Here is a 144,179-nt window from a genome sequence, read left to right as displayed (position 1 = left end):
GAACTTTGGACTTTTAACATTTTTAAGACTGCTGTAGAGTTTGAGGATTTTGGACGTTGGACTAAATGTATTTTTTATTATGCTATGGCTAGGTATGGCCCCCATAAACTCATGTGTTTGAACAAGCCTATAGGAGCCAGGGAATGGAATGTGATGATTTGTATGTGCTTAGCCTAGGGAGTGACACTAGTAGGAGGTGAACCTTGTTGGAGTAGGTGTGTCACTCTGGACATGAGCTTCAATACCCTCGTCCTAGCTTCCTGGAAGCCAGTCTTCTGCTAGCTGCCTTCAGAACAAGAGGTGAAACTCTCAGCAACTCCAGCCTGCCTGGATGCTGCCATGCTCTTGCCTTGATGATAATGGACTGAACTCTGAACCCATAAGCCAGCCCTAACTAAATGTTGTCCTTCTAAGAGTAGCCTTGGTCATGGTGTCTGATCATAGCAGTATAACTCTAAGACAGGTATCTTTAGTATCGTGGAACATTCAACTAGCATGAGCTCCTACGTCATCTTTTAAGTATGTATTTGCACATGTATGCTCCCTTTTATTTGCAAACATTTTACATTACTGTTTTACATGCAATAAAATAATTATTAACTGTGTATGTGTGGTATGGGTATATGGTGCGAGCGTGCATATGAGCATATGTGCAAAATATTGAGTTTTTTCTCTATTGCCTCTACTTTATTCCTTTGAGTAAGAATCTCTCACTGCACCTGAAGCTCACCATTTTGGCTAGGCTGGCTCACCAGCTCCCTGGATCTGCTTGTCTCTGTCCTCCAATCCTAAAACCACAAGAACTTGAGACAATGCCAAGCTTTTATGTGGGTATTAGAGATTGGAACTCAAGCCTTCATGCTTGCACAGCAAGTGTTTTACCCACCCCTGAGGCATCTCTCAGTCCCAACTTTAATTAAATTAAAACAAGTCAATGATTAGAAGTCATGTCCAGGTTATAAATTAAAGATCCAAAGATAACCAAAACGTTATGTGCCTTAGAATTACTGGTTCGTGTGCATGTGTGTGCGTGTGTGTGCGTGTGTGTGTGTGTGTGTGTGTGTGTGTGTGTGTGTGTGTGTGTGTGTACCCAGGGAGAAGAAAAAACTGAATTAAAAACAAGAGTCATGTAGATGGTTTAGAGAAGTTTTAATATTTAATACCTTCATCTTTTCTAAGAATTATAAAAATAGCTATTATATTATTTTTAAATCTACTGAGGATGTTTTAATTGAATTTTTAAAATTTTCAGCTGCAAGAGATTATTTCTATTTCTACTCTAGTGAGAAAGCACAGCTTCCTCTAACATAGAAACAAGCTATGTAATTACTTCTGCCTCCCTGAAAGGGCCAGGCCACAGTTCATGGCAATGCCTCGGCAGAGGACAAGTGACTGAGCAGTGGGGCTAAATGTCTGTCATTCTAAGGTCGCACATTCACTCCTGAGTTCTCTCCCTCTCCCATAATTCCCTTCGAGCCGCTCTTACCAGTGTAATTTTTTCAATATGTCGCTAATTTCTCATTTGTACTCTAAGAACCAGAACAATTTCTAAGAAATTGGTATGCTTTAACCCTTTGCTTTATAGTAACCTCACCTTTACTTTAAAAGTGTGGGAATCTACTGGAAAAAATATTCTTAATTATTATAATGAGGTCCACACCGTTCGGGTTGCCACTGCTCTTGAGCAATGCAGATGAGGCTCACAGGCAGGAGAGATGGTCTGACTGCTGAGTGGGCAGTTTTAGAGACAGAGTAGAGCCGCGTTGCCAGGGGCCGGAAGAATAGAGCAAGAAGGGCTCTATCAGAGGCCATCAAAGGTTCCAGTTTGTAGTAATGCTGGTTACACAACCCAAACAAACAGACGAACAAAAACACTGGATTTTGCACCTTGAAGAGTGAGTCGCAGAGCCTATGAAGGACATCTGAATAAATCTGCAACGGACAAAAGGCCCTTTGGCTACTCATTTGCAGCTTCTGAGTCTTCCACACAGGCATAGTGGCTTCAAGAACTAAATAAACTACTGTGTGGAAAGTGATTCAAATAAGTTGTGTGGAGAGTAACACAGTCTCAGGGGATCCCGGCCCATCGTGCGTGGGAAGGCATGGTGGCAGGCTGTCTCAGGGCAGTGGAAGGTTGCAGCAGCTGGTTGTTCTGTGGCACTGATGGGGAAGCAGAGGTTGGCTGAGACAGATGCAGGGCCAGGCTTAAAAGCCTCCCCTGAGCAAACCCACGCCATCTAGTTAGGCCTCACCCACTACAGGCTTCACCAACTTCACCCTATAGGCTCATCCCTAGCTGGAGGCCTTGTGTTTAAACGGTGAACACATGGGCCACATTTCACATTTAGAGCACAGTGAATACAACAGTCTCAAGAACTGTAGGGCCTTCTGTTTCGCTGTTGCATGATTTGTGCTAGAAAGAGCAGATGACAGGGTGTGCGCCTGAGTTAGACCGATGTGCGCTTTCTTTTCCTTGGACACCCTAAATTCTTCCCTATCTTCGGGTCACTGCATCTGATCACTTTTTACTTAGAACACTCTGTCCCGATAGCTTTACTCATCGTTCAAGCTCCAGTGTAAACGTCAGAGGCCTCCCCTGAGCACCATCTCCCTGAGGAGGCGTCCCAATATGGCAGCCCAGGCGTGTTCTCTGATGCTACTTACTTTCCGTACCCTCTTCCTCCTAAACATGGTGTGAACTCCATCAGGACTAGGGTCTTGGTTTGGCTCACTCGCAGCTGTAAGGCTGAAGCCCATACATGATAGCATTCATTGTGTAAGCGCTATGCGTCCGGTACTGCCTAACTCGGATACCATTCTCACAACGTAATCGCCGCTACCACCATTTTACTGTGAGAAAATAGAAACCCGGAGAAGCTAATGATGGGTCCTAAGCCATTCGAGAAGGAAATTCTGAAACCCCGATTCAAAACTCAAGGCAGCCCAACTCTAAAGCATGAGCTGTTACAGTCATTGGTTTGTGTGTGCATGATGCTAGGGATAGAATGTAAGGCCTAACACATGCTAGCCCTAGGCCACTGAGGGTCGCTCGGCTTCAGACCCTAAGTTCTTAGCAGCGACAGTATGTTGATTGTAATAAGTGCTCAAAGAAATGTCTGTGGATAAAGGAATGAGCAGTCACTTCCAGTCATCCCACTCATCCTCTCCATTGCCTTTATCATGATGACTGTTGATGTCTCTCTCTGTTTCCTCTCCCAGCCCCTCTCCCCTCTCCTGTTAGTACCTCACTCTCCAGGCTTCCACCCCGCATCCATTGTTCTTACTTGGGTGGTATAGGCCAGTGTTACCATGGAAACAAACCAGCACGCTGATCAATCCCAGATCTATTACAAAAGCCGAGCATCACCTTTCCTGCGAGATTGAACTAAATATTCTTGATTGCCTGATCTCTCCACTCAAGGATCTTTTAAGCATCCTGGTCTTAGGCTGCTACTGCTGTGAAGAGACACCATGACCAAGGCAAGTCTTTTGACTTGGAACTGGCTTACAGGTTCAGAAGTTCAGTCCATTGTCATCAAGGCAGGAACATGGCAGTGTCCGGACAGGCATGGTGAAGTAGGGGCTGAAGGCCTTCATCTGAAGGCAGCTAGGAGAAAACTAGCTCCCACGTGGTTAGCAGGAGGGTCTCAAAGCCCACCCACACAGTGACACACTTTCTCCAACAAGGCCACACCTCCTAATAGTACCACTCCCTGGGCCAAGCATATTCAAACCACTACATTTCACTCCCTGGCCTCCATTGGCTTATTCAAACACATGAGACTATGGGGGCCATACCATAGCACAATAAATAAATACATTTATTAAGACAATCTCCAAACCAACAACATAGAGCTGGCTTGGTTTACTGTGTGTAATCAAGAGGGTCCCATGCTGGCAAGGAGACCCATGCCATCTTCCTGAAACAGAGATCTGCTCCTTGTTGGGGATCTTTGCCTCTATCAGAGTGATAGTTACCTAGAGCCTAAGGCCAGTAGCCTAGTGGTTATTTTGAGTTCTTATCCCTCTCCTTGTAGTCAATCAGGACGAAGGCCTATGGTTTCTGCCTCTTAAATAGTTCTCCACTCCCTTCCTGCTTTTGAGTCTTTCAGAGGCTATATATAGACTTCTTAAACCTTTTCCACTCATGGCCCGTTTTTGATGAGAAATTTTTATAGAGACCTGGGTATACTGTATATAAAACAGATATATGCTAACCGTTTGCTTAAAATAAATCAACGCATTGCAAAAACAATTCTTGGCATAGCTATAATTTGACAAATCATTAAAGCTTAAAGGAAATTTGCATACTAATGAGACAGAAATGTGTCTTGGTTTCATTTCCTTTCTCTAACAAAATACCCTAACAGCCTGATGAAAGCACCTTAAGGGGGCAGTGAGCTGCTAAGCCTACTGATATAAGAGACCCATATGATGGGAGAGCACACACTCACTTTACAGGTTGTCCTCTGGTCTCTACATGTGCACTGTGGCACATGCAGACCCACAAATACACTGAGCACAAAATAAATAAAGTGTGATTTATAAGCACCTTAAAAGACAAGGTATTTATTTAGGTCACACCTTTCCATTATAGCCCATCCTGGTAGGAAAGTCAGGGCAGCAGGAGTTTGAATCAGCCTGTCACGTATCTGCAGTCAGAAAATCAGTGAGTGCATGCATGCTAGTGCTCAGTTTGATTTCCTCACTCATACAGTCCACGGGTTCCGGCCTAGGGAATGATGCCACCTATAGTGGATAGGTCTTCCCACCTCGATTAATGAAATTAAGAAAATCCCCCACAGATATAGCCAGACATCTGTCTACTGGTTCTAGACCATATCAAGTTGACTATTAAAACCACCACAATGTGCTTTTCTACTTTTACATAAAGAATTAAGTCTTAGCTGGGTGGTCGTAGCACACACCTTAGATCCCAGTGCTCAGCAGACAGATGCAGGCAGATCTCTGAGTTCAAGATCAACCTGTTGTACAGAGTGATTTCCAAGACAGCTAAGGTTATTTAGAGAAACTATGTCTTGAAAACAAAACAAAATAAAACAAAACACAGCATTAAGTCTTAAATAAATAGTTGACACTTCAGGATATAGTTTCATGACTGATTAATTGTTTGACTGTGTAATTGCCAGTGCTGAGCCTGTCTACAACTTTTTTATAAATGCGTAGTACAATTACAAAAATATTCTTAGGGCCATTTAAATGTAACTACTTATAATTCTGTCCTAACCTGAAGCCAAGATTCACTTAAAGTTTTTATAAAACCTTTTTAAACTTTAAAGTTTTTATGTCAGCAACTTCGAGAACATTTCTTTTAAGATTTATTTATTTATTACATATGAGTACACTGTAGCTGTCTTCGGTCACACCAGAAGAGGGCATCAGATCCCATTATAGATGGTTGTGGGCCATCATGTGGTTTCTGGGAATTGAACTCAGGACCTCTGGAAGAGCAGTCAGTGCTCTTAACCGCCGAGCCATCTCTCCAGCCCCCCTCAAGAACAATTTTTAAAGTTAAATATTCTGATACAGTAAGTCCAAATAGATACTGATTTGATTCGTGCTAAGGTAATAGGGACACATTAAGCCTTTGTTTTCCATAGATAAGCCACCATATTTCTACAGGATCGGAAGACTTTGTATATCTACTAAACACTATAGCTTTGAGTCTGAGTTGAGGTGTTCCAGGCAGTATTTGATGGTATTGTGTGGCATGATGTCACATGGCACAAAGTGACATCTGGACATTCAGAACCCAGGCTTCAGTAAAGTCACGTGATGCCCCACAGATGGGTGCTCCCAGAAACAGCTCAGATCCATTGCACAGCAGGTTTTGAATACATTTTTGATAGTTGTACATTCAGAAACCCCTCACTGTTGCCAAATGTGTGTACAAATATCTCAGCTTCTCTACCCGTCTCTGTCCTTCTCCTTCACACCCGTCTGTTCTCTGAAGGCTATCAGCAAGAAGGTCAGACCTACATTACAGGTTGAGCATCTCGAATGCTCACAATCCAAAATATCCCAAAGCTAAGCTTTTCAATTACCAACAAGATGCTGGAAGTGGGAAATTCTGATTCTGCCCTCACGCAACAGGTTGTAATCAAAGTGCCGATGCACTAAACATCACATAAGGTGGGCCAGCGAGATGGCTCAACCTGCCACCAAGCCTGATCTCCTCCGTAGCATCCCTGAGCCCTTCATGCTGGAAAGGGAGAACAACACCTCTCAAGTTGTCCTCTGGTCTCTACAAGCATGCCATGGCATGGGTGCACCCACCAGCCGCCTGACACACACACACACACACACACACACACACACACACACACACACACACACACACAATGTAAAATTAGTTAATCAGTGTAATTGAATTTTTAATTTTTAATTCTATAAACTTACCTACAAATGGATCTATAAGCTATACATAATATGTGAATTTCATATTCCATTTGATCTCCCTGTTTCCTTTTCTACCCCCAGGAAAACTCATTATACGTATGTATGTGGATGCTTGAAAAACTTTAAAATATCAGAAAGCTACCAGAAGGAAGACATCTGTGAGTCTGAGGCCAGCCTGGTCTACAGAATGAATTCTAGGCCAACCAAGGCTTCAGAAAGCCAAAACATGGCTGGCCCCAAATACTTCAGTAAGAAATGCTCAATCCATGCTGCTGTGCTTGCTCTATTTTTCTCCTATTGGCAACTCTACTGCTCTGTTCTGTAACACGGCATCTTGACCTGACCACTACCATCCATCTCTCCAATTCGGCACCCAGCTCCTTTCCCAGCCTGACCCTTACAATCTCCTTGAGACTCAGAAATAGCCAGTCCAGTGCCTTCCCCTTCCCAGTCCAGCACCAGGTGGAGGAGAGGTCAGGGAAAACTCATCAGTGCAAGAGAGGAGATGTCAACAGCTTTGGAGTTGCCTCTGTTAGGTTCTCTGTGACCCTCAGCTGCAGCACTGCTGGTTTCTTTCACCAGACACTCCCTCACTCCCTCACTCCCTCACTCCCTCCCTCACTCACTCCCTCCCTCACTCCCTCACTCAATTCACAAGCTGCTAGTCCTTTACTTGCTTCTGTTGGCTCAAGCAGTTGTGTGTTATTCATAACCAAAAGGGTTCCAACAAAGGCACTGATGAACTGAGAGGAAAGACATCTATTTCCATAAATGATTTGCATGGGAGAGAAGTGCTCCTCCACTGGAAGAGGGAGACAGGCCCGGTGAGATGCTTGACACAGCATTTACATCTCAGTTCTGTGACAAGAGCAGCTGCAGAGCATGGAGTCCCTCCTTGACATAGGCTCCCTCTTAAAGAGGCACAGCCTCTGTGTGCTCATGTGACAAAGTGCCACACAGCAGAGCCTTCTCTCTCTCCTGTGACGGATGTGGCCCATTTTTGGTTCCTGTGAGGGATACGGCCCAGTTTTGGTTCAAAGGAGCACAAAATTGCTCTGGTGTCTCAAGGGCAGGTTGGTTGGAGTTTATTCAAAGACAGAGTTGGTGGGACAGCGCTCAAGGCTGTCCCCAGGGGCCTGGGCAGCCTCGATAGTGGAAATGTATGTCTTCTGACGTCTTATTGGGCAATGTGCCCGGATCCCTGGGAGAAATCCCATTCTCTAGGAACTGCAGTGGACAAACGTGCTTGCAATCTGACCTCTGAGGGTTCGCAATGAAACTTGAGGGTATAAGACAGACGCAGCAAAATGTGGGTTATCATCAGGAGTGTGCCCCATTCCAATGCATGGACCAGGGAAACCTGAGAAGATCGGGTTTGCGGTATTATATTTACTTAAAAGGGTAAAATAACAAAATAATGTAGAAAATGTTTTAAAATCTTTTACATGTGGAAATTTCATTTTTTTAAATGAAATCTTCTCTATAGCTTGCAAGATATCCATGAAATGCTGTACTGAGAGGTGTCCACATGGAGTTGGTCTCACTGTGAAGCACTTCCTGGCCAGCAGCCAGCCTATTGGCAAAAATGGCTCTCCAGGTGAGTGAAAGATCCTGTCTCAAGCAAAAGGTAAAAGGGGACTGAGGAATGACACCAGAGGCTGTCCTCTGACCTACATGTACAGACACAAACACATATACACACACAGACATACAATACACACATACACCACATACAACACAGAAAGACAGATACACCACATATATATATATATCACACGCATTTTTAAGGATACACATACCACGGACAGACAGACAGACACATACACTCTGTACAATACAAACATCACAGACACACATACTACATACATACAACATTCATATACACATACCACAAATGCACACACACCACAAATATATACACACACATACAACACATACATACCACAGACACACACCCATTGACAGACACACTGTAAACATATAAACCACAGACACACACACATACCCACAAACAGACACACACACTACAGTCACATATACCATTTACATCATATACCCACATATTACATACACATTACAGACACACACACCAAGGACAAACAGACATACATCACAGACACACACCACAGAGGGACAAATAGACACACATACCATATATAAGAGCACACACACACACACACACACACACACAAACCACTTAAACACATACAGATAACACACATATCACAGACACAGACATACACTACAGACAGACATACAATCATACACAGCATACACAGCATACACACACACATACATGCACTACAGATAGCTAGACACATAGACATATACCACATACACATATTCCACATACAGAGCACACACACACATACACACACACACACACCACATACACACTATACACATTCATGCACCATAGACAGACATACCACACACCCACATATACTACAGATAGACAGATAAATATATACCCCGAGGACACACACACATGAAACAATATTTATAATTCAGTATTTAAGATTTGTTATTTAAATTTAAATATAGAATGGGACACAGAAAGCCAGTGTACCAAGGCCACATGACTGAAAGTCACATAACCAACATAGGGGTCTCTAAGCAGTTAACCTGAGAGATATTACCAATTTTCCTCCGACCACTTTGGGGAACGTTTCCATAAGCTCACTTTAGTCCCTCATTTTTACATGGATTGCTCAACCCGGTTGTGAAATGTCACATTTCCCATGGCCTGGTCAAGAATAAGTCAACTGAATACACAGCAAACCAAACACCCACGGAATGGGTGCTGGCCAAGGAAACTTGGGACTAAATTCAGCCTGACACGTAATATACCTCCAGGCTTCTCAAGTTCCTTCCCGTTCTTATCACTGACGAGATAAGGAGGCTGACTAGTTATGAATATCTTCCTTTAAAACATCGTAACCGTGTTTATCCTGTGACAGCCTGGAGACACGGCATACAAGATCTCTGGTTCACAGGGAGATGATCCAGGGAACTAGTTTTTCTAACATGTACTTTGGAGTTAGATCAGAAATCAAACTTGCTATACAATACAGAGGATACTGCAAAGCCTACGAATTCCAATGCCTATGAGCTAGACACTGTCATCAGATGTCAATGACACGTGTCATCATATAACATGTGAAAACTGGAGCTTGGACAGGTATGGGCTCTCAGTAAGTGGCCGGGCAGGGGTTTGGGGACCCTAATCAGAGAGCTGACAGCTGATGACCAGGCACTGCAGGCTTCCCAGTTCCTGCTGCCTCCTCTCTGCAGTTAGTTCATGCACCTTTGGGCTCTTTGGGGATCTACTCTCCCTCCTTTGTATGTGACCTTAACAAGTATGGAATCCCCTCCCCAGGGGGGAGGTCTAACTGGAAGCCCCCTGGGGGCAGTGGACTCTGCCAGGAAACTTGGTAAGGTTCAGTAGGTTCCAAACCCGACACCCACCTGAGGGTGGTAGGAGTTTCCCTATCCCTGATCAGATGCCTGGGCTGGAACGAGTGACCACAGCTCCCCACATAAAGAAAATAACCAGTGGTCATGTAGCACAGATCAGAGCTCTCCATGAGAACGAGGTATCTGGATGGGTCTGCCCTGAGGGTTTAGCCAATGAGCTTCCCTTCCCGGACATTCCTTCCTGCAAAAGGTAGTTAATCCCGGGTCCACCTTGACAAAATGGTATGCACCCATTTTCTAAGAGTAACAGTGAATAAAAAGTATAGACAAACCTGGACTTTCTCATCCAGAACCGCTGTGGGGAGCATGGAGGAAGTCTTTGTCTACAGAGCTACCAGCTGCCTACATGTTAATCTAAGCCAGGGTGTCTTTCCCACCCCGACCCTCCCTCAGCCCTGTGCTTGTCCTCCCAGGCCTGCAGGCCCTCTCCATTCCTGACTCCTCTCAATTTCCATCGGTGTCTGGATATCCAGGAGTCAGGGTGCCCCAGCTTTGGCTTTAGCCTGTGCCATTTCCCACACACTGCTGAGTCCCCCCATCCTAGGCTGCATTCTCCAAACCCATGTGCTTCCCCCGCAAGCCCATCGGCCAGTGGCTATGGTAGTATAGGGTAAAAGCACTCTAGGGGTCTGCATTTCGTCTGTGGAGTTCACACACCCCTGTGGCAAGGCAGAACTTGGAACCACAGTCCCCCTCAAAGACACTATCACTCCCTGAGATCTTTGAAATAAAAACCCAAACAGCTGTCATACACGTGAAATGTCCTCATAGGCTTGTGTCCTCTGCTGGCACTGCTGGTTTGGAAGGCTGTAGAACCTGTAGGAGCTGGAGCCTACAGGAAGCGGGCCACTGGGGCAAGCCTATGTTCTGTAGTCCAGTCACCCTCTCTGCTTCCTGACTGGGAACGGACACACTGTGACCTACTGCTAGATGACTCTCTTGCCACTGTGCCTTCTCTCTGTGATGGCCGTCATCCATCTCTTTTTAAACCCTGCCCCCAACCCCAGCCAATGTAAACCCTTTCCTCTCTTTAAGTCGTGCCTGTTGTTAAAACAACAAGGGGAATAACGGATCAAATAGACAATAACCTGCTGGGGGGAACCCTGAAAGCCCAGTATTTATCATCACCCTAAGGGCTGAGTGTATTAACTTACTCACTTTTATTCTACAAGGATGAAATGTGAGCAGATACTATAAAAAAAAAAATTCGGTCAAATTGATTTCTGGTATTAAAGAACACTGATGACACAAGATCCTAGGAGACCTCAACCACTAAAGGAAAATAAGAGTGGGGGGGTGGGGAACAGCAGAAAGGAAGAAAGAGACTTTAAAAATTAAACTTAAATTCATCTTAATGTATGTTAAGGGTATACAATTTAAAAGATACACAAAAAGGCGTTTTTACTTTATAGTCAACACAGTTTATTAAGATAGAAACTTCTTCATTTACATTTTAGAGTGGATTTGTTTGCTTGTTTGTTTTTATAAAGAGAATCTCTTGTAGGGAAGCATCACCCGCCAATAAAATGCTCTTGGCCTATTACCCTAACAGGAAGACAGGAGTTCCAGGACAGAAAGGATTTCTGGGAAAAGAGTCAGGCATGAAAGGGATTTACCCCTGAACTCTGGAGGAAAACAGGCGTGTGGCAGAACTTAGAATGAAAGAATGGGACGATTAAGTTATGAGCTAGTCGGGGAACAAGGAAAACTATTGGCCTAGCATTTATTCATACAGAAGAAGTCTCTGAGTCGTTATTTCAGGAAACAACGTGGGTGGGTGGAAAGACACGAGGTTGCAGATGGTCTTTTACTACAGGATGGGTTTTACTACAGATGGCACACTGAGCGTCAGGCACAGAATTCAGGCTGAGAGCCTGAAAAACCTCTGTGAAGGACGGTTTAGCACTCTACTCTGTGGTAGCCAGCAGACTGCTCTGTGAGCAGAGCAGCTAAAGTGTTGGTGGCCACACGCACCAGCGAAGGGCGAGAGAGGGAAACCAGAGAGGCCTAGTGCAGCTCATTTAGAGCCCGTGCTTTACAGCAAGCCTGGCTTTCAGATACTTGAATGGGGACTGTGAACTGTGGGCTCAACCGGCAATTACATTTGTCTCTCTGGCAAGTAAGGGCACTCAGGGTTGGTGGAGACCACAGTTTCCTGGGCCAGCCACTGCAGCCCGGGCTCGTGAGAAATTGGCAAAAGGCTCACAGTGTATCGACCACCCCTTTCTGTCCTGTTGGTCATGGCGGGAGGTTTGACCCATTAAAGACTTGGCCTGCCCAGCAGAAAATGGTTACAGGCAACAGAAGCCAGGCCCAGACTAAGAAAAGCCACTGAACAGGTACAGTATGCTTTAAATTGTGCTTAGGTGGGGGCTGGAGAAATGACTCAGCGGTTCCAGAGGTCACGAATTCAATTCCCAGAAACCACATGGTGACTCGGTTCAATTCTCAGCAACCACATGGTGGCTCGCGACCATCTGTAATGGGATCTGATGTAGCAACAGTGTACTCACATATATAAAACGAATCTTTTTTTTTTTTTTTTAAATGTGCTTAGGTACTAAAGAAATAAAAGAAACCGAATAAATAGTTACAGGAAGAAATATTTAGTTTGAAAATAAGAAAGTAAAGTTCTTAAGGAGAGAGCTAAAGGTTAAAAGAAAATATTTTCTACGTTTAAAAAAAATGGAGGGGGTTGGGGATTTAGCTCAGTGGTAGAGCGCTTGCCTAGCAAGCGCAAGGCCCTGGGTTCGGTCCCCAGCTCCGAAAAAAAGAAAAGGAAAAAAAATGGAGAAAAACCCAGTAACTGGGGACATTTGGACCCTGGATAATTTTGTTCCGATTATCAGCATGCAAGTAATTATATGTTCAATAAGGATTGTAGTTGTAAATATCCTCTTCGAGAATGATCAGAGCTAAACAGACTTAGATAAGGAGGGGACTGTAGGATGGGATTCTGGGCTACAGGCAACAGAACAGAAACTAAAGGGTCTGGAAGCTACGACAACAACAAAAAAGGTAGTCGCAGATGATGACATCCCCAAAGGCTTGGGGAATTAGAATGACAAACCATAGGGGTGCAATATATTAAATTAAGAGTACAAATTAAGTTGATGTTACCTTAGAACAATGTCATAGAGTATGTGTTTCATTTTATAGAATTGGGAGATTTAAGATATGTACATGTATTGACACATCATACTATTGATAGATATTCAGAATTCCCAGGGGCTTTTGCCTTGAATTCTGAAAAGGATAATTCTAAGGTTGTATATTTATTAGAGATGGTAACTCTCTTAGAGATGCTTTTAGAAGTTGAAGTTGATAATGCTTCAACCTATGTATCCATAAGAATACAACAATTTTTAAAGATATTATGGCAGAAAACATGTTACAGACATATCCTCCAATCCTACAAGTCAAACGATCATGGAGGGATTGAATCATACTTCAAAGGAAATGCTCACTGAATAGAAGGGGGATATGAAATCTCACAAAATAGTTTAAATAATGCTTTATTGACTTTAAAGTTTTTAAATGTCAATGAGACCGGTAATGCAACTCTGAAAATACATTGGATTTAGAAAGGGCTGATGATTTAGATCAACCTACATATATGATAGAATGCAAGACAAGAAAGGTGTTGGGGAGGAGAATATGCTCTTGTTTCAGCAGGAAAAGGAAAGCTATGGATTCCTTTCAAATTGATAAAAACCAGGTTGGACAGGAGAAAACCCACTGAAGACCATGACTCCAAAAAAAAAGAAAAATATCATAAACACCAGCAAAGCAGGTACCGTGTATTACTGCCCCACCCCCCGCATGGGTACAGCTCTGAGACTGGCTGAAACATGGAAATGTCTCCAGACAGAATTTCAGCTATGCATAGCCAATAAATCTTGTTGGCTACTGAGTCCTCAACTCTTGTCATACCATCCTTTCAAATGGCACGGGTAGGACATTAAATTATAGTTTGGTTATACAGTCCAAACCAACTCGTGAAGGAAGATGATGCTTACCTGCTTGAACAGAGAGCAGACAGTCGTCTCTAACTGAACTGTGCACACTGCACACTCCTTACATCTGTCGATGCAGAAAATGTATAATAAATACATTTATTTAGGCAGAAATGCAGAAATAAACATTGAAAGTGTATATGTTCACAGAGAAAACAGTCAGAAGAGCAGCACCACAAGACTCACTCTGAGAATACTGAAAAGGAATGTGAGATACTGAGACATGTTTATTCCTGCACCTGCTTGATCCACGCTGAGTGCCTTAATAGCTGGTTCATCTATTAGACTGCTTCTGTGACAGCTTCAAAAAATGCTGCTGACCCCACTGGTCCAGTGTCACAGACTGCTGCAGTCAGGACTTCAGTTAAGCCCTGAACGTCCTCAGAGACTGGGCAGCCAATGCTGCAGCTATCTTCCCTAAAACTAACCAGTATCCCAAACCTTAGGGCCCCCCCCCAGGGAAAATGGTGCCCCAAGACAGCAGGAAGCAATTTTAGAGAACTTTTCCCCACACACAAGAGATGAGATGGATGTTTTTTGGTCATGCAGTGGATGATGGGTATTTGTCAACATTTAAAGGGGGTTTACAAATTGTTGTAGTCTTGGGCCTGAATGAAACAAAACAAGGGAGGTTACATTCAGGGATTTCTTTCTTCTTCTTTCCTCTATCCTTCTTTCTCTCCTAACTAGTGTTGGGGAGATGGAGGAGAAGGGACAAAAGGAAAAGGGGCATAAAGAAAAAAATAGGAATGAAGGGTTCATTATTGAATTTACTCTTAAACTATTAGAGCTCCTACAAGCCAAAAATCTTATATTGGTATAGATATTCATATATTGATACAATTAAGGTTATATTTGGTTATAACATACAATGTATCAGCTCCTTTTGAAGTATTATAACAATGTAATTCTTTAAAATGCAATGTTAAGTTCTTTTCCTTTTGAAAGCTGCTATTACAAACTGTTAAGGATGATTAAGTAATACAAGTTAACAATTGATCCATTAAACTTGTGGTCATGTTAGATACTAGCTTCAATAATTACAAAAATATGTTTTCTAGGTTTAACGGATAGTAAATAGCTGGTAACAAGAAATGTTTGCCAATTCAGATATACTAGATAGACAAATAATCTTCAAAAACCTCAGAGTCCTACAGAATGTGGCATTTTAAGATGTTTTATTATTTTAAGGCTTTTTTGACCATGAGACATGTCAACTCCTGGCAACATCCCTTTCTACTTCAAAGAAGATGATGGCCATTAAAGAATTTCTTTATGGAGTTTGCTTCAAACATGGCAAGCTGCCACTGGGAAAAAAGCTACCATTGCTTCAACTGTGGACAGTATGCTGTCCAAAATAGACAAACAGGATGCAGAGACATCAACCGCTGAGCCCTGCCAAGACAAGGTAATCAGTCCTTCATAATTTCTCCTTCTCAAAAGAAATCTGTCAGATATTCTGGGCTACAGGGCTTAAGATGATGGTCCTACCACTCAGAGAAATTTGAGGGGACTGTCCAGCAGCCAGTTTTCTCTGTCATTTCTATAGTTTTGAAAGCTTGCTCTGCACTTCCTACACACTCAGGTAATATTTATTCCTTTTCAAGCCTCTGATAGGATTGAAGTCTAGATAGTTATTGGTCACAATAAAAGCTTACATTGTTTAAGATTTAAGAAAATGTTTCTAGGTATAAGAAGATGTTTTTGGGTTGGTAGCACAAGTTATGATAGAAAATGATTTAGGTATAGAACTCTGAATTCACCAAGATAGAATAGAGACATTTCATATATATATATATATATATATATATATATATATATATATATATATATATATATGCTGGACATTATAAATGAAATGTTACCTGTTATTACTGAATATAGTTCATCATTGTAAGAGAAAGAGTCTTGTATTAGACTTAAAGGGGGAAATACAGAGAGAATCTCTTGTACTGTATGAAATCATCACCTGTCAATTAAATGCTGTTGGCCTATTAACTTAGGCAGGAAATAGGGAGGTGGACGTTCCGGAAGTGAGAGAGGATTTCTGTGAATAGAGTCTGGTGCAAAATAGATTCACCCCAAACTCTGGAGGAAGACAGTTGCATGAATCTGAGGATTAGGTTACCAGGCATGTGCCAGAACTTAGAATAGAATAATGGAATGATTAAGTTATGAACTAGTTGGGGAATAAGCAAAACCATTGGTCTAGTTTTATTCATACATAAGAAGTCTCAGAATTGTTATTTCAGGGAACAAAGTGGACAGGTTAAAAATCACGAGGTTACAAGTGGCATTAACTATATTTTTGTGTGTGTATATGTATGTGTGTCTGCCTCAAATATGTTTTTGAATTCTACACAGTGCCTTATCTTTTCTACAGGTAGAAATGAAGGTACATTTCTCAAGAGTCTTTGCTGCCAATATATAGATATTTAACTATTTATCAATAGGCTGTAAACCTAAGTAAGCCATGAAGGGCTGCAGACTACAGACACTGTTCTCTTGGTAAAAATGGACACAGAGAGGCATTTGGTTTTCTGTAGGAGCTAATGTAGGGTCAGGCGGGCAGCCATTTCTGGGCCTGCAGCCATTGACTATCATCAGGCAACCACAACTGGATTTGTTCTATTACAGCTTTGGGGTGTTTGAGACATCATCCATGTGCTGGGACATCTCTCCTGCATGTTTGTCCTTTGCCTTTCCTTCCAGCAGTTCTAAATGCTATCATCTAATAAAACACTACTGAAACTGTATGTAGTAGATTCTTCTTCTAAAGAGATTCCAAGATGCTGAGAATTGGGGGACAGCCTAGTGTCTGGATTCGAGCATGTTATGGACGGAGGTAAAATATAACAGTGAATCAGAAACAAGTCAGTCAGTAAAACGATTGTTATATAGACTCTAGGAAGAATGCATTCTGCCCCAGTTCCCGGAGACCTTTCCTTCCCATTCTACCTTACATGGATGGAAACGAACCTGACCCATACCTCCTGGGACTCTGTGAGACCATGGGATGAAGGGATCCAAGTTTGAAACCCAGGGCCGATGAGTGTTTTGAGGATGTGTATTCTCTGACGCAAGCCCTTGCTGTTCTAGATGAGGGGTGGGAATGCTGTCTCCTTATCCTAAGCCTGGTGAGGTTTTCAACAGACCACCTGGAGAGCTGTGAGAGGAGTCCCCTCCACTGAGAGCTGGAGGTGAGAGAGCGCTGACTAGGGAGCAGGATGGTAGAAGCCAGCTGTGGGCTCAAGTCTCCACTGAGAACAATATGCAAAGTCAAGAAGAGCTGGCTTTGGGCTTTGGATGAAGGGTCGAGCGGGGAGGCAGCCCTGGGATCAGCGAGCACTCCTGGGGCTTGCTGAGACAAGGGACAGAACAGATCGATATAAAGAAAGCCAAGATCAAGGGGACAGGCACAGCTGGGTCCCCCAAGACTGAGGACAAACTGGAATGGGTGTTACCCACTTGAGTCAAAGGAACCACAGATAGGGACCTGTGGGGCACCTCTCTTGAAAAGGTATGAGAGACTTAGCTTGTGCCATCTACAGACTCCAGGGTTGCTAGCTTTAATCATGTGTGAGGAGAGCAGATCAAACCATAGCTCACCTACCCTCTTTCCCTCTCTCTCTCTCTACCCTACTTTTGCCCAGCAGTGGAGAAGAAAAAAATGGCATCTACCATGTAGAGGCAAAGCCAAGCAGAGGAGAAAGAGAAGCCTGGAACCTGTTGGTTGCTTCATCTGTAGAGGGAGGAAGGTTATCTTCTCCAGCCGTCACATGAAGCTTCAAGGGTTGGTAGTCTCGCAAATCAAATTGCATTTTTCAGTTCAACATAAAATGTGCTGACATTAGTCTCCAGTGGCCAGTGGCAAAATGCAAAATTATCACCTACAGGCATACTGGACGAAGCGCCAGTTGAAAGCCAGGGCCTGGTAGACTGAGGAGAGGGGGGATTATAAAAGGCTATGTGGTAAGTCCACCTAACACCTAACTTCACAGAAAAACTTTCCAGTTTTCCTTCCTTCTTTTTTTTTTTTTTTTTTCTTTGAGACAGGCTTAAGGATCTCGCTTCTCACTTCACAGCACGGTCAGTGAGTAAGGATGCTTCTGCGGATGCTTCTGCGACATCCCTAAAGCACTCTCACCATCTCAGCCAGGCACAGGGCTAATGATGCTGAAAATTAGAGGCAGACGGAGATGCTGAAGATTAATGAATTGTGAACGGCTCAAACTGACAGTCCACCAGGCCTCTCAGGGAACTGACTGGGAAAAAAACAGCTCTTCTCTCAAGAGGCAGAACAGAGAAACATCGGAGGTGTCAGGTAACTCCAGGGATCTAACACTCTAGGACGCATACAACCAAAACAGCCTCAACTGCCATTTAGACGGGATTTTCCTGGATTACTTCCATCTCTAGTTTATGGTGTTTCTGGATGGCCCTCATGTGAGAGTCCATGGGAAATGGGACTGGGTGGAGCTTACTGAGGGGTGAGGCTTACTGAGGGGTGGAGCTTACTGAGGGGTGGAGCTTACTGAGAGGTGGGGCTTACTGAGGGGTGGAGCTTACTGAGGGGTGGAGCTTACCTAGAGGTAGAGCTTACTGAGGGGTGGGGCTTACTGAGGGGTGGAGCTTACTGAGAGGTGGAGCTTACTGAGAGATGGAGCTTACTGAGAGGTGGAGCTTACTGATGGGTGGAGCTTACTGAGAGGTGGAGCTTACTGATGGGTGGAGCTTACTGAGAGGTGGAGCTTACCGAGAGGTGGGGCTTACTGAGAGGTGGAGCTTACTGAGAGGTGGGGCTTACTGATGGGTGGAGCTTACTGAGAGGTGGAGCTTACTGAGAGTGGGACTGTTAGAGTGATCCCAGTGGGTCCCAGAACCCACCCTTCCTTTATCGCCTCGATCACTGATACTTCATTAGGAATTACATTGAACCTGAGGGATTTTTTTCCCACTCCTGTTCACCAGGTGTCCCCACAGAAAGTACAATATACCACCTGTGGGATCCCACGAAAAACCGCTGGAGTGTTTGTCTTGTACAATATAATCAATGTCTTAGTTACCCAATGCTGGGTCCCAAATCACTACCCATGTAACAGCTTCACACAACACACTTCCTTTTTTTTTTTTTTTTTAATCTCACAGTTCTGTGGGCCAGGAGGAATAGGTCCTCTATTCTAGATGGCATCTGAGAGCCACAGTTAGCCCAGATGCACTTATCCTCCCTAACGCCCTGGTGTATATGCTATCATGTTAGAAGCAAGTCACAGGTCCCAGCCACACTAAGAGTGTGTCACACAAGGACATGAATACCAAGAGGCAAGGGTCCTTGAGAGCCACTGTAGAGTCTGTCTGCCTCGATAATGAGTCAGTATCCTCATTGAATCAGCTAAGCTGTGCGGCACCCAAGGGAGACAGGATGGCTCGTGTCTGTGAACCGCTGGATGGGCCTCATTAGCTCAACCTTCACCATCCAACTCCTTGCTGTTACCAGGCTGCTTGGGGAAGCAAAGGTCATCTTAAGATGAAAATATCACTAATATTATCACATCAGTGCCGGCTCCAGCAAACATCTCTCCTCGAGATGCTAGTGCGTGGCTCATTTTGCCAGAGCAAATGTGTGCTAATTGTGAGAGCCTACAATGTAAATACAATTAAACTGATTGCATAGACACTTCAAAGGGAAATTGTTTGGATAAGAAAGCTTGGGAGAGACTTTTGGGAAAACTGGCGATGAAACTCTCAAGTAATTCTGCTAAAATGGTCCCTGTTTCAATCACGCTGGGTTATTTGAGTATAAAAGCTGATGATAAATTTATTTCTTTTGGAAAATATCCAAAAAAGACTGTTCAGAAAAAAATAAAGTCATTCTAAGAGAATTACTAGACAACTTAAATAAGCATACCTTAGACGTGATGGGCAAAATAGCAATTCACATCACTTTAGTCCCCTTTTCCTGTTTGCTATGAAGTTTGATCTCCTGTGGTACGTGTGGGTTCGAGTCCTAGCTGTGTCATTACTGGCTGTGTGATCTTGGGCAGGTTATTTACTACTCCAAGCACGAGTGTGCACACCCATAACAAGAAGTCACCGACCAACAGGAGTGCTGTAGCACCCACTGCCCCTTCTAACCCAAACAGCAAGCCTAAGAGGCCAGCACCAGGACAGACACCTGTGAGAGGGCCTCATGGCTGAAGTCGCTATCTGGGTGTCCCGCATTTGGTGGTACAAGCTTTGGTAGCCAAGTTACCTGGGAAACTCAAAGGTACTTCAAGTTGAGGATAGGCCGGTTTGGGGGAAGCTACCTAGTGAATCTACCTGAAAGAGTCTCTCAATGATAAAAAGAGAGTGGAAGCAACCTCCAAAGTCAGAAGAAGTGTGATGGGTCACCGCCATATCTCCCCCAGCGGTTCAATGTCCCCCTCTCCCCTGCTCCTGGGTGGAGAATGAACAGAAAACTCAATACCATCAACAGCCTTCCTTCCTCCTAACCAACCCTCTAACAGCCTCCCACCCCACCTTATGTTCCTCGGGAGCACTGCTTTCAAGTTTCCCAACGGTTCTCTTGAGCTCTCAGGGATCCGAATCAAGCAGGCAAGTAAGCCACCATTGAACGGTCTCTCAGTGTGCTCTGGACGGAGGGAGGAACCCCACGTGCGGCCCAGCGGTGGTTCTAGTCAATTTCCAAACACAGCGCCTTGTGTTTGGTGTGTTCAGTCATGATAAGCCGATGGAGCGTGACAGACTTCGGAGTCCGGGAAAGGGTCGCTGCTGGACAGATCGATGAAGCGAATGCAAACTGCTGAGCCCATGCATGCGTGCCGCTGACAGCCATGAACACCACGGGTGGCGGAGCTGCTTTAGGGCCGGGACCGTGAAACCTACTTCATGTGAAGCAAGTGGGTTTCTTCAAGTGAACCAGAGACCACGCGGAATCCTAAAACCTCAAGCCTGGGAAGGGAAAGGAGGCGTGGAACCCACGCAGTGGTGTCTTGGGAGACAGGACTGGGCGGAAGGGAGTGTTATCTCACAGCTGGCGCTGGGCACCAACTGATACAGTGACGTCATTGCGGAAAGATTTGATTCAGCCTTGAGACTAAAGGAGTTGCTGGGTAACATGCCAGATGGTATTTAATGGGGAGACTTGGGGAGGGTGGGTATCGTTTTAGCAATGTTGGGTACATGGACAAATTCAAAAGCCTGGTATACTGTTTCCCTTCCCAGTAAGATGAGAAAAAGGATTAGAGAATATGTACAACCCTAGACAAATAATGAAAATAGCAATAATAACAACAAGAACAATAATAATAATTAATAATAATAAATGAGGATTGTTATGCTGATGAGATCCAAACTTTGGCCTTAAACATTTTTCTCACTACCTCTTCTAACTCTGATTACTGCACTTTCGACATTTAAAGGTTAAACTCTCCAAAGATGGTCAACAGTCTACACTTCCACATTGGCTCAATTAACCCCTCTGAAATACAATTGTTAGGCTTGAGTTCATGCTATATCTACAAAGTCCATGAATGTTCCTGTTATGTTAGAACGCTGGGGCTAAGAAACGAGGTTCACTGGAGGCTACCGTTCCCTAGAAATCATCCCAAGATGGGAAGGCAGGCCTGACCCCACGACTCCCAAGCAGCTCAGTTAGGGCAGGGTCTCTGACTCCAGCGAGCTTCGGCCTCAAAGAGGGCCTCAAAGTCTCCTGCCTCAGTCATTGGCTGCTGGCTACAGCTGGAAGAGAAGGCAGGTCCCACAAGGGCATCTCTAGAGGCCAAGGGCAAATCTCGGAACCAACTACAGCTTGGGGATGGGTGCGCCTGCCAGGCAAAAGGCAGCTGGGCCTTCCACAGCACCCATCAGTGATGAAACATGGTGTAGTGAGCCCTCCTAGACTGGGCCAGGTACCCCAGGATCCAAAGCCTCAGTGGCATGGCATCACCAGCTACCACTTCCTTAAGCAAAAAGCTAAGTGTCTTCATGGTCAGTCATTGGATCAAGGCCTCAGGTCTGGCTTCTGGGGAACATGACTGAAGACAGAAGGTAAATTCATTTCTGTCAACTCACGCCCTGACACATAAAACTTTACGAGCTTTGTTGGGCGTCTCGGTCACCCATGGGGATGAGCTGTCCCCTCGCTAAACCTGTTCCTCGTGGATGCAAATGGAAATCTGCAACACTTTTCCATAGCTGTGCTGACAACACGGATATGAGTTCATATTCCTTGATAACATAGGCTTGTCATCTCAGTACCCCGGAGACTGGGGCGGGAGGAGCTTGAGTTCAAGGCCAACCTGGGCTACATGTCGAGACCCTGTCTCAGAGAAAGAGGGGCTTGGTGGCTCAGCAGGTGAAGCCTCTTGTTGCTGCCCCATCCTGACGCTCTGAGTTGATACCCAGAACCCACGTGAAGGGGACGGGAAAGGACCCACTCCAGAGAGTCATCCTCTGACCTGCACACTCATGATGGTGGCTGCACATAGATGCACACGACTAATAAAAGACTTAAGTCAGGGAAAAAAATAGTAAAAGGCTGGAAGAAAATAAACTGCGTTAGACCACGTTGAGTGATTTCTCCTTGGAGAAGGATGATTTGATTAATCCTGGAAGTCAACTGGGGGAGACGGTAGAGAAGAACACTAGGAGTCACTGTATATAATAAAAGAACTTCCTGTCGTCAAGACCAACACTGCATAGACGGTACCAAATGGTAAACGGAGAGTTAGGAAAGAATACTCAGGCAAATGGGAGACAAGACTTTCCAACAGACGCTGGAACTACGGCTCAGTGAGTAACTGCGTTTGCTGCACAAGCCTGAGATCCTGACTTCTAGTTTCACAACCATGTAAAAGACTAGGCGGGGCGACAGCTGTAACACTGGCAGAGACAGGAGGATGGCTGGGGCTTGCTGGCCACCAGCTTAGTGCCAAGGAATGGGGGTGGGTGTTAAAGGAGGGCACAGAGCGTCCTCCTCTGGCCTCCCCACGCATGCACAGGTGCACACACCTGCACACATGTAGCATGCATGGGGGGGGGATGTTTTCACAAACAGACCAGGGCAGCTGGGTAGGGGTGGCTGTTTCAGATCACATTCCCTGGCCAAGTTCCGCAGCAAACCCTCCATCCAGTCAAGGAAATGCACCATTTAGTGCTGCTCTTGGCAAGTGGTGTCAGGGAGTGGATTGGCTGTTTCACTGTTCTCTACTTGAGCTTCGTAATCTGATGACAACAGAAACTAACTTTTTTGTCACCAATAATAGGGGTATTATTATGGAGATCAAATGTTCGTATGTATGTATGTATGTATGTATGTATGTATGTATGTATATTTACGGTTCCGAAAGAGAAAAGGTAGTTACGTGTTTTTCTTAGTCAGGGTTTCTATTCTTCCACAAACATCATGACCAAGAAGCAAGTTGGGGAGGAAAGGGTTTATTCAGCTTACACTTTCCACATTGCTGTTCATCACCTAAGGAAGTCAGGACTGGAACTCAAGCAGGTCAGGAAGCAGGAGCTGATGCAGAGGCCATAGAGGGATGCTACTTACTGGCTTCTTTCCCCTGGCTCACTCAGCTGCTCTCTTATAGAACCCAGGACCACCAGCCCAGGAATGGCACCACCCTTAATGGGTTGGATCCTCCCATCTTGATCACTAGTTGAGAAAATGCCTTACAGCTGGGTCTTATGGAGGCATTTCCTCAACGGAGGCTCCTTTCTCTGTGATGACTCCAGCTTCTGTCAAGTTGACACACAAAACCAGCCAGTACATGTGAGATGGAGCCCAAGTATTGGGTGGCAGAGCCAAGGCAGCGTGCCCTGGCACGTCCTACCATGTTCCTGCAGGAAACCATCCTGGGCAGACCTGTAGCTCTAGGTCATGGCGTTACCAGGGGGTCCTGGGCATTCATGGAGCTCCCTGCTTTCTTTACTATGATGGAGACAAACTGGCTGCTTCTAAGTGTCTAGGAAGCTCGCTCGCTGCCTTTTGGGAGGTAAACGAAACCTCAGCCAACAAACAGCCATGTCACTTCAGAACCCTGACCTGAGAGAAATCGGGGGCTGTTGCTTAGAAGCCACCTGGCCCACGATGCTTGTGCAGAGCCATCTGCACTGACCAACACTGTGGGTAGCACACGCCACACTACCACACCCAGTGTGCAGTTCCACGTTCCATCCATGTTCATTTCTGTCCCCATCCACAACCCTAGCGTCGTGTTTTGCCTACAGTCACAGTAGCCACAATCTCCGTGTTCCGTTCATCCCTTCTTCCTGAATTTGAAGGATCAGAGGTCAGCGCCTTCTCTACTTCTGAGCCAGCACCATAGGAAGTAATAGTCTTAATTTCTCCACTGGCCCTCCTTGGAGGCTCGCCGAGGACTTAGCGAACCACAGGTGTGGGACACAAGTGCGTAAGCTACTTTTATTTTAACCTAGACGGAAACTGGAACACAGTGTAAGATAGAGATTTTTTTTTCCAAGAAATATTCAGGAGAAACCTCCTATTTCCTTCCTCTTAGTCCATGACATGGTTTCAACTGCTCCCCTGGAAACCAGATAAAACTGCCAGCAATCAGGCGCCCACGCCTCTTCTGCGGGGACTGATTAGCAGAGGCTGACTAGGGGCCGACTATCAAGCGATCTCACGTGACCATCTCAGGCTGCCTCTGCTGAATAACGATGATTGGAGCTAAACAGTTATTTCGTTCGGAAAGAGTTGCCGGGCACCGCGCGTACCCAGCCTGTGGCTTCGGATGGGAGAGCCTGACGTGACGTGCTGCCTCTGATTTATGTCCGGTTCTTTGAGAAAACCGCTCCTTGCTAAGTGATGCGAACCTCTTGTGTCTCCCTTTATTTTTAGCCACCAAGTGAGTGGTGAATCAGGTTATAATCTGACAGGGCACTCAAAGACATATTAGAGCCAAATGAAATTACAGTGCCTAAGACGTGACCCACATTTTTTGAAAAGCAGAACCAGGATGTATTATCCCTGCCTTGTTTCAATCCACACTCATTGGAACACAAAAAAAAATTTTTTTAATGACTCATAAGGTATTATCAAGTCGAGTAAGACTCTAGTAAGATTGGGTTTCTTCCATTTTAATCAAACCCCAAATGTCCAAAAGTCATACATAGAAATTATTTCTCTTACATATTGGCTTTATGTCGGGAGCTGCTAAAGCAGGAGCCTCGTTCCCATACGTGTGGACACACCTGCACCATGACAGCTGCTGCCTTCAGCCCCGGAAGCCGTGAGGAGCCAAGGAGACATGGTTCTCATGCTGGTGGAACCCGTTTGTGAGGAGGCAAATGCTAACCAAATAACAGAAGTAAGTGGCCGGGTTCTGAGGTTGAAACTGTGTTATCCGTTCATTTCTGCCTCTCTCGTCCATCCATGATGTCATCTGTCCAGTTTCTCTTTCAGGAAGATTCTATGTGACTAAAGATGGCCACTTGCAGCAGCTCCTAGAGATCCCAGGGGAATTGTTGTTGTCTCCGGAACTCAAACAATGTTTCAGGAGGGAGGGAGGAGGGAGGAGGGAGAGAGAGAGAGAGAGAGAGAGAGAGAGAGAGAGAGAGAGAGCACAAACACAGAGAAACAGAGAGAGAGCACAAACACAGAGAAACAGAGAGAGGAGAGAGACAGAGAGACAGAAATGCTGGCTGGCCTGACTCAGATCACATGCCGTTTCCTATACCAAGCATGAAGACTGAAGAAGCAGCCATCTGATTGCCTGGGTCTTTTCCCCAAATAAAAACACCAAGACTGGTGAGCTAGTCCAGCTGTAGAACACTTGCCTAGCAGTCAGAAAGCCCAGGACTTGCTCCCTAACACTGGGGGAAAACCCAAACCCATAAAACTTGAAGGCATCGCTAAAGCATGGTGGCCAGTCTGTTTATTTGACGCAAGATCAGAGACCAGTTCTTCAAAGCAGGTCAAATAAAAGAAGAAATGAAACTCAACTTTACAGTTCCCTGCTCCTTCTGGCTGTTCTACAGGCCTCGGGCTTCAGACTGAGAGCATGGTGCTGAGAGGTCGTTCATGAGCTCAGATTGGCCCACACTGGTGAGTTCGGTTATGTTTACTGTTGCTGGGACAGAGACCTGACTGAAGTAATACACTGGAGCAAGGCTGGTTTGGGCTTATGGTTCCTAAGGGTTTGTCTGTGATCTGGTTTGGACCTGACATGGGGCTGAACATGACAGAGGCAGACAGGAAGCAGAGTGTAGCAGTTTGCATTATGGTGACCAACGTATTGAGAAAGGGGGTGGCCACACCCCTGGCTTTCTCCCTCCTCATAGGATAGCCCTTCTCCCTTAGGCCACCCTCTTGGGACATACTATGACAGACACACCCAGAGGTGTGCACTAAACCCACAGGCACCTCTCAGTCCTGTCACTAGAGTGAAAAGCAAAATGAACCATCATGGTAAGCTTTCTTCCTCCATGACTCCCAGTGTCCATGTGGTCTTGGGTAGGTAGGTAGGTAGGTAGGCCATCTTACCCTCAAAAGCAGTTTCCTTGCTGAGAGCGTGGGGTAATAAATCCACCATAGAGGACGATCAGGAAGATTAAATGGTACAATTTAATAAAGATACAGTGCTGAGAGCTCTGAAGACAGATGGTCTACGGGTGTGTCGAGCTCTCCCTGAAGTAGCACTGCACAGGCTTCTAACTTGAGAGTTGTGAAGAGCGAGTGGTGTATGGAGAGAAAGAAACATAAACAAATGAGCAAATGCATCCTTCGGGCTGATCAGTTCCCTGGTGGAAATAAACAAAGTGGTAAGATCCAGAGTGTCTCCGTTAGATTCCCAGACACCATGACCGAGGCAACTATTATGAGGACAACATTTAATTGGGGCTGGCTTACAGGTTCAGAGGTTCAGTCTGTTATCATCAAGGCAGGAGCATGGCAGCGTCCAGGTGCAGGAGGAGCTGAGAGTTCTGTTTCTTCATTTGAAGGTCGCTAGGAGAAGACTGGCTTCCAGGCAGCTAGAAGGAGGGTCTCTAACCCCACTCCCAGAGTGACACACTTCCTCCAACAAGGCCACACCTACTCCATCAAGGCCACACCCACTCCAACAAGGCCACACCCACTCCAACAAGGCCACATCCACTCCAACAAGGCCAGATGCCACTCCCTGAGCCAAGCCACTACACACAGTAATAAGGTAGAGGCCTCCTTTATACAGGAAAGCTCGGAATGGTATCTCTGGCAAAGTATGAATGGAAGGATAAGGCACTGCTCTATTAATGGAAGTAGGGCAAGAAGAATGGCAAGAGCAAAGGCCAGGAGGCAGAAGAGGGGCGGATGTGATATATTCAGGGAGTAGAGGTAGATCAGTGGTTAGAACAAGCGCATCGGTAGGAAACAAGGTCATAGGACACCTTGCAAAGCAAAGGAAGAAGTTTCAATTCTGCAGTGACTGAAATAACTAGTTAAAATTCTCACTGGGTGGGTGGGGGGCGTATACACCTGGAATTACGGTACTGTGCAGGTGGAGGCGGGAAGGTCAAACGTTCAAGGTTATCCTCTGCTACATAGTGCGTTCAAGGCCAGCATGGGACGCCACGGACCGTGTGTGTGTGTGTGTGTGTGTGTGTGTGTGTGTGTGTGTGTGTGTGTGTGTGTGTGTGTGCACGTTTGTGTGTGTGTAGACTATTGCAGTTATCTAGGTAATAGACAACTGGGGTCCCTTCTAAGGTGGCGCTGATGACCAGGACAGGACTGCAGATGAATTGAAGATCTGCTTTGGCAATGAGACCAGGAAGAGCTTGCAATGGAGTCGTATGTGGGAGAGGGGGAGAGGGGGAAGAGTTAAACTAAACCTTTGATTCTGGCTGAGTATGGGAATATTTATTAATGTTGGAAAGCTCTAAAGCAACAGGATTAAGAAGTTGAGGGTCTGAGGTGTTATAGGGAATCTGAGTGGAATAATCGATTAAGTTTGGGGCTCAAGCTTGGGGACAGATTTGAGTCTGGGCGAGATCTCGGGGACAGGGTGGGAAGGGAAAGGTCCCAGACCCACAGATTTCTTGCGTGGGTCTTGAGAGCCGGTGAGAAGGTCAACAAGGGAAGGGAAGCTGTAAATCAGGAGAGAAAGCAGGGCAGCAGCTAGGGTGAGAGGGATGAAGAGGAAAGTGTTTCTAGCAGGGAGCGGCCTGCTCTGATGAAAGCTGCAGTAAGAGGGGCAGTAAGAGGAGAACGGGGAAATGACCTTTGGATGTGGAAGAAAGGGAAAAACTAAAAAGCACCCTTTGCAGTGATGCTCTCAGGCTGATCGTTAAAAGACAGATCTGGAAACATTACTCTTTTGATTGAAAACCTCCACGGCTCATCACCAGCTCCTTGGCGGGTTGTATTGATCTGCAATTGGCCATTGGCCTCTGTCTGCCCTCATTCTGCTGTCTGCCCGCCAGGAGCAGTGACTAGAATCCTGGGTCTCGTCCCTGCAGCCCCTCCAGTCACTGTGTCTGGGGCCCCGTTCTGACCTCACCTGCCCTAGAGCATTGAAGGTGTTGGTACAACTGAGCCTCCTCTCTAGGGGAGGCCTTCCATGTTTACCTCCTATGGTCTCTCACATGTCCTCCCTGAAGTAACACACTTCAGGTTCATTAAGGTTGCTCTCAGATATATTCCACCCATGATGAGCCTGTTGGCACCCGAGGCTGTGTATCCATTCATCTTTAGGTCCCAGGGTAATGCCTTGCCTATTCCGGTAGGGATAAGGACTCACTGGATACATTTATACTGGAGATACATTTACATAATCCTTTGCTACAGTTGTATCCTGGATGTCCTCCAAGGACCACTGCTTAGTTGCAAAGTAGAAAATCTGGAGGTAGGGGAATCTTTGAAAGGTGGGGGGCTATGGAATTCTGTAGGTTAAGGGGGCTTGTCTCCAAGGGAGGTTGCAAATCCTCACCCATTCTTACTCTTTTCTTTTGCTCAGCAGGCTCAAGGTTCACCAACTTGGCTCGCCCACACATGCTATTCATGATCCGGCCCCTCAACCTAGGCCCAGCCCCTTAGCATAAGCCTAAAAGCAGCAGAGGTCTCCCGATCATAATACTCTAACATTCCAAGCCGAATTCTGAATCAATCTTTTTCTCCTTATAGAAGTATCTTGCTACAGTGACGGTACGCTCACTAACATACTACTCTTCCGGGAAAAACAATGTTAAAATATCTCTACTGATTTTTGGATGGATTTATAGATCCCCCTCATTCAAAAACGTACCTTAAAGGGTACAAAATATTAGTTGCCTCTGTTGCAAGTTTTAGCTGTACCTGTACAGCAGCGGTGACGTCCTAACTCCTGTTTGTTTGTACTGTGATCTTCTTTGGAAATATGACTTTTCAGTGTTGTTTAGTTGGCATTTAGGTTTATCATCATTATCATTATTAATAATAAATATTATATTACTATTATTACTATTATCATTACTTTGACACTGGGTCCTACTACATAGCTCAGGTTGCCCTTACATTTGGGATCTCCTGCTTCAGCTTCCTGAATTTTAGGGGGAAATGGGGTCTTTTTGTCGTTTTTATTGATTTTGTTTTTTAGTTAGTTATTCAAAACAGTGGTTTCATGGTGAGCTTTCCATACACACATTATTATATTTTGCTCATATTTGCCCACCCCCGCCCACCCACTTCCACTTACTCATTCCTTGAAATAACTAAGTAAAACAGAGGCCAAGCTGGGCACACTGCCCCATACTCTTAATCTTAGCACCTGGAAGGCAGAGGCTGTCTCTGTGAGCCTGAGGCCACACTGAGAACTTGTCTTTCTTAAAACCCTGTGTGAGTAGGGTCCAAAAGGTGGATGCTCTTTCCCTTCTAAATCCAAAGGTCCGTATTCCTAATCTAATATGGATGACAGACAGACAGACATGCCAGAGGGAAGATGTCTAGACAGAGAAACTTCACGAAGACAGGGGATTGGTCCAACACATTTACAAATCGAGGGATGGCTGTGGCTACCATTAGAGTCATATTGCCTAGTTAGTGCCTTCAGAGGGAACACAGTCCTAGCAACACCTTGATTCGAACTTTTAGACCCCAGGAAGGAATCAAAAAGTTGTTGTTTTAATCCATCCAGCCTTTGTCTGGGCAGATCCAAGAAGCTGATATACCCCTAACATGGAAGAAACCAAAATACATTTTCTTTGCTTTTTCTTTTTAGTATCCCAGAATTTTTCCTCAATTTTATTTTTATGCAAAAGAATGATATGCACAAAAACTTGATGTTGCTCTACGAAATTAAGCCTAACAAGAAATTCAGAAGAATCTCTGAGATCTCACTTTAATATGATTTAAGTTAATCTATATTTTATATGTATGGTGGTATTAAACTAACCAAAGGTGATTTTATTATTATAATGCATTTTGAAAAGTCTTGGTGGAGGGGATATAAATTTATCTTTTATTTGCCAGATTTTATTTGCCAGGAATTGCCCTTTCACAGGCTTACTGCTGAATAAGTTCACCCTTTCTAGCTCTTTTTGGTCTCTAGCTGCTGACTCAGCTCAGATGTTCTGACTGGAACTCCTCTCCAAGCTGACTGATTCTATCTGGCTTCTCTCAGCTTCTCACTGGACTGCTCTGCTTGACCTCGCACTAACTCTGGCAATTTGTTCTAATCTTCTGGCTCCTTATTCTCTGGCTTCTACTGCCTCTGCTGAGTGAACTGCATGAACTCATGAATGAACTCAATTCCACTGCACTGCACTGGACTGAACTCCTCTCAACTGAACTCCACTGTGTTGTCTGAACTCAAGTAAACTGTACCCCCTTTCTCCTCAGAATTGGGGATATCCTATCTTTTATTCATTCTGACAAATCTTTTTTCTGATTCATCACTTTGTCTACCCCTCAATTAGTAGATGTCAATTTCAAACATGGCCGCTTCCTTCTACAAACTAACTTTACTTTTACTGTTTTGGATTTAAAGGTGTGTACTAAGGGCATGTCTGTATTCCAGTCAGAGGGATTAAAATTCCTCTGCTGGGATGTGTGTGTGTGTGTTTGTGTGTGTGTGTGTGTGTGTGTGTGTGTGTGTGTGTGTGTGTTGTAGGCATTTGCCAAGGCCAGAAGCTAAGATTGGGATGTCTTCTTCAATTGCTTCTCCATCTTACTTTTGAGGTGAGATCTCGTCACTAAACCTGATGCTTGCCATTTCAGCTAGACTGGGTAGCCAGTGATGCTCAGGGGATCTATCTGCCTGGCTCTGGCTCTACAGCACTGGAGTAAAGAACGTGCCTTGCCTCCCCCAGCTTTTCACAAGGGTGCTGAGGAGCAGAACTCAGCCCCCATGCTTGGGCAGCAAGCACTTTATCCACTGATCCATCTCCTCCTCGGCCTGATATTTATTTAGGAAAAGAGACAAGTTGTGCAGCCATGGTAAAAATGTCCAGACTTTATAGAGGTGAGAGAAAAATAGTCTTTATAGAATGGGGAAAATAGAAGCTTGTGGTTTCGAGGGAGGGTGTCAGTCTGACCAGGAAAGCAGAAGCCCCATTGAGTGTCTGTTCTGTTCTGTTTTATCATTTTGTAGTTCTGGGGATTGAGCCTGGTACCTCGCCCCTGCTGGGCAATGCTCTATAACCACTGAGCTATCTATCACCGTAGCCTTGAGTGTTTGTTTTTAAAGTGGACTGGTTTATGACTGAACACAGTTCTACAGTACCACGTGATATCTGTATGTGTTGTATGTGTTCTACAGTACCATGTGTGTGTGTGTATGTGTTGTATGTGTTCTACAGTACCATGTGTGTGTGTATGTGTTATGTCGCACACTTTTAAGTGTTTAAACAAGGGGGTTTTAACTCCTGTAACTGGTTACAGCAGGTAGGTACTGGAAGGGTCAAGGGGGCAAACAGGGGACTGACAGTTGTAGGTGTCACTGCTGCCTTCCTAGGGTTCTTAGAGCAAGTATACTCGGCATTTTGAATGGGGTGATTGTTTGCTGGGGGAGGAGCGGCATTGTCATGGATGACACTATGTCCTGTATGACGAAGTATGTTTCACCTTTATCGATTAGATACCTATTGTGTCCTCCTCGCCCACCTAAAGATCTCGGTGTGTGTGTGTGTGTGTGTGTGTGTGTGTGTGTGTGTGTTGGGGTGAGGAGGGCAGGCAAACATGCCTTTCCCTGAGAACCTCTGGCCTGCAAGGACAAAAGGAGCAGCAGGTGGCTAGGAGAACTCTGACCAAGGTCCTCTAATGAAAGGCAGGACCAAGGAAGCACACACGGCTGTCTAAAGAGTCTCCAAGAAGAGGCTTCCTCTGTCAGAGAAAAGAAAAGTTGCCCTACCCCTACCCCACCCCCCAGCCTCCAGGTCCCCCTGCAGGTGGTGGCTTCCTGCAGTGTGAACAGATTAAAGGAGTAAAAGGAAGCTGGCTCTGAAGTACGGGGATGGCCTCTAGGTAGACAAAGTGAAATCTGATCTAATCCTAGTACTCAGGGGGTCTTGGATCGTGAGTTTAAAGTTGGCCTTACCCTTATAGTAGGATTCAGTCTCAGAAACAAAGAAATAAATAAACAAACAAGCAAAGAGATCCGAGGGCTGTCTCTAGATGTAGTACCTCAATCTTGTAGGTCACCAGAAGTGTGCTTCTTCCTACAAAGGCAGACTGACTAGAAAAACAAAGACAGTCAAACCTCAAACCTTTCCCAACGTGAGGACCCCGTTAAGGTTCTCAACACAGCTCCATGTTTTAGTAAAATTTGCGTGACATCTCACCTCGCACTGGGTGGAATACTTTGAAGATTAGAATAAAAGAAAACTAGTCCAAGCTAGGACTTGAGCGGTGCGAACTGCAGGCTGAGCGTGGAATTTCGGAGGACTGAGCTCTGACGCGTCTTCTGACGCACGCCCATCACAATGAGAAGTCCACACTGCCAAGGAAAGGAACCATCCAACATGTGTACCTCCCAGCTCTTGCCTATGTTTTCAGTACCCAGCATTCCCTGTTTCCGTAGCTGGAGCCCACTTCCAGAGTTCAACATGGCCTCTCCCATGGAGTCTAGTCTGTGAACACCAAGGTTGCCCACTGTAACCCCAGGAGGTAGCTAAGCCTGTGTATCACAGGCTGTGCATAAGGTTTGAGGTGCAGACCAGGGTGCCCAGATACGTGAGAGATGCTTGTAATGTGGGTGGGGCTGTGGCTGGGAGGAAAACAAGGCATCCGCAGTAAAAACCCATAGCAATTATTACAACGCCGGGAAGCAAGTTCTAACCCTTCCCTGAACAGTTGTGTTTCTTTACAAAAGCTATACCCAAAGCAGTCATCCATTAAGAGAAAAAGGGAATGGGCTTTTCCATTGCCTGGTTATCTGCTTCCTCTTAATCTAAAATGAAAAAGTATAGTGACGTTATGGGTAACAAACTGGAGAAAACATGGAGCCCATCAAGCTAAAGAAATTTAACATTAGTTCCCACGCACATAAACTTGAAATATGTCTGAAACCTTCGAGTTCATTTATGAAGGCCAACTTAATAAAAACGTCCTCCAGTTGACGGTTTAGAAAATGTTCAGTGTGCTGAGACCTAAGCCTAGGCTGAAAGTCTTCCAGGCTACAGGGAAGATGGAGCGATCCCTCTGAAGGAAGTGACGTAATAGCTGGCGTCACACCTGTAACTTCAGCACTTGGTGGGGGCGGGGTGGAGGTGGGGTGGAGGCGGGAGTTGGGGGGTGGGGGCGGGGAAGGGGAGGACACTATGATTTAAAATAGCGGTGAACGCGTTGAAGAAGTATATTAAGAAGTCAATAGTAAAGAAATTATTTTGGTGGGCAGGCGAGATGTCTCAGTGGGTAAAGGCGCTTGCTACCAAACCTCACCACTGAGTTCAGTTTCTGGGACCCACATGGTAGAGGGGGAGAAACAATCCCCCCAAACGTGTTCACTGACCTTTACATATGCACGATAGCATTCTTTTACACACACACACACACACACACACACACACACACACACACAGAGCACACAGGCATGCACTCACATACACAGGCACACAAATAAAAATGTTTTTTAAAGAGATACTTTTCTTTCTAGTTTTCGTAGAATTTGTCAAATTTTAAAGTTTTATAGTTTGCTGTCATTCCTTTTCCCATTTTAAGTAGATACTAAATTTTCACTCAATTTCATACCCACAGTTCTGTGTTGTTTTTCCTGTGGAAGGAATTGCCATCCTCCCATTCATAAGCTGTACTTTCCACGGAACTTGGAAAGTTCCTCCCCAGCTGTCGTCGTCGTCGTCATAGTTTGAGGGCTGTCTAGGTGTGGAGGTGATGGGAGAAGGTTTGGGGAGCCTACGTCTGAGGACATTTAGAGAAAATTATCTGAAAGAGCAGCTTGTCCTGACCCCAGAGATGTCAAGATGTATCACGTCGAGGTAAACAAGTCCAAGACGGCCACTCCCTGAATGCTGTTCTCAGAGGATGACTTATGTCCTCATTTCTTTGTTTCTGCTTTGTAGTCATGGTGGCCGCTGATAACAAGAGACAAGAGCAGCGGATGACTGTACCGCCACAGCCTCCCCCACCACGGCCCAGACCCAGAAAGACACCGGGGTTAGGGCTGGGCCGATCCAGCCTTCCCTCAGAACGCACCCTCTGACACAGAGCTGGGGATCTTCGTGGGAGCGCCAATGACAGATCCTCACGCTAGATAGGGCAGATGCGGGTCTGAGGGGTGTAGGAGCCCACATCAAGTTGGATTCACCTGTGAAACCGCAGGCCCGTGCCTGTTCTCACGGAGAAGAGCGGGGATTCTTTCTTAGGGTGGAATTTATTGTTTCTTTTAGAGCACAGACATTCTGCCCTGGGGCGTATCAGGTTTCTGAGCGCTCACATTTCCTTAAAAATAGTTATTGAGATTTGCAGATTTAATTTCTGCTTAAGTTGCTGTGTTTCAGGCGCTTGTAAAAGACAGGTTACCTGAGGCAATGCTGGCTGCCTCTTTTTTTTTTTTTTTTAAATCAAAGCTTCTTTGATTCTTGATGGTTAAGTAAAGGAGATTGAACACGGGCTTTTATCCCTTCTCCCGTCTGAAATCTCTCACTAGCATGACTGTAAAGGAATAAAGCAGGTAGAAAATAGGATAAGTCCACCTGAACAGACAGAAAGGAGAGAGAAGAGGGTAGCCGAGCCAAGGGTGGAGGCTCATGCCTGTAATCCAAGCACCCGTGGGTGGGGGCAGGAGCACGGAGGACTGGGAACTCAAGGTTACGGAGTGGGTTCAAGGCCAGCCTGGACCACTTGAGACCAGTCTCCAGAAAGAGGAAGTCAGCTGGGCCAGTGAAATGCCCAGAGGGAAAGGCACCTGCCACTAAGCCTGACCACCTTCACTTAGACAGAGGACAACAAAATCATGATACCTAGGCACTGACATCCTATAGCCCGGTCAGACATTAGTAAGCAATCCCTGCACACATTTTTGCTGAGAATAGAATCATTTTCTGGAGCTCTCCCTGCACAGGTCGCCAGACTTACTGCCTGTTGACTACAGCTGTCCCCCAAGGTAAAACCTATTTCCTATCCCTGGTTTGTATCAGGAAGTAAATGAATCACACTTACGTTGGAATGCATTCTGCATTAATGCCAAGGTACAGTTTCTCATAAAGGAGACCGTTTGATTCAGGTACAAACATCAGAAGACTTCCTACCAAACTGACTTAGAAAAAAATTTGCTGATTTCCATATTTTTATATAATTTATTATATAAATTAAATATATTTATTTATTTATTATATTTAAGTACACTGTCGCTGTCCTCAGACACACCAGAAGAGGGCACCAGATCTCATTACAGATGGCTGTGAGCCACCATGTGGTTGCTGGGATTTGAACTCAGGACCTTTGGAAGAGCAGTCAGCGCTCTTAACCACTGAGCCATCTCTCCAGCCCTGATTTCCATATTTTTAAAGGACAAATGGGCAATTGACCTTAGGAAGGATTTTTACTTTTTTCATTTATTTGCTTCTTTTATAAATTAGTGAATATTAATTGAATACATTAATGAGTTTGGGAGCCAGCAAGATGGCTCAGTAGATAAAGGAACTCATCACTAAGCATTGGACAGCTTGCGTTCCATTGGCAGAACTCACACAAGTGGAACCAAAAATTTTCCTCTGACGTAGGCATGTGCGATAGCCTACACACATCCACACACAAAAAAAATAAACGGGAGGCTGGAGAGATGGCTCAGCGGTTAAGAGCACAGGCTACTCTTCCAGAGGTCCTGAGTTCAATTCCCAGCATCCACAAGGCAGCTCACGACTGTCTGTAACTCCTTGATCCAGGGGATCTGACACCTTCTGGCTTCCTTGGACACTGCACATAGGCGGCAGATTTATGTGTATCATATCCATAAACTATAATAAAATAAATCCAAACTAAAGGAATGTAGAAAGGCTTTTAAAAGCTGCAAGTTTCATCATGATATCTTTATGTACCCACTGTGCCTTCTTCATCCCACTTTTCCGGCCTCCTGTCCATCTCTCCACTAAATCTGAATTTCACACATGACAGACAGCATGTAATCCTGCCTCTCTGAGTCTAGCATAGTTTATGTAGGACCTCTAATTTCATTGATTACCCCCCCCAATAACCCCATTGTCTTCACTGTGTCTGAATTAAACTCCGTTGTGCATCTATGCTACAATGTATCTGTCATCCACTGAGGGCACCTAGACTAACTTAGCTGCTGTAGACAGCGAGTGACCTTGATAAACACAGATATGTGATGTCCCTGTTGTATGCTGACTTATGTTCCTTTGAAATGCACCATGGGTGGTATAACTCAATCATAGCTGCTCTGTTTTTAGCTTTTCGAAGAGCCTCCACACTGACTGTCACAGTGACAATACTAATTTACATTCCCACCAGCAGGATAGGAATGTTTCTTTTCCCACCAGACTCTCGCCAGTACTTACTCCCCCCTGTTTTCATGAGGGAAACGATGGAATCCCAGTGGAGTTTTGATTTACATTTCTCTGCTGATTAAGGTTTAAGGATATAAGAATTTCCCCCCAAATATGTATCGATTTAGGCTGAGCTCCACCCAGCGTCTTAGAGATCACAGGGTCTTCTCATCTCTAGCTTCTATCTCCAGAACCTGGATCTTCTTCTGTTAAAAATGTCAGCCTGGGAACGGGAAGACATTCACCACTGGTGCCAAAGAGAAAAGGACGGATCCCACGTCCCAGAATTCCTATTGGAGGATTTCCAATCAGACTATGTCAAGTCTTGTGCCTACCTTTCAACCATACACTGTGTCTAGGAGGAAAGTTGTTATGTTCTAACCAAGAAATGGTGATGGAGTTCATTACAAGGTCTACAGGGTTGGAAATGGGGGGGTGTCCCCCAAAGAAAACAGAGCAACGTAGTGAAGGAAGAGGAACGCAGTCTAGAGAGTGAAGAACACGCACCAGATGTTGGAGGAAAGGAGGGATTTATGGAGTTCACGCTCCAAAGGAAAAGATAAAGAGTAGGAGTCTCTCTTGAAGCTGAGTCATGGAGTCATGGCGGGGGGCGAGGGGTGGCAAGAAGAGACGGTCACACAGTGAGGACCGACTCACACGAATAATCTCTGAAGATGGACGTTGACCTGTACCCTTTATCTTCCATTCTTGGAAGGATGTGCACACACCCCAGCCGGAAGTTAATGTTCTGTTACAGCTTTTGCTTTATTCGTTCGTTTTCTGGCTGCTTTTCTCCTGAACTCCAGCGGTAAGTTAACACTCAGTACACCACTCTGGCCCGAGCGCCCGAGCGAGCCTTGGGAAGATGGATCGTTGTTCACTTACAGGAGACTCTCCCAGGTTAAGGACGAGGCATAATTAATACCGTTAGAGTAGCCTGGCTGGGAACAAGTTATATGGCATGGAGTGCAGGCCTTAGCAGCCGTTCTTTTGTGTGGAAAAGAACTGTAAGGTTCTTTCCATGAAAATTGTTCAATAGATGTTCCTGGGTTATTGGTCTTTAATCTATGCTGGGAGTTTAAATAGAATTTTCTACCCCATGGGTCAGACTATAACAGTAGATTTCAAAGTCTGGTCGAACAGTGGGGTAAGTGTTTACATAAATTATGATATATTTTTATGGTGAAATTTTTTCCAATTAATGATCTCATGGATGAAAATGAAACCAGCATGACAGTTATAGTATTTTTTATTAGGTAGAGAAAAAAAAAGTCAGAAAATGAGATAGAGAGAATGTCTCACCCTTTTGTAAAGAAACAAAGTATATTTTGCATAGGAAAAAAGGAAGATGTATTTATTGGTGTTTACGATACTGTTCTGTGGACAGCAGGGTGATAAATACTCTTCTTTAATCTTCTCTTTTCATTTTCTAAGTTTTAACTTTTTACCGTGTACGTTTATGGCTTGGGCGGTAAAAAGGAAAATGCAGCTGAGGGTTTTTACTTAAAAATTCCTGCTGTTCATTTTTGATTGTACTTCCGTTAAACTCCGGCGAGGCTGGAATCATTCCCATAAACAGATGCATGTCCTTGGTGGGGTGAAGGAGAGAACCAGCTTCTATGCACCTGGGCAACGAGAGGCCAATAAACAATGCAGCAGCAATCGGAGCTGCAAGGAGGTTCAGGAAGGCCAGCCAGCCTTGCTCCCCTCTTCCCTCTCAGGTATCACCCACTGCTTTGGTGGCCTCTTTCTGGTTCAGTGTGGCCAGCCCCATTGCCATGGGGGTGTTCTGGTGCTTCAGGGTTAGAAGGTGTTTTCTTGCCCCCAGGAGAGGCATCTTGAGATGCTCAGACCCTAGAAGGGGTGGTACCCCTTCCCCAATCCCTAGACACACTGGCTAGGGATTCACTCACTCCAGGTGACACTCAACTTGTCTCACTGTTGACCTCAGAGGCTTGCTGAAGGTCACACTACCTCAGCCCCTCTCCCCAGTACTACCCCTCTGCCCAGGTCTCAGGAGTGGCCATGACTGCTGCAGCTGCTGCTCCAGCTGAGTCAGAAAGCACCCTCCCTCTGATGCTCCGGAGGGAGGCTAGAATCAAAAGCTCCCATGCCAGGGATTCTCTTCCAGATCTGAAAGAAGGCAGCTTGTCACCCTGCCTTTGTGGGGACAAAGTTCCAGGGCACCCTTCCTCTTTTGTTCTCCAGCCTGCCACAGAGGGACACAAGTGACAGAAAAAAAACAAAAACAAAAACAAAAACAAAAACAAAACCAAAACAACAACAACTACAACAACAACATCAAGATAGCTTCAAAAGAGCTGCTCAAAGCTTTCTAAACTCTGGTGGATTGTTGCCAAGAGCCCAGTGGGGACAACCCCTTTTATTCTCTAAAGAAAAGGTTCCCTGCCTTCCACCCAGCTCCTGGTTCTGCTATAGTGCATAGCCTAATATAGGTAGATTCCAGTTAAGTGTTGAATTCCATTGCTAGTAACAGATTAAACAATAACATGACTTCATATATATATATATATATATATATTCTCATATATAACCCATATATATACATATATACACATACACATATACATAATCTCAGGCAGGCCATGAGGTCACTATGTTTGAATCACTTGGCTAAATTTCGGTTTCTAGAACTCTCTTGAGTTCTAGACCTATCAGCTGAGCGTCCCTGGTCCCGTCCGTTTATTTTTCATTGCTTCTGTTTCCTTCCTTGCAGACCTCAGTGAAGCGCCTGTTCCAGAAGTGAGTGTGGAAACCAAGTATCGCGTTAAAGCGCTCAGCACAGAGGCTGGAACGCAGCGGAGCTCATAAATGCCGGTGTGAGGGCTGTGGAGGCGGCTCTGCGGGGAAGAGTGATTTTATTTCTCTCGAAGAAGACCGGGGTTCGAATCCTAGCATCCACATGGCAACTCACAACGGGCTGTGACTCCAGGTGCCGAGGATACGATGACTGCCTCTGAGTTCTGCCAGCTCCAGCACGTACACAGTGCACGCACATTCGCCGGGGGCACACACATATCCGTAAGGAGTTAGATAATAAATATATTTAAATGAATCTTTTAAAAAATGTTGTGAGAGTAAACGAGCCACGCCCCCATCTCTTAGTAGCCTGGGCCTTATGCACTGTACTGACAAAGGTCTTATTTACCAAGGAAGGAAGAATGCAGCACTTAGACACTCAGAGACTGCTGCAAGCCGAGTTGGTGTGCATTTTAAAAAAGGACTGTTAGGGGCTGGAGAGATGGCTCAGCGGTTAAGAGCACTGACTGCTCTTCCAGAGGTCCTGGGTTCAAATCCCAAGCAACCACATGGTGGCTCACAGCCATCTGTAATGGGATCTGATGTCCTCTTCTGGTGTGTCTGAAGACAGCTACAGCTATATGTGTGTGTGTGTGTGTGTGTGTGTGTGTGTACATATATATATATACATATATACTATATATATATATTTTTTTTTTTTTTTAAAGGACTGTAGTTGACGCAGTGGTGCGCATCTGCAAGCCTCGCTCTCGGGGAAACTGAAGGAAGGAGTCTCTAACTGGAGGCCAGTCAGCCTGGACTTGCTAGTGAGACCTTGTCTCAGAAAACAGTCCAGGAAGTCTGTCAAGATGGCTCAGTATGTAGAGGCTCCCTGTGCAAGCCTGGGAACCCTAATTTCAATCCATGGAGTCGCTAAAAAGGTGAAGGCGAGAACTGACTCCGTGGCGTTGTCCTCTGATGTCCCATGTTCACCGTGGCTCACGTGCCCACCCCTCCCCCCACAAACACATGCACTTAAAACAACAAACACTCATTTTCCTCTATCTCTTCCTCTCCTCAGAGAAGGACTTAACAGGAAAACATAAAAAGGAAGAGAGACTCAAATTAAAAATGGTGGAGAAGGACATTTAAAGATAAGTATCGGGGCCGCCGTGTAGCTGGTTTACACAGCTTCTTGGGTTTGATCCCCAATACAACAATAAGCTAACTGCTTACTGCTCTGGAGGCGTAAGGGAGAGTGGAGCCGATAATGAGTCGAAGTCTCCTGCAACAGCCAACTTTATTCAGAGCATCAGACAACTTACACTCTGAGGGTTGAGGGGAGTCACATGAGTAAAGTGTACAGTCACCAGGGCAAGCCACGCGGAGCAAAGACATGCTTTTCCATAGTGGCGTATAAACAAACAACCATAGCCAGTTGTAACAAATAATATGAAGTCAGCACTCCTTTCCGTTACACCCAGGAGGGGCACGAAAAACACATTCTAAGGGCAATTCCCTGGTTTTGAAGAAACCGAGGTCACGAGACTCTTGTTTCCTTGGAGCTTTCCCTCAAGCCCTCAGAATTCACCTTGCATGACTCCATTCTTGGACCATCTTCTGACAACTGATATCCAGGTTATTAGTGGTTTCTTTCTAATATGCAGGACCCTACATCATCTTATTTACATTTTGAGGTGTGCCGTGTGCACAAATATCTATTGTGGCTGGCTTTTTGTTTTTCGAGCTAGGGTGTTAGGTAGCCCAGGCTGGACTCCAACTGGATACATTACCAAGGATGGCCCTTGAACTACTGATCTTCTAGCCTCCACCTCCAAGAGGTGGGCTTACAGGTATGGTCTGTGACTTTGAGGAATATATCATGTGAATGTCATGAGGGGAGCTGAGGTACGCGTAGACTGATGTAGAACAGAAGCAGCACGGCAATGACTACACCATCTGGGATTTCAGCAGAACTGGGACTCTGGGGGGTGGGGGAGTAGCTCACCGGTATAGCACAGGGTCCTAGGTTCTACTCCAATCAAAACGGAGAAGGGGGAGAGGAAGAAAGAAAATGGGAGAGTAAAAATGAATGTTGAGATTCAAGGTTAATCTGACAGAATACATGTTTTATTGCTCTTTCCAGTCCAATGAAGGGGAGCGAGGCAGTTGGAGCCATTTTTATCCAGATCAGAAGAGGCAGGAAGACATTTGAGCTCCACAGCCCCCACCTCCTCCCCCAGTCCCTAGCCACGGTCCCAGTGACGCTCAGCAAGCTGGACAGGATGCTCACATTGCCCCTGCTTTTTCAATACTGAGAAGTCAGGAAGAACTCAAGTTGGCGGTGATTCTCAAGGGTGAGCAGATTCTGACGATGTATCCTAGCAACCGCTGAAAAGAACCTCACGTCAAGGGACGCGAGCTCCAGGAGCCGATGTGCAATGGCCACTGAGATGCAGCGAGAAGTCCCGTGGCCTAGGCAACAACCCACAGGTTGAAACCTGCAAGCGGGAGCTGACCCTGCCGTCAGGATGCTGAAGAGACGTGGCGAGAGCAACAGTGTGAGCGGGGCCAAAGGCTGCTTCATAAATATGGCCCTAAATCAAAACGCTCAAAGTCCGGGCTCGGAGCTGGAGCAGAAGCCAGACAAAACCACTTCATCTGTAAAGAACTAAAGGTCGTGGGCCGCTTTCAAATAAATCCCTCTAATCTAATGACAAGTGACATTTACTTCTATAAAGCCACACAGTGCTCAATGAGATGCTAATAATGAGACTCACAAGAATGAAAATGACTTCCATTACTCTCCTCATAAATTTGGACAGCTCTGATTGTTAGCCAAGTAGCCAGTGCAGAATGCTAATGCCCAAAGCACCTTCTCTCACCACCAAGGAAGTAATCCAGGTTGGACTGAGCAAACAGAGGGTGGGGAAGGAAGACAAGAATCCTCTCTCTCCCTCTCTGCCTCCCTACCCTCCACCCCACATCTCTGTTCTCTCAGTAAAGAGAACTTGCGGCCATCCTCCTGCCCCGGACTTCTAAGCGCAGTGATTACAAGAATATGCCACTAGGCCCAAACGACAAACCAACTTCTTCTTTTTTTTTTTTTCTGAGACAGGGTCTCACTATGCATTCCTGGCTGTCCTGGAACTCACAGAGACCCTCTCGCCTCTTCCTTCTCAGTGCTGGGATTAAAGTTGTGAGCTTGGTCCACACTGGGCACAAGCTGGCTTCTTGCTACCACCATGCTGGGCACAAGCCGACTTATTAGTTTTAAAATGTTCTCCAGGGCTGGCAGCCCTGTCCTGGTGCAGTGCCTGGTATGGAAGTGGCCCCGGCTTTGATCTCTGCCATGACTAATTAAACAAACAAACAAACAAACAAATACCAATGAATAAATATAAGAGTCCAACACCAAAGTAGATCACACTGGCAGTGAATAAAATAAGGATGAATCCCACCAACTCTAGCACGCGGAAAGGAATCGTAACATACAACTCAAGCGGAAACACAGACAAACAGGAAGTAAAGCCAAGGCAGCCATTAACCGGCAGAAGTTACGGAGCAACTGAGTTCCGGGTATAGCTGGGGCTTGGCCCCTCATCAGCAGTGGGAAATTCATTAAGGGTTTTAATTTAAGGAGTATGGAGGCTGGGTATGGAGACAGTCAGGAACTGGGGCAAGCATAGCTGTGTGACAAGGACTAATGACTACCTCAAGTCTCCAGTAAAAAAATCAGGTCAGCCTGTAGAGTGAGTAAGCTGCCTCCCCAGGAAGAACTTTCATGTTTTAAATGACTCTTTGGTAAGGTCCCACCTGGGTGAAAGTCGTCTGAAGTCACAGTGAAGTATCTAGCTTGGAATAAGGGAGAAAAACTAGTTAAAAGAGGTTCACATATTCAGACAAAGCCTCAGAGGATGGTTATCTTTCCAATGGATAAGGCCCGGTTTGCCTGCTGAGGGACGTTAATCATGGCCTCACCATAGCCGGTTGACCGGGTTAGGATTCTGCATGAAATCCATCGTCAGTCTGCCCAGAGTGTCCCTTTAAGTTTTTGCTCACAGAATCTTAATTTTTTTCTTCCTCTTTATATCTTTTGGGAAGGAGGATTCCTTCTCTAGCCTCTAGGGATGACTCTTGATAAATGTATTGTCTCATGATCCTTGCCAAGTGATTGGTTCAGACATAGGCAAGACATACAGTTTTGGCCCAGGAGACATGAGAGGAAGTCTGTTAGAAGTTTCTAGAGATGGTTCTGTGTCTTCAGAAGGGAGACAAGGACCCCGCCCCCTCATCACCCAGTACCTTTTCTGATTGAAGAGGTTACCTGCATGTGATGCCTGCAAAAAACACTCAACAGATTTAGGTCTGTGAGGATGACAGAAAGGAAAGGCAGAGCGAAGGGTTTTAGACCACATTCTTAAGCTACCGGACTTAGAAACCAAGTTACTAATCTAAGGTAGACTCGGTTACATGTGTTGCCAAATATTCAAACCAGGTTAGATTTAACCTTTAGGGTTACATTTTTCTGTTTTGCTTTTTGTTTTGAGATAGCCTCAACATTTAGCCCAAGCTGGCCTGGAACTTACGATCTTCTTGCTTCAGTCACCCCAGGGCTAGATTTACAGGCAAGCGCCACCACCATACCAGGCCAGATGGGGTTTCTTGAAGCTTCCCGGCAACCTCCTCAAACAAGAGATTCTAAATGCCATCAAGTCGACAGGCAAGATTAACTACCAGAATGTTTATAGAGAGCAAAGTGGATGTCACACTGTAAACATAATTTGGCACATCCTGGTTGGGTCCAGCCCTCCTCCTCTATTAGCTGTCTAACTGTTCAGTGGTTTTATAGCATACAGGACTTCGTGGGCCCCAGTGTCCCCCTCTTCCCACCTCCACTCACAGTCGGCATCTCACAAGCCACACCAAGCTTTGCTTTTAGGCAGTGGGATTTGTAGGAAAAAGGCAGAGAGATAGAAAAACCATGGGAACAGGAATGTTCTTAGGAAGTCTGCCGTGGAGTAATTCTCTCTCTGTTTTTTTTTGTTTTGTTTTGTTTTGTTTTTTAAACATTGAACTAAAGTTCCTGCAGACAACCCATTAGAAACTGAATTTCATATATTTTTGGAAAGGAGAGATAAAAGTCAAACAGCGTCTACTTATTTGAAAGTATACGATTCAGCAGTCTTGGGTGTGTTTTCAATGCTGTACAACCATCGAGAGAAATCGCAGAACGCTTTCCCCAAACCTGCCTATTCACACTCCAGCCACCCTCCGTCCTTCTTCAACTCACGTATCCTAAGAGCTGACAATTTCACCGAGTTTTCTTTTCTGCAGCTTGATTACGGAGATAACAGGGTGGGTTGTTTTCTTCATTTTTCTAAGGCAACACGAGGCTTACAGTGGGACATGCGCTTTGCTCTCGATAAATACTCGGGTAGTTAATCTTGACTGTCGACTTGACGGCGTTTGGAATCACCTAGAAGAGCAGTTCTCCACCGGTGGGTCGCAAACATCGGAAAACACATATTTCCGATGCTCTTAGGAACTCCCAACCCAGAAATTTATTTTCACTGCTACTTCACGACTGCAATTTTGCTATGGAGCCGTGTCTCAGTTCCTGAAACTATCGGAAATGTGTGTTTCCTGATGGTTGTGACCCACAGGTTGAGAACCACTGACCTAGAAGACCTAGGCATTTCCAGAGAGGTTTAACTGAGGTGGAAGGGTGACTCTGAATGTTAGAAGAGCCATTCCCCGGACTGGGGTCCTGGGCTGGGGTCCTGGGCTGAACGAAAGGAGTAAGTAGCAGCACGCAGCTGCTTTTAGTTCCTGGCCACAGCCTAGTCAGTCTCTTCCTCTGCACGGTGGTCTTTAGACTTAAAGCAGGAGCCAGAATAAGCCCCTCCCCCTTCTTTAAAAGTAACATCGACATTTCCCATCGGCACGCCGAGGCCAAGATCTCAATTTCTTTCTACCTTGTATTTTTGAGACAGCCTTTCACTTAACACGGGGGCTCACCAACTCACTAGACTCTGGGGCCAGCAATCCCCTAGGGTCTTCTTGTCTTCCTCTCAGTGCCCAGAGTACAGACATGTTTCCCCACGCCTGGCTTTTCACCCGGGTGCTGGGAATCCAACTGCAGGTCCTCGTGCATATACAGCGGGCATCTCAACCGAGCCATTTCTCCAAGCTCTCGTAGTTCTCTGATTCTGATGGTCAATCGTACCACGCTGGGCATCCTCTTGGCTCTCCAGACTTTGCCTTATTAATTGATATGCATGGGATATGCCTATATAGCTGAGTAATTATTCTATTTTTGTTTTTCCCACCTAACTCAAGAAAGAACTAATATATGCTCCATCTAAGTTAGGGTTTTACTACTGTGAACAGACACCATGACCAAGGCAACTCTTATAAAGGGGAGCATTTAATTGGGGCTGGTTCAGAGGTTCAGTCCATTATCATCAAGGTGGGAGCATAGCAGCATCCAGGCAGGCATGGTGCAGGAGGAGCTGAGAGCTCTACATCTTCATCTGAAGGTTGCTAGTGCAAGACTGGCTTCCAGGCAGCTAGGATGAGGGTCTTAAAGCCCATGCCCAGTGACACACCCACTCCAACAAGGCCACACCCACTCCAACAAGGCCACACCCACTCCAACAGGGCCACACCTCCACATAGTGCCACTCCCTGGGTCAAGCATATGCGAACCGTCACATGCTTCCTTTGGTGAAGTTCTTAGTTTTACAAATGTATTAATCCTGACTTTAGGCAAAGAGAGCTTTTCGAAGTGAGAACAGTTTTTCATGCTAACCTAATATTTAAATTTCAAGTTACCACACAGCTTTCCCTACTTTCTTTCTATTGATTCGATAAGGATATCATAAATCACCCCAGGCTGTAGGGTTGGGATTTAGCTTTAGTGACCTCTAAATGGCTGCCTATCATTTCTCTCTCTCTCTTTTTCCGATTTTATTGCAACTCAAACTTCGAAGCGCGGGACAAAAGCAAGCAAATCTTCTAAACCTCTGGTGCCCTGAGCAGCCGTGGCACTGAACACAGCCACCCCCCACCCCCAGGAGAGCCAAAGCCCTGACTACATCTTCAAGTGCACGTGCAGAGGCACCACAGAACACGTGCACCTACTTCACCAGGAGCCGACGAAGGCAGAGCTCTCCGTCAGCTTTTAGTAATACATTCCTGGAAAACACTTCTGATTCGGATTGATACACTGTTTAACTTGGAATCGTGTAATCAGAGCTATTATCTAGTAAGGATAGAAGGACGCCAATATCAGATTTGATTGCTGGAGAACTCAGACAGCTGCGAGGGTTTTATACCGACATGAACATTCCGTTGTAAACTCAGGGGAACCTACGACAATCCTGATGCAAAGGAAATATACATCACAGCAATGCAATGACTCCTGAACTGCACCGTCTCAGTGGAAACTTCTTCCGGCATCCCTGGGAGCACAGCCTCAGCCACTGACGTCAGCAATGTCCCTTGTTCCTTGCTCCCTCTTCCTTTGCGTTCTCCTCTTCCTCACCACCTTCTAGTCACACTAGGTTTATCCCTCTGGGTTTAAGTCTCACGTGTGACGCATCTGCTTTCTGTATTTCCGATTTAAGTCCTAAACTTGGTTTCGCTCTGGTGTTTTGGACCCCATCACTGAAGCCTGTAGGGTGTGAAGTTCTTGGAATTAGAGAGTGAGTGTCGTCAAATCCACCAACCCATGGGGCTGAAAGTAGGAGAGGTGTGGTTCCAAAGAGAAGTCATGGTTTCAGGATGAGATTAATACAAGGGTGGACATGACAACCACATCCAGAAGCTAGATTCCTGATCAGACACATGTGGTAGGTGGGCTGACTCAGAACCAACATGTCCACAACTTTAGGAGGCCATTTTGGGTATATGGTGTTTGAAATGTCCAAGAGCAGCCCAGGCCTTTCTCTCTGGGACAAGAGGTTGTTCTAACAGGTTTGCTCTCTCTCTCTCTCTCTGTGTGTGTGTGTGTGTGTGTGTGTGTGTGTGTGTGTGTGTGTGTGTGTGTGTAAGAGAGACAGAAACAGAGAGATGGAGAGACAGAGAGACAGGGAGGGAAAGACAGAGAGAGAAAGGGAGATATATAGAAGGAGGGAGAAAGACAGGTAAAAATAGAGACAAAGGGAGAGAGACAGAGGTAAAAATAGAGACAGAGAGACAGACAGAGACAGAGGGGGAGATAGAGAGGGGGGAGACAAAGAGAAACAGAGACAGAGAGAAGGAGAGGGGGAAGTAGGAAGGGAGAGAGGGAGAGAGAGAGGGAGAGGGGGAGACAGAGAGGGAGAGAGGGAGGGAGTGAGTCCACAACCCAATGTTTTCTTCAATTCTGTTCTGCAGATCCTGTGTGTGTCCCTAGACGTTTACCACCCTGCGGCCAGAGCCACTGAATGTAGCCCGGTGACTGCACAGTAGGGGTAACTTCAGTCATACAAGCTGAGCTCTGAAGTCATTCCGGAGGCCATGTCACAAGCAGGGTTTCTCTGTATTGGGAAAGGTCTAGAGGTCTCCGCAAGCTTTTCATGCCAGCGACTGCAAACCCCTAAAGCAAGCACCCGCCCTTCCAGAAATGCAGTGCGCCATAATAACTGGCATTGCTTTCCCTCCCCCTGTAAAATCACTCAAAGAACCAGCTTTTAGTTTTCCACTTAGAACGATTTGCATGCTCTACTGATTCCCTAGAAGGGCTTTCATTATCTGAGATTCCAGGGTTTGCCATTCACGGCTGTTACTTTGGTGGTTATGTCATTCCATTCAGTTATGGAAGGTGATGGATGTTTCGTTCCCATATGGATACACACTCCGCGTCCTGGTAGACAGCGAGTGTCCTCGTCATTGCTTTTGTTTCTGTCAACTTGACACAAGCTAGAGCTCTCTGGGAGAAGAACTCTCAGTTTGAGAAAGTACTCCCACCAGATCAGCGTGTGGGCAAGCCTGTGGTACATATTTATGATTAATGATTGATGTGACAGGGCCCAGATCACTGAAGATGGTGCCACCCCTAGGCTGGTAGTCCTGGGTGCTATAAGAAAGCAGGCTGAAGAAGCTGTGAAGAACTAGTCAGTGAGCACGGATCCGCCATGGCCTGTACTTCAGTTCCTGCCTCCGGTTCCTGCCTTGGTTTCCCTTTATGAAGAACTATATATAAGCTGTAAAATGGAATAATCCTTCCTCCCCAGCTTGTTCTTGGTCATGGTGCTTATCACAGCAATGGAAACCCCACTACGACAGTGGGTGCTCGGGACACAGATGGTTTGGTAGGACCTTGCTTACACTCCTCCCTAAAAAGGACAATAGGTGCTGTGAAGAAAACGTAAGAAAGCAAACACATCCTTTTAGAACGGGAAGTTCCTGAGGAAGCTAGATTAAATGGACACAGGACAGCCTGCTGAGAGGGTGGTGTTTGTGAAGCAGGTCACGGATGACAGAAACGAGAAGGTGATGCAAACCTGATGCTATATGCAATTGCAGGTTCTAGGGGGAACAGTAAAGACCAAGGCCAAGGGCAAGAATCGGTTGACTCTTGCAGGAACAGACTGACATATATATGTATGTATATGTATTTGTATAAGTATATGTGTGTATATGTATATGATGCATAAGCATATGGTGTATATGTATATGATACATATGTATATGATATATGTATATGATATATATGTATATGTAATGTGTATATGTATATGATGCATATGTACATGATGTATATGTATATGTAATGTATATACGTATATGTAATGTGTATGTATATGTGTATTGTGTATATGTGTATTGTGTATATGTATATGTATGTGTGCATATATATATGATGTACATGTATGTAATGTATGTGTATGTGTGTGTATTTGTATATGTATATAGCAGGTAATACAGGGAGAAACTAGAAAGACTAAGAAAGATCTCTGAAAAGTCACCATTTCACTGGGGCACCTTGTGAATCTAAGGGTGGATCCCTACAGACTGGGTCTGGTTCCTCTTTCTCATGACTTCTTAGCCAAGGGCACTGTCCTTTGTTGTGATGGCTAACCTTGACTGTTGACTTGATTAACTCTGAGGCAAGCCACTTGGCAGGTCTGTGAGAACAGGAAGGCTTCAAGAAGAGAAGCCCCTCCCCCGAGTGGGTGGCACCCTCTGACAAAGACCTACAGCACAGAGCTTGGAGGGAAAGTGGTCCTGCCTGCCTGACTGCCTTCACTTCTTGCTGGGGTGTCTGCCTTTTGTTCCCATTGACATCCTCCTTGTCTTAACACTGGCTTCTTCAGCCTCCCATTGTGGACTGAAGACCAGGGGCTTCCAGTTTTCCAGGCCTTTCCAGGCCTTCAGCAGGAAGACAACAGATGCACCTGGCCTCATGGACTGAGTAAACCAGGTTTCTAGGTGTCCAATGTACTGACAGCCATTGTTTGACTGTCCAGCCTCTACAATGTAAGCCAACCTAATAAAAATTTTAGCATTTTTTTTTTTTTTTCTTTTTTTTTTTTTCCGAGCTGAGAACCAACCCAGGGCCTTTGAACTTGCTAGGCAATCACTCTACCACTGAGCTAAATCCCCAACCCCATAAAATTTTTATAATATATATTCATCCTATCAGTTTTGATCTAGAGGAGACCTCCTGATACCATGTTTTTAGCCCTTAAATCTTAGTGTTGGCTAAGGCATGTTGGGTAAGGCACAATAATTGCCTGTGCAAGATAGGGCCTAATAACCATCTATTCCGACAGAATGGAAGAAGGCCAATGGAATGAACCCACTGCCCTAAGAATGCAGGCTTAACAGTAAATATGTCTGTGTGGAGTCCACAATCAGGGCCATGAGAATGAGATGAGGATCAGGTGGAGGAGGGTCCTCAGGGAGCATCTGGGTGCTTTGTTCTGTATCTTTAGACATCTTAGGTCTGACCTTCGAAGTTCATTTTCAAAGTCCTTCCAGATCTTCCACACCAGTCTTAAACATGGCTCTTTTCAAGTTTCTGAACATCCTGTTAGTGACTGATTATAGATCTTGACCTCTGGTCATGTATCCTTCAAGTCTAAGTACCTGATAAGGAACATTACTTACAGTCCTGCCCACTGAGATCTGCCCTTCTCTGTTCTTCCAGGCATCCCTGGGCAGGGATCTGATAAACAACATTGTATGCTCTTCCAACTGGCAGTACATATCACTCAACGTCTACAAACCACAGATGGCCTTTCCTCCTCTTCCGCCTCCTCCTCCTCCTTCCTCCTCTTCCTCCTCTTTCTTTCCTCCTCCTCCTCTTTCCTCCTCTTCCTCCTCCTCCTCCTCCTCCTCCTCCTTCTCCTCCCTCCTCCTTTCTCCTCCTTTCCTCCTCCTCCTCCTTCTCCTCCTCCTCCTCCTCCTCCTCCTCCTCCTTTCTTCCCCTCCTCCCCCTCCTTTTCTTTCTTCTCCTCCTCTCCTCATAATTTGGCTTCTCAAGGCAGAGTTTCTCTGTGTATCCCTGGCTGGCTTGGAACTTACTCTATGGAGTAGGCTGGTTTCAAACTCAGAGATCCTCCTGCCTCTGCCTTGTCAGATCATTGGATGATAACGCTCTGCAGTGGCAAAGGGACAGACTGGACTGGTAGGAACATTGTCTAGGAATGGGGTATTTTAAGGCACAGTAGGGGAACTGCTCACACCATTTCTAGACCTGTACGTTGTATATAACGAAGTGTATTAAAGGTTGCATCGTTAGGAAGGTTGAGAACCACTGTCCTAGAGGCTGATTTTGGGTGGGCAGCCTTTTAGGTCAACTGATAAAGATGTCTATTGTATGTCACCTCAGAAATCCAGACAACACAAGGTTCTCTCTTCTCTCCCTTCTCCTCGCTTTCTCTCCCTTTCTTCTTTCTTCTCTTTCCCACTTTTCTTTTTAAAAAGGCTCTTACCTTAGGTGTAATCCAAGCCGGCCTAGGCTGGAACTACATAGTCCAGGCTAGCTTCAAATTCAGATCTCCTGCCTTAGCCTTCCCATTACATGCCTGCACCACCACAGCCAGCAGTATCACCTTTCTTGTAGAAGAGATGATATGTAGCAATTGGTCCTTCACACTAGAGTTGCTAGCTCAATCTGACCCACCTTTGTATTCCTGGGAATTTTTGCCAAGTCTCTATATTGTTTTTATTTACGTTTTTATCAGTATATACTATTTATTGACTACAACATTGAGTCCCTTTGTTTCTGAGACTTGGATCCCAATCTCTGGCACACTTGCATCTTACCAGAGCATCTATAGAATGTACGGCACTTCCTGCTTTGCATACGTATAGTGAACACATCCATTGATTGGTTATTGTTTACCAAATTTATTGATAAACAGGAAGTACACTGTACATTAAACAACATAACAAGAATTACATTTGTATCTTTATAGCCTCTGATGGGTGAGCTAATCTATTTTTTTCCAAGACAGATTCCCTTTTCATTTAGTATTTTGATGGACCAGTAGTAGTCTGTATAATGAAATATGTGATGCTTATAACCCTCCCTATAGAGGGAATATGTCTAGCAGGGCATACTTGTCCACACCTTTAATCCCAGCACTTGGGAGGCAGAGGCAGGGGGATCTCTTGAGTTCAAGGCTGGTCTGTTCTACATAGTAAGTTGCAGGTCAACTAGGGTGGGGCACACTGAGACCCTCTCCCCCTACTCCCAGATTCGTATTTTGGCTAACAATTCTAATTTAAGGTTAAGGGAGCAGCATCTGGTGGTAACTTTCTTTCTAGTAGTTTCAAGATGGTTCAAGGAAGGTGACAGACAGGGAGCTCAGGTGTGCCTGCACTCGGGTCTCCTTTCTTCTTATAAAGTCACCAGGACTGGATCACAGAGGTCTACACTGATGTCTCTATCTAAGCATAGTCACTGCCCAAACGTCCTACCCCTAAACATCACGGCGTGATTAACATTCTCCTCCTCCTATCTCACAAAGGGAATTAAAATTTCAACACACGAACCCTTAGAACACGCTTAAACCACGAGGGGTTTGGAATGATTCTCCCTGATCCTTGCAACCATAGGAACAAGTGCTCCCATGCTGCAAATGAGGACATAAACCGTGAAACAGGGATGTGCATACACAGATCAGTGACCTGGGGCTCGAAATGAAATGGGATCTCCAGTTAATCCCCAGAATCCTTTCTTCTGACCAGTAGGCCATAATGTCAATCACCCCCAAACTAGAGTTAACTTGGAGCACACATCCATGGATCCTTGGGATTGGGGGCTAATTCAAGCATACGCCACTTAAAATGGCGACATGGGCAAGCCTTCTGTACACATTTACTATTTACTATCGCAGCATGGTAATTGAGCCAGGGGCCAATAACTTCTCACGCCTTCCTCTTCTTGCCAATCTACGTCTAGGAGCAGAGAAGACAGCGCTATTGATGGGGGAGCCGAAGGAAGACGAACACGTCATACAAAATCTCAGCCCAGCTCAGGGCGCCTTTTATTGGTTGGCCTTGTGCTTCATCAATCAGCAAACTGCAGACAGCTGCCTTAAAGAGCCTGCTGAACCACTGTCCCGCAAGGGCTCCAGATTCAGCCTGATCCAGCTAGATTAGGGATACTCAAGGGGAAAGGCTTGGAGCAAACAGTTTGTTCTACTAACTGAGGGAGATTTAGAACTGGTTCTGGTGTGATGATTCTTTGGCTCGTAAGTTCACAACCTTGGCTTCAAATGGGGCCAGAGAGAAGACAGTCAAAGTGCATCGGTGTCTCAGATGCTGCCTTGGCTGCCAGGATCTCTGGGTTTTAAAAAGCAACCCCAAGCCAGATCTGATGGTACATGCCTGTGATCCAAGAAGATAAAGAGTTCCAGGTCACCCTTGGCTTAAGGATGGTAAGTCTGAAGCTAGCCTGGGCTATATGAGTCTCTGTCTTTTTTTTTTTTTAAAAAGGGATTAGACTGAAATGTGGAGAATACACAGGTTAAAACAAACTGTTATCCAGGAAATAGAACATCTTGCAAGGTGGCAGTAGTGGACACCTATTAATACCAGCATGTGGGAAGCAGAGACAGGTGGATCTCTTGAATTCAAGGCTAGCCTGGTCTACAAAGTGAGTTTCAAGACAGCCAGGGCTACATAGAGAAACCCTGTCTCAAAAAGCGTAAGGGGGTGGGGAGTAAATAGGACACCTCCGATAACCTCCTCCACACAGAGTCACACTAGAAGCCCTGAGCCAGGACGCCACTCAGTGTCTGTGTCTCTCCAAGCAACCTCCCAACTGCTATCTGGCTCAGGCTAGACTTAGGCCTGCCCTTAGCAACCAGCTATGGAGGTCGGGGAGGATCGTGGCATACAAACAGGGCCCCTGGGGCTACTGCCTAGAACTGGGAACTTTACCCCAGACAGCCCCTCTCAGTGACCTGTCAATCACCCTCCCTCATGTGTGAGCTTCTACTTCACAGTGGATGAATGACAGAGAGCACAAACGCGCAAGACGCTGCTGGGTCAAACAATTTTAATCAAGCTCATGGCCAGCTAAGGACAGTCCTGCACTAGCCCGGAAGTGCTAGGAACAGTGTTCACTGTTGTCACTTGTAAGGTGTCGAGGGTGGCACCCATTCTTGAATCTTCTTCCTAGTGGTGGAGTAAGGGACGTATTGCTCTGGAGTGGCACTCACATTGAACTTATGGTTTGTCCAGATGAATTTACGAGCAGTCAGTGGTTTTGTTGTTGGAGGGTCGTCAGTCATGCAGTGAAGCCAGCGGTGCCTGAAGAGAGAAATGTGAGCTACGGTCAAAGTCAGCCTGCAGCAGAGTACGTAGAATCCCTGCCCAGATGGGCGCTCAGCACCTGCTGGCTCCCCACCATCATTGTTACTCCGCCTCTAATTGAAGGCGCCAACCTTTTTCAGTTACACCATGATTTTACGTATTACAAACAGAAAACATTGCTGTAAAATTATAACTCAGTGTGCATATAAATAACACGGATCCCGACTGGATGTAAAGATGCCACTCTGCAGTCGATTATACCTAGCGTAAGTTAGTTTGAGGGTTTAAGGGCTCGTTCTGAATATTTAATATTCAGGGTACTCTGGCTCACAAAGCCTCAGTTTGAAATCCATGAGGGTCCTGCTGGAGAAAACGGTTTCTACACACGTCTTCAACTCAACCTGGAGGCTGAACACCACAGAAAAACAACTCGTATTAAAAATACTAAATCGCAGGACTGGTGCAAGAATACTTGTCTAGTTTTTTAGCTCTGTGTGTGTGTGCGTTGCACAGTTATAACAACAAAACTATGTAAATGTTACAACATTGCTCAAAATACTCTACATTCGCCCTTTAAAATGAACTGTCCTGTCAGACAAGAAAACCAGTCCATACTGGACAGCAAGTAGTAGTTGTTAGCTTTTAAAAATGAGTATACTCACCTTGTTGTTTTGCAATTGTCTTTATTTTCTTAGACAATACTCAATATGCCATTACTGAAGGCGCTGAGACTCAGAACGCATTGTAAAAATGAGGGGGGCTCTGAAAGTGTTCACATGTGAATGGAATAAGAATACAATTTCCAGAGCTGAGGGTGTAGCTTAGGAATAGAGACAGGGTCAGGCATGGATGAGGCCTAGGTTAGAACATCACCGATGTTCAAACAAAATGAGAAAAAGCTTCCCCGTTACTCAGAGGTTCAACATTAACGTGGGCATGGTGGCGTGTTTGTTATCCTGCGGTGGTGAGGTAGAAGGAGGATGATGAAATTCTAGACTAGTCTGGGCTACGTTAGCAAAACCCTGTCTCAAACAAACAGATACATAAAACCGTAGCTTGAAATTCCTAAGTATTTTGGCTTCAAAGGATATCTATTAGATTTCCAGCAGGGCAGAAACACGCATCAGCAGGTAAAGGTGTTTATTGCCACCAACACTTTAAGAATCTGGCTTAACATGGAGTAGGAATGGAAGAGCCCAGGAATAAGAAAGCAAGTTCAAGAGACAGAAAAGCAGCAGAAGCCAGCAGAGCATCTACACGAGGACGAGAGGAGGGAGTGGGAGAAGCCATCACATCAGATCTCTCAAGACCCTGGAGCCCTGAGGGGAGAAAGAGCCACGGCACTAACGCTGTAGCTCGAGAAGAGAAAAGGCTTTACTTCAACAAGCAAACAGGAAGCTGAGCACATCGCTAGCTGGGACCAGATGCTAGCAGGATTGATGGGCTCAGATGAGCAGCTGGCTAAAACCAGTAAAAACAGATTTATATATTTCAACCCCTATTTCAGTCTAATAATTCTATCATGAGTGGTGAACAGTGAAGAATGAAGAAGCCTGATCAAGCTGGATTGGTGTCTACCCTCCGTCCTCTGGAGCAGTGCTTCTCAGCCTCCCAATGGTGCACCACCCTTTAATCCAGCTCCTCAGGCTGTGGTCCCCCAACCATAACATGCTTTCTACCATAACCGTAACTGCTCTACTGTTGTGAATCTTAATGTAAACATCTGTGTTTTCTGGTGGTCTTAGGTGACCTCTGTAAAAGGGTTGTTCAACCCCCAAAGAGGTCATGACCTTTGGTTGAGAACCTAGGCACTAAAGCCACAGGATCACTCTAGTGACCGGGACATACAAGCCGGGACAAGTAACAAAATATGGAGTCCCTGGCAGCTGCTGGTTGAGACCGGCTCTGTCAATCCTTGAGAGATTAGCTGTCAAAGCAAGCCTGTTACATCCCAAGGGCTTTCCTCATGTGAGTTGAAGACACGGTGGAAAGAGCTGGCTTTCACCTCACTGAGTCAGTCTAAGTCATAAAGAAAACCTTTTTTCAATTAATTGCTTTTGAGACTGCTGAAGGTTAAAATGGTATTTAAGAAGCCACAGTCCAAAGCTGGCAAATGCCTGTTTGGTTACCTAAGTGAGAAATTGAAGAGTTCACAGAAAATGCAAGAAAAAGATCATTTTTATTGCAATCTATAAAAGCTGAAATCCTTGCAAGGATACAGGCAAGCCTCAGGAAATAAGCAAGCAGCAATCCGCTGGATGTGTGGAGAGCACCTTTAGTCCCAGCACCGGGGAGGCTGAGACACACGGACCTCTGGGAATTTGAGACAAGCCTGGTCTACAGAGTGTAACCCTGTCAAAAAACTCAAAACCTAAAACATGAGCCCACGCACACGCATACACACGCATACACACACATACACATACACACACTAATTGTTACAAATGGATACAAAGAAATGAAATGTTTATAGCCTGCCAGGCTAAAAATGCAACCCTTCTTTTTTCGTATGATTATTAAATAAAAGGGGAAAATGGTAGCTTTTATATGGTAGCTTTTCTACACCAAAATATTTTATTTGCAAAGTATTTTTAATTAAGGGTCATACTTATTCAAATGACTTAAAGACGCCACGTTCTAAGAGCCCTGTCTACAAAATTGGTGACTGGCGTTACCTAGACACTGAAAAACCTTGGCAGAGTCCCTAAGACCCTAGGACACTGGCAAAAAGCAGAAAAGTTACAACAGCAAAAAGAGAATTCTAATGAAAAGATGTAACGCTAAGGAAAAATCAATTCTCAAATACACTGGTGTATCAACAGAATGGCCACAAAGATAACAAGCAACGGTTACTCTAATCCTGCCCACCCCAGCTACCCAACACAAGCTGATAGAAAGTTTGAAAACTCAAATATGGTTTTACAAGATGGCCAACTCCAAGCTTGATAACATAGGCATTACTACTTCTCCAGTGCTCCTGAATTATGTCCCCAATAGGTTCTCCCTCAGAGTTAGATGATGTCATTCTAAAATCAGCTGGATGGCCACCCAAGACAACTGTGGATGCTGGGAACAGCCGGGAAGACTGCCACTAACAGATATCAAATGTTAAGTCACAAACAGGAAGTACAGAGACTGGGACAGAAGCACAGCATACAGCAAGACTCCTAGGCCCGGCAGGCACAAGTCAACCAGGGGAAGGGCTGGCTGGTCACACCACTGGGGAAAGCAAAATTCTCTACTTACTGCTAAGATGGGTTCGTTTAAAAAAGGAAATTAAGTTAAAAAATTCCAGATAGTGTCAGAGTACTTAGAAATACCAAGAGGTGATGTCTTCTAAGACAAGGACTTGAGAGAGATAATAAGCATCTAAAACGTCATAGTAAATGTAGTTTATTTAAAATACTCACTGGAATCATAAGATGTTTAAATCAGACAGACTTTGACAGAAATATAAGGCTTCTTCCAAACTGTACAGGCCATGTGTGCTCTATTCAACCCTCCTCCTTGTAGAAATCTGCCTTGAAGAGAGGAGTCCAAGCTTTGCGCAGTGGCAGTATCGTAGCCAATGAGGTTTATCCAAGAAGTGATTATTGTTAATTGAAAGAGAGGAGGCCACCTGGGCTGCTGCTCATGTACAAGGAGGATGTTTATCACGGCGTTATTTATAGTAGCGAGAAAATGGAAATAACAAAGCCAAGAATAAAAGGGGACTCTTAAATTATGCACGAGGAAGCCACTGGACTAAACTCACTATAAATTACAGTATAGACATCACTCGATAAAACACGACACAGTTTAAGGTTTAAAAGCAGGTTGTTCAGTTAATTTTTTAAACAATTCTTAAATAGCATTTGTAAATCATGGGCATTTTTCTAAACATTTAAAAACCATTAATTCACTGGATAATTAATAAATTGGAGATAATACCTCCACTTTAATTAGCGGGAGACCCAGTGCACAGACTTTACTTGGTTTGTCCAGAGTGGCAGAGCAAAGACAGTGATTATCAAAACAGGGAAATTCAGTTCCTCTAGCAACACCCCCCCCAGCCCCTGCCACCACACGCACACACACACACACACACACACACACACACACACACACACACACACACACACACACACACACACGCACACACACAGAGTTCACATCATAACCCCAGCCACAGGGCATCTGACGCTCTATTCTGGCTTCTATATACATGGCTGCCTATCTGGCTGTCAGGTAGATACCCACACACACCCCTAAAAATGACATTTTGGACTTGGATTTATGGCTCCGTGGTTAAGAAAACTCATTATTCTTGATGAGGAAGCAGGTTTGGTTCCCAGCACCCATGTGGTGGGTTTGGCACCAGTTGCACGGGATCTGATGCCCCCTTCTGGCCTCAGCAGGCTCCTGCATGCATCTGGTGCACAAATTTATGGATGCACAAATGCACATAAAAATGAATAAAATCAAAAACTTAAAATGTTAAAGAATGAGGCCAAATGGATCTATGCACATAGAAAAGGAGATCAGCATGACAGGTTATCAATGTTAGTAGTTACTGTTTCATCTGATGGGATAATGGGCTGTTTGTTTCCTTTCTTATTTTCCGAAGCAAAGATAAGCCAAGTATATTAAAGAGACATACTGTTTATCAAACCAATTCAGGAAATGGCTTATAAATCCTACCCAAGTCTTCTGTCCTACTTGGAAATTATAAATAGATTCTAATGACCTCCAGTTCATTTCGTCTAGCTTATAGTGCATTTAAACCAGCATTACTTCAGTTAAAGCACGCGGATGTTCTAGTGGTAGACAGTTTCTCTCAGTCTGTCTTAATGAATGCTTTCCCAGGTCATTTCTACCATGCAATGCCTTTCATAACAGTCACACGGAAATTGTTGAAAATATTTATTTATGTAATTTACTACTTGTAATATATCCAGAATAATCATAGTCATGATAACCTATGGACACAATAAAGATTTTTTTTTTTATATTCTGGATATTGGCAATAAGAATGGTTCCTTGTTTTAAAAGAACAACCCTAGCTTATTTCTATATCCCAGGTATAGGAAATTTCATTAACCTTTCTTTAAAAACATAAGAATCTTGTTTGGATTCCTGTAACCCCAGCATGGGGGCTTATAGGCAGAAGGGTTGTTAGTCCAGTGCCAGCTTTGGATTGCAAAGCAAGCTTCGGACCAGCCTGGGCTCCATGAAACCTTGTATCAAAAACAAAATCAAAACAAAGCTGGTGGCACACACCTGTCATCCCAGCATTTATGGGACTGAAGCAGGAGGATGGTGGTGAGTGGCTGGCCAGCCTTGGCCACATAACAGAACCAGTATATTTTTAAAAACGGTAGGAAAAAAAAATCTAATCAATCAGTCTATAGTTTCTTAGAACACGATCTCTTAGTGTGATTTTAAGGTGTAGTGGTACATGGGTTTACCAGAGGACAGGGGGGCAGAGGCAGTGGCTGGTGATCTCTGCCAGTCCCTGGCAGTCTGTACAGTTAGTTCCAGGCAAGCCAGGCTTCCACGTGAGACCCTGTCTCAGAAAAGTATGGGGCAGAGCAGCACTGGAGAGATGGCTCAGCGGGTGAGAGGGCCTCTTGGTGTGGCAGAGGACCCCATCCTGTTCCCAGCATCCACATGGAGGCTCATGACTGTCTGTAACCCAGGGAATAGGCACCCTCTTCTAGCCTCCAAGTTAGAAGGGGCACTCACATACATGCAGGCAAATCAGTTATACACGTAAAATAAAAATAACGAACAAAAACACAAAGAAGTGGGTTTTTTGCATTAAGTACTCAAATGAAAATTGTATCTAAAAATGATTGCTTCAAAGAAAATACATCTATCTCCATTCAACAAACATTTATCTGTAAGTGACTATGTGTAAGAAGCCTTTTTAGAATGGTATTTGAAGAATAACACGAGAAATGAAAATACACAACAAATGCTAAGTATCTGCCGGGAATTTCATATTTTTTTGAAGTAGAAAAAAAATCATTCTGCGTGAGGTAACCCAGACCCAGAAATACAAATACAGTCCTTTGAATATATATTATGGCTTCTAGTTGGTGTTTTGATGGGACTCCTGAGTGTGCAAACAACTGGGTCTCTGTCTGTGTCTTGGGTTCTTTTTCTTCTCTCTGTTTGTTTTGCCCTATTCTGATGTGTTAGTTTCTATTTTATCTTATTCTATTGAGAAACCTGTTTATTTTCTAATGAGAGACAGAAAGGAAAGTAGGGAGGAGCACGGAGGAGAGAGAAAGGAAACTGTAATCAGGATATGTTATATGAGAAAAGACTCTATTTTCAAGAAAAGGGAAAATTAAAACAAAAATGCTTGGCTGAGGCAGAGGTCAGTAGGGAAGCAGTGAGGAGTGCAGGCCTCTTCCCTACAGGGCAGTCTGGGAAGCAACACTTACTAAAGAAAACATGTGCGCCATGGAGGCCTACAGAAACAGCTCACGTGGAACTGTGCTCACAGTCTAAGAATAAACAGTCAACAAGGCCACAGGGAAATACAGGACAGTGTACAGGGCTGGAGCACACGGAGATCATAGAAGCCTTGTGGACCAAGATAGGTCATGGGAAGTGCCTTCTCACTATGAGGCCCACACAGTAGGCCCACAGGAGGTGGCAGAAAAAGGAAAGAGCGAGCGGGCTGGCGTAGAGCCCTGTGATGAGTGCTTGTCTCATATGCCCGAGCTCCCAGACTTGATTCTGAAAATCCAGTCAATTAAAATAATAAGCAAAGCCTCCAAATACAACACAAACCACCGCAGTGGAACCAGAGCGAAGACACTACCCCTCGGACTTTATTATGGGCTCAGGATAGCTCAGCGGCACAGTACGACCTGCACACACAGACTCCAAATCCATCCTCAGCACAGGAAGTAAAAACCAAAGACAAAAATCCAATCACAGGGCTGGAGAGATGGCTCAATGGTTAAGAGCACTGACTGCTCTTCCAGGGGTCCTGAGTTCAATTCCCAGCAACCACATGGTGGCTCACAACCATCTGTAATGAGATCTGATGCCCTCTTCTGGTGTGTCTGAAGACAGCGACAGTGTACTTATCATATATAAGATGAATAAATAAAATCTTTAAAAAAAAAACAAAAAAAACAAAACACCAATCACAAAGCCCCACAGCGCAGACAACGGCAGGAGCGGGCCACGAGAATGTAATCAGACCATTGGGACTGCTGTTGCAGAAGGCAAGAAGGGCACGTGTGACTTGGAGTAAGTCCCTGGGAGCAATCAGATGTTTGGCTCGGAGAGAAGCAGCGGGTTGCAGAGACGGCTTGGCTGGAGAAGCCTTGCCAGAAAACCTGGGACCTGAGTGGGATCCTAGAATCCACGTAAAGATGGAGGGAGAGAACCAACCTCACAAACTCGTTCTCTGGCCCCATCTACGTGCTGTAACATACACCCCTCTCCTACCTCACAGCACCCCACTGTCACAAATAACACAATTCTAAAAAGGGAGCAGGGGAGGGGTGATATCAATGAAGCCAGTGTGGAGGCAGAACGGTGAACGCTGAGGGCGACACGTTAATGATAGTTTAAGAGGAAGCAAGGCAGAGAAAAGCAGTTGGCAGATGCTAGAGAAGGAAGAGTCGAAACGACCCTGAAGTTTATGGCTTGGGTAAAAAGAATTGCTTATGTGATTAGAACACTGGCTTGATACTCTATTCACTGGGCATTTGAAGAACTGAGAAAAATTAAATATGCTAAATTTATAGATGTAACCTAACTAAGATGCTTAAAATAATATAATGAACTAAATGTGTAAATAGATATAACTGCTTAGAGGACTTAATCCTTTCCATTAGCGTTTATCAAACATCCATCAAGGAACAAAAGAAAATGATTATTCTTTATTTTTATGCAGAAAGTATTCAATTTACTAATCTTGTTATTCTGCTTATGAGCTAAGCCTCGAGGCTTAAGAAGAACTACAGTTTAAGATTTACAGCTGCAATAAATGGGATGTTAATTTTAAATACAAATTGCCATTGTACCAAAGCCCCCAGCTACTGGAACACTAACTGACAGGCAGAATATCACTGAGATGCAGGAAATGTCTGTCAGTGGGGGAGGAAAACGCAAATTATATGCATATGTCACAAATACAAATGCTTATAATTTATAATCACAAACATTCTTCTACAGAGGATGTGACAATAAACTACCATCTCTTCTCTCCACTGGGATTCTTAGGGGACAGAGGCAGCAGCCACCCACGAGGTTGAGGCAGGAGGATCCCCTAAGTTCAGAACCAGGCTTTGCAGCACAGCAGGACCCCACCCTCTCAAGAACACATTCTTTTCTACAAAAGCTGACCCGTATCTGTGGTCCGGGTGAGGGAATCTGAAGGTGGCACCAAGTCCCTCTGGGTTCCCAAGGTTTCTCTAACAGTTACACTGTGCAATCAGGCTTTGTTTTGTGTCTTTACGGAGCTCCAGATTGACCTCAGGGCCTTGTACAGGGAACACAAATGCTCTATGCTGAGCCACCTGCCACCCTACCTCTCCTTCTCCCACCCTCCTGTCTGACGACCTTTTTTTCTTCTATCGTCCCTGTCTCCTTGTCTCCCTAGTACAAGGTACCATGCAGCACAGGCTGGTGGTGTGCAGTCCAGGCCGGCCTGCAACTCCTGCTTCCGCTCCCCCACCTCCCTACTACTGAGCATGCAGGCACGGACCACCACGACCCGCTGCATCCTTCCCATGTCTGTGAATGGCCTCACTCAGCACTTTGGTACTGACAGCCAAGCCCGATCCAGTGAAGCGCTTGAGTCCTCTCTGTCCACCCCACCTCCACCACACAATCCTTTCTATGACTTTGTTCTTAAACAAACAAAAACCCCATCTGAAAATGAAGGAGAGAGGGAAGGAGAGAGAGAGAGGGAGGGAGGGAGGGAGGGAGGGAGATTGAGAGAGATTTCAGAATACAAGGAGACATAAGTGTTCTACACTGAGGAAAAAGACACGTTAGCTAAAAATGAACAGAAGGTGCCACCAAGTGGAGCCCTGGCTTACATGCTGCAGGGAAAATCCAAGCAAGCCATTACACTACAATTTTCAAGCAAGTCAGGGTTCCAACACATCAAATCACAGACAGTAAATCTACTTCTACTAAGAGAAAACAATGCTTTTATTCTCCACACTCAGTAACATTTCAACCCTGCCAAGTTTTATGTAGCTACTCACTATTTCCCCGGTCGTTATGTAAGCAAGTCTATGTTCAGGCTAACTAGCACACCGGACAAAAACAGACATTTGTGCATTACTACCAAGATAGGAGATGATAGGTAACTTAACGGTAAGAGTGAGAGGAAATAAAAGTGGCATAAAATATGTAGTATTTACTTAAGTAAATACTTTGACATTATTCTATATAAGCATTTAAAGTAATACAAATATTAAGAAATTCTAATCTTAAAGAACTGTAGAGTCGTATGACTCTACCCGGTTGTATTCACTAGGTGGGTAAACTCCCAGAGGGCATGTGTACTTTACTCCTCACAGGGACGCAGCACCGGTGCCAGACATGCAGAGGGCCCTCGTTGAATAGCAGTTACAAGAGTCTGTGGGCAAGTGCTGTGCGGGGTCACAGCCACTTTACTTTTACTCAACATTTTACTTTTAAGGCCCATGTAGCCCAGTGCCCTTCCAAGACACCCACCACACATGCGCGCGTGCACACACACACACACGCACACACACACACACACACACACGCACTCTCCTGCTTGTTCAAAGCAAAGACAGGATCCATAAAGTGAACTTGCCTCCCCACAGGATTAAGGAAGAGTAAGGGAAACTGACAAGAGACTAAAGATGTCTGATTCTAACAAAAATCACCAATGCCTTGGAAGAAAACCTGTCCCCAGGACATTGTGCAGCTGCAGAACAAGCTGGGAGGCTAGCACAGGCCTCCCTGGCTCGTGCCCATTCAGAGCAGAGGGCGGAACCGCCACCTGCCAGCTGGGCAGCATCACAGGTTCCTCTCCGTGAGCTCTGCAGTCATTCGTGAAGCAACAGCTCACCCAGACATCGGGAGCTGTGTTCCCTTACTCCCAGAGGACACAGCACACAGTCCTGGGAGATGAGCCGTATCCAGCAGGTGCAGGAGCTGGCCTGTGATTAAAGCTTCCTGCTCCTCCACAGCCAACATCTCTACAGACACGGCACAGCCCACGACGCCCATCCCCGCAGGGAACGCGGCATTTCCATGCACACCGGCACTGAGGCAAGCCCAAGCACACCTAACGGGTAAGCTTTATGATTCCTCCAAGCCGCATGCAGCTTACCAATCGGAGCTCAATTCCGAACGATACAGACAGCACATTCTTACCTGGTCTCCAGAGCAGTGAGCAAGGCGTGTCGCCAAGGCCGTTTTCTTTTATATTACATAGTACACTAGCCGAACTGAAATCCCAGGGCATTCCTGTCTCTAGCCTCACGCTCTATCCTGAGCGTTCTCAACTGTTACTCTCCAGACCCCCCTCTGCCTACAAAAGAGAACCCTGGCTACCAAGCCTTCTTCTGCCTTCCCTACCTGGGAACTCTACCACCAGTGATCAGGTCAAAGACACAACAACAACGACAACCACAACGACAATGACAACGATGACAACAACAGCAACAACGACGACCACAACACAGGTAATCTGGATTTTACAGTGAGCAAATGTTCAGGGCAGGCTGCTGTTGTTTGAGACAAAGACTTGCTCCACAGCATAGGCTGGCCTCAAACTTTCTATGCTTCTCTCAGCCTATGGAGCGCTGGAACTACAGATATGTGCCACCACACAGAGCTCCTTAGTGAACATTTCTTTTCCCTTTTAATTTCAGTCTTGCACATGTCTTAGTTTGCTTCCTGTTGCTGTGGTACAATCCAGTGAAAGGCAGCTCTGGAGAGAGAGGTTTACTCAGCTCACTGCGCCAGGCCTCCTGACTACTTCTCTGGATCTGCCCCTTGTGCAATGCCCACTGTTAGAGTAGGGGTGAGACCAGCCTGGCTTCCACCTAGAGAGGACTTGCTTTCTCTTGGAAACTGTTGGGTTGTCCCTGTGCAGAAGGGACCCCTGGCACTGTGGCAGCGTAGCTTTACCAAGCAAAGGCTACAGCTCCAGATGGCGCCTCCGCCGTAGCTCTGGGAAGTCCCAGAGCAGAGGCTCTCGGGAAACACCCAACTGCTAACAAAGAGTGTGTGTGAGCCCTTGTCCGCTGTGTTAGGCTGCTTCATAACTGGTGCCCGTGACTGACAACCAACACAACCCTAATCTGCAGCGTGGGTCACTAGCATGCTGGTCTGGCCGCTGTCACCTCCTGCCAGACAACTCACTGCACGGCAGCTTCCTTAAGGCATTAGCCTAACTATGCCTTACCCTCTTCCCTGAATCTACACAGCAACCAGAATACAAAAGCCATAAAGTGAGGCCACGCTGAGAGGAAAGACATGGCCAAACATTATTACAGAGATGGATGAGAACATCAGTGGGACTCATCATTCTATATGTTAACTTAAAAAGCCCAGCAAGGCGAATCAGAAAATTCATGCTAAGAGGGGTGCCCTTAAGAACAGAGCAAGCACGTGTGTGTACTGGAGGCAAACGTGTAAGGAGGATGTTCACGTGGGAGGTGGGAGTCTACTGGGGACCAGCATGGGAGCGCTTGCATAGCTACACACAAAGACTAGCCCAGCGGGTACAGCAAGGAAAGGACACTGATGTAGGCTTGGGGAGATGGGAATATAACGTGTGGTGTGAGGCAGGACAAGAAAGGGGATATAAAGCCACTAGAGGAATGTCCTGAGACAGTGTGGGTTCCGCAGCAGGCTAAGGGGAGTGGCCGTGAGTCACGAGAAGCCTTCTGGTGGACTGGGCACGTAAAAGTTAAGCTTACATGATGCTGGCTTCTAGGCCATATGCAGCAGTATTGCCCCTAATACTACATACCCCCTAACTTGTAATACTTTATTGATAAAAGTTGCTAGCCATCTTGAATCACCTTGCTGTGGAAGTCTTGTCTCTTCTGTAGGGACTCTACCACTGAGCTCCACCCCTAGCCTGGCAAATTTCTCTTCCTTTTCTTGAGTCTATGTGTATACTACATGAACACATACATTGGTGCATGTGCCCATGAAGCAGTATGTGTGGAGACCAGAAGTTAATTTTTGAGACAGGGTCCCACCGAGCCTGGAGCTAGGCTGTCTGGCCAGCGAGTCTCTGGGACATTCCTGACCGTTTCCCCATGCTGGAGCTACAGGCACAGACCATCACCCTGGACTTTGAGTGCGTGTGCCGGAGATCCAAACTTGGCCCCTGACGCTTGCACAAGAAGTGCTTTATCCATTCGGTCAGCTCTCTAGCTCCTGGCATTTTCTTAAAAGAACACTTAAAAATGACACCAAAGTGTGCCACGTCAGTCGAGTCCCCCATAAGCAATTCTCACAGAGCCGTTTGATGGCATTTTACCCTCAGAAGACCCAGGCCTCTCAAACCATCTACTGCACTGTCAACTAAGCTGACGCAATACCCTGAACCTTTGCTGTTATCCCAGCACGGTTCACAGCGCCATCGCCAGCAAACACCATCCCAAAAGGTCTCTCTTCCTCAACCCTATCCAGGAATACTTCACGATGCAGTCACAGCAGCGACTCACGTCTACTTCTAACTCTAGCTCTCTTGCTCCTTGACCACTTGGTTAGTCACCGCTCCCTCTGAGGTCCTGAACCCCTCCAGGCCATTCATGAGGGCTAGAGTCAACACTGATAATCTTACATCCTCCCACGACTCATCACTGTTCCCAGGAGTTTCCGAATGGTGACTCCTTCCTGGGTTTTCAATTAGTTGCACCCATCCATCAGAGCAATCTTGTAGCTGTAACTACTGGACATATTTTGTAACTATGTCTTGAAAGTCAGGTCACTCCTCGGTCCCGGGTTCCATGAGGGGTGTGTGTTGGTGGACTAGTAGGCACTAACTCCCTCGCCCACCCTCGGAGCAGTCAGTCAGTGTTGTCAGTCAGTGGGCGGTTGGCCTCCACAGCCACAGCAGTAAATCACCAGGGCACAGTGCCTCTGCTTTGCCCTTTCACTCGCAGACCCACGTCTCAGCACAATTCCTCAGAGCACCACAGGCTGTTTGAACAGCACACAGCACTGACTTTAGCCTGAAGCCATCAGCGGCATTGGTCACCCTGTGAACCCTGAGGCCAGGCACTGCTGTCTCGACTCTGGCGAGGACACTCCTGTACAGAGGAATCTTTCTCCAACATCAGGCTGGCTCTACGATAACTCTTTTAGCACAGCTGCCTTCATCAGTGACCTCAGCTGCATGCTCTGGATAAGTTGCTGCAGCTTCTACTCTGGTTCCTGCTGCTTCCCAAGTGACTGTTACATCACTTGGGAAATGAATGCCTTCTTTCCTTAAACTTCATAAACCGACCCCTGTTGGCTTCCAACACTGTCCCCTGGCTTCCTCATCTCTCTCTGCCTTTACAGGAAGAGCGAAGGGTCATGGCTGTTGTCTACAGGAATGCCATGGCTGGCTTGGTCTACAATGGAGACCACTGAAGCTTTGTATCAGCACTAAGTCAGTTCCTTTTCCAAGGAATATGCCCTCCTCGTTACACTCATGTCCAGCCTTTTAGACTGACTTTCAATGGCTCTCCGACCGCTATCCTGTAGGCTTCAGGTCTCATTCAAGTTTTATCGTCTAGCAAAACTGCTACAGCAAAAAGATCTGATCTCAGGCTCTTCAGTTTCCTTCGGCCTGGACTGCATTTCATGCACCTGACAGGCACCAGGCCTGAAGGCCTGCCCTAACCCATCTCCTGCACAGAAATCCTTGTCTGCAAAGCTGGGGCAGAAACCACGAGGGGAAGGGGAGTACTGCGAGGGTGGCTCATTGCAAAAGCATCCAAAAGGCATTCCAAGTGGGCTCCCAATACTGAAACCAAGCCCAACTTAGGCAAGAAAAGAACAAATTATAGAAACTGTTTATAACCCACTCATTCAAACCGGAATTGATACTAAAATAGATCGAAAAATATGAATGGAATATAAAAGTTCAACATATTCCTCACAAAATGCTAATGGATTACAGAAGGAAATTAAGTAATTTCTTCTTTCAGGAGAAACCTGGCAGACATCTTAATGAACTGACAGAAGTTATAATGAACAAGGGGATAAATCCAGACTAGAAGCCACATGGCAGAGTGCAACAGGGAAACCATGGCCTGCCTTCTGTGATACCCTGACCAACCTGCGGTCCAACCGGACTTGGGAGGAAACTGTCACCTTCCAACACAACTCTCACCCAGTCCCTTCTGCGGCTCTAACAGACTCTTGTCTGTCCTTCAGTTAGTTACTGTGGACTGAACACAGGCCCTGCCCTTCCTAGGCGAGTGCTCTGCTACTGAGCTCTACTGCCCTGTGGTGACAAAATAGCATTTCCATGCTTGACCTTGGGGCTGTAGAGATTGCAGCCCAAGACCCACAGAGCTCCTCAGACCTTAACAGAGACCCAGTTTCTTCCCTTAAAGCATCACAGCCAGCCAGGATGTATCACCTCCTGGCTGCTGCTGCTTACCAGTAAGAACCAGTAACTTCCTGCCTGGTACTAGGGTTCCCAGTTAGTTCAAGTACTGGCCCAGATGAAAGACTACTTATGAGGAAAGATGTTCTCTTGCCCAACAGCGAGGAAAGCTGTATGCCTAATCGAGTAGCCGATTTAATTTAAATAAAATGGCTGGATACATTAATAAATGATTAACTCATATCTGTTATCTTAGTACTCAGGAGGCTGAGCCAGGAGGATCACCATGAGCTCCAGCCCAGCATAGGTTACGGATTGAAGCCCTGTTCAAAAGACTCATCGCCTTCCTCGTATCACCCGATTGTAAAGTGTGTGGGCCAGGTGTGCCTGCCGTACTAGGCTGTGCAAACGTAGATCATCTCCACCACAACGGAACACTTTATTGGGTATACTTAAATTGCTAGAAAAAGTTAATGTTAGAAAGAACCAAGAACTCTCACGGTGAAATACAAATACATATACTCCTTTAGAAAAACTACCATCTGGAAAGCCTTGGTGGGATTCTCGCCGAGGGGCAAAGTGAAGTGGGGCTGCCACTCTCCTGGTGGAGTGTGCATCTCCAGATCATGGAAGGCCTGGCACTTCCTGGGTCGGGTGTTCCTGTCACCCACTAACACCACATGCCTGCCTTCCAGGAGTCTAGCACTGAAGCGTGTACTGTACAGTTACCCATTTCCTCTTCGACAGACCCCCCAGCCCATGCTAGTGACCAGGTCTAGAACATCAGCCATTGCCGTTTTGCAATGGTTTCTAGGGTGTTATTTACTGCTGCTTGTTTCCCACACTCCCGCTGGACGAGCACTGGCCAGTGAGCCACTGCTCAGCCTCCTGCCCAGGCTGGGGCTGTCACCTCCTGCCACAACCATCTAAATAGATGGGATTCCAAGATCACGCCAGCAATTTCTAGCTGTGTTTTTAGTTTTTAAATTTTCTTAAATGAAAACTTCTAGGCCAACTGGGAGGAATTTTCAGATCTGTTAATTTAAGAATCAAAAATAAAATACGCACATGCACACACATGCACGCACGCACGCATGCATGCACGCACAACACACGTGCCTTCAGGCTGAACAGGGGCAGCACTTTCTAATCATTTCAATGCACAGAGGATGGACGTGCTATCATTTCTAAGGTCAGGTCTCAGGGCCACATGGCTTCTGCTGGTTTTTTCTCGAGCACTCACCTGAAGAACCACAGGCGTGAAGGTGTTCCGACTACAGCCTCAGGTATGTTCCCAGCTGATGTGTAGCCTTACTCTTCACACGAGTCTAGAATTCTGAGGCCCCAGACCTCCCAGCACACAGACAGCCATCTTGTTTTGCCTAGAGTCCCTGACTCACAGGGTATGAGAAAAGGACTGACTGCTGTCTGAAGCCACTGAAGCTGTAACTTCTGACCGCTGTGCCCTGAAGCAGACTCTCCTCACTAGCAAATGCCTTTCTTCTCTCATGAAGTAAATGCTCCCTGTCCAATACCACGCTGACTTAGCTTACCATTCAGGAGGCACCATGCTTCCATCCACATCCCAGAATGTGTTTTTGCCATTCATTTCGGTGGTGTATATGACCCATCGGTGACGGCCTGAGTGGGAGAAGTCAGTGAAAATGAAGGTAAGTTTTCGAAATATATGCACATAACACCAGGAAGACAGTACCATTTTGTTCAATATAACAGTGGTGTCTGAGGGATGACATCCTGGGGCACTATGAAGCAGAACAGGGATGGAGCTGGGGGTTGGACTCACAACCCTTTCACCATGGAGGATTCTCGCTTCTCCCCATACACCTGGTCCTGTCTGCCCAGAAAAAAAGTTCTCTGGGGACCAGAGCAAAAATGTACGCAAAACAGCATACACTGATTCTGGGTTTCTAAATAACCTAATCCATAAAGGAACACTGAGCTCCTTTGGAAATGGGGGAGTCTTCTATAACCGGTGAGATTTATAAAGGGTGGATAATTCATGGCATAAGACAGTATGGCTGTGTTACTGTTTATCAGCTCTCTGTGAGAGGAGCTGGGTGGCCCGTCTACCGTTTTCAGGGTGGAGAGAAAAGTAGTCCGAAGAGTGCTTACCTTGAAAGCACAAGGACCCGAGTTAAATCCCCTGAGCTCACACTAAATGAGAATAACTAGATGAGCGCCAGGCATGGCAGTAAGAACACCTAACACCAACCCAGTCAGAGGCAGGTGGGCCCCTAGGGCAAACTGGCTGGGTCAGCTCAGTCTAACTGGTGAGTTCCAGGCCAGTGGAAGAGAAAAACGTGACAGTGAATGGGGCCTGAGGAATGATACCCAAGGTTGTCCTCTGGCCTACACACCCTCACAGTCCACATACTACACACACACTACACATCATACACACACACATATTACACCCACCCCGCGTACTACACATATACACTCAACATTGTATACACACATACTACACATATCACATATTACACATACATACCTAATATTGTATACACATACATACTATACATACTGCATACACACGTCACACAGTAAGCACAAACATGCACCCAAAATAGTATACACATATATATACCAACTATTACATATCCCCAATGTAGTATGTATACACACACACACACACCCCAAATACTACATATACACATATCCCCAACATAGTATGTATACACACACACACACCAAATACTACATATACACATACCCCCAACATAGTATGTACACACACACACACACACACACACACACACACACACACACACACACGGCACTCAAAGTTTCCATTAGGCCCATTGGCAGGACAGCTGAATTCAAGATCAGACTGAGCGGCACAGAAAACACACATCACAAAAAAACAGAACAGACAACTAAACATGATCTGTAATCCAACCAGGCAGGGGACAGTCAGGGTTGATGGAATGGACCATGGGAAAGGTTTCATAGACTAGGCCTTGACAACAGATTTATACTATGACAGAGCTGGTCCTCAGCAATCTCTCTCTCTTCACTTAGTATTCTTAGCCCAGCCTTCACTTCTTACTTTATACACCAAATTTTAATATTTACAACACTCATATCATTTTAATAACTAGAAAAAATAAAGATATTTATATTTTAGCATGAGAACAGAAGAAAACAGAGGGAGAAGGAGTTACTTTAATTCCTAACAACAAAACAATGAGAAAGAATATCTTCTTGGGGTTCTGTTGCCATTTCAGTTGTAAGATCAAGCCTTTTTGGTGAAGACATTTCCTTGAGCCTTGGCTGCTTCATCAATAAAAAAATCTGGTTTTTGGTTTTTGCTTGGTAGGGTTTCTCTGCAGCCCAGGCTGTCCTGGCTAGCCTCAAACCCTTGGCAAGTCTCTTGCCCCTGCCCTGTGGGACTACAGGCACCACAATGGCCAGCTCAGACTTTTTAAAACTGACCAAAGCCTGAGGTTTTACATTTGTGTTTAAAATATTATGGTTATAGAACAAAATGCAAACTTCTGGGGCACCAGCTTGCAGCCATGTAAATATGGCTTACAGACCTCTACAGAATAGTTTGAGCTGATAGATAGATGGCTTGACTTCCTTCTCCTGAAAGATGAGGTATGTCATCGTTGACGGGTGTATTTCAGGTCACTATGTATGGTGGTAGGTGCCCAAACTGTCTGAGCCCTCTCTTCTGCCCATCTTTTAAATCCTATTGAGTTTTCCTTTCCAGGTAACTTTGTATCAGCTCATGCGGGCCGTCACAGATAAGACTCAAATCCCACCCCCAATCCAATTTATATATATAAATACTGCACTCACCAAAAAACTGCTTGTTGTCCTCGTAATATTTGTTTCCGTATTTGTCTTCCCCCACCAAGGTACCGAGCCTTATATCATTTGCCCTTTAAGTACACAGTGGGAAAAGAAAGGCATCTCAGAATGATTCACTGTTCAAGGCAAAACCAGAAATAAAGTGAGAGTGCCACCGACTGCTGCGTCGACCACAAGAACGAGGAGAAACTGGGGATGCTCGCTGCTTGTACACATCAAGCCTTCAGCAGAAGGCTCTAGCCACTCAACGCTCATGAATCACCTTTCACGAATCAACTTTCCGGCAAAGAGCTCCGGAGAGTCCTGTGTTGGCCCAGCAGCATGTATCCAGGTTGGGAAAAATGAACCAGTGCAACAGATGTGCTTGGATTACATCTAAAACACTACTTTCAAAGCACGGTCCACGTATCTACTATTAGCCCCGCACCCAGAGACACTAAGTTAGCAAAACCTTCAGGGAGTCAAAGTACTTCATCTTTGTATTATGAGTGTCCCGTGGATTATTCAGTGTGTACTACGAGTCTCCAAGGGGCTCCCTGGATTTGCTGCTGCTTATGGGGATAATCAGCCTGGCATGATCGCCTCCTTCAACTTCTTACGGTACACAGTGCAGAGGAAAATTTGCCCAAGGTCACCATGGGGGTAGAAAGGTTGCTATGCTAAGCCTCATCACACCCAAGGACTCGGTCCTGAGCAGCCCAGCTACCTAACCCCTGCGTCACAGCTCTGTCACTAGGGGCTGAGCTAGATCCAGAGACTTCTGTCCAAGGAACTCAACACTGGGACTGAACTTGTTGTCCTTGACCGGCACCGTGGACCTCCAAAGAGACCCGATTTGGGCCCCTTTCCAGGAAAACGGCCAGCAGAGGTCAGTCCCCAGAGACCTAGGGTCTAGCTCTGGCCTCCTACCTGAAGAAAACCCGTAGGAGGCCCCGCAGGCCGCCGTGGCCGGTGACCTGCTGCAGCCCGCGCCTCAGGACCCGCAGTTGTTCCATTCTGAACTGCGTGGTCCGCCCTTTCCGTGCTCTGGTAAAAGCTGCCCGGCGGAAGCTGCCACTAGACAGCAAGGAACCAACGTTTGGAGGTTCCTACTCAGGAGCGGGCGGCGGAGGTCGCTCTGCGCACGCGCAGAGCTGGAGCTCGCCCAGGGAGGCTTCTCTGCGTTTTATAGCGGACAAAAGTTGGTGTTTCCTAAAAGTGAAATAAATGTTAATGTTTTCAGAAGCCGTATCCAGAAAGCGACCTTGCGAGGGGAAGTACAGCAAACGAAGCTTCCCCAGATGCGAGTTTCTCCCGTAGAAGTACGTTTCTTCCTCCAGACGATGGTGCTCATTCCAAAAAATTACTTATAGCGCTAGAAGCTAAGAAATGCATTACTGACCCCATAGCAGTATTGTACATTTGATACAGAGTCCGTACAATTTTTAATTCATTAAGCGTCGGTGTGTTAGTAGATGAATAATGAGGAATTGCAAAGAATAAGATTAAGATACCTCAAGGATTTGCTATTTTACAGTTGCGAGGTTAATATTCAAAGTGTAAGCATATACGCTATGTAGACTCCATCACAGAATTACTGCTTTACAAAATAATAAAACAAATAAACAATACTGGCAAACCCCTAACCATAAAAACCAAAAGAAAGAGAAGACTAGAATTAATAAAACTAAAGGTTAAAAATAGGAACATGTCAGGTAGACCAGGCTGGCCAGACTGGGAACCTCGAGGATACACCTGCCTCCCCTTCGCCAGCACTGAGTCTACAAAGGTGCCACCATATCTGCATTCTCTATATGGGGTCTGAGATGTAACTCGGTTTCTCGCTCTTGCAAGGCAGGCTGGGATCAAACCCAGGTCCTTGGCAGGAGCAGCCAATATTCTTAAAATATTTTTTATATTTATGTGAGTTCCTGAATGTATGTCTGTGTGGTAAAAGTATGCAGTGTCCTTGGGGGCCGGAGGAGAACTCAGAACCCTGGAGTGGAGATACAGGCTGCTGTGAACATTCAAGTTGGGACTCAAAACCAGAGCCAGTCTTCTGTGACAGCAGCCAGCATTAACTGTTGAGCCATCTCCCCAGCTCCCCCACCTTAGTTTTGGAGACAAGGTCTTTCACTGAATCTGAACCTGACATTTGTCTGGCAGTGAGCCCTCAGGATCCACTTGTCTGCAACTTCATCCCCTGCCTTCTGCCCCAAACACAGACGGACACCACCATGTGTGGCTTGTCTGGGTTCTGGAAATCCAGGAAGCACTTTACCCACTCCGTCTCCCCAGCCTTAGGATTATTTTCTTAAAGCTGAATAATAAATAAACTACATTGCGTGTGTGTGTACTAAGTGTCCTATCTTCACTCTTTTGTCATGGTAATTCAGGCTTTTCCATCTCTTTGCTATTGTGAACAAAGTGCCAGAGAACATGGGTGTGCGAATATTGAGGTCCAGTTTCTTAAGCGTTTGGACATAGATCCAGAGGTGGGACTTCTGGATCATATGGAAATTCTAAGTTCTAAAGAATAATTATATTGCTCTTCACTATGGTTGCACCATGGTAATTGTCCCACAAACAGTGCACAGGGGTCCCATACCCACCCTCCACACACACACACGCACACACACGCGCGCACACACACACACACACCACACGTGCACACACACACACGTGCATGCACAGACACGTATGCATGCGCACTGTTAAAAAGATGATCATGTACTGTAATTTGAACATTGTTGATGGTGTACCAATGGAATCTTGAGTTGTTTGTATTTTGCCCCCGAGTTGTGTGTTCTTTACGTAATACTCACAACAGGTTATCTTTTTTGATGACTAGAATGCAGGAGAGTCACAGGAAACTTCTGATAGCAGGAAAGAGGGCAAACTGGCCTCAGTCTTACCCTTAGAACTCGGCCAGTAGGCCGTGAGACGCAGAACAGAGGGACTCCAGACATGCCCTGGCTTCTGTCCCACCGCAAGTTCCAGCTTATAGCCACTAACACTTAGTGACTACAAAGATTTAAATCCATGCTTTCTGTAAGAACCCTGTTCTGACTGAATGGAGACCGGTTGTCCCTGACAACCTCTGTCTGTATTATACATTCGTGTGAAAATGCACGATTCTAACTGGTAGGTTTGGAGTGGCTAACTACAAAACCATTGGTGCATGACATACTGTCAATAGTTCTGAAGCCCCTTCTATAGCTTCCCCTGTTTGCACCTTCCTCCTACCTTCCCAACTATTACCTAGACTTGACTCTCTTGCTTCTTGATCACTAGCTTCTGTATGTAACAATACACTGGTTAAATTATATTCTGCATGCTTTACGTACTTATTCCCATGATTGTAGGTTATCTTTGTTTATATAATCATAAAGTCCATGTGTGTGCACGTATGTATGTGTATGTGCACACATGCATGCAAGGGGGGCATGTATGTGGCATAGTGCATGTGTGGAGCTCAAAGGAAAGAGACTGAACTCAGGTAGCTGGGCTGTCACAGGAAGTGCTCTGCCCCTCTAAGCCATCTTGCCATTACTTTTGTTCTTAAGAATCTCACACGATTTCCTTCCTTCTACTTCGGGAGAGTGAAGCTAGGGCTTTGTAAATACTAAGCTAAGCACAAGCTCTCCCACTGGGATGCCCTACAATGTGGAAGGCGTCCAAACACCAAATAAATAGGTCATTGAAATAAAATCCATTGACAGGATACAGAAATTTGTAAGGCAAGTCACATTTTAATGCAGTTTCCAAAAGACTTCCCAATGTAACTACAAATTTCATCAGGAAAAATATCTCAAAGGAATAACCGCGAGGACAGTTTTTTATGTGTGTGGATCCTTGGCTTACTGTCTTGAGACGTTAAAGGTATCAAAGGCGCCCACCATTTTGACACTGATAAGACGTCATCATCTACAGATGTGTTAGGATGCAGGTTACACATGCCCTACTGAAATATTCCGTTTGAGCATTTTACACTCTATGAAGTTCTCCCCCAGAAGCTTATTATAAATTGAGCTGTTGACAAAATGAAACAGAAAATAAAACTCTCGTAGTAAGTCTATAACATTTGCAAGACTACACTTTTAGTTACTACTATTAGTGGTAAAATCCACCACCCCAATAGAAAAATTCAGCAAAACTCTATTAATAATAAAAATGTATTCTGGTTGCAGTAAAATCTCTACATTTGTGTTTTAAAAATAAATATTAGGATGTGATGCGTGTCTATAATCCCAGCAATGGGGAGCTGGAGGCAGGAAGGTTACCGCAAACTTGAGTTCAGTCTGGCTGGGTGACAAGATCCTGTCTCAAGAAAACAAAATGGAGATGTGGAAAGGAGGGAAGGGGGAGAGAAGGAGGGGGAAAAAGGAGGAAGGGAAGAGATGAGGGGAGGAGAATATCAGCCAATAGATGAATAGATGCACTGAAGGAATCCATTATAAAATCAGTACAAAGAAATACTGATTGTCACACTGGCATGGAAGACTGAGGAGTCTGAAATGCTTTGGTTGTAGCAAATAACAAAACGTGAGGTTGTTACAGCAGCCCTCCTCGACTTTGCAGTGAAAAGAACCGGTGCAGATTCTTTTGCTTTTACAAATTATTAATTGCTTTAATTATTTAACTCAACCTTGGAACCACATGGGCTTTGATAACTGCATTACTTAACAAACTGGGTGAGGTCTTTTTAAAAGACCTCATAAAAATGGCTAAAGGCCAGAGTAGGGTGGAGAAGCTGAGCCTGCATCTGAGAAGAGGAGAGAGGCTTTCTGTGGGATGAAAAAAAACAACTATTTTACTATCTATTCTAAAACACTAACACAGCCCGGGGGCGTCTCTACTATGTTTAAAACACAGTAAATCCCAAATTTTAGAACAGGATCCTCATCCTATTCTCAAGACTAATTTTCTACCACAACAAATAAAAGTGCTTGTAACTAATAATCTACTACACTAAAAAAAATACAAATGGCTCATGTCTCATTGCCAGCAACGAGTGTTATATGCTAAAGGGCACCTTGATGTGTATAAAAGCATATATATTTATTTCCTATAGCTCTGGCATTATCATTACGTCATTGAGCATAAGATAACCTTTTGGCCTGGTAACTAAGATGACCACGGATGAGCGAGACGTAAGAAGTTTCTGCTTAGGTAGCTCATTGTTACAGTGTACAGGCTCAGTGGCATTAAACAGGAAGAAAACACAATTCAGGGGGGAAAGACTAGTTTATTTGTTTTATAAAATAGAATGAGAAAGCTTAGTGTAGACAGTCAGGAGGAGAGAGTCTTAAGTGTCATCCTCCCCAAGAACAGCCCCGTACCATTGTTGATTCATTCCTATAGGACAGATAGGGTAGTATAATTCCTGACCCCTGCCTGGTCACTTAACTTCTTCTTAAGGAATCCAAAAGAAAAATACTTTTGATTTTGGTTACTCTTAAAGTTAATATTCGCAGATGCCCTGGAAGTAACAGTTCGATTTGGTTTCATGTGTTCCGAGAAGGAACGGTAAACTTTAGCCCGGAGCAGGGTGACCTCCACTTTCAAAGGCTGTGACCAATTATTTGAGAGTTGTAATCTGCAGGCTCCATTTTTAAAATGTGTGGGATGACACTGTCGATCCGTACGTTGCCAATGAGACCTTTGAAGAACAATTCCTCAGTGATGGTGGCATTCATCAGCCGCAAGGCCGGTAGTCTGAGAAGTAATCTAGACAGCCTGAAAGAGGAAGAGGAGACGGGGGCAAAGTCAAAAGAGAAAGAAAAGCATCCATGTGAAATAATGAAGATCAAAGTTTCAAAACTGAGGACAAGCATTTTGGAATGGCAGGGCTTAGAGTGGCAGGGCTGCCACCCACATCGCACCGTCCCCTCCACAGGAAAGCTTTCCTCTGAACTGCCGCACCACACTGTGCCCACCTGGCTACAAGAACTGTGTGACTAAAGTATTACATCACGGATTAGGTGCACTCGAGAACAGCTTCCCAACCCATTTCAGAGGGTAAGAACAGTGCTCTATGTTATCAGAACACAGGAGGTTCAGAAACTCTTTTCTTTTGAAAACACACACAGACACATATACACACACATACATATACATAGACACACACAGACAGATACACACATACAGTAAACATATACACACTGTGTGGTCTGTACATGCTCAGCCCAGGGAGTGGCACTATTAGAAGGTATGGCACTGTTGGAGTAGGTGTGGCCTTGTTGGATTAGGTGTGTCACTGTGGGCATGGGCTTTAAGACCCTCATCCTAGCTGCCTGGAAACTAGTGTTCTGCTATAGTGGCTTTCAGATGAAGATATAGAACTCTCAGCTCCTTCTGCACCAGACCTACCTGACGGCTCCCACCTTGATGACAATGGACTGAACCTCTGAACCTGTAAGCCAGCCCCAGTTCAATGTCGTCTTTATAATTAGAGTTCTTGGTCATGGTGTCTGTACACAGTAGTGAAAGCCCTAACTAAGACATACATAGACACACAATCACAGATACAGACACACATTCATATAGATTACACACAGACACACTTAGATACAAAGATACACATACACAAGTATAAAGAGACACAGACAGACAAAGACACACACACACACACCCATAGACACACTAACAGACACAGAGATACAGAGATACATATACACATAGATACACATACATAGACACAGGCAGACACAGACATAAAAAGACAGACAGACAGACACACACACATACATACAAGCACACACACGCACACTCTTAGAAATGATGTAACAGACAACTGTTATAAAGATAAATAAATAATAGATAAATAAAAAGGTCATTAGGCTCAAAGAGTGACTCAACTGTCCCTTGTGTCATTTCCTCTTTCCACAGAGCTGGCGTGAAGACGAAGGACTGCTTCCTGTCCAATTCTAGGTTATGAGCAAGTGTGTCTGAAGTGGAAAAGCACTGTTCAATGTAGAGAGCGGCGCGGCAAAACAAAGATGGCGCCGACATCCAGCCTTGTCTGGATGTCGACAACTTACTGCGCATGTGCAGGCTTGTCCCCTTGCTAGGGCGGCCATACGATAATGAGATGTAGGGCTCCCTCTAGTGGTGAACAGCGGTACTGCACATGTGCGGTTTATGCACCAGGTGTCAGTTGACCGTTAATATGCTAATGAGGTGATTCATTCTCCGCCAATCCCTGGAGGACAAGTAGTGGGGTGATCCATGCCCCACCAATCCCTGAGAGATAATTAGCATACTGTTGTGTATATAAGTCGAGCGACTTTGCTGCTCGGGGTCCCTGTTCAAGAGAGCTGTAACACTAAGAAGAGCTGTAACACTAAGAAGAGCTGTAACACAGTAAAGGCTTGTTCGCAGAAGAATCCTGTTGCTGCGCGTCGTTCTTGCTGGCGGGACATTGGGCGCGCGACAGTTCAAGGGAACTGACTTTTGAATAAGCAGGAACGTAAGAACTGAGAAAGCATCCTTTCCCTTGTGCTTTGGGTGGTCAGGAAGTAAAGCAGGGAGTGTCATCTGACCGCTGAGGTGGACAGTCAATGCTGAACGCCCCAGCAGTCTGCAGCAGGGTACGCCTTCAGAGGGGGAAGCAGGGGTACTGCAGAGGGGGATGCAGGGGTACTGCAGAGGGGGATGCAGTCAAAGGCAGGGCAAAATGAGAGAGCACGACACGCTGCCTCCTACTACTCATAACGGCATGCCATTTAGAATGCATGGGTAATCTCCGGGATTCCTTGTTTCGTGTTTTTTGTCTGAGAGTGACCACAGGTCACTGTGCATAACGAAGCCTACTGGACTTTTCAGAAGGGCATACTATTATCATAAGGAACATGAAACTCAGACATTAAACTCAGCAAGCATGGCATTATCCATATATAATCAAAAACTGTCCTTCTAATCATTCTGATCTACTGTGTTTCCTTCAGAGGTGGGTGGCTGTTTTCATAAAAATAAGAAAGGAAAATTCCCTCCAACCCCAAAGAACACTGGCGAAAAATGACTTGGAAGAATTACCATAAGCTATATTTCAAAGCTAATTATATATCAGTTTATAAGTGTTTTAGTTTATCATTTTCATCTCTCTTTCTACTAATACAATTATTTCATCTGAAAAGTTGGGATCTACAGCTCATCTGCCTGGGCGAGGTTTGGCTCTGACAATCCTGCATCCTTCAGACAGTTTCTCACCCTCTCAATTTAAAGCAGTAATTTCTCTACCTTCCCAACCCTGCAATCCTTTAATACGGTTCCTCACGTAGAAGTGACCCCCAACCACAAAATTATTTTGTTGCTACTTCTTAACTGTAATTACAGCATGTTAATTATGCTATGATGAACTGTAATATTAATGTCTGATATGCAAGATATCTGATAATGTGAACCCTGTGAGAGGTCATTTGACTCCCAAAGGGGTCGCAACCCACAGGTTGAGAACCACTGATTTAGATCGAGCACTCATTAGCCATTGTTAACAGCTGGTTTCTCCCCTCTGTGTGGGAGACCACACCCAGAGCCTTGTACTATGTGTGTTACCACTAACCTGAAGCCCTGAACCCTTCTTCATTGGTAGTGATGAGGAGAAAACAAGGACCTTACGCACACTGAGCAAATATTCTAGCACTAAGCCTTCAAAAACATTACCCACTTCAAAGGTCACGGTTAACTAAGACACTAAATTACTCTTAAAATGGAATATAATAATGGAATAGATTTACTCAAAAGCTCTCAGGGCAGGCATGCCACATGCCTGTGTATAATCCTAGAAGTCTGGAGGCAGAGGCAGGGGAGTCGTGGTTGAAGGTTTTCCATGGTTGCACGTTCAAGGTCAAAGTAAGCTCCATGAGACCCTATCTCAGAGCAAACACAAATCCTCTGAATGAATTGTATTAAATAGTTCTGGCTGAGAGGTACCTGTAGGTGTCATCTGGATATGTCCTGGTGATGTAATCTTGGAATTCCACATAAGCCTTTTCCTGAAATTTCTCAATCAGCTCCATGTTCTCCAGGCCTGGATGGTCTAAGACATAAAGGAATATACCCAGTTATTTAATAATCATTTAATAAGTCATGGAAGATCAAACAGTTCGGAAGCCCCATCCCACAGACAGTGTTTTGTTCCTTCTTTCCAGAAGTACTTGCTGAATACCCCAAGCCAGTGGTGACCATATTTATATATTAATAAAAGCCGGACCACCGGTGCTAATACGGCTTTCTTTTTCTCCAAAGTGGTGCGATGGCTTTTGTTTAGATGTTACCATTTTGCTTTCAGCAACATAAAATAACCTAAATTTAAAAGCACCTGTAGGGATTGGGGATTTAGCTCAGTGGTAGAGCATTTGCCTAGCAAGCACAAGGCCCTGGGTTCGGTCCCCAGCTCGAAAAAAAAAAAAAAAAAAAAAAAAAAAAAAAAAAAAAGCACCCGTAATCTATGAACTATTTGCAGGTTGTGTTTGTCAAGGAGCCTACCCAGATATGGCTAACTTTAAAAGTACTTATAAAAACATAAATTACAAGCACTTTCATTATCGTTATCAGAAAAATTATAAGAACGTGAAATAATCTACAAAACATTTTGACAGTTATATTTCACAAAATAGAAATATTTAAAGTGACACCATCAATTTATAGCTTAATTTTTCAATTTTACCCAAAGAAAGCTAAAATTGGCAAACTGGTTGTGCTAAAATGGAGATGTGTGTGGGCTCGAAGTATGTCTCATTGGTAGAGCTATTGCCTGTCCTGTATAAGGTTGTATGCTGGACCCCAATGCCACAAACAGAATAAACAGAATGAGTAAAAACGGAAACACAGATTAGCTCAGGTGAAGCACTGGGCCTGCACTCCCCCTCCTGTGAAACACTCAACTGTACACAGGTCTAATTATCTTACCACTGAGAGGAAGAAGCAGGTTTGCTGGACAATTTTATTAGGACACAGGAACAGAGCGGAGACACAGACCCTCAAGGACTGTGGACTTCTCCTATCTACAAACTGGAGTTGGAGGCCCCTTTACTGTCTGAAAATTAGACACTGGAAAGAAAGAGAGAAGCCCATCTTCCCACATCTGCAGCTCCATAAGATCCTGAGAGTGTAACAAACCCAGGACCCAGCAGCAGCAGTCTTACATTCTGGCTTTAAAAGTGCCCAATGATACAGACCTAAGAACTCAAGTAACACAGGTCTGTGTGCTCTACTGATTGTCTGCAGCTGTCTGATATCCTCAACATCAGATGATTTTAGCATCTTCAGAGTTTTACACTTTCGCAATGTAACTGGGACATTTTTGTGACTTCAAAGCAACCTGACAACCAGTAGCAATTGGTCCCCAGCTCCCCACTGCCTGACTCTACAAATGACTAATTTGCACTCCTCCTCACGGTTGTCTATATGGGATTATTATGCGTGCCTGTATGAGCAGTGTCTTTCACTTAGCAGGTTTTCATCCTGCCATAGCTTATATCAAAAGCTCACTCCACTTGTACTAACATGATTCCATTGTGTGCACGTATTATATATACATACACCATCTGTTTTTAAAACTTTCTATTACATTTATGTATTTGCACAAGTGCATATGGTGTGTGTGTGTGTGTGTGTGTGTGTGTGTGTGTGTGTGTGTGTATTCAGGCACACATACCACCGTGCATTTCTGGAGTCTTTCACGAATCAGTCCTTTTAGCATGTGGGTCCCAGGGATTTGAACTTGGGTTATCAGGCTCGTCAGCAAGCACCTTCACTGGCTGAGCCATTCCACCAGTCTTATCCTTAGGTGTTGTTTTGAGCCAGGATCTCATTTAACCAAAGCTGGCCTCGGATTTGCTATGTCGGAAAGGTTATCCTTGAATCTTGAGCATCTTGCTTCTACATACCAAGTACTTAAAGGCATATCCCACCAAGCCTGGCTTCAATCACTTTTCCCATGGACAATTACCTGGTATGCGTTCACCTTTTGGCTATGACTGGTGCCAACACAAATATTCATTTCAAGATTTTTATGTACGTATATAATTTTGTACTTTGAGGTCAATAGGAATTGAATATGTGTTTGACTTTTTTTGTGTGTGTGTGTGTGTGTGTGTGTGTGTGTGTGTGTGTGTGTGTCCTTGTTATTGCAGGGGTGTGTGTGTGTGTGTGTGTGTGTGTGTGTAGTGTCCTTGTTATTGCAGGGGTGTGTGTGTGTGTGTGTGTGTGTGTAAGTGTCCTTGTTATTGCAGGGGTGTGTGTGTGTGTGTGTGTGTGTGTGTGTGTGTGTGTGTCCTTGTTATTGCAGGGTGTGTGTGTGTGTGTGTGTGTGTGTGTGTGTAGCAAGTGTCCTTGTTATTGCAGGGTGTGTGTGTGTGTGTGTGTGTGTGCGCGCGCGCGCGCGCGCGCATGCGCATTTGTGTGTGGAAGCCACAGGTGGCTGTCGGGTGTCTTTCCTCTCTGTCTTTACGTCTTGAGACAGGGTCTCTCATGGAGCTTGTGGCTTTGGCTGGATGGCCAGTCAGCTCCAGAGATCTGCCTATTCTTACTGCCCAGTGCCGGGATGCAGGTATGAGCTGCTGTGCCTGGCTTTTTACGTTGGTTCTTGGGAGTTCTTCTAACTTGGGTCCATGGCAGGACCTTAACTCACTGCACGATTTCTCGGGGCTCCTTATATTCAATGTTTACAGCAGGTGCTGAGCTCCTGTCCCTGGCAACTGTACATTTCACACTCCCGCCTGCAGTGGAACCTGAGGGTTCCAATGTCCCCACAACATCGAATACACTCATGAGACACAAAGTCCTGGCATAGCGGTGTACATCTGTAATCTGTATTGGTTATCTGAGGCAGAAGGACTGCTAAGAGTGCAGGTCGAGCCTGGGCTATATGGCCGAGAGTCTATCTCCAAAGCGCCAACGTGACTACATAGACAAGGAGTGAGGGCAGGGCGTGTCCCGTACCGGGGCTGAAGAGAACGATGGCCTTGAGGTAGGCGTATTCATGCCCGTCTATGCAGAGCTTCACCATGCTGTTACAGAACTCCTGCAGCTTGAAGATGTGCTCCATCAACAACTTCCTCCTCTCCGGGGACATTTTATCTTTAAAACACAAGCAGACACTTCCAATTGCCATCTATAATGTTTGACCAATCTCACACACTCCCCTTCTCTATTTGTATGGAACATAATCAACCTCTTCACAGGTTGAGGCTTAGATTCAGAATCTCTGCAACAAGGGCCCGTGGGCGGAAGCTAAGACATCATCTTCTGACAGTGTGCCCACAGGAAGAAGGAGGTAGAAACCAAACCTTAGCATTCCCTTCTTAGTGCCCCTTTAGATGCAGAGGCATCTGTCTGGGAAAACAAAACAAAAACAAAAGAACCCAACGAAACCCACAGCCCAAGTTCAAAGAGGGCCACGGATGTCCCACAACTACTAGGTCGATTATCTAGAGTTTAGGAAGCCCTAATTTGATGTCCAGCACTGCGAAAGGCCTGGTGTGGCGGTGTCCACCGTTAGCCCCAACACTTGGGAGAAGGGAGAAAGAGAGCATGAGGAGCTCATGGTCGTCCTTTGATATTTAAGGAGTCTGAGGCCAGAAGAGACCCCGACTCAAAAGAAACAAAGAACAACAACAATTAACCAAAAAGCAAAACCAAACAAATCAAACAAACAAAAGAAACAAAGAAGGCTCAAATGTTTATAACAGGATTTTATTTAAGCTTATGCCACCTGAAAAAAATGAAGCAAAATCATTTTCAATTTTAAACATTAGAAACTTCAGTATATTAAAGACAAAAGTGGAGCAAAATGCATTGCTAAGAACAAAGTAGAGAAAAATATAACTGATCTGTCTATCGGGGTCTGTGTAAAATACACCCGACTGTGTTACTAAGGAAGGCGAGCCGTGGAACACGTGGGCAGAGGAGTCTGGACCAGGGATGAGAAGGCGGTGTGATTCTGCCTTCTGGGAACTTTCTCATAGGTGAGATTTACGAAGACTCTCAGCCCTTGGTGAGGCAGCAGAAGATTTTAAAATATTGTGAAGCAAAAAAGTCAGGTGTTTTGGTGCATACCTCCGATCACAGCACTTTGGGAGGCTGAGGCAGGAGCATAGCTTAATACATGCCTAAGCTACACAGTGAGCTCTAGGTGAGCTGGGGACTGCAAGCTGAGACTCTGTCCTTGTGTGAACAAGGGAAAAGAAAGGAGGGGGAGGGAAGGAGGGAGGAAGGGAGAGAGGGAGAAAGGGAAGATAACATGTGGGATAATCAGTAGTTAGCCCAGCATGTGGTATGGGTTATGGGTGTTGAAGGCAAGGGAATCTCAGGAAGACCCTGACATGTTACCTTGAAAACTACTAATGCTAACCAAAAGTACAAAACAAATGAAAACAATGAGAATAGAATGTACTAATGGAGTAAAACTGTATAAACTATCCCTGAGCTTGAGGCAGCAGAACTTTAATCCCGCAGCCATTTTCAACGTGTTTTTAAGTTGCTTACTCTCTGCTCCCTCAGATGAAGCATGTAGAAAGAGAAACGTAAGGACTGTATGACTTTACGGTTCTCTCTTAAAGCAGCTTTTTGCCACCAGGCGTGGCAGCACATGCCACCATGCTGCAAATGCTCCAGAGGTAGGTGACGTCTGCGATACTCCAGGCCAGCCAGGTATGTACAGTCAGACTGTGTCTGCCTAAGCGTCTGGCTCTGTAGCCCGTGATGGCTTTGAACTTGTACTTCCTAGACCAGTTCTTCCTAGTATGGCTGTGCCCACACATCCCTATTCTATTCAGATGAGACAACAGGTCTTAGGGAACTGACCCAAAACCAGCTCATCATGTGACTCTAAGGGTTATTAGGGGAAAAAGTATAGCCTTAGGATTGGGAGAGAAGTACACACACTTAAGTATTTGATCACTCTCCACTTACAAGCAAATATACATGGGCTTTTCTGTTCCTGTACAACGTGGTGGTTTGCCCCTGGCAGAAGACACGTTGGAATCTGGTTGCTGAAACAGCGGGGTTAGGAGGCAAGCCTCGTAAGGGGGAGTAATGTCTTCAAGGCCACACGCATTCTTGGGAGACAGCTTGTTAGAAGCAACCTGGATTCTTTGGCTAACTCAAACGTATTCTCTCTTGCTGATTGATAGCCTGGCCTCAGGCACTGGTTTTTAGTGACGAAAGCTTGACTTCTGAGCCTTTCAGACTTAAATACATTTGCCTTAACATTGTCTTTCTAATTCAAATATATTTTGAATGAGCAATGCATTTATCAAAATGTTAAGATAAAAAAGGTAAAACATCAATGCGATCATCACAGTATCTAGCTTTGGCCACAGCTCCTCGTATATCCCTGGAAACAAATAAAGCTGTGTTCTTACCTTGCTGAAGGCTATTGTGAAGACAGTTGACAAACGTTGCTAATATAGTCGCGACGTTCATCACTTGCCAGCACTGGGCGAGACCGAGGGTAAAGAGTTCATTCCAATAGGCTTTTACCAGTGATATGCTGTTTTCTTGCCTAGGAAGAACAGAAAGGAAAGCATACATCAGGTATAAACTTCACATTGGATGGTGTACCTAAAACAATCATCACATTACAACTATTCTAAAGGACCTGTGGGCGGGCGTACACAGAGACTTCTGGGCTTTGTCCACTTGACAGAAGAGCGCTAGGGTACTAAATGCCAGCCAGCTTGCCTAGCTCACTCTCCATCAGCCAGTTCACAGGAACAGCTACAATAAGACTTACGGTAAGCCAAGTAGGGGGCGTCTGAACTTCCCCTATCAGTTACCCTGAGGTGGGCTTTACACACTGTATGAGTGTGGAAATGACCCACTGCTCTCCACAGACCTGCACAACTTTATGAATCAATTGCCAATAAGAACACATTGCCAAAAAGAAAAATGAAACGAGTAGGCCATGACCAGCCAGGCACGGAGAAATGCCAGCTGACATGGTGGATCAAGTCTGCCTATGGGAGGGAAAGGTTACATAACTGTGTAACTTCTAGTATTTTACATAAGTGTTATATATAATAGACATGATTTATATACAGTTAACGTCAGACAACTAAAATTCCATTTGCAATGAAGAAGAGAGGTAAGCAAAAGGGAGGGTCAGGGGAGAGGACTCTGAGGAATGAGATTAAATGATTTGAAGAAAGATGGGAGGTAATTATTAAAAAATGTACATGCATGTGTATGTGACTGTATGTGCCACATGTGATGTGTTGTGTGTGAGGGCACACATGTGTGCATAAGTATGCATACACACGTGTGTCCTCAGAGGCCAGAAGAGAGCATCAGGTCATCTAAAGCTGATACAAGCTGTCAGAGCCCGTTGTCGATGTTAGGAGTCAAGCTCAAGGCCTCTGCAAGAGCAGTCGATGCTCTTAAACCCCCTAGGCACTTCTCCAGCTCCAGGAGAGAACTTGTAAAAACCAATACTGTTGGGACCAGCTTGCAATCCCAGCAGTCAAGAGGTGGAGGCAGGAGGATCAGGGGTTCAAGATTATAGCGGTTGCAGGGAGCCTAGGCCACGTGAAACACTGCTCAAGGCTCCAGAGCTGAGAACATTCACTGCCTGCGGCAAGCAGGGAGAGTGTGGCTAGCTCCATACTGCGGTGTGAGGTGGTGTGACAGTGAATGTTCCTTGTCAGTGCCACCTGACTCCCTAGCATGACGGACAATGTCGTTTCTTAAACTGACGAGCCAAAGGGAAGTCTTCCCTCCTTACACGGCCTTTGTCAGAACAATGAGAACATGAAGTGGGAAGGTGGTATTCAGTGTTCCATGCTGTTGGATGCATTTCTAAATGTGGCTCTGTCTTCTCTGAATGCTCTCTCTCTACTTAATTATCCAGCTAACACACCCACTCCTTCTTTGAGGGCTAGATCGGAGACTGCTTTGTTGTGCTGCTGAGGATTAAACACTGACCACAGGACCATGAGCCTCCAGGCCCGGGACTTACAGTATTGAATGACCTTTGTTTCCTTGTGATGGTTTGGAATGCGTGGTCTTCTCACCTCAGCCTCCCTAGTGCTAGGATGACAGGTGTGCACCATGAAATCTGGCTTCAGAGCTTGTTTCTTTGAAGAAATGCCCTCTTATGACACGTCTCTCTCCTTCCGGGCCCTTTGGTGCTTACCTGTCTATCCAGCCAGAGTTTACAGATTTCCTAATTTCCTAGTTAGCTGTGTGAGGGGTCTGTTTGCCACACTACCCAAAGGTAAAGAGTTCTCTGAAGTATCTCTGAATTTCAGCCATAGCTCTAAGTATATAGCATACAGAAAAAAACCTGCCTTTTGTTTTTGTTAGTTTTGTATTGTTTTGTTTTTATCTTTGAGGATACAGAGAACAGGCAGAAGTGAGGCCTTTAAAAAGACAGGGAAGCTGTAAGTGTGGGTCTTTTTACAAGAAAAACATTCTTCAAACAAAACCAGTATTTTATTATAAGATAATTAAATTGTAAGATTTCTTTCCTTTCTCCAAAGGGATTCAAGTTAGTAAGGACGTGCTGCTAAGAAACATGCTCACCCCGATGCCGGCACATAAACTGTTTCCTTCTTGAAAATGCCACAAGGTGTCAGCAAGATGGTCTGAAGGGAAAAGCGCTTGTCATCAAGCCGGAGCACCGGCTGATCCCCAGGACCCACACAGTGAAAGGAGAGATTTACTACTGCATGTTGCCCTTTGACCTCCACGTATGTGCTATGCCATGTGCAGTCCATCTCCCAAACACAACATACATTGAAATGTGATGAAAAAAAAGAAACTTATAATTTTGTGCTCGTGGTGTGCTTAAGCGTACTTAGCACAACCACATAAAAGATAATAATAAAAAGACCCAAAGGTCAGCATTGACAAAGAAGTTGGACGTTGTATGCACAAAGCACATGGGAAGCTGAGGCAGGAGGATTGTGTGAGTAGGTCAGGGATATGTGAGTTCCCGGCTAATCTGTGCTACGAGGTGAGATAGTACCTCAAACAAACAAACAAACAAACAAACAAAACAAACAATCCTAGGAGTTTACAAAGAAGTTTTTCCTTCTGGGAATTACTTGGATGAGAATTTTACTTCAGTATTTGGGAAGGATGACCTGTCATCAGAAGAAACTGGCTACGAAATAAACTTAAAGGAAATCTCAAATGCAAAGAAAACCAGTATTTTTCAACATTGATACAGAAAGTAATCAAGAGAAATCTATCCCTGGGGTTGGGGATTTAGCTCAGTGGTAGAGCGCTTGCCTAGGAAGCATAAAGCCCTGGTTGGTCCCCAGCTCGAAAAAAAAAAACCAAAAAAAAAAAAAAAAAAAAAAAAAAAGAAATCTATCCCCGTTAAAATCAAGAAAATAAGAAGACACTGTGTTCAGTGGTCAGAAATGACAAGATCCAGAGTGAGGAAGAGTGAGGGGAGAGGCCCCATGTGTCCACTGCTGAGGTAAGCATGTCGGTGCTTCCTGGGAACAACACTAACAACGGCAGAGCAGACATGCGTGCCTTCAAAGACACAGCAGTTCCACTGGGAAGAACGTGTTTTATGGAAACACTAATACACGTTGACAAAATGCACTTGGTGGCCCTGGAGAGAATAAGGAAGCTGGCAGCAGCCCAAACGTCCGTGGGACGAGATGCATCCGTAAGCTGTAATACTCCCATGAAGTAGGCAGCCATTAGCAACAACGGGAACTTAGACACGTGACGCAGGATGCTTGACTGTAATGCGATGTCAAGAACAGCAGGTGCCAACATGTGACAGGGCTTGGATAGTTGTGAACTTTAGCCTGGGAAGGGCTGGCAGGACACTGAACTCCTGGGTTAGTTATTTCTGGAGAGAAGGTTTCACCTCATGGGTCTATCCAGGGTCACTTTAGGCATGAGGAAAAGTCAAAAGCAAACTAGCTTTCTTCTTAACCTCTGATTATAGAAAGAAAACAGCTAACCAAAGTAGTTAAATAGTGTGGTAGTTTGGATGAGAACAGACCCCCTAGGCTCATACATTTAAATACGAGGTCCCCAACTGGTAGAACTGTTTGGGAAGTATTTAGAGGTGTGGCCTTGTTGAAGGGGGTATGTCACAGGGGTGGACATTGAAGTTTCAAAAGACCCAAGCCATTCCCGGTATTTCTCTCTGCCTCTTGCTTGAGGGTCAAGAAATACGCGCTCAGACGTTGCTCCAGCACCCTACCTGCCTGACAAGTGTGATGTGCCTCCTGTCATGGTGGCCATGAACTCACGAACTCTATCTGACCCTCGGAAAACCTAAGATTCCCCACCCCCCAAACTTTTTTCTTTTATAAGTTGACTTGGTCATGGTGTTTTATGAAAGTGATAGAAAAGTCACTAGGATATATGGAGAGCACAGGAAGGTAAAATTAACTAGGAAAAAGGTCAGAGCTAGCCTGGGCTACCCTTGTATTGGAAACACCCTGACCTTGTGGAGAAGGCCCAGAGAAGAGCTTGGATTCAGAGCAGAGGAGAAATGCTGAAGCAAGGAGCTGGAAGGGGCGACTCAGAGTCAGCCACTGGATTAGTTTATTGCCAGAGAAAAAGTCAAGGGGTTAATTGTAGAAATCAAGTACAGGAAAAATCCAGCTAGGTGTGTGGCTGTAACCCCAGCACTTGGGAAGCTGAGGAAGAGGAGCAGGAATTCAAGACTAACCTGAGCCACACAGTGAGTTCGAGGCTAGCCTGGAATCACAAGACCCTGAATCAAAAACAAACAAGCAAACACACAGTCCTATCCCCCAGAAAAACAAGCCTAAAAGCTAACTCCCATTATGGTCAGCGTAAGAGTACTCTCACATCCTGGTGCTGTGTTGTTGAAAGGATTTGGAAAAGGCCATTACATTAGGAGAAGAAAGCAACAAGCCCCCCTGTAAGAGGAAGGTTCCTAGGAGAACAGAGACAGATGCCACTGTGTCTAGCAGACACAGGGTCCGGTCTAGCCTCGGCAGCTCCGTCATGGTCCTGTTCCTAAGCAGTTGTTTCTGCTCCCAATCTGGAGATATGAAACTCAAGTCACCTGGTCTAGATGCACAGGCGCCAACACATGAGTAAATCATTTACATCTGTCAGGAGATAAGTGGCTATCACCATGAGTACCTATTCTGAAAATGTCTTTCTTCTGAGAAGCAAAAGAGATAGGTAGAAAATGCACTTAACTAAAGCCCCACAAGTATTAACAACAAAACTACTGCAGTGGCCGTGTCACCTGCACCTGAGGCCAACCCAACCCTCTGGCATCCACATAATGCACCCAGGCTATTGGCCGCCCAACAGCGAACTGAATCCATGCTCCTTAGAGAAGAATAATTAACAATATGCCATAAGTCCACCAAACGGCAGGTTCCATTGTTAATGGAAGCAGAGCTGCTTTAACATTCAGGTGAAGTGTCAAAGAAAGCTCAGTATATGAATGACAAAGTCTGCAGGTGCAAATGGTGGTGGCCTGGGACTTTTGGTTCTAAGAACCCAGGCAGAGTCAGGCATGGTAGCACAAGCCTACAATCTCAGCCCCGGGAGCCTGAGGACAGGAGGACTGTCAGGAGTTAAGGTTAGCCTCTCTTAGACACTGTTGGAAAAACTCACCAGGTTACTGTGAGACAGCTCTCCAGGTAAAAGCACCCACTGTTGAGCTGACACTGTGACTCTAGTCCCTGAAAGTAGGAGAGAATTGACTTCCCCCAAGTTGTCCTCTGATCTCTACATGTGTGCCTTCTAATACTTGTCACACACACACACACACACACACACACACACACACACACACACACAGAGTGAGCAACAGAAAGAGAGAGAGAAAAAGAGGGGGGTAATATGCATACTCACAAGTAAATATAAGAAATAAAATAAAACAAATCCTCGGAGTGGACAGGCCTGCTGCTGCCTACACTATAGGCAGATTACACCAGCCAGCCCCAGCTCCTTCATTGGCAGAATGAGTTTCCTACACATTAAACTACAGATCCTAAACAGAAAACTAACAATTCTACTAAATATAGAGGTCTTTCAAAATACAAATGAGGACACTAACCAATCCCCGACCCACCAAGTCACTGGAGCAAATGTGTCTGACTACTGTTGTTTGAGTCTCTCTGTAAAACTAGAGCTCTGTGGACGATCTCTGCATCCAGCCAGAAAAAGCCAGCCCCCATGCCAGTCGGATTTAAAACAGGTTTTATCTCCACACAACAGAGTGCCCCGCCATTAGCACCCAGCTCTTATCTGATTAAGTCAACACATGAAAAGGATTTACTGATTATCTAGGCAGAGATAGGACGAGAAGGCTGGTGTGGCAGCTAATGGCCTGGATTGTTAGCTCCATGGTTGTCCTAATTAAGAGTCCAGTGGCTGCCACACAGAAACCGATTTCCAATACAGAGCACAGAGAAGAGCGGCTGCTGCCGGAACATTACTCATTCTGTAAGCAGAAACCTCGGGCTCTACTCTTGGTTTCTTGAACATCTCGGCTGTTTCCCTGGGGTGAACACACGCAACAGAAGTATTTAAAAACAACAGTGGCGTGACTAATGGAGAGTTCGGATTAGACCACCAATTCTTTAATCTGGGGAGGCGGTTACAGCTCTACGCTGCACTCCTCGCCTGTGTCAGTGACCAGCGTGGCCATGGCACTTAACGCCTAAGAAATCGTAAGACATCACCAGCAGGATAAGGTTTTTGTACCATATTTTATTTTCTTAAAAAAAAATTGGAAAATTACTAAAATGTTGAATTTTTTCTGAGACCAAAAGGAAGACTCATTCAAAGGTTTCATACTCGAAATCCGGCCTCTGCTCTATGTAATTAGAGATCGCTGATTATCTAGATCAAATCACGGTGTCAGCTGTGTCCTTGGGAATCAGGGCTCAGGTGCTGCATGGTTACAAAGTACTGTACTGATAGGAAGGGTGGTTATGTGCATATGTCAAGTGTGGGAAAACAGATGAGGAGGGCAGGAAAGCAAGTGGTTACAAGGTCAGACCGAATACGGAGAATGCCATGAGGAGAGGAAAACCCGCTGACTATAACAGGTTTGGCCCTTTCACTGTCACACTCCCGTTACTTCGAACAAAGGGCTGGCAAACGCTTGTAAAGGTTTGCTTTCTTGGAGCAAACAACTTTCCATTTCATCTGGTTGCTTCAAAACAGAATGCAGGCGTGGTCTGTCGTAGGTAGAGCGATTCTCGATATGGTCATTGGAGGCTGGCAGTTTTGTTTCTTTCTTTGGGAGGAAACCAGATGATTGGAAAATAATCACCTCTTATTTTAAACAAAGCCATGTAGGCAAATACGGCTTGCTGATGCTATGCCTGGGACGAATACTGAGCAAGGTGGTTGTTGTTGGGGTGGGGGTGGGGCGGGGCTGGGGTGGGGGGGTTGGGGGGAGCAGGGACAACCATCCAATAGGAGTACCCAGCCTTTGACACTGCACAGGGAACTGCCACCTACAAAGTTCACTCAGAGATCACACCATCAAACTGTAACAAATAAATAAAATTAAATACATCACCAAACAGCCTATATTGCTGTATCATTTTCTGTTAGGTTCATTTATAGCTGTCCTTGACCGTATGTGCCCCATGGTCATGAGGCTGGACATACCTGGGTTCTAATACATCCTTTCTTTATAAAAAAGAATGTGTGCATGTGTATTTTGCCACCACATATGTCTGTGTACTACGTCCATGCCTGGTGCCAGCAGCAGAGTCAGAAAGAGGGCATTGGCATCCCTGAAACTGGAGTTAAGAAGGCTGCGGGCCACCAGGTGGCTGCTGGAAGTAAAATCTGGGTCTTGTGCAAGAGCAGACAGTGCTCTAAACCACTGGGCCTCTCTCCAACCCCAGACACTCCTATCACTGAGTGATGGCCACTGCCAGCACCGGCCAGTTGGTCCTCTCCACTTACCCAGATTATTAACTTGTTCAAACTATAAAACAGCCACTCTTCTACACAAAAGTCATAGAGAGAATAGTAGTTGGCGACCATGAATTACCATGAACTGTCGTAGGGTTAGAATGGTGGAGCATTTCTCTACTGTAATACAAATCCTCCCCAAATAAACTTCTAGTTTTAATCCATGTGTGCCACAAAAATCACATTTATATTCAAGGACTTCAAAACACTCACCCGAGCGCCTGGAAAGAAGGTATGGAAAGCGCCCAGTGCATCGATAAGAACAGCAGTCTGGAGGCCGACTCCCCAATGTAGTGCACATTCAGGTACTCGGGCATAGGAGAAGGCATGGTGAGCTAGCACGAACAGGGATTTAGGTAAATTATCTCATGGCTTCAAGTTCTAAATTATCAGCTCTCTGAAAAACTTGAATATAAATATAACACATCATATAGGAATCGGATACCTTCACCTAAAAAGCTTATTATCGAAATCATTCAGATCACTGGATATGACACTAGTGTCTGGGGACGGATGAGTAGATCATGAATTCTGTCAAAGTGACATCCAGACAAACATTCTCACCTAATGACTGTCAAACACGAAACAATCTGTTTGCTTTATGAAGTTACTGTCTTGGTATGTCTGTGTGTTTTCTGCCCCTCTCCCTTCTCTACCCATGGGACACAGTAAATTCCAGTGTCAGAAGCAGTCCTGTGTGCCAGAGCCCTACATTTAGGCTACAGTTATGCCTGCAGGGATAGCAGGTGGCCAGAGTGAAGCAGGCCCACCTGTGACAACAGGGGGCGCGTGCTCCCCACTGGGCACAGCTATGGCCGGAAGGAAGCTAAACCAAACATATGGGATCCAGGGCTCAACACTGACGCCCCTTCAACTCTTCACAAAGCAGGTCTGTGCAGCGCCAGTCTATCCTAAAATATTATTACTAAATACAAAAGCGTGTTTAAAAAAAGTGTTCTATGGAAAAAATGTTCATAGGCAAGCAACTCAAAGGCTGTTAGTTTGTATTATTATAAACAAATAAGTGTAGAAAAGTAATATTCAGTTTGACTTTAGAGAGTTATTTTAGGTGTCTGATCACACTGATAATAAATCCTCTATCAAAAAACTTCTGAAACTCTCAAGGAGCGATGGCACTACCACACTACTGTAAGAACCTTGTTTCCTGTTTTGAAGCAATAATACAGACCTCAGTGAGGACCCAGGGAAACGAGCACTCGTAGCGACTGATGGCTAACCCCGAGGAAATCTGGCTGTTAATCCACCATTGGAAAACCAAGTTACAGCCTGTGACATTAAACACTGTTGAACAACCCGAACCCAAAAATCTAAACTCAGAACCATTCTGGGATTGATGTTTGATGTTCCAGACATTAGCACATGTTGGGGTTCTGGATCAATAGTGTTCTACTAATAATGACTCTAATATCCACCCTCAAACCCCAGAAACTGCAAAGGCTGAAACTGCAAAGTCTGACACATTTCTGATCCCGGGCATCATTTCTAAATCTATTCTAGAAAAATACACATCACACATGAAGTCATTGTCCCTTGTAAGGATGTTGATGTACTCTGCTTCTAACAGTGACTAGAAACAATCCAAATTTCTATCACTAGCAAAAAGAACAATCTTTTTCTTAGAGTATCTTAGAAGTATTAAATTAGTAAGAAAAGTTGAGATGACAGTAGAAGGGAAAATCTTCCAGGTGTGGTGGTATACACCAGTAAACCCAGCTTTGGAGAGGTTGAGGCAGGAAGATCACAAGCTTTAAATTGAGGCCAGTCTGGTCTATGCAGCAAGTTCTAAGCAGCCTGGGGTCTTTGCCTAAAACTTAGGCAAGATTTACCCTAAAACAAAACAAAACAAAGCCCCCACAGACACCTAAGTAGAAAAAATAGCGACACAGAATACAGATGTTCCAGTTTCCGCTTTAGCATGTGCCTACTACACAGGAAAGAGCAGGAGGCTGCAGACGTGAACAGTGGCTGGGTGGGGTGTGGAGCTGCACTGTATGTAATTTACTTGCACTGTGTGTGCTCTTGTATGTGTATGTGTGCATGTGGGAGTGCACAGGAAGGCTAGAGGACAACTGCATTCCTAAAGCATCACACTGTTCATCTTTTTGTTGAGAAAGAGCCCCTCGCTGGCCTGGAGCTCAAGCTTAGGCCGGTTGGCTAGGGAGACCCAGGGAAGTCAGTCTCTGTCTCCCCAAAGCTGGGGTTACAAACATGCAGCACCATGGCTAGCATCTGTTTGTTTAACATGGGCTCTGGAATTCAAATTCAGACCCTATACTTGCAAGACTCTACTGACAGAGCTATCTTTCCAACTGTCAATAATATTTTCCCAGGGGATTAATACATAGTTTTGATCACATTCTAAAAGATGCCTATGATGCAAAACAGATCAAAGAATTTTCATCAGTAAGATATAAAAGTTCTCTATAAATGTCAGATAAAATATAAAAAATGAGGGCTGAGAAGATGGTTCATTGGTTAAGAGGAGTGGTGGCTTATCCAGAGGAGCCAATTTCAATTCCCAATATCCATATGATGGCTAACAACGTCTATAACTGCAGGGGATCTGACCCTCTTCTTACCTCCAAGGGCACTGCACGCATATGCTGTGCAGGTATCCACACAGGCAAAACACCCATACATATAAACATTTAAAAAATTAAGTAAAAAAGAAACTTAAAATTAAATCAAGCAAGATTGGATAAACAATTTAAATAGGCCTATAACCCCTAATGAAATAGAAGTAGTCATTAAAATCTTCCAATAAGAAATGCTCAGGGCCAGGCAATTTTATCACAGAATTCTACCAAACTTTGGAAGAAGAGTTAACACCAATACTCCTCAAATTATTTCACAAAATAGAAACAAAAGGAACATTTCCCCCAAAAATTATGAAGCCTGGGGCTGGAGAGATGGCTCAGTGGTTAAGAGCACTGATTGCTCTTCTAGAGGTCCTGAGTTCAATTCCCAGCAACCACATGGTGGCTCATAACCATCTGTAACGGGATCTGATGCCCTCTTCTGGTGTGTCTGAAGACAGCTACAGTGTACTCATATAATAAATAAATAAATCTTTTTAAAAAAAAATTTATGAAGCCACAGTCACCCTGATACCCAAACCACATAAAGATTCAACCAAGAAAGAGAATTACACATTTCCCTTATGATCATAGATGTAGAAATACTCAAAAAAAAAAAAATACTTGCAAATCAAATTCAAGAACACAGAAAAAGATCATCTACCATGATCAAGTAGTCTTCGTCCCAGAGATGCAAGAATGGTTCAGTATAGGAAAACCAGTAAATGTAATCCACCATAAACAAACTCAGGGTTGGAAGGGACACACACACACACACACACACACACACACACACACACACACAATCATTTCATTAGATGCTGAAAACGCCTTTGACACAATCAAACATCCATTACACAAGGGACATACCTAAATATAATAAAGGTAATTTACAACAAGCCAACATCAAATTAAATGGAGAGAAATTTAAAGCGACTCCACTATCATCAGGAACAAGACAAAGGTTGTCCATTCTGGCTGTATCTATTCAATATAGTACTTAAAGTTCTAGCTTGAGCAATAAGACAATTAAAGGAGATCAAGGGGATACAAATTGGAAACAAAGGGAGGTCAAAGTATCCCTCTAAGCTGATGATATGATATTATGACCCCAAAACTTTCACTAGGGAACTTCTATAACAGAAAAACATTTTCAGAAAACTAATTGGACACAAAATTAATTAAAAAAGATCAGTAACCCTCACACACACACACACACACACACACACACACACACCTAGAGAGAGAGAGAGAGAGAGAGAGAGAGAGAGAGAGAGAGAGAGAGAGAGAGAGAGAGAGAGAGAGAAATGGTTTGATTCCTAGAACCCACATGACAATTACTAACCAGCAGCTTGAGCTTCATGGCATCTAACAAAGGACGAATAAACTGAGAAAGAACCAGGGGAAAAGCCCCCCTTCGAAATAGCCTCAAGTGCTATAAAAATATCTTGAAGTAACTCTAATTACGCAAGTGAAAGACCTGTATAATAAAAACTTGAAGTTCTTGAAGAAAGAAATTAAAGAAGACATCAGAAGATGGAAAGACATAGGAAAAATGGCCATCCTGCCAAAAGCAATCTGCGGATTCGGTGCAATCCCCTACAAAATTCCAACACAATTCTTTACAGACCTTGAAAGGACAATTCTCATCTGCATGTGGAAAAACAAAAAGACAAACAGGGTAGCAAAGCCAATCCTGAACAATAAAAGAACTGCTGGAGGACTCACGTCCCTGACTTCAAACCTCTACAAAGCTATAGTAATGACAACCACTGCTATCAGCATAAAAACAGACATGTTCATCAATGGACAACTGGTTTTTGATAAAGCAGCCAGAAATACACACCCAATTTAATAAAAGAAAAAGCATCTTCAACAAATGACGCTGATCTAACTGATGTCTGCATGTAGAATAATCCAAATACACCCATGTTTATCACATGCACAAAACTCAAGTCCTAGTGGGTCAAAGACCTCAACATAAAGCCAGACACACTGAGCATGACAGAAGAGAAACGTGGGAACATCCTTGAATACGCTGACACCAGAGACAACTTTCTGAACAGAACACAGATAACACAGGCACCAAGATCAACAATTAATAAATGGGACCTCATAAAAGGCTTCAGTAAGGCAAGGACAGACACCATCAATAGGACAATATGATAGCCTACAGAATGGGAAAGGATGTTCACCAATTCCACATCAATAGAGGTCTTAAAGAACTCAAGAAACTAGACATCAAAAAAACCAAAGAATCCAATTTAAAAATGGGATCTAGATCTAAACAGAAGTCTCAATAGAGGAATCTTCAGTGGCTTAGAAACAAAGAAATGTTCAATATCCTTAGCTATCAGGGAAATGAAAATCAAAATTACTTTGAGTTTCCATCTTATCCTTGTCAGAATGGCTAAGATTAATAATACAAGTGACAGCTCATGTTAGCAAAATGTGGAGCAAGGGGAACACTCTTGTACTGCTAGTGGAACTGCAGACTTGAATGGTCCCAGTGGAAATCAACATGGCGGCTCCTCATATAATTGGGAATCAATCTACCCCAAGGCTAAACTATAGCACACTTGTCATACACCCAAAGGATATTCCATCATACTACAAAGACACTTGTTCAATTATGTTCACAGCACCTTTATTCATAATAGCCAGAAACTGAAAACAACCCAGATGTCTAACAACCAAGGAATGGATAAAGAAAATGTGGTATATTTACACAGTGGAGTATTACTCGCTCATTAAAAAAAAAAAGTGTCATGAAATTTGTAGGCAAACGGATGTAACTAGAAAAAAAAATTATCTTGAGGTGAGGTGACTGAGACCCAGAAAGACCGATATGATTAGTGCCTTTTCCAGTGGTCATCAGAGGAGCAGCAGATGGGGGCAGACGGAGACACAGATACAGACACAGACAGACAAAACTGGAGGTCTCCAGCAGGTCCCTCCCACTAGAGCTGAGAGAACCTCCCGGAAAGAGGGAGAGGTTGTAGGAGTCAGAGGGAATGGAGGACACAGGAAGAACGGGGCTCACTGAACCAACTAAGCAGGGCTCACAGAGACTGGGTGGGAAGCACAGAGCCTGCATGGGCCCCACCAGGTCCTCTGCTATCGGTTATGGCTGTCTTCTGGGCGTCTGTGGGACTCCTACCAGTGGGAATGGTTGTGTCTCTGACTCGTCTGCCTGCTCTTGGAACTCTTTTCTTCTTATTGGGTTGCTCTGTCCACACTCGATGTGAAAGCTTTTGCCTTGTCTCACTGTATCTTGCTTTGTCATATTAGGTTGCTGTCTCTTGGAGGCCTGCTCCTTTCTGAAGGAAAATGGGGATAGGGAGGGAAGCTGGGGGGGAGAGGGGGGAGGATACGAGGAGCAGAGGGAGGGAAACTGTGGTCTGGATGTATTGCATGAGAGAGCAATTTATTTTTGATTAAAAAATTAAGTAAAGGACAATTTTTCTTTGTTCAAAATTAGGCACAAAGATTTACCTAATTCTTACAGGGATCTCCTGTAAGGTCTCCTTTTGCTTTTATATTACAGTTTCAAATTTTGTGTTTTTACAGGTGTGTGTATTTCTTGTAGTTTTCTTTTTACTTTTGGTTTGTTTCTTTTTCTTGTTAGGGGAGAGAGAGAGAGAGAAGGAGAGAAGGGGAGGGAGTTGGATGGTGGGGGTGGGGAGATCTGGAGGAGATGGGGCAGGAGAAACCATGATCAGAATAGGAAGCATGTTAGCATGTTCGGTCCCCAGCTCTGGGAAACAGTAAAAAATAAAAAAAATAAATAAAAAAGAAAAGGAAAAATACGCTGTCTTTTGAGGAGTGAACCCAGGGCCTCGGGCATGCTAAGAATGCACTCTACCATGTAACAGTACCTGTAGCCCCATGATGGAAAAGTTGTAAATGCTTACTGGAACAGCAGAATCAAATGATTCCGAAAACACGTGTGTGTGTGTGTGTGTGTGTGTGTGTGTGTGTGTGTGTGTGTGTGTGTGAAAGAGATGCATATGTATGTTCACGTATGTGTGCAGACATCTGCACAGAGACAAAGGGCTCATATCGAGTGTCTTCTACTGCTCACTACTTTTTTCCTTTTATTTACTGTGCACACAATATGTGCATATAGGTATGGAGGTGTGCCTTGGCATATATGTGGAGGTCAGAGGACAGCTTTCAGAAGTCAATTCTTTCCACTGTGCATCTCAGGGGTCAAACCACCAAGTCATCTCCCTGCTGGCCCCTCACCTTCTTTTGGGGACAGGGTCTCTCAGTGACTCTGCAGGTCACTGATGCACAAGAGGAGCTGGCCAGTGAGCTTCAGGAAGCCTCCTGCATCCCTCCTCAGAGCCAGGGCTTCCAGCATCCACACCACACTTGACATTTTATGTTGATGCTGCTGATCTGAACTTGGGTCCTCATTCAGTGCACTAAGGACTTATTAACTGAGCCGTCTTCCCCGGCCCCATGAAACAGTTCTTAAAGAAGCAGGCAAATATTCAATGCTTGCACAAGAATGAGCGCAAGAACTCTGGGAGCTATACCATATCAAAATTGCCTGAGGTGAGAGTGAAGAGCAAAAAGCTAGGGGACTGGCCAAGACAACCAGTCCTATAAAGGAGGGACGAGCCAACAATGCAGACCTGTCTGTCACAGCAGCGCCTCAGGACTGCACTCCACAATCAGACTGTTCTGCATAGCAAGACTCTGCCTCAAAAACCAAAGACAGAAATCCACAAAAGAAAGAACGCCCTCAAACAAACAAAAAAGCCCCTCCAAACCTGTCCCCAAATCATCTTAAAGAAACTACCTTTAAAGAAACAAAAACCAGCAGTTTGCTTGCCTGCTTCCCTTGACAATAACCTTCCTGGTTCAGCTTCTAGGTCACATTCTAACTGTCAGGATAAAACTTTCAAAAAACGTGACTTGTTAAGAGAGGTCAATTCTCCTTCAAGGTTTCGTGCTCTGGAATAGCCATGCAGCACACCGATGGGGCTGCCGTGAACACGAGGAGACAGTGTCTCAGGACTCGAGTCTGAACAGTGCGAACTGCGGGCAGGGCTAGGGATGCCTGTGCAGGAAGTGATGGGGACTTGACTCCGCGTGGGAAGGGCACTGACAGGTCACAAGACAGAGCCTGAGCAATGGAAGCTATGGAATACAGCGATTGTTTGATTTTCACGACTGGGTCTTGTTACAGTTTAAATTGTCAAGTGACATAGTAGGTTGATTGTTAACAAAGATTATGCTGGTTTCAGAATCCAGGACAAGATGGAGAAGATACAAGGAACATGAGATAGCCAGTTACAGAGCGAAGGACAGTCACAACTAGGGAGTGAAAGAGAGGTTACAAGGGCAGCGTCCACAACAGTTTTAGAAACCGTCTCACTCTTGTCCCATACGTTCACTTTAAAGGATGGAAGTCCTGTATACTTTAATTACTCTTGTAAGAATGATGTGAAAGAGAGTTCTGAAATTACAACTCAAAGTCGTTAAAAGTATTAACTATTGTTACCATCCTAGATTCTTTACCTCCTCCACTTACTGTATCAGATACTTTCTCCTTTCTATATTTAGGCTGCTTTGAATCAGACTAAAATATACAAAGCTTAGTTCAACTGCAAACTGAGAATAAGAACTTCAGCTTGGTCTGGATGGCAAAGTGGTTAAGCACCAACTGCTCTTCCAGGGGTCCTGAGTTCAATTCCCAGCAACCACATGATGGCTCACAACCATCTGTAATGGGATCCAATCCTCTCTTCTGGTGTGTGTGAAGAGAGCAACAGTGTACTCATATATATAAAATAAATAAATCTTAAAAAAACCAACAACCACAAACCCCAAACCTTCAGCATGGCTCAGCTGAAAGAACAGATATGAAAATATGCAAATTACACCAGATAACCAGAGCAGCAGAGGAACAAAGCCTGCTTTGCTCAGGGATTAAGAGAGAAGTTGTTCATGGTCTGAATGAGGATGTCTGCCTTTGGGACTCAGGCCGAGAACACCAGGGGAAGGACAGACTGTGGTCTTGGAATCACTGAGAAGAGACCTCTTCCCAAGACTGGAAGCAAGAGTTGAGAGAGAGAACCCACCGACTCCAGAAAGGAAAGCCAAAGTTGGCATTCGTTTAATTCTCTGTCTGAAACATTTATTTCACACAGTTAAGAATATGGGAACCTGTCTAAGCAGGTCGACAGCTGCTGTCTAGAGTACCCGCTTGTTCTTGCTTGTACTGGGCCTCTGTCTACACCTCTCTTGTCCTTCCTCCAATCTAAGTCCAGAACAGGAAATGAAACTGAGAACACAGAAGAATGTATTTTACTTAGAATAGGAATGATCAATGGGAAAAGCCTTTGGCCCTGATAGGCCCTTGTCTGGAGCTCCAACAAAAACTTTTAAGTACAGCATTAATTATTCTCACTATCTTTCCTTACATCGCTCATAAAAACCTTCCTTGTGAGGTGCAGATAAAATGCGTGAATTATTTTAAGCTGTCTTTAGTAATGTTTTATATGAGAATGGGTTTCCCTGATGTATTTAAATGGTGGATCATGTTGCAGCGATTAAGCCGCAGTAAACTTTCTCTGTGGCTCTCTCAACCGAGCTGAATTTTGAAATACCAATCTTATGTGGTGTTTTGGTCTGTGACACATTTATTTTCTGTCCATTACGTTTAGCGGTGAAACAGTTATTGGCAGTACAGACACTTTATCATTTGATAGCCATAAATGCTTGTCCTAAGAGATGGAGGGAAGTTTGCAATCTATCGTAAATCACTCTCCTGTGTTCTATGCTATGTTTGCCAAGAGTAATCTACATCCCCCTGCTCACCCTTTCTAATGGTATTCACAACTGGCAGAGCAAAAATCCAAGCAGGGGGCCCATTATGGTGTTAATGAGGTCTCAGTGGGGAGCACACCCAGGCTGGAGTAGTGCACGTTAATTTGAATAACAAATCGAATGTTGGAAAGCTATTCTAGGCATCATAAGTCTAATAGTCTCTCTGCATTGCTGCCACCACGGACAGTGCACAGAGGCTGAGCTGAGCAGTGGCAGAGGTAGCCTAGCATGTGTGGGGCCATGCACAAAGGTATGTTGGGTTTCATTCCCAGAGCCATTACAAAAATGTACTTAGGAGAGCAAAAGGAATTCCAAAGGCTCCTTTCCCAAAATGGTTTTAAAAAGTACCATCGGATACAAACCTGAGGCTAAAATGCATCCAATGACATGCACCCTCACAGGATATTGCTGAGGGTAGCTAAAGGAAGGGAATGCCGCACTTATCCTTTCTACCTAAGAGTAAAATATCTGGGTCTTAGACACCAACTGACACTAAAAAAGTAATAGGCAGGCATTGAATAAAGTGGTGCGTTCAGTTCTCAGTGACTGCCCATGCTTAAAGAAAGAAAAAGCTACTACTGTGTCTAAATCCTAATGACCGACAGCAAGCTGACCCACTGTCTTCTACAGCAGGGCATGTATGTTTTAGTTTCATTCTGAAATTCCACCAGGAATTTGCAAATGTCTGACTTTAAAAGTGTAACAGGCCAATTTTGATTGTTGAAAGGAAGATCAAAATCAAACAGTCACATGACAAAAAGAAATTAAGATACCCTGAAAACGACATGCGAATCGCTGAGCAGTGGCCCCTCTCTCTCCATGCAGCTTGGCTCTCCAGCGATTAGATGCATGCTTCCTTCCATGCTCTCTCCTGAGCTCTGGCAGGCGGGGTTTTCTCCGGGAGTCAATGCTTTTGCAAGATTGTCAAATGCCCTATAAGGAGACATCAGAAGCTGTGAGCTTGGCCAATCTCCACCAATACAATGAGATTCTTATACACAATTCTCGAGTTAAGATTTAAGTCTAAGGGCTGTGGGAATAGCACAGTAGGCTGTCTAGTATGTGCTAGGCTCTGGGTTCAGTACCAAGGACTACAGGGAGGAAAGTTTAAGCCAAAAAACTCTTTTGCAAATAGGGAAGGGTTATGGCTCAGTGTAGAATACTTGTGTATGTACAGAAGGCCCTGGAGCCCACCTCCAGTGCCACGGTCTGAGAAAGGTATGCACACAAAACAAGGAAACAACAACTAAGGATGCTTCAGAAAACAGCTTTCTTGGGTGACAGACAGACTGCTGGACTGCAGTGACCTTCAGCACTGTCTCAAAAACAACAAGTTAAACTCGGTAAGTGTACTTTGAAGTATTACATACTACCGTGCTGCCAAGTAATCACAATCTCTTCAGGTGTGAGAGAAATCCTCACACTTGTCTACACACTTGTCATACACAAATTGTGTACACCAGACATCAGCACTGAGTTGATGAGACGCTCACTGCTCGGGGGACTCAGAACGGAGCGTGTTCGGCATGTTGTACTAATGGTAGATTGTCAGTTAAACCTCGCCGTGCCTTACAGTTTTTAAGTCTTATAGAAATACTGTTCTCAGAAACTTCTAGATAGACTTCAATGCTAAAGCACTGTGATCAGTTAAAGTGACACTTAGAAAGACGGGACCCACACAGACCCTACCTTGACACATCACCATTGGTCTGGATGTCCTGATGAAATGCACCAAAGGATGTATCGCCATTGCGCAAGCTCTGCACCACAGGCAGATCGCCACCACAGTGAGAAAGGTCTTTAGCCTTGCCGAGATTCGCCAATGACGTGACCACACTGGCCAATGTGCTCAAGTCTCCCTGACACGACTCAGCCTTTAAGAAAAGAAGAAGGCACTAAGATTTAACTAGGTGGTCCTGATAGGTTTTAAAACCTTAAATATCAAATTCAAGATCATGAAATAACAAAATCCTAAAATCATCTTAGGAAATTAAACTGATGAACACAGCAGCTCGTTTCTGTGACTGCTGCAACTCACGAGGCTGAGGCAGGAGGATTGCTACAAAGTCAAGGCCAGTGTGGGGTTACATGGTAACTTCCAGACTTTCCTGAGCTACAGAGTGAGAACCTGCCCTGAGAGATGGAGAGACAGAGACAGAGAGAGACAGACAGACAGACAGACAGACACAGACAAACTGACTCTTGAGGAAAATATAGGCTTTAAAATAGGTACGAGTTCTTAAAAACAATTATTAAAGTTTAAAACAAAAATTATATACTCCACTTTCTAGCTAATCTATCCAAGTCAGTTACTGTCATATAAAAAGATATGAGGTCAAAGTTCAAATTCTTTTTAGCATTGACTTAATATTATTAAAGTTTCCAAATTTTAAGATTAAGAAAATTAATTTTATGTGTATAGGTGTTTTGCCTGCATGTATGTCATCACACGAAGCCTGGTGCCCTCAGAGTCAACAGAGGGCACTGGATCCCTGGAACTGGATTCATGGATGGTTGTGAGCTGTCATGTGGGTGCTAGGAATTGAACATGGGTCTTCCACAGGGCAGTGAAGGCTCGTAACCTCTAAACTATCTCATCTCTCCAAGCCCAAAGATTTAGTTTTATTTCTTTTTGATTTTTAAAGATTTATTTATTTATTTTATTTATATGAGCACATTGTTGCTGTCCTCAGACACACCAGAAGAGGGCATCGAATCCCATTATAGATGGTTGTGAGTCACCATGTGGTTGCTGGGAATTGAACTCAGTGGAAGAGCAGTCCACTGAGCCATCTCTCCAGCCCTTGTTTTCTTTCTTTCTTTTTTTTCTTTTTCTTTCTTTTTTTTCCTTTTTTCTTTTTTCTTTTTTTCGGAGCTGGGGACCAAACCCAGGGCCTTGCGCTTACTAGGCAAACGCTCTACCACTGAGCTAAATCCCCAACCCCCCTTGTTTTCTTTCTTAAATAATGTGTGTTTGCATGTGTCTGTGTGTGGGTATATTCATACGAGCGCAGGTGCTTATGGGGCCAGCAGAGAGCAGTGGATCCCCTGGGGGCGGAGCCACTTGATGCAAACGTTAGGAAACGCATTCTGACCAGTGCAATCTGTGCTCCTCACCACTGGGCCATCTTTCTAGCCCCTCAAAACTTCTTACTGAACAAGCTGGTATGACATCTAAGAGCACCGGCTGCCCCTCTTTCGTCAGAAGCATTCTGTCTACCAGACTTCAGCTAACGTCACTGCACAGGAAGAGCAGGGACACTCTTCATTTTCTTTCCTTTCAGCTCTCAATCTTAGAACCAATGAGCTGACACTTGGCAACTTCTCAAAGTGATACACGAGTTTTGGAACTATTTCCAATTTGAAGTTTTTTATATACTTAAGCTTCAGTTCATTAATTCTTTTGGGGCCAGGGCAATGCATCAGTGGTTAAAGTGCTTGCAAGGCATTACAGCTTTGGCTGCTGGGATTGAACCAGAACTTCGCGTATCAGCTCACCCCAGTGATGGAAAGGGAGCCCCGACTCTAGAAAGCTGGCCTCTGACCTACACGTGTGTTGTAATGAACACACACACAAACACACACACGCACACACACATGCACACACACAGCAAATACAAATAGATTCAAAAAATCTTTTTAGGAAATGTTTTCTTCTACTACGGAAATTTTCTTTCTACAGAAAATTGCCACATGTTATCTAAATAAAGAAAGCTTTTTGATCTGGGGAGATGGCTTAGTGGGCAACGGTGGCTGGTGTGTAAAAAGAAGGTTTGAGTTTGGGCCCCCAGCACATACACAAGCAGTCGTGTGTGTTCCTGTAACCGTGACACTTGGATTGCTGGGACTCACTGGCTGCTGACCCAATGGGACATCTGACTCTGGGTTCAGCAAGACCCTGTCTCGGGGCGTAAGGCAGACAGCAGGACACAGCAGGGCATCCCCTCATGCCTTTGTGACATGAGGGTCCCCACAAGCGTGTGTGTGTGTGTGTGTGTGTGTGTGTGTGTGTGTGTGTGTGTGTCTTTCCTTTAGACCCCGTGACAAATGAAAATCTGCTCCAGTCCCAGAGACTCTCGATGACTTGGTTGTGTCATCTGAAAGCACACGCAATCTCTTCCTACTCTGACCCCAGAACCCACAGCACGCTCAGGAAGCATGGTGGCTGTACATAATCCTGAGTGTTTTGACTTAGGCCAAGAGTTTCCTCTTTTTTTTTTTTAAAAGATGTATGTATGTATGTATGTATGTATGTATGTATGTATGAATGTACATATGTACATATATAGCATTCTACCTACATGTATGCCTGCATGCCAGAAGAGGGCATTAGATCCCATTACAGACGGTTGTGAGCCACCATGTGGGTGCTGGGAACTGTACTCAGGACCTCTGGGAGAGCAGTCAATGCTTATAACCTCGGAGCCATCTCTCCAGCCTCCAAGATTTCCTTTTTGCTTGAAGCTATCTTAAATACTGGTACAAATAAATCCAGCAGGGAAAATAAGAATAGCGATAAGAAGTCTGTGCTATCCCTCTGCTTGTCCAGATGGGTTCACAATACAGCACAGATGACCCTCAAAGCAGGGTATAGACCAGGCTGGCTACCCTAGTAGTCACTGCCCTGCCTTTAGCCTTCCAAGTTGCTGGGATTACAGATGGTATATTGTTCCGTTCGGTTTGGATTTACCATAAGTTAATTTTCTGATAAAATTTATTTTAAGATGAAAGAAACTGAGAACAGTTTTAAATGTTCATTGCTTTCGTGTTAGAGATAAAACTTTAATAGCATAGTAAGCTTTAATATCAAGTAAGCTTAGCTTTAGAAACATGAATTAGGGGCTGGAGAGATGGCTTAGCACTTAAGAGCACTGGCAGCTCTTCCAAAGGTCCGAGTTCAAGTCCCAGCAATCACATGGCAGCTTACGACCATCTTTAGTGAGATCTGATGCCATTTTTTTTGGCATGCAGGCCTACATGCAACCAGAACACTCATATACCTAAAGTAATACATAAACAAATCTTTTGAAAAAGGAAACGGGAATTATTACTCTGCAGTAGGTAGAGCACGGAACGAAGGGCTCAGACTCCAGCAGGACAGGGATGGCGGAGGGGGAGAGGTGGAGGAGGTACCTTATCTGGTGTCATTAGCAGAGCTGGTTCTGTCTTTATTCCAGATGGATGAATATTCACAAACATCCCCGAATCCAACAGTCCAGTTGACCTGCAGCAAATGAGGCGCAAGTGTTAGTCTCAGTAGATCCGGAGTAAGCATTCATTACTCAACGTCAGCTGTAGGGCACCTGGCAGTCTCGCTGTCCGTTACAAAGGTTGGCGTTGCAGCCAGAGGGCTTCGGAGGTCTTTGCGGATGTAGATTTTCTCTGTAGAAGCTGCACAGTTGGAAGACTTTTCTCGGGACACTTCAATGGGCTTTCTTTCACACTGAACGGCTACAAAGACAGGTTAGATAATTACACTACAGTACAGACTCTGGAAATTTGCAAATCTAAGCTTCCTGTTACCAACATGGTGGAGACACTGTTTCCAGCTGCATTCCAAGACAGCCACCAATCTTTACAAAATCTGAGCATGCTCGTTCAAACAACATTGCTCCCTGCATTAGTTAGCATGGTGACTGCTGTGAACCATGACCAAAGCAACTCTTATAAAGGACAACATTTAATCAGGGCTGGCTTACAGGTTCAGAGGTTCAGTCCATTATCATCAAGGTGGGAGCATGGCAGGGTGCAGGCAGACATGGGGCTATAGGAGTTGAGATTCTATTTTTTGTTCTAAAGGCAGCTAGGAGAAGACTGGCTTCCAAGTAGCCAGAGTCTTAAAACCCATATCCACAGTGACACACCTACTCCAACAAGGCCACACCCACTTCAATAAGGCCACACCTCCAAATAGTGCCATTCCCTGGGCCAAGCATATTCAAACAACCACATTCCACTTTCTGGCCCCTATAGGTTTGTTCAAACATATGACTCTATGGGGGCCATACCTAAACATAGCATAAAGCACAATACATTAGCCCAACTTCAGAAGTCCCCACAGTTCATAGCAGTCTCAACAGTGTAAGAAGTCCAAAGTTGAAAGTGTCTTCTGAGATTCATCCAATCACTTAATTATAATCCCCAAAGCAAGACAGGAAGCCAGCTGGGCAAACTTCAAACTTTGTATCTCCATGGTGATGTCTAAGAGGCCTTCAGACCTCCAACTCCTTTTTCATCTTTGTTGACTGCAATAAACTTCTTCCTCCTGGGCTGGTCCCACTCCATTAGCAGCTTTCCTCAGCAGATGGCCCATGGCTCTGGTACCTCAAACATCTTGGGATCTCCAAGGCAATTTCAACATTACAGCTTCTTGCTCCAATGTCTGGGATCCACACATGGTCTTCTGGGCTCCTCCAAAGGGCTGGCGTCACTTCTCCAGCTCTATTCTCTGTAGCACTTAAGCTCAGTCTGATCCACTCCACTGCTGCAGTGTCCTTGGTGATCATCCCATGGTACTGGCATCTCCAATACACTGTGGTCTTCTGCTGCAACTAGGTTTCACCAGTAGCCTCTCACAGGGTCTCTTCACGATGCTAAGCTTCAACTCCTTTGCATGACCCCTTCAGTCCTGGGCCATCAAGTGCAACTGAGGCTGCACCGTCACCAATGGCCTCTCACAGTGCCCAGCCTCAGCTGTTCTTCATGACCTCTTCATGCCTTCAAAGCCAGTGACTCTTACACATAACTGAGTACAGCTACAGCACAAGATACAGCCTTGGCTAGTTCTGGAACACAGCTTCTTAATGCTCTCAGAAAACACTTCCCAGAAGATTTTACCTCAGTGATACTGGTCTCTTCTTAATCACTGCTCATTTCTTAGCTCCAGCTGACCAGAATCAAATGTCCTAGTAGTCCCTTCTATTCTTGCCTCTAAAGCCAGTGCCACACGGCCTAAGGTGCCCGGTTCTGTAGCTCTCTGGGATGGAACATGGCCCCTTTGCTCTATTACAGTATCACCAACTTTCTGTTTTCCAACTCCTTTGCTGTCTAAGCGTGACTGCCCCCAAACTTGCTCTGTAGATTGACTTTGAACTCAAAGATCTGAATGGCTCTATCTCCTGAATGCTCCACCATGCCTGGATTTAAGCTTTTCTTCACCTAGAACCTGCTCTGTCCTAGGATGGCCTTGAACTCAGAGATCTGCTTGGCTTTGTCTCCTGGGGTTAAAGGTGTGTACCATCATGCCTGGGCCTACGCTTTTCATGGCCACTGTTCCGCTAGATCCAGATCAAAAGCCTGTGTCTTCCAACCTCATGATCGCAAGTGTTCCCTCCATTTCTGGAATGATTGTAGATCATGCCAGATTAAATCCTATCTATTTCTTGTTCAACTGCAAACATCAACGGTAAACTTAGCTGGGTGGGATCCTGCCCTGAGATCACCACCCCTTTAATCTCTTTACCTCCTTGAACACAGGACTGAGCTCCATTTCATTTCCTGGTGTCCCTATATTACTTCAACCATACATTTTATTATTTTTCCTTCCTAAGCTTGCTACGCTTGTTCAAAATGCTCTTCATGAGACTTTACCATAGAACAAAGTTTCTGTTGGACTTTTTTGATACTTCCTTTGTCAATACAATTAATATAAATCTTTTTCCCTTAATCACAGGTAGACTCTTCAAAAGAGGGCAAAAAGCAGCCACATTTTTCACCAAAATATCACAGGAACAGTCTCTTGGCCACATAGTAAAATTCTTCTCTGAAACCTCCAGAACCAGGTTTCCACAGTTCAAACTGCTCTCAGCAACAAAGTCCTCCATATTTCTACCAGGATGTTCCATTAAGCCCTACTTAAAGCATTCCACTTCTTTCCAAATCTAAAGTCCTAAAAATCCACATTCTTCCAAACAAAGGCATGGCCAAGCCTATCACAGCAATACCCTAGTCCCTGGTACCACTTCTGTCTTAGGGTTTCACTGCTATGCACAGACACCATGACCAAGCCAGCTCTTATAAAGGACAACATTTAACTGGGGCTGGCTTACAGGTTCAGAGGTTTAGTCCATTATCATCAAGGTGGGAACATGGCAGCATCCAGGCAGGAGCTGAGAGTTCCACCTCTTGTTCTGAAGGCAGCTAGGAGAAGACTGGCTTCCAGGCAGCTAGGACGAGGGTCTTAAAGCCCACAGCCACAGTGACACGTCTACTCCAACAAGGCCACATCTTCAAGTAAGTGCCACTTCCTGGGCCAAGCACATTCAAACCACCGCACTCCCTATTAGTAAAACTGGTCAATTTACCTGTCATTCCCACCTCTCTCTATTTCCGCACTCAAATGGAAGAAAAATAGGCCTCTTAAAAAACCTCACTATCAAGAAGGACGGGCTGACGTGACTTGTCCCTTGCACACACAGAGCTGAAGAAGGAGAACGTTAGTCAATTGAAGGCTATGCTGATAGAGGAGGCCTAAGTGGTGCCTTTCTATAAAAATCAATCTGCGTTACACATCGGTTCATCCACACAACGTGCGACGTCTGCAAGAATCCCGCAAGCTCTAAAGAGGAGGCAAAACATTTGCTAAACGTACATTTTCTTTTGGGGCGGGGGCTCCCCTCTGTCAGAACTCAATTTCAGGCACCTCTTGGTTGTGGCTGTGCTGAGTTTCCAACCTTTCTCTGTTAAGGTGGCAACAGTGGAACCAGCCGCACAGAACTGCATTGAGGCTGTGCAGACACATTCTGCTGTTTAGCCCACGGACAGACTGGTATTGGCTGCTGTACCAAGACCATATTTTGGGCATCAGTCACAAAGCACACTGCTGTCTAGCTGCTTTAACCATACAGTTTTAAACTTTATAATATAACGCTAACTTGATGCTACTGAAAAATTTAGGAAAGGCACAAAAAATCACTAAAATTCTATTTATGCACATTATACTTTTCTTTTTCTTTTTTCTTTTTTTTTTTTTTGGAGCTGGGGACTGAACCCAGGGCCTTGTAATTGCTAGGCAAGCGCTCTACCACTGAGCTAAATCCCCAACCCACATTATACTTTTTTAAATTCTGAGACAACTTACAACAGTCATTAGCTAAGTGTCAACTGATGTGCTTATCATAACGGTAATCACAAATATTTGTTTATTGAATAATATATGTACATATGTATATATGTATATTCTATTGGAAGTTGGACAACTCTGAATTAAAAGGCACATCCCAGGGTTTGAACAAGAACAGTCTTGCTGGAGAAAATATGTCTGTGTGAGTGAATTTTGAGGGTTTATATACTCACTCCACCTTCTCTTTGGGGTTAAAATGGGATCGGCTTGCTTCGAGGTTCTCTTAGCTCACTATGCCCTCCCGCCCTCTGGACCATAAACCCAGATAACCTGATTCTCCTCTGGTTCTTTCTGTCATGGCGTTTAACCGCAGTGACAGGGAAGTAACTGCCACACCGTGTGTACTTGAGCTGCTTAAACGTGCTAACGTGTGTGCACTTCCCTTGGCTGCCGTGTTAGGAACCATCCCTCCTTTGAGGCAGGTACATACAGTCTTGCTTCATCCCGAAGGCTATGCACCGCTGCAGCCGGCAGTACTGGCAGCGGTTCCGGTGGTGCTTGTTAATGATGCAGTCTTTGGACCCCCGGCACGAGTACACTAGATTCTTCCGGATGCTTCTTTTAAAAAACCCTTTGCAGCCCTCACAAGTTATTGCTCCGTAATGGCGGCCTAGAGATGAAATGTTTAAAAGCATACGATAGGTCAGAAGTCAAATAAATTCATCTTTTCATTAAAACAACAATATATAAAACAAAATTGTGATTTTTGAGATTCTGACAAATTTGTTTTTTAGGATTTATTTAAGTAGAAATTCAAACAACCATATCTGGTGGTAGGTTTAATAATGATACAGAGTTTCAAATTCTATAATGTAGCATTAAAAATGTTAGAGTGCATAAAAATGAAAACATAAAATTTTAGATCCTGTGCTGGTGATTTAGTAAGCATTCAATAGTTAGCCATTAAATAAAAAAAGTTAGAGAACTTAGGAAAGACAATAAAATCATTACCAAAAATTCTATTATGCATGTTAAGATTTTTGACCGAGAAAACTTACACATTATAGTTTTGTCATACATTGTGTAATGGTGTGCAGTTTGGTTTTTGTTTTTGTTTTTGGTTTTTGTTTTTTTTTTTGGTTCTTTTTTTTCGGAGCTGGGGACCGAACCCAGGGCCTTGCACTTGCTAGGCAAGCGCTCTACCACTGAGCTAAATCCCCAACCCTTTGTTTTTGTTTTTTGTTTTTTTGTTTGTTTGTTTGGTTGGGGTTTTTTGTTGTTTTTTCTTTTCCTCCTGCTGAGGACCAAACACAGCACCTTATACGTGTTAGGCAAATATTCAACCATCGATCTGCATACTTGGCTATAACAGATATTTTAATATTAAAGCTGTATGCTCTAGAAAAGTGAAAAGTGCTACCTAGATGGAAATATAATCATTTTTTTTTTTTTGTGAGTTCCACTCTCAAAAGCTTTGAGTAAAGCTATTAAAGTCCGGGGCTAGAGAGATGGAGCAGCAGTTACGAGCACTTGCCACTCTTACATAGGGCCCAGGATCGAGTCCCAGACACACCATCCATTGGTAGCTCTAGTTCTAGAGGATTGATAATCTCTTCTAGCTTCACAAGTATCGGGCACACACACACCCACACACATACACATGCATGTGAGTACTCACACATGTATATACACATGTGTACACATAATATTAACAAATTAATGGAGGTTTTGTAATAAAATTTCAAAAAAAATTTAACAAAACCAAGCTGGGCCCTTAAACACGGTACCACTACAACCTGTGCATGCCTATGACCAGAGGTTGAGTGTGTATCTCTGACAGGAAGCAAGCAATGGTCAGAACATAACCCTCATAACCAACTCTGAGAACAGCCCACCCAGTCCGTCTCCAGCAGGCCCTATCTGAGCGCAGAAGCTAGTGAGGGTTGGGCCTGGTTCATTTTGGGATAGGAAAATAACTAAATCTGTTATGTAGAACTGCAAATAAAGGCTAACCAGAGAATCTTCACATCTGCAACTCAATGTCCTCTGAACTCCTAAAGCAGGGTCTGGGGAAGGGTATTAATAATATATTAACACCATAATGTATTAATTAAAGACCACAATTCATTTTCCAATGATTCCTTTGGCAAACTTAATTTTTACATTTAAAACTATTCTATGTGTTTATTTCTAAACAGTGAAACCCAAAGAAATATTTTATACCATTATAAATCAAATTAATTGACAGTGAAGAAAAAATAAAACAGAACAAATAAAAACCAGAGAGAGAAAGGTGAAGTTTTTTATAGGTCACAAATAAAAACAACATATCCTTGTGTTTATTTTTCTAATGTCAGAGGGAATGCAGTTGAGGATCAGTTACTTTAACATACACAGGATTTTTTTTAATCATACCTGATGCTTTGTCTCCACACACAACACAAAGGTCAAAGACCTTATTTGGTCCCTGGTCAGGAGAATTTTCTGTTAAGAGCTTTTAAAAGAAGAGAAACGTCATTAATCACGACAGCTTCCTGCTGTCCAAATGAAAAGAATAAGGACTTGGAGTTACTTCTCACTGTTATGTGATTATTCTTAAAACTAGGAATCCTATAAATATGGACATATCAGCTAAGCTAGTCTTCTTTTACACACAGGTAAAACCTTATACAAGCCAAAAACCATGAGTTTCTTTTCACTTCTTCCACACCAATCTCCATTCCATTAAGAACCAAAACGAGTGGCCTGGACGACAGCCCACCTTTGATCCTAGACCTGTGAGGCGGGGTAGGGAAGCTGGGTGGATGTTCGTGAATTCAAGGCCAGCCTGGTCTGCTTAGTTGATTCCAGTCCAGCCAGGGCTACATAGTGAGACTCTTCCAAAACCAACATACTGAACCCAACTGGTGGGGACGCGTGGTTAGGAGCACTCGCTGCTCTTGAAGCCGGTTCGGTTCCCAGCACCCACTTCAGGAATTCGCAACTGAAGGGAAGTCTAGTTCAGGAACCCACACCTTCTACTGGCCTCTGCAGGCACCCGCATACATGCTGTGCATACACGTGTCCTCAGGTATATACATACGTATGAAATAAATAAACCTTTTTTTAAAAGCTCAACATACGAATACATGAGTGTTTTGAAATGTGAGCCACTCATACACACTGATGTTATTCATGTAAAATGTGTGCAATTATTCTAAAAGTTCTAAGACCTTTCGTGACATTTGTCTTTGACAGTTTAGAAACCTTCCCGACTGTCATGGAATGGCACCGCAAAAACACAGAAGAAAGCTGGATGCAGCCATGCCAGCCAGCACGCAGGAGGTTAGGGGCAAAGGTCTGTGAGTTCAAAACAGACTGGGCTATAAGAAGACCCCCTGTCAGAAAGATGATCCCGGCTGCCCCCAAATCCCAAAGCGACAGCATAAAAACATAGTTGTGGATTAAAAAAACAAAAAGATAGTTGTGGATTCTATTTTTAAAAAAGGGAGTTATACATGGACGCTATCAATGGGAGTAATTATAATTATGTAATTATGACTGTTACATAAAGACAACACATAATCGGCCATTAGTGAGACTAGGTGAGGTGCTCGTGGGTAAACTACTAAGCCAAAGAAATTTTATCAAGAGCTCATCATTAGGCACAGTTATAAGGATGCTGGCAAAGAGTTCTAGTTTCTTCTTTCAGATGTACTTGTCTATCCATCTTTGTCTCCTTGTGTAAGGGAAGAGACTTCTTTGACCATCACTTACCTGGAGGTGTGGTGTGGACAGATCAGGACTGGCAAAAAACAACTGGTTGACACCTGCAGCATCTGGCGTTGTGAGGAAGACTTTCCCTGGGGTGGATCCCTCATGGTTTGCTAGAATGAACTGCTTGCCCTGTGTGCTGTGGTCAAGTGCTGTCACAATCTGGATTTTCTGTCCAGTCTGCTGCTCTGTAACAATCTAACACAACCATGGCACATTAATAATGGGTTCAACTCAATCACGTTTGTTTGCTTTTTGAGACTGGTCTGGCTGTGTAGTCAGACTGGTCTTGAACCCATGACCTGCTGCCTCGGCCTCCTGAAGACTGGAGAACAGGGATGTATTACCATGCCTGACTTTTGTTTTCTTTCTTTAATGAATCAATTTTAGCCTTAAAACAGAGCTAGAAAGCCAGTTACACACCTTTTAAATAGCAATTCTGCTAGAAGCAAGCATGAGTGAAATCTGCTAAGGTACAACGGCAAGGTTAGTTGATGTCAGTTCTGTTTTCTTCCTTCGTTCACTACCTTTCACTTAGACCACTGGTTCTCAACCTGTGGGTCTCGACCCCTTTGGGGAATGAGGTGACCCATTCACAGGGCTGGCTTAGACCACTGTAAACGCAGAGATTTACTTCATGGTTCATGAAAACACAATTACAGGTAGAAAGTAGCCATGAAAATAACTTTATGGTTGGGGGTCAGCCCAACACGAGGAACTGTACTAAAGGGTCGCAGCATTAGGAAGGCTGAGAACCACTGGCTTAGACCGACATTGATTATTTGTTGTTCTGGGTCCCTGGATACTTCCGTGAAAAAGGGAAAGTCTTAGCCCACACGGAACTTCCGCTCTGGTGGGGAAAGACCGATAACTAATCAATACGGTAGGTATCCTAAGTGCTGTAGACAAAACTGCAAAGCAAGGTGAAGGGATGGAAGGAGGAAGGGTGAGGAGGGAAACTCTTTAAGGAGTGACATATTTCTTCTGCAGAGACCTAAAGGAGCAAAAGGCGGCCAGCACTGGAACTACAGAACATCCCAGACACAGGAAGTAGAATATACAAGGATGCTGAGGAATTAGGGGATGCTTTATGTATCTGAGGCACCAATCACAGCAAGGTAGCCTTGTGAATGACAGGCAGCAGAGAGCAGATTACAGTGGGCAACCGGAACCGGGGCAACAGCTGGGGACGGATGATATGCAGCTTCCTCGGACCCGCACAGCCTAGATTTCCCACCATGCAAAACAGAGGCACACCTTAGAGCAGTGCTTCTCGCCCGTCCTAATGCCGTGACCCTTTAATACAGTTCCTCCTGTTGTGGTGACCCCAACCATAAAATTATTTTGTTGCTACTTCACAGCTCTAATTTTGCTACTGCTGTGAATTGTAATGTAAATATTTGATTTAAAGGATATCTGATATAAAAGGGGTCGCAACCCACAAGTTGAGAACCACTTGTGGTCTGGAGGAGAGGAGTAGCGACCTCACTTTGGAAAAGAAGATCTTTTACATTAAATATGAAGAAGACTTGAAATGTTCAAGAGTAAAAATAAGGGACAGGAAATGTCACATTGAAACTGTCAAAATGTACTTGCACATACAGACAGTGGCAGAGAACAGGGCATGCCATGTTGAGGGTGAAAGGGAATTAGACTAGATTAGGTAAAAACCTCTCGGGATGCTGTAGTGAGAATTTTGGTTTCTTTAAAAACCCTGTTATGTTATGTCACTGTTTTAATCCTAGGTGTGGGACATAGGGCTGCCTCACTTTGTCCACAGCCATTAACCATGATTGTTTTGTACACTAGGAGAGGCAGGATTTTTGCCAGCTGCAGAAAGTTTAATTCTGGGGACTGTGGGGAGGGAATAAATGCCCGAGCCTGGAGAAGGGCTAAGGGCTCTTTGAAGAATGGAGGAGGGGGGAGGAGGAGAAAAAGGCAGGCAGGCAGGCTGCTGCCCCTCCCCTCCGTGGCTCCTCCCCTCTCCTGCCCCTCTCCTCTGTGGTTCCTCCCCTCTCCTACCCCTCCCCTCTGTAGCTCCTCCCCTCTCATGCCCCTCCCCTCCGTGGCTCCTCCCCTCCCCTGCTCCTCCCCTCTCCTGCCCCTCCCCTCTGTGGCTCCTCCCCTCCGAGGCTCCTCCTCTCTGCTGCTCCTGGTTGCTGTTGCTGTTTGACAAGAAGGTGGAGCTACCCTAATGACAAGGGTCGGACTGGCCCTAAGAAATGACACCCCTGTAGAGGTCTATGCCCCGTCTCTCCTTTCTCTCCTCCCTAGTGTTGTGGGGCTGGAAGGGCTTAGGGTGGAATAAAGGTTGGAAGGCAGGTAGAGAACCCAATTAAGTAGGTTAAAAAAAAATATACCAACAGGATGTGCTGATGGCTAGTCAAAGGGTGTTCCCAGAACACTGGGCTGAGCAGTAAGGACAAAAGTGGCCTCTGCTATGATAGGACAGTCTACGCCAGAGTAAATTCATGAATGACAGAACCCTCTCAACAATGACAACTATTACAATTATTTTTGATTACAGCTGCAATCATTTGAACTTTCTTTGTTGAACATTAGATTGGATTAGGTAAATTCTTCTCTTTCTTGCTACTGTTGGATTAGGAAAACACTTCTTTTTACAATGTGTAGTTTTGTTTTTCATGTTCCCAATTATATTTTTCACGGGTATCTCTACAAATTCCAGGCTCTGACTTCATAGTTTTCAGCATTCTACAGGACTTGGCTTTGAACCGCCAGTTCATTTGTAACAAACGTTACTATGTGTCGTACTTAGGGTTTCAATTGTTGTGATAAAGCAGCATCAAAGCAGCTTAGAGAAGACGGTTTACACTGTTTATACTTCCACACCACAGCCCATCACTGATGGATCCAGGCAGAAACTCAAACAGGGCAGGAACCTAGAGGCAAGAGCTGAAGCAGAGGGTCCATGCTTACTGGCTCGTTCCTCGTGGCTTGCTCGGCCTGCCTGCCATCTTACCCCACCAGAGATCATCCGTCTGGAGTGGTGCCTACTGCCCACGGTGGACTGGGCATCCCGTATCAATCATCAATCAAGAAAACACGGGTTTACTCACAGGCCAAAGCCAATGTTCTCAAATAAGGTTCTCTTCCAAAATGACTCCGATTAACTCGAGCTGACACAAAAACTAGCCAGCACACGACAGTTAAGCTGTTGTCCTATTTCAGATTGTTTCTTTCGACAATACTCATTGTAATTAAAAGTCCAATATTCAGTGTGTAGAAGAGACTTAGGTATATGCACAATCTAACTGCCACTGGGTTGAAGCATTAGATCCCTGAAAGGGTACTAATTTACTACAGTGTAACAGAATAATCGAAAAGAAAGACAATAAATTTGGTCTTCCATGGAGAATAATTAGATAAACAATTCTCTGCCCTCAAAATGTCAGGAGCCAGCTATCATGTCAAATTTGACAATGCTGGTAAAGGTGCCAAGGAAATGAACACCCTGACCCTGACTTGACCCCAAACCGGAGATCAGAGCCAAGGAGTGGGTGAGGTGGGGTGGGGGAGAGACAAAAAACGAAAAATAGCCCTGAAAAGCTCTGCTCCCCAAGAAACCCTATATAAAGCCTGCTTCCTGCTGCAACACAGCCCTGGGGAACCATTCCCCCTCACGGACATACACGGCAAGGTCAGTGACAATGGAAAGGACCCCTGTCTCTTGTAGAGGTGGTCCAGTTCAAAGGAGGGACAGGCCAAAAAATTCCATTCTCAAGTGGAACTTTACCAAGTTCCTCCTGGGCTAGAGTGACTACAGGGTGAAAGCTGTGTGGTGCTGTGGAAGAGCCCCTGGTGACAGAGGACATGTCTTGCTTCATCTAGGTCCACAAATATGTGCTCTGGCAAAGTGTCCCCAAGCCCTGGCCAGGCCCAGGAGCCTTCCATTTGCATTCATGACAGCTGCTGGGACAGATCTGAGGATCTGTGTACAAACTGCTCAAGGAAGTGCCTGAGGCCGGGGTGAGGGATGGGGGGTGGGGGGAGGATTCCAGTTCTACCCTGCTGTCCTGTGGATTGAAATGAAGAAAGCAGGGTTGGGGGAGGTATAATGAAATTCCCAAGATAATTAAAAACAATCCACATACTCATAGGAAATAACTCCTCATGAATACTAAGTTCGTCTACTATATAGGTAGTGTGAGAGTCATGGTTTATATTTCTGCGAACTCTTTTAATGTCAGACTTAAGTAGTTGTACATCCATATCTGTCTCTTCATTTGACCTATTAGGATATCTTGGTTTTGGTTCAGATTTAAAAAGAAAACCCAGTCTCACATAGATATATGGAAAAGAATGGAATAGTTTAATGGCAGTTCAAGCTGTGGAAATCGTCCATTGGTACCACACCTAAACCTGACGCATAGCTTTGCAAAAGCTAGCTGCAGTGTGGAGTCAGGAGTTATGTTATATACATACGGGCCACAGAGCGGAGCAGCAGAGCTCTGAAGAAACAGATATTGTCTAGTGAGTCATCAACATCTTCACCTTTTTCTTTAATTATTTTGTCCACCATTATTTATACCTAGTCTGGGCTTGAACTTGAGACCCTCTCGCCTCTACTGCTTAAAGAGTCCCTAGTGCTGAGCCATTGCAAAGGTCAGAGCCCCATCATTATTAGGGATAACTAGCCATATTTGGTTATTATCAGACTGCATCTCTATTTTTATATCTTTTATATTTTTATATTTTTAAGGGTTTTATATTTACGTGTGTGTGTGTGTGTGTGTGTGTGCGCGCGCACGCGTTCATGCATACACTCCACACTCTGCTTGTGGAGAGAGAGGACACCTTTGAGAGTTTTCTTTTCTTCTTTTTTTTTTTCTTTTCTTTTCACCATATAGATTCTGTGGATCAAACTCAGGCTTGGTGACAAGCACCTCTATCTGGATGAGCCATCTCCCTGGTGCCTGAGACTGGTTTTTATTAGGTACTTTTTTATAGCAGGGACTACCTCAGTTTCCTACAGTGAATGGAGGCCAGAGAAGGTCATTGAGAAGAGAGAGTGTTGTGTTGTGCTGATAGTTCCGAGGCCTGATGTGCCCAATGTTTTGAATTACTTAAAAAAATAACCATGTCTGCCAGGCAGTGACGGTGCATATCTTATCCCGGCACTCTGGAGGCAAAGGCAGGTGGATCTCTGTGAGCTTGATGCTCTACAGACTGAGTTCTAGGACAGCCAGGGCTACACAGAAAAATCCTGTCTCAAAAAAACAAAAACAGAAACGTGACAGACTTGGTCAAAACAGTTCAGACAGAAGAGTCAAAATTAACACTGTTTGCATGAGTAATGATGTCAAGAACTTTGGATAAAACCCTAAAAGCCTGTCATGGCATAGTCACTTTTTGCTAAAAATAGGATGTAGTCATTGAGGACTGATCTCAGATCTCCTAACCGCCAAATAACATTTTCTGATCTCCTCCTACTCCTGTTTACGGCTTTTTGTTTATTGTTATGTTATTGTTATTTGTAGAGGTGAGTTCCACAGCACCCTATCCACTAAAATCACAGCACTCACCATATTCTACTGCCATTATTTAACTACTTCTGGCTGCACAGAAAAGCCATCTGAAAGCTGGGCTATCTTTCCCCGGCACTTCCGGAACCTGACTCGGACATCTAGCATAGACAGTGAAAGCTCGGTAGGTCAGCAGATGAACCGTAAACGACACATACCTCACCCATCTGTTGGTCAATAATCTGATGTGCAATTTCTTCTATGGTCGCCATGATCTAATTGTCAAAATATCTGCCAAAGATGAAAAAAAAAAAAGGCCTTTTTACAATTATATACATAAAGTGTTTACTGAAGAAACTCTAAGTGAAGTTATATGCTGCCTAAGGTTTTCTTTAAAATAATCCAGTATAGGTGTGTGAAAGGGAATAGCCCAGTAGTTCTCAACCTTCCTAATGCTCTGCCCCCTTAATACAGTTCCTCGTGTCATGGTGACCCCAACCAGAAAGTTATTTTTGTTACTACTTCATAGCTGTAACTTTGCTACTGTTATGAAACGTAATGTAAGTGTTTGACATGCAGGGTATCTGAAATGTGACCCCGGTGAAAGGGTCGTGGCCCCCAAAAGGGTCACAACCCACAGGTCTAGACCAAATAAGATCTGCCACGCACTAGCGATGTTGGACACTGGCAGCTGATGACCGGACCTGCTGGGGGATTCAGGTGACTATTCCGATTTTGTACATCTGACGTATGCTTTAAAAGCTATTCTACGTGGGAGTGGATGGAACAGTTCCTATAAGCCAACCCCTGTGCCTGGAGTACACTGCTTCCTGTGACTATTGCTCAGGGAGGGCTGAGGCCCACAGACAATACAGGCAACTGCCGCTGCTGTTGGGTGCCCACGAGAACTAGATGTTACTGCTGAAGACACCATGCTATCGGGTCACAGGACAGAAAAGAAATCCGATGGAGGTGGGCTGGGAGTTTCTTCCCTGCTGGCTAGCATTCAGAGCTGAGGGGGCTGGGTGGAGATTGCTATCTATAGTCTTACTTGGCTGGAGACCTTGTGATGGGATATTACTGCCCCAATGTGTTATGGGAGTAACCAAATGCTCTCTGCTAGAGTCTGAGTCGTGTGTCACAGGCGGCTGCTAATCCAAGCTCAGTAACCACTGTAAGAAAGCCTGGTGGGAAGGGCCCGACTATAACATACACAGAGATGGCCAGGATGCCGCCCCCAGCAAAGCCATTTACTGTGTCACCTTCACGTCACCGCGCATTCTGCCTTTCTAAGCCCTCATTCCTCTACCTTCCTGTAAACACTATTAAGTTGGAGAGAGTTCCCAAGTAGAATGCTTGCCTACCATGGCAGAAGAGGCTCGAGCTCAATTCCCATTAACACACAAGCAGCAAGTGTGCAAGACAAGAGCCTTCCTTTTGAAACGCAGCCTCTAATGACCTCCTGTGTTGGTACTGCAGCCCGCCAAGGTTCACACTAAGTGCTGTCTCTTTCTTGGCCTCGAGGGCAGCCACATTCTATCTAGTCTTCAAGTATCTTCACGTCAAAGCCCACTGTGCTTAATCTAAACGCAACTTCACTATTTTTTTTTTTTTACAATTTATGATTTATTTGTGCATGTCTGTGTGTGGAGGCCAGAAGGGGGCTTGGTGTCCACCACTATAGCTGTCTATTCCTTTGAAGCGGGGCACTCCCTGAGCTGTCATTTGCTAAACGTGACACTGCAGCGGTGCACACTCTAATTCCTGCAGTTACTTCCCATCCTCTTCACTCTCAGTGTCACACCATTGCTGATCAACACGTGTGCCCAAGACGGCTGAGAAAATGAGACATACGTAAGAGGCGCTTTTCTTTTTAAGTTTTTATTTATTTATTTATTTATTTATATGTACGTAGGCTTGTGCACAGGAATGCAGATGTCAGAGGAGGCCGGAAGAGGGTCCCCTAGGAAAGCAGCCAGTGCTCTTGACTACTGAGCCATTTCTCCAGACTCCTGTTTTATTTATTGAGTTTTTAAGGTAGGGTACAAAGTAGCCTGTTTGGCTTTGAACTTGCTATGAAGCTAAGGCTGACCATGAACTGTAACTCTCCTGCCTCCACCTAAGCATCGGGATTACAGGCAAGTGCCAACGCAGTCTGCAGACCGTTGATGGCTTAAAACGAGTCTGCCTTCCCAGGAGAGTAGTTTGCCGCCGTACGTCAAAACCTGAAATTGCTCGAGTCAGAGTTTCAAGTTCATGGTCGGCCTGTTACAGACTGCTAGAATTCAGAGTTGTAATCCTGACTCTAACAGCGACTAAATGCATAGTTTATTTTATAATACCCTTCAGGCACTTAACCTGAGGCTGCTTCTTCAGGATAAGACAGCCAACATCATCTCTCTGAGAGGTTAAAGAGTGGATAAGTGGATAAGTGTATCTAATGGTCCCTGACAGGCAGTAAGCGTTCCATGTACGTTCCACGTAGCAGAATGAACGCAGTGCTCACTAAGTGAGCAAAAGGAGACAGAACACATTGAAGATGTAGGGAAAGCTCACACAAGAGATGGCTAAATTAGTCACTGAAGGGTCATGCATTTTTACTGGCCTGAGGCACAAAGCAAAACGCTCGAGGAAGAGGGCTGGAGAGGACGCTTAGAGGGTAAGAGCGATGGCTGCTTTTCCAGACGACCTGAGCTGGATTCCCGGCACCCCCATGGTAGCTCGAAATTGGCTGTAACTCCAGTTCCGGGGACCCAACACCCCCTCTGGTCTCTGTAGGCATGAAGCATGCACACGGTACACAGGCATAGATGCAGACGACGTAGTCACATAGATTATAGAAAATCAAATGTCAAAAGCGTTAGGATAGTCCCCTTACTACTTCGGAGTTAAGAACCTTGGTCATAACTGTGTACACATCCGCTAGACCCCGCCTCTTCATCCTTTCCACACAAATGGTATAATTAACAGAACCTCCTAGCTTATTAAACTCTGGGTCTCTATCCCCATTCAAAATTATGCAGCAGCCAACACAGGAGTCAGCACATACCTGGCAACAGTAAAAGGATTTTTAAATGTGTAATGACCAAAATTCAATTCGGAATCAAATACCCAGTAAATCCAAGGTGTCACTGACAGCACAGGTCCATCCATCCACGTTGTATGGAACCATGCCACTGAGATTTTATTTTTCTTTTTTTAATTTTATTTAATATATGAGTCCTCTATTGCATATACATCCTCAGGCCAGAAGAGGGCATCAGATCTCATGACAGATGGTTGTGAGCCACCATGTGGTTGCTGGGAATTGAACTCAGGACTTTGGAAGGGCAGGCAGCTCTTAACCACTGAGCCATCTCACCAGCCCTCACTGAGATCTTTTTGTAAAACACCGAACGTGTGCATTTTGACATGACTGTGTATGCTGTCATAACACAGGACACCATGGACTCTGCCTGACACATGTCAGCTTAGACTACTGGGTGCCATGAATTTCCTTCCCCCCATATAAACGTTTCTGTTTTTACAGAAACATAATGGTATAAATACATAAAACCATAATGTAATTACTTGTAATTATAAAAAAATTTTCAAATATTTTCCTACCATCTTTCGATAGCATCTAATTATCAAATTAGTACCGAGGTAGTTTGGAGAATGGCTCCTGCAGGCTCCTATGTTTGAATACTTGGTCCCCAGTTGGTGGAGTTGTTTGGAAAGATTAGCAGATGTGATCTTGTTGGAGGAGGTGTGTCTCTGGGGAAGGTTTTGAGGTTTCAAAAGCTCATGCAGTTTCCAGTTAGGTCTCGTGTGCGCGCTCTCTCTCTCTCTCTCTCTCTCTCTCTCTCTCTCTCTCTCTCTCTCTCTGCCTTCTGGTTGCTGTCTGTCTTAGGGTTCTTTAGAGTCACAGAACTTATGGGTGGGCTCTACGCAGTAAGGGAATTTGTAGTCCAACTCCCCAACTATGCTCAGCAGCAGATGTGAATGGAAGTCCGAGGATCCAGCAGTTGCTCAGTTCCACAAGGCAAGCGGGCAAAGCAGAGAGGATCTTCCTTCTCCCAGTGTCCTTATGCAGGTCTCCAGCAGAAGGTGTGGCCCAGACTAAAGGTGTGCACCACCTCTCCTGGATCTGGGACTTGCTCTGTCCCAGGTGACCTTGAACTCAGAGATCTCCTTGCCTTAGTCTCCAGGGATTCATGGCCACTTTGCCTCAAGATCTCCATGCCAAGATCCAGGTCAGAAACTTGTGTCTCCCAGCCTCAAGATCAGGACCAATTCCGGATTGTAGTTCATTCCAGATGTAGTCAAGCTGACAACTAGGAATAGCCACTACACTGTCTTAACATGTAAACTTCCAGTCACTACCCCAGTATCACACCGGCCATACTCCCCACCAGGATGGTCATAGACGTTAGCTCCCTGAAACTGTGAACCCCCAGATTACATGCTGTTATAAATTGCCTTGGCCATGGTTGTCACGGCAATAGGAAAATAGGATGAATACATTACTGGATTGTATTAATTATTGCATAATTTTCTGGAGAGACGGTTCAGCAGTTACCAACATGTGCTGTTCTTGCAGAAGACCAGGGTTCAGCTCCCAGCACTCATATCAGGTAGCTCGAAACCTTCTGTAACTCCAGAGATATGACACCTTCTGGTCCCCATGGACACCTGCACTTATGTGTATTCCCCTCAACATATACACATATGACTAATTTTTTATTGAAATTAAGTATGCATGTATAGGTTTTTCAAGACATGGTTTCTCTGTGTAGCCCTGACTGTTCTGGTGGCTTTGACCTCAGAGAATTCTACCTACCTCTGCCTCCACCCGTGTGCTGGGATTAAAGGAGCATCCATCATACTCGTACAATATATTTTGTTCATAATTTCCCTCTCCCAATGCCTCTCCACTTCCCTACCCACCTAATTTTATACTCTTTCTTCTCTCTCTTTAAAACAAAGAAGAAAACAAGAAACAAACATACACACAAAAGACCCTCCCACCCCCCAAAAAACCCCAAAAAACAGAAATAAAAATAAGTAGCGAAAGGGCAGGAAGACAGAAAGTGCCCAGGCGACAGAAAAATGTCACTGAGTTCATGTTGTGTTGGGCGTGGCACCAGCCTGGAGGTGAGACTCCACTGGAGATGGGAATTTACCACAGATAACATCTTGTTCAGGGGTGGGAATCTGTGAGCGCTCCCTGCTCAGTGCTGGGACCAATCTGTTTTGAGCCTGCGCAGGCCTTGTGTTTGGTGACCGGTCCCTTGAGCAACATTCCTCAACCATCACTCTCTCCTTTCTCTCTCTCTCTCTCTCTCTCTCTCTCTCTCTCTCTCTCTCTCTCTCTGTGTGTGTGTGTGTGTGTGTGTGTGTGTTTTAAATTATTTATTTTGATTTTTAGACACAGGGTTTCTCTGTGTAACCCTGACCATCCTGGAACTTGCTTTGTAGACCAGGCTGGCTACACACTCAGAGATCCCCCTGCCTCTGACTCCCAAATGCTGGGATTAAAGGCGTCACCACCACTGCCCAGCTATAAACGGCATTTTAAAAAGTTAAGCACAAGTGTAATTTCATAAACTAAAGCTATCGTTTATTATAAGCAATATTCACTTGTTTCGAGGACAACATTGTTTCTCAGTTATGGATCACTGTTTTTTAACAAAATCTCAATCATTTGATTTTACCAATGAAGGCTCGGGAGCCAGATGCTTGGTTGAAAGCCCGTTGGATCAGAGGCAGAGAAAGCAGTCAGCTGACCTCGGCCGATATCCCAGCAGCAATGCCCCTCTCCCAAGCTGTCTCAAAGAACCTCCTTCAACTGAATGTCCCTCCCTTCTACTTCCTGTGTGTCTCTATATCCGTCCTCGTGACTCTTACTGAATTTTTTCCTTAGTGATCCTATGTCCACTTCCTGTCAACTGATTGCTTGCTCTGCCTCTCGACCTATGGTTGGAGTTATTTAGCCCCGTTTATAATATTCAAGCAGAAAGCTCTTGAATTAAAGGTATGCATGCTAGGGCTGAGCCACACCTCAACTAAAAACAGGTTTTTCCAGTAAATAACACAATCTCAGGGCTCATGGTGTGATCCAGTATCTTCCAACAAGGGATAATTGTCTAACTCTTTCCAGGCGGGTTACAGAACAACCAAACTGATGAGAAAAAAAAATTAAGTCAAATTGTCTTTGCAATATATTTATTTCTAATAATCATGATGATGTGAAAATAAATAAAATAAAAAAGCCCCTTGGCTTGATATTTACTGAGGCTTTGGCTATTAGAGAACATGAAAGGGGCTGAGTTGACACCGTAATAAGCAGGCACTGCAATGAACCAAAAAAGTATTTCTTAAATATTCCTAAAACTGTCCAACAGAAGGGGAGAGAAAGCTCCGGACACTTCTTGCCATCAGCGAAAAGCGTTCATTTGTATCCTACAAAGATTCCCATTTAACTGCAAAACCTGTGTGTGTGTGTACACATACAGGGGGTGCGTGGTCTGTTACAACAACCAGGCCAGTGATGGATTTCCTAAGATTTCCTCATTGAAGGGCGCTCCTTCTGACAGAAGTTCCAGAATTGATGTGGCCACTTCTATCGCTTTATTGGCAGGTTTAAGGGAAGTAATTCAGCAAGATGCCCCAACTAGCATTCTGTCGAAGTACAGTTGGCATATGTGAAAATCTGCTTTGTTGCCCGGGGCGGGGGGGGGCACATAATCTGGGAAGGTATTAATCTTAACATCAATGTTTTTCTTTTAAACAAATGCAGGTTCACAGCTAAAAGGTCTCATTAAATTTCTGGGTAGATGTTGACGGGGAAATTGTATGAGAGGATGTTGACTTGTGACAGAATTTAAGGTTCTGTAGAAACAAAAGTCCTTTTACTCAATGAATGATCCATCGGGAGGCACCTGTGGCCAGAAAGTCTCAAGTGAGTTGTGCTTGGCAGGACGGAAGCTGTGCTCTGCGCTCAGTTTTCCTACCCTGGCAAACAGACTCAGCTCACGGAGCCCCTCAGCGTGCAGAGGTGGCTAAGACAATAAGTGCTTTTGAGTGATGCTAACAACTGTTCGACCTTTGACTCCCCTATGTTGGAGAGTTTTAAGAAACATGCAAAATACTCTCTTGGTTTATTGCAGTGTGTTTGAAGGCTACTGAAATTATAGGATGACGTTGTATCTTGGTGGGACAGAAATCTGATTAGGTTTTTTTTTTTCCCCATAATGACTTATGGCTCTCAAAACTGCTTTTTGTCAGGTATTTTTTGAAGTATTCAATGATTTAAACATATTGCTTCAAGGAAGTAACTTAATATATTTATGTTAAAAGGTAAAATTGAAAGTTTTACTAAAAAAAAAAATAGCTACCGTGGAAAAACAGGGTGAAAACTGGTTCTTTGGAGGTGTTTACAGTAGAGATGACTTTATAATTGAAAATGACTTCCTTAGGCAGAAAAGATGGCTCAGGGGTTAAGAGCCTAAATTCCGTTCCTCTACCCATATGGTGGCTCTCTATACCATGTAACTCCAGTTACAGAGGATCTCAAACCCTCCTCTGGCCCCCGAGGGCACAGTACTCTTGTGGTAGACAGATATACATGCAGGCAAAACACCCACCCAGAAAGTCACAAGTTCATGTTCCTTTACATCAAATACTATCCATTAAATATCAAGGTTTACAAAGCCTGCAGTCAGTCCAAGGAATTCCCTACTTAGGAATCCCAGAGGCGAATGTTTAGCAGTTTATCACACTAAACGGAAACCAGCTTCTGCAGCACACATCTTTTCTACCACACTTGTTCTACCTGACCTCTGAGACCCTGCTCAAATTCCATTCTACCCACCATTTCTGAATGATCCGCTGTATACTGTGTGCAGCAAGAGTTAGCTGGGATTTAAGGACTGACTCCCATGGTTTCTATTAATTCTTAAAACTTCCCAACAGAGGCCCATTTTTCTAGAGATGGTTTTTAAAGGTTTGTGGGTGTGTACACACACACACACACACACACACAGAGGATCTTATAGTGAGTGCTATTTATTATATGTTTGAATTACACACTTCATCACACCCACAGTAGATATTCAGGCTTTGTTGCCTTGAATCAATCCCCTTCAAAACCCTTTTCTTTCCTTTTTAAAGATTATTTATTATATATAAGTACACTGTAGCTATCTTCAGACACACCAGAAGAGGGCATCAGATCTCATTAAGATGATTGTGAGCCACCATGTGGTTGCTGGGATTTGAACTCAGGACCTCTGGAAGAGCAGTCAGAACTACTGAGCCATCTCTCCAGCCCCCTTTAAAACCTTTCAACTGAAAGTTTTACACAGAATAATGAAATCGGTTACATTTATTGTCGCCATATGTTTTGTTTGTGATGGATCCAAGTATCAAGTATCTTCTTTAATCAGTGGAAGCAACATTAAGACAGCTTTTGAAAGCAGAGTTAGGAGGCTACAAGGGAACAGTACAGAAGCTCTAACCTGGAAACAGGAATTCTGGTCACTGCCACCCTTTGACTATAGGTCTCTGGAACTACAGCAAGTGGAAAAATTACATTGTATCCAAAGATTCAAGATGCACACCAAAAGGTTACTGGACATATTGATACAAAGGACATAGTACCTTTCCTTTATCTTCCATACGTCTTCTGGGGTTTGGATACATGGTTTCCAAGCCAGTCTCGCCAAGAACTCCAGGTGACCTTTGCTGCTTTAGCCTCCTGAGTACTGGGATTATAGGGTTTGCGTCACCAGCCTGGCTCCTTCCTACAGGTCATCCAGCCTCTGTTCTTTCTCAATATCAAATGGTCCACAATCAACTCCCACTTTTCTCACCTTCCTCGAATCTCCTCTAATGTACTTGAATTTCTGCCCTCCAAACTACAACTCCCAAGACACCCTCCCTGAACAATTTTCCTTTTCATCTTTGCTGTGTGATTAGAACAGATGAATAATCTCTTTCCAAATTTACTAAAGTGGACACATAAAGTTTAAAGACAATTTCCCAACCGGGTAAACACACAGAGACTTTTAAAAACAAAGAAAAACCCCTCCCTCGAAGTCTAAGACATACTAACAACTTTCAGCCGGTGGGAAAAGCCCTAAACAGATTTAACTTCAAGTCTGTTTTGCTTGTCCTTCCCAGTTTAGGCTGACTGACCCCGCTTAACTCTGGGGTAGGGGACAACCTGGTAATATCTGCACATCGGGAGACATTATCTGAAGAAACCGGTGGCAGGGCTCCTAACAAAAGAGCTAGTGGAAGCTTTAAGATGTGCCCAGTACATGAGATAGCCCTAGGCCACCTTCCCTCAAAAATACAGCCGCAGCAGATGCTGGTCCTCTTCGGGCAAGCAGGATCCTAAGCGGGCGGAGGTGTCATCCCGCAGCCCAAGGGTACATGGCCCCATCGGGTCCCGCGCCCCGCAGCTCCCTCCCCTGCACCTACCACGCGCGCAGCCCCGGGGCGGGGGAAGCGGCGCCGATACGGAAGCGTTCCCTGTGGGTGAAAGGTCACCGTCCCCGCCCGGCCTCCCGCGGCATTGAGCTGTCCGCTACCACCCCGCACTCGGGTAACCGGGAGCTGGGACACTTGGGGACACGGGCGCTCGGGCCACGACGCTTGGCGGTTGGGCCGCCCAGCACCCGACTTACCCCTCCCGCCGTGGCGGCCGCTGGGCTGGAGAGAGCAGAGGCGAGGGGACCCGAGGCCAAGGGGACAGGAGAGCTTTCTGGGTTTGTGTATTTGGGGGTGGGGGTCAGAGTTCGTGACCCCACCCTCGGCTTGGCGGTGCGCGGTGCTCTTGGCGCCTGCGCATTAGCGCGGTGGAGAAGCGGCCGGCCGTGGTGACGTTCCCTGGGCGAAGCCGAGGGCCCGGGAGTCCAGCGGCGGTTCTGGAAGTCGATTGCCCCCTGCAGGTGTGGAGGGAGACCGCCGCCGCCGCCGCTGCGTGTCCACCCGATGTCTTGGGTGAAGAGCGTCTAGTTCTTCCAAAACCTGCAACTCTGGTGCCAGGGCCTCTGCGGGCTCGTGATCCCAAGTGCACATACCCAAACACACGTAAGTAGAAGTCAAAGACACCCGAGGGCTAGTGAGATGGCTCAATGGTTAAGAATACTTGTGGCTCCTCCAGAGAACACGGTTTGATTCCCAGTACCCACATGGTCTTCTGAAACTTCAGTTCTACTGGATTTGGTGCCCTCTTCTGGTGCGCAAACATGTGCAGGTCGAACACCCTATACTAAAAAAAGTAAAACTTTTTTCTCTTTTTTAAAAAAGATGTGTTTATTTATAATACACTGTAGCTGTCTTCAGACCCACCAGAAGAGGGCATCAGATCTCATTAAGATGGTTGTGAGCCACCATGTGGGTGCCGGAATTTGAACTCAGGACCTCTGGAAGAGCAGTCAGTGCTCTTAACCACTGAGCCATCTCTCCAGCCCCAAAGTAGAACTAGTGAAAAAAACAAAAAGGAAGGAAGGAAGGCCTGAAGAAAAGACAAGTCTTTTGGAACAGGGCCTGTTGAAACCCAGACTGGTCTTTTAACTCGTGATTCTCCTGCCTCCCTCTCTGGTGCTATAAGATTTTTTAAAAATCCCTTTATATGGGTGTTTTACATGCATATATGCCTGGTACACTGCAGGCGCGCATGGTTCAGGTGGAGGCCATCAGATCCTCTGGATCTGAAGTCACAGATGGTTTTTTAATGGCCACATGGGTGCTTGGAATTTAACCTCTACAAGAGCAGCCAATGCTCTTTAACAGCTGAGCCATCTCTCCTGCCCCTTAAAGGAAGTTTTGATTTGAGAAATAATAAACAACCTAATTGGTCTGGACTTCGTTATGGGCACTCTCTTAGATTAGTTCACCAGAGCTAAAGAGTCTGCGTAGGGGTAACAGGGCCCAGGACAGAACACCCTGACCCTGACTTAACCCAAATGTAAGACCTTGTCCCAGAGTCTGATCACAGAGGATTGGATCGCACCAATCCTCAAGCTTTCGCCAACATCAGGCCACATAATTCTTCAACTGCAGGCCACCCTGGAAAACCCCACACCCCAAGAAACCCTATATAAAGCCCATTTTCTGCTTAGTTCCCTGAAGTGTCTCAAAGAGGCAGACATCGTCCTTGGTTTTTCCTTCCCAGTAAATCTCGAGTGAGGTTTGTTGTGTGGTGTGGATGTGACTTTGTAGTGTTCCTTGGCTCACGGCTGGCAGGCTGTACCATGATTTGAAGAACCTTTCCCGTGCCAGAGCAGAGCTGTAACACAGTCTGTGTAGACCCCAATCACATAGAACTTCCCAGCAATACAAGAACAGGCTCAGGCAAAATGGAGTCAAATTTTACCTGGCTGCTTTCAGAGCAATACCACAACCACTACCGTGACCTTATGCTCCTTTTGTCCCTTTTGCTGGACGAAGTGTCCCCAGATAGTTAACAGTTCCCGCTGGTCGATAAAGATCTGCAAAACGAAAGGTCACTACCAGAACATCACATTCTGACAGTGGTCACCTGTGGCTGGAAACTCTGGTCGCATGTTAGGTACTGTGTGGTTCAGACTTTGAGGTGATCTGGAACTTTTCTTTGCATCGAGATAAACACTGTAGAAAAGCAGCCCGATCCAAGGCAGAAACCGAAGTTAGGGGTTGGGGGTGGGGAAACTTTTTTTTTGTGCTAGGTAGAATAGTTGTCCCTTAAGGTCCCATTGCCTCATGCCTATAACCTTAGCTCTTGGGAAGTAAAGCAGGAGGAACAGGAGCTCGGTCAGTTTGAAGCTAGCCTGGGCTGCATCTCTAAGAAAACATTGCCATTTCTCTTTGGAATTGAGTATTTAGACACAGAAGGAGGACTTGCAACAGCCTCCCCTAGCAGTTAGAACTGTTTCATGCTTAGTTCTCTCAAAGTCTGCCTCTGCCTTTTAGTACTGCTTGGTTTGCCCGTAATGCAGCCTTCCCAATAACCTCAAGCTGGGCCCAGAGGTGAACACGATGAAAGCCAGGTTGGAGGGAAAAGAGGAACTCACTACGTTTTCCTTATTCTCGACTCTCAATACACACGCCCAAAGGCACGCTGTGGTTACCAGGGTAACCACTCACCTCCAGTTCATGAACTTAAGTCACAAGATGCTGACGTCTTAAAATCGGGCGCAGTGGTTGATGCTTGAAATACTAGTACTCGGTAGGCCCAGGCAGGGAGATTGTTATGAATATTTGGCGAGCCTGTCTCAAAGGCAACCATATGAATAAATCGGTCCTGGAAACGGAAGCGACTTTTAGAGGATTGCTCCAGGTGACGTGTCTCTCTTGGTCACACTTTAGAATAAGGGGCCAGTGAGGTTCATCTTAAAGGTAAGGCTTGGAAGACTTTGTCAGAGAGGGGCTGGGGGTCACATGCCCATAATCCCAGTGGCTAAGGAGGATGAGGTGAAGAGTCTGAACGCTGAGGGCCACCCTGGACTGCACGGCATCAACACATGAGCATAACCCCAAACCTCTAATAACGGACTCCACACCAGCAGTAGATATCACAGTGCATTTATTTTGTATGAATTATAATACATATTAACATTATTTACAATTCTATTTTATTTATAAAATTTCTTATGAACAGTAAGATACAAACCATGATCACTTTATGTAAAAAAAAGTGTTTTGAGAATTAAAAGTGATTAATTTCTTTTCTGAAATTGGTTCTTACATGCAGCAAATAACTCCATGAAAGAGAAAAACAAAATACTTTGATATTTAGTCTTTTAAAAGCTCCCACCACCTTTAACTTATTTTCCTAGCAGGCAAATTCCCATCAGAACCACTGCTGTCTTTGCTGTTTCCTTTCTTAAAATTCCTTCCCAGTAGTAACTGACTTTTCCTGTAAGAGAAAACGCTATGGATTTGCATTTAGAAAGTAAAATTAAAAGTGACGTACACTCCAGAGCATGGGTACCGTAGATACTTTTTCGGGACCCATTGAAGATATTAAACTCAGCAGGCAAACATTTATTCACTGCACGGAAGACAGTTGTTGGATGTGGGCGACCTCCAGTGAACAAGGTAAAGTGTTTTCAAGGACAGAATTTGGTAAGAAGGACAAGACTGTTTAATGATCACAGGAAGCCAAGGAAGAGAACTTGGATAGTCTAACAGAGAGGAGAACAGGACCCTATCACTGGGAAGTGTCACAGAACAATGGGCAGAGCTGGGCTGACTGATATGAGGACAATGGGAATGGTAGGAACAGAAAAAGGCTGAAGCCGGCCAAACCACTCAGAATGCCCTGAAGCTCACAGGAATAGCGACTAAATCAGAATTCTGCTGTACGCAGATTGCTTTGAAATGTCTAAAGCAGACTACACAAAAGGGGTTTAAAACCAAGAAGAATAAAAAAAAAAAAACAAAAAAACAAAAAAAAAACGCTAGTTGCTTTCCTGGATAAAGGCTTGAATCCGGGGCCTCATCCATGGTAGCGAGCGTGTGCCACTCTGGCTCAGAGGGAAAGGCGTGGCACCCATAAGGGGCAGAAGAATGAAGACGGTAAGGACAAGAGAGACTCAGTCAGGTTCCAGAGTCCAGGTGGAGTCCTGAAGGAAACAGGCGGGGAGAAAGCTGAGCCCTAGTCTTGCCATGACTGTGGGCTTGCACGACAGTGAGGAACGTGGGCCTATGACCTGGGTTGGAAGGGCTTTGGAGACTACGTCAGGGGTAGCTGACTGAGTTAGGCAGGGTGACACCCTGAGGGGGAGCTGTCTTGGGAAAAACAGTGAGATTCTTACTCAAGGCAAAACACCTTGGGAATTCTGCCTTCAATGTATTCAACTAAAGCTGCGAAGATCCCTTAGAAATGCACAGATTATATATGGTGTCTATCCTTAAGGATCTAGGAGTACGCTGAGGTAGGATTTGCTTCTGGAAATTCCAGCATTTTGACTACAATGAGCCCAGCGGAAGGGCATTTAAGGCATAACCGCACATGGTGATGATGACACTATGTTCTCACATAGGAGGCTCCTCCATTCCTACATAGCCTGCTATGTATCCGGCAGACAAAAACATACTTCTGAGTTGTTTCCTTCAGTGCCATTCCATTGATATAAATCAAAGCGGGATGTCGGACAGCATTTAAAAAAAATGTCAGTCTGTACTCAGAGTCATGCTTCTTACTGGAGAAAACAAGGGCCGTCAGGGAAAACAGACCGAGACTGGTTACATCAGAAAACAGAAAGAGGTTCAGAAACAGGATAATGTGACCAATATTCCTTTTCCTTCTCTTAGGAATTGGGGGGCGGGGTGGGGTGCCGTCCTCTGTTTTAGCTGCTGCAGACAGAGGAGGAATACTGTTGGGGACACTGAGAATGTCCCCCCTCCCAGCTCAGCCTGCCATCTTGTCTCGGTTACTTTCTGGCTTAGCGTAGGAGACACCGGAGCCAGGGCCTGGTGGCAGCACACGCATGTGTAATGAGCAGCATTCCGGGATCCAGGAGAGAGATGTTCTCCACATCTAGACTGCCCCGGCACCGTTTGTCCATAAATGTTAGCAATAGGGCAAGCTCAGGGGTAGAGTGTCTGCATTGAGTCCCTGGGTTCAGTGATATTATTTTAAAGTAGTTTTACAACAAATTATAAATATGTTCTTATCAAATGCCATTGAATGAGCGAGGTTAAATACATGGTTGGCAGTCCTTAGTGGTTTATGAAGGGATCAGGGGACAGGGAACACAATCTCACATTTAGAATGTCTTACGGGAGGGGTCACGATCTGATAGCTTATATGCTGCCTTTTGCAAAGTTCTTCATAAGACTAAGCAAATATAATCACACACGGATTTCTACACCTAGGAGTTACTCTGTGTGCTAATCTCTCTCTCTCTCTCTCTCTCTCTCTCTCTCTCTCTCTCTCTCTCTCTCTCTCTCTCTCTGTGTGTGTACAGATTTTGAATACTTTCTTGATTCTGTTGCGTGTTAGAAGACAGAAGACCTAGTTAATGTTTCTTAGACTTTTTTGAGGCTTACAAGAAAGAACATTTTAAAGAGGTTGAGAATTCAACACAAAAGATAGAAATATAAAGTAAAAGGAGTCCTGTCTCCAAAAAGAGTGCATTACAAACGTTACACGGATGCTCATGTAGGATCCAATTAAAATATGTTCTGAAGAACTAATTTGCTTCCTGTGGCCAGGAAGGTAGCATGTAGCATTCTGTGAAACTGTACGGGGCTTCAAACTGTGCTGTAGCCAGAGACATCCAAGAAAACCTGGACCTGCTACATCTAGGTCTATTTTATCTGCAGCGAATGGCATCCAAAAGGCCTTGTGATGGTGTTCAGGATAAAAACAAAATAGTATTCAGATTATAATTCTCTACTACTGACATCGCACTAAGAACCATGACGAGGCAGAAAATTCTTATAGCCTTTAATAGGATATTTTCTGTATAACCCTGCCTTGTAGCTGACAGTTTAAACTCAGTCAACAAAATATTTAAACACTGACACAATTTTAAGCATAACTTCCTTCTCCTGCTGCTTATCAACACATGCAAGAGGGTTTGCGTGTTAAACAGTAAGTATGCCAGAATTAGGAATGCACACCTTTCCTATCGAGGGACGCTGACTGATAAGGTCCGTGTGGTAGCATACATCTAAATAGGATGTGGGAGCTGAGGCAGGGCGGTGAGCATCAGGCCGGCCTGGGCTGCATTGAAGGACTGTGTCTCAAAACGGAGGGAGGGAAGGAAGAAGAGGAGGAGGAAGAGAAGGAGGAGGAGGAACAGGAAAAAAAAAGATGACACTTTAAATGTCAAGGGGAACAAATCAAAGTAGCATAAAATTTCCTTTAAAAATAGTTGTTTTAGATCACTTGTAAAGTACATGTTACAGAAAATGTGACATCCTTTTAGATATAAATACCACCACTGACTTGGCATCACAACTCTTAAAAATAATAGAGGGTATTAGGTAACATGTTACCTGCCATAGTCTGTGTCTTAAAACATTAATCACTGAGCTTAGTGGCACACACATGTAATTCTAGCAGTTGAGAAGCGTGAGTCACAGGCTGGCATGGATTACACAAGTTGCAGGCCAACGTGAGCGTCTGTCACTCCCATTGGCACTGAACTGGCAGTTTTCAATGAAGGCCAGGCATGGAGGGGCAGGACTCCAGTTACTTAGAGGTTGAGGCAGGAAGGCTGTGTGCGGCTCAAGCTTTGCCTAAGCTACACAGTTAGTTCGAGGCCAGCCTGGCCATTGGCGAGCCCCTACGGGGTGTGGGAGTTTGGGGGGCTGTGGACAAAGTCGTCAGTACTGACCCTGCTGGGATTTCATTTCACAGTTACTGAGGTAGAAGCTGCCTCTGTGCCTCTCTACTGCAATATAAGAAAATCCCACCTAGGCTTAGCGACTCAACAATACACATTTCATCAGAGATTTTAAAACTGTAATTTCTAAACCAAGCATTGCATGGACACTTGCGTCTTAAGCCCTGTGCTTTACTCGTAAAGATTTACCAACAGTGAAAGCGTCATGGTGTAAGGCAGAGACAACAGTGTGGACCGCAAGTCGGCGACAGTATGCAGGATACAGTATTACGGTAAGTTCCCAGTCTCTAAACAGTACTTCAGAATTCAGTGTGAGTCTCGGAAACAGCTCTGACCAGCGAGTAAACATCAACATTTTAATAAATAACAAACATGAAAGACATTTTTAGGAACTGTATATACCTAACAAAACACTCTATCTCACAACGACGGTGGGTGGACTTGTCTTGGCAGTGTTCGTTTTCACACGGCTTTTGAGTAGCTTTTATGCCATTCTCCACCTTGTTGGAACCTCAGAGGCAGTGCAGTCAGTGCGGCTATAATACTGTGCCCTCCTGAAATGCGTCTATCCACCTGGTGATGAGAGACAGCTGTTAGGCCTGAGAATTCAGCTGTGGGACACCTGTGAGTGTGTCACTTAGGACCTCTGCTACAGTACATGGAGTTCTTACACACAGCTAGCTAACCCTTACTTGGTAATCTGAGCCAATGTTTCCCCTGGAGAGTGCTTTCTTTGTGACATTACTAGGTCATGTGTGAATGTTCTAACATGTCCTAGAATCCGTGAGAAGGCACAGTAGGTAAAGATGCTTGCCACCAAGCATGACAACCCGAGTTTAGGGTCCCTGGGACCTACCTGGTGGAAGGTGGAAACTTGCTCCTGCAGACTATCCTCTTACCCCCACACTAACGCCATAGGGAACACTCACACAGCAAAGGAATGTTAAGCATTTGTGTATGCGTGTGTTTGAACGTCTGTGTATGTATATATGAGTGTGTGTGCGAGTATGTGTGTATATGTACATGTGAGTATGTATGTGTTTGTTGGGTATGTGTGTATATGTACATGTGTGTGAATAAGTGTGTATATGTGTGTATGTACATGTGTGTGAGTATGTATATGTGTGTTGAGTATGTGTGTATATGTGTGTCTGAGTGTGTGTTGAGTATGTGTGTATATGTGTGTCTGAGTGTGTGTTGAGTATGTGTGTGTATATATATATATATGCCTGAGTATGTGTGTGTATGTGCGTGTGAATATGTGAGTGTATGTATGTATATGTGTGTGCGTGTGCATGTACATGTGCATATTTACTTGGCTATGGAAGAGGTATGCCAACAAAGGCCCTTATTACAACTCCTTTTCTCTCTCTCAGGTGTCCTGACTCAGTGAGTTTTGGAAACTAGCTATGGTTTTGTTTTTCCTCTTAACTCTACCAACCAAAACTCCCTTGTAAATCCCTTAAAACAAACTTGTTCTATATTTCTCAATGAAAGGGAACTGATCTGGCATTTGGCCAACTATAAGATAAAAAATTTACATACAACATAAAGGCTTTCCAAAATTTCCTAGAAGTCATCAGAAATCCTTCAGTGTAAAAGCCTCGTCTGGTAGCTCACAGCTGCAGTTACTGAGGAGACCCTCGGGCTATGCCCATTTGTGTCTGCCTGGGCCCTACTCCACCCCCACGCTTACTGATATATGGCTTTTACAGTAACACATTACAGAAGAACGACCGGAGTGAGCTCTGGTCTTCTGAAACCACTAAATCTAAGAACAGCTTACAACATTCCGCTCAAATGTCAAGGACAGGATTTCCAAAACAACACATTTTAGGTGCCAATCGCTTATGTTATGGTATAATAGAATGCTTTTAAGAAATTCCACAGGGGCTGGAGAGATGCAGCACTTATGAGCACCGACTGTCTACGCAGTTCCCAGCACCCATCAGGTGGCTCACAACCAGAGGACCCAACCATCCCTTCCAACTTCCACCAGCACGCATGTGTGCACAAACATACATACACACGCAGAAACAACTAGACATTGTTGCTTTTCCTAAAACAGCTGGAGGCATGGGGAGTTTAGCCCCATGCCTGGTGGGTACTCAGGAGCACGTGTAATTCTAGCACACTAGCTCTTAACGGCCTGCAAGGCTGCCCTCATCTTATGCCTGATCCCCAGGCTTAACTCCAAAGCTGAGAAAATAGGACCAACCCCTTCTGAAATGAAAGCGGCAGCGTGCTTTGTGAGGCCGACTAAATCAAGTGAGAGGAGAGCTGAGCTTTGGAGCTGAGGGGCCTTCACTGCACAGATACACAGCTGCAGGGAGTCTCCTAAGAGACTGCTTCAGCCTTGACCGTCAAAAATACTGTCACTAGAAACAGCCCGTGAGTCTCTTAGCATCTGCTGCCGTTAGCCAGCAGGTGTTTTACGTCCTGCTGGTCCACAGAACAACTGCATGGGGGAATTCTGCCCTCTCTGAGGGAGAGGGCTTGCTCCTGCAGGTCTGCCTTCCTCAGCAGAGCGCTTCCTCCCGGGTCCCATGCAGACAAACAGTATGAACAGGACCACCCATCTCCTGTTTTAAAATTATCCGAGTAACAGGTTAGATCCTCCCGATTCGGATGGCTCGATTCTGAGCTGTCATCCAAATGATGACAGCTTCTGAAATGCTGTCTAAGAGGAGGGCTTGGCAGCTCCCGTGGACGGGGCACTCTCATTACCGACCTCTGAGTGGAGTGGGCGTCGTCTGCCTTGAACACGTAGAACAGCAAGCCTTTGTGCAGCAGCTGAAACACTCGAGGATCCGAGTGCTCATCTTTGACTTGAGCGACGGTGAATCCCAATAAGGGCTGACTTTCCAAAGCTGCCACATCCTAATTTAAAAACAGGCAAAAGGAAGGCAGGCTTTCAGATGGAGCTCTAAGGCGGGTTTGAAAGGTCTTGATTTGTAGAGCTCGATTTTACACACAGTACTTCTAGCAGCTTGGTTCTATTCAGTGAGCGGTGAGCCACCTGCCAGCTTTCACCTTGCTTATAGCCACTGAAGTGTGGTTTGCACTGTAGCCAAGGAACGTCTGTGAGGAACCTTCATTTCATGGAGGGAGACACACACGCACGCACTTAACGTGACTCTCACCTAGATCCCGCCCAGGAACTCCAGGACTCTGGCTGGTTGAGTCAGGGTCTCACTCTATAGCCCAGGCAGACCTGGAACTCACAGTAATTCTCTTGCCTGGATTCTCCAGGCATAGACCACCATGTCTGCTCCTCCCTTCCTTCTTCTCAGAGTCTCCTGTAACTCAAGGTAGCCTCAAACTCCTTATCTAACTGAGGCTGACCTTGAACTCACGCTTCTCCCTTCCAGATACTACATAAAACGAATCCCCAAAGTCGCTCTTCGGCGTCCACCTCACCTCGCTTGCAGCGTATGTGTAGAGCACTTTGTTCTTGATGACGAACCATAGGTGTTTCCATGGCTTTTTACTGCCCTTGGATCTGTAGAGGTAGCCACTCATGGTGGAGTCCTCTGTGTTCGCTGACACCTAGAAGAAACAAGCCCTGTGTGTAGTTCAGTGGTTCTCAGAACAAACACCACAGTAAAAAGCGGGTCCTTGTAACCACAAGCTACTGAAAGCCATAACCATGACGACGTGTCAGAATAACACTGGGTTTTCTCTGCATTTGAGGGAGTGCAGTAAAGAACTGTGCCACCATGGCCGCTCCGTGAGATGGTTAAGGGTTTTATTGTAGGTGTGAGAGAGACGCCAGGGCAGAAGACAGAAAGGAGGAGCCTGAACTTGGCCTGCAGGCTAGACAGAGCCAGGGCCATATGCTAGAGAGGGGAGAAGGGCATGGGCTAGAGAGGGCTGAGAACCCAGGAGCAGGGCAGAGTGAGGACAGCCAGGCTGTGAGACCCCTGTGAGCTGGAGTTCAGGGGGGTGAGAAGTGCTGGGGTGCTAGCGTGCACTTTGAAAGGTGAACTGGATACTTGTGATAGTGAGGAGGTCAGCATGCACTCTGATCTGCTGTTGGGCACCCACAACTTTCTGCAGCCATCTTGTCAGTGACTTGGGTCATAAAGTGAAGAAAACCTGCCAGGCAGCTGCCATCTCCATCAGAGGACTAAAACTGATGTCCTAAAGGGGACAGGAAATGATGTGTTCTTTATGAAATCCAGCCCCGTCGGGTTTAAAGGATGCACTTACTTCTTTGAGGGCAGCAGGGATTTTCTTCTGTTTCCTCCCTGAGGGGATGCTTTGTAAGACTGAAGATAAGGCACTTGAAGGAGACTTGTGATTCCCAGGAGACCCAATCCTGGGGGACAGCTGGTGATCTGCAACAGAGCGAAATGCTCATGTGGCAAGCAAGGGAGAACACTCAGAATCACTACTAAAATCAGTAAACAGCGACGCACAGGATGCCCGTGAGAGGGCTCTCAAGAGACCGAGGCAGAAGGTGAGGGCTGAGTGGAGCTCAGTTGATCGGACATAGACTTCTTGAACTATGAACCATGTGAAAAGACCACATTTCTGTGTCCTTAGAATTTTGGGACAGTCAGCTACTCGGCTCAGTGACAGAGTGCCTGCTTTGTGGGCACAGTGCCCTGTGTTCAGTCCTCAGAGTCAAAAGGGTGAGGGGATGGGCCTGGCCCACGCCTGTCACCCCAGCACTTGGGAGATGGAGGCAGGGGGATCAGGAGGTCAAGGTCCATCCTTGCTCAGCCCAGCCAAGTTCTCCCTCAACCTGAGTTCCATGAGACTCCATCTCAATTAACCGTCAATCGATCGATTCTGAAACATACAAGGACAATCAATCTTACTTCCCTACTGACCTAGAGGTGGATAGAGACGACGGCAGAGATGTGTGAACCAGAACACGAGCTTGTTGAATGACGAGGCTAGGCGCGGAATCGGGGTAGGGTGGCTCTGGGAGATTTGGAATGCCGACTAGGCCAGGGAAGACTGAACGGGCTGGCCTCGTGGCCGTCTACCTGCTTCAGCCTCTCTCCTGAGTGCTGGATTACACGGGTGGGCCACCCTCCCCAGCTCTCATCGGTCGTCCTTGTCTCACGGCTTTGCTTTTCATGGTGCGAAGGATAAAACCCAGGCCTTGCACACGGCAGGCAGGCACTTTCCACTGAGCCACGCTCCTCCCAGACTGCGTTTAGAGAAGCAGGCTTAGGCAGGCGGAGGAATTTGCCACATGGTATTGATATAGTATCACTCCCATTACGGTTGACCCAAAACAAGACGAGTGAGACTGTTTTGAGATGGAACTGACAAGATCTAGTGACGCAGCAGAGTTGGGTGGTGAGAGAGGAATGTTTTCGCTTCACACTGGTTTACTGAGAGAACAAAGGATGCACAAGCCGACAAAGAATACACACTGCGTGTCTTCCGAAATGCGGACAAACCATAACTATTGATTCGTAAAAACCTGGATTCT

General features: G+C 45.0%; 3 protein-coding genes across 3 annotated transcripts in view; all 3 read right to left on the bottom strand.

Annotated features, from left to right (window-relative positions):
* Window positions 1-54,100: 54,100 nt before the first annotated feature.
* On the bottom strand, window positions 54,101-73,819 carry Ndufa12 (NADH:ubiquinone oxidoreductase subunit A12). The gene is made up of 4 exons (XM_032911598.1): window positions 73,681-73,819; window positions 72,760-72,842; window positions 70,488-70,575; window positions 54,101-54,371 (listed from the first exon to the last, which is right to left on the bottom strand). Exons 1-4 carry the CDS (start codon window positions 73,764-73,766, stop codon window positions 54,191-54,193), a joined length of 438 nt encoding a protein of 145 aa, XP_032767489.1. The 5' UTR covers window positions 73,767-73,819; the 3' UTR covers window positions 54,101-54,190.
* A 4,159-nt stretch (window positions 73,820-77,978) lies between these two features.
* On the bottom strand, window positions 77,979-132,256 carry Nr2c1 (nuclear receptor subfamily 2 group C member 1). Its single transcript, XM_032911586.1, has 14 exons — window positions 132,071-132,256; window positions 122,615-122,687; window positions 116,914-117,108; window positions 115,573-115,651; window positions 113,648-113,827; window positions 109,400-109,547; window positions 109,230-109,320; window positions 105,786-105,970; window positions 104,870-105,029; window positions 94,870-94,991; window positions 87,120-87,259; window positions 84,697-84,834; window positions 81,685-81,790; window positions 77,979-78,489 (listed from the first exon to the last, which is right to left on the bottom strand). Exons 2-14 carry the CDS (start codon window positions 122,666-122,668, stop codon window positions 78,315-78,317), a joined length of 1,773 nt encoding a protein of 590 aa, XP_032767477.1. The 5' UTR covers window positions 122,669-122,687; window positions 132,071-132,256; the 3' UTR covers window positions 77,979-78,314.
* A 6,813-nt stretch (window positions 132,257-139,069) lies between these two features.
* Fgd6 (FYVE, RhoGEF and PH domain containing 6) overlaps window positions 139,070-144,179 on the bottom strand; it is a 162,899-nt gene continuing 157,789 nt past the window's right edge. The window contains exons 18-21 of the mRNA XM_032911576.1: window positions 142,940-143,067; window positions 142,148-142,276; window positions 141,459-141,607; window positions 139,070-139,300 (exon numbers count right to left, since the gene is read on the bottom strand). Coding sequence (XP_032767467.1) covers window positions 139,264-139,300; window positions 141,459-141,607; window positions 142,148-142,276; window positions 142,940-143,067 — 443 coding nt within the window. The 3' untranslated portion in view covers window positions 139,070-139,263. The remainder of the gene's footprint in view (window positions 139,301-141,458; window positions 141,608-142,147; window positions 142,277-142,939; window positions 143,068-144,179) is intronic.

The sequence above is a fragment of the Rattus rattus genome, chromosome 1, assembly GCF_011064425.1.
Source record: "Rattus rattus isolate New Zealand chromosome 1, Rrattus_CSIRO_v1, whole genome shotgun sequence".
Taxonomy (NCBI): Eukaryota; Metazoa; Chordata; class Mammalia; order Rodentia; family Muridae; genus Rattus; species Rattus rattus.
Note: the sequence above shows the minus strand (reverse complement) of the source record. Positions and strands in the feature narration are given on the sequence as shown.

Excerpts from the sequence above, each read along its gene's own strand:
- Nr2c1 (XM_032911586.1), bottom strand. The coding sequence starts at position 122,668 with ATGGCGACCATAGAAGAAATTGCACATCAGATTATTGACCAACAGATG. Across the intron at positions 115,652-116,913 it reads TGTCCACACCACACCTCCAG|CTCTTAACAGAAAATTCTCC; the intron begins GTAAGTGATGGT and ends TTCTTTTAAAAG. Across the intron at positions 78,490-81,684 it reads TATCCAGATGACACCTACAG|GCTGTCTAGATTACTTCTCA; the intron begins GTACCTCTCAGC and ends TTCCTCTTTCAG.
- Ndufa12 (XM_032911598.1), bottom strand. The coding sequence starts at position 73,766 with ATGGAACAACTGCGGGTCCTGAGGCGCGGGCTGCAGCAGGTCACCGGC. Across the intron at positions 70,576-72,759 it reads GGACAACAAGCAGTTTTTTG|GCCGTCACCGATGGGTCATA; the intron begins GTGAGTGCAGTA and ends TCTCCCACTCAG. Across the intron at positions 54,372-70,487 it reads AGCATGGTGCCTCCTGAATG|GCACCGCTGGCTTCACTGCA; the intron begins GTAAGCTAAGTC and ends TTCTCTCTTCAG.